Source organism: Rosa rugosa, chromosome 4 (genome assembly GCF_958449725.1).
Source record: "Rosa rugosa chromosome 4, drRosRugo1.1, whole genome shotgun sequence".
NCBI classification, from domain to species: Eukaryota; Viridiplantae; Streptophyta; class Magnoliopsida; order Rosales; family Rosaceae; genus Rosa; species Rosa rugosa.
The window spans coordinates 3,813,778-3,957,956 of NC_084823.1; the positions used below are offsets into that span (position 1 = coordinate 3,813,778).

Genomic DNA, 144,179 nt, shown 5'->3' on the forward strand with positions numbered 1-144,179 from the left:
AGACCAATAGGTCCTTGCTGTCTAAAAGTCGCTGCGAAATGTCTATTATGCCCTCAGTTATTATTATTTTTAATTAATTAATTATTTTATTTTTTTGGAAAATGAATTTTTTTCCCTTTCTTTCTTTCTGTTTTTTTTCCTTTCTTTCTTTCTGTTTGAAAAAAAAAAAGAATAAATAAAATAAAGAATAAAGAATAAATAAAAAAAGAGAAAGGAATAAATTTATTAAAAAAAAAACTGAGGGCGTAATAGACATTTTGCCGCGACTTTTAGACGGCGAGGACCTATTGGTCTGAAATTTTGAAGTACAGGGACTAAACGTGTGAAATTAGAAGGTCAGGGACTGAAGTGTTTTACGGTCAAAAGCTCAAGGACTAAACAGTATTTAGTCCTAGAATCTATATATTCTCAACGGAATTACCCTTGGAGCTATGCTTCTGATATGAAATTTGGTGTCGAAACAATTACTTGGATTATATACCAGTGGCATAAATGTGAAGAATTTTTCCAGACACATTTCAAGAGATGAAGAGAAGTTGTAAGAAACTAAGAACTAGGAAGTTATAGATTCAATGCATGTGATATCTAAAAGCTAAAACTTTATTTGATTTTCCGTTTTCTCTTTGAGGGAAGAGGACTTGAAGAATGCAGAACCTCATTTCACACAGAAATACTATCTAGCCCTAAAGTATTATTGATTATTCTACTCAAACTATGAGTCCATGTAATTGTTTTAATTTGCACACAAGAAGGGCTAAATATATTATGTAATCTTTTGTAGGCTAACCAAGTTTTCAAAATGGGACCAATTCATATAATGAGTAAGAATTCGACATCAATTGAGAATAGATGGAGACACTCTAGCTAGTCTCTACAAATGGTTCTCAACAAATCCCTTACAAATGGTTTTCCTCCTGATTTCATTGTAGCTTGTTTATCAAGCGATGTGTAATCTTGAGTTCTATTCAATAATAGTATCTGATTTTTCTCTCAAAAAAAAAAAAAAAGGTTACTGAGAGGAGCGCGAGTACCTTTCAAGTTTGACAATATATTTAGCTGTAATACCATGTAATTATTATTATTATTATTTTTTATGATCTAAAAGGTACTATTAAAAGGGCTAAGATCAAAGGAAAACTATGTACATAATAATTTACCTCACCTTACCAGTATATGAAATGCATGTAATACATGTAAGAAATACTTACTTAAAAATATGGATAAAATCTAAAATCTATTATTTTATAATAAAACAACCAAAAATAAATTCTTGTGCAGTTTATTAAAGTAGACCATACGAGAACCTCAATTTTATTTTTATTTTCTTTGCAATCAACCTAATAGCAACGAACCATCTAGTTCGTACTTGCTTGTGGACCACATGCTATGATTGTGGGCTATTAGACGAGGTCTTAGAAATTTAAGAAACAAAACAAATTTTGAATACAACTAATTTTGTTATTTGTTGCGTCTCTGTTTCAGAATACAAACAAGAGCTATCATTAGGAGTATTCTCTGTATTTTATTTTTGAGATGACATTAACCCCCACCAAAAAAAAGTCATGTTTCAAACATTTTGTTGTGAGATTATTAAACAGTTAAAGCACTATTTAGATAATAAAATACAAATAATCTAAAATTTTCTTGTTTATTCGGTACCAGTGATATTTACCGCCTGACAGTAATACAACCACAAATAAATCTTGTGCAACCTATTAAAGTGGATCATAAAAGAGCCTCTTTTCTTTGTGTATTTGCTTTGCAATTGACCTAATAGCATTAACAATCTAATTTAACTTGTGGACATGAATTATGGTTGTGGGCTATCAGACTGTTGAGAATATATACATCCCACATGGGAAAAATGGGACCTTGCCTATGGGTTTATAAGAGTTTGGGCCACTCCATCCATTGCCAATTGGTTTTGGATGTGAACCCCACATTACTTTATCAGAGACTTTATAAATATAAGAAACAAAACAAATTTTGAGTACAACTAGTTTTGTTATTTGCTACGTCTCTTTTATTTAACACGGATAAGAGTTTTTAGTTGGAGTATCTCAGTATTTCATTTCTGACACAAAATTAGTAATTTCACCACTAATTAGCTTTAAAATCTAAATTTTCAATATTCCTCTACTATGCTCAATTACCAAATGTACCAAATTAGGCACGAGTTAATGTCAATTTTCGTGGCACTATAGCTTTTGTTAAGCATTATGATTTTGTGTTTGATAGGCTAATGACAAGAAGGTTTGAAAGTATGTTATTATTGGGTGTGTGTTTTGGTGGGGTCACAATAGTGGTCCCTCAATTGTGGCCGAGAAGTACAGCCGGGCCAGACCCGAAGAGTGATTTTTTTCGTCGGCTAGTGAGTGACCCCCTCTGAATCGCAGTTATAAATTGACACAAGCCAATCCTTTCTTCCCTCAGAGCCTTTGTCTGAGTCGAGTTTGAGTTTGACTCGTGGCGAGTTGATAGTAGTGCGCGTGCGTGAGATTTTCCAGCCTTTTCCCAGGTTTTGTACCTATTAAAAGCCCCCCCCCCCCCCCCCCCCCCTCACTGCGTTTCAAAACCCACATTGCCATCTCTCTGTTTTCCTCTGTTTCTCTTTCTCTGTACCCCTTTTCAGTCCTACTCTTAATTTCTCTCTTTCTTTGAAGTCTCGAGGTATGGAACACGATTTGACGAAATGGGTTTTGCTTATTATGCTTTGTAATGAAGCCAGAGTGTGAAGGATTCATGCTTTGTTTATATATGTATGCAGGGCTTGAAAAACTTGTTCAAGGAAAGAAAAATGACCAACCAAAATGTGCTTATTTCCGATGTCAAAGGCGTGGCTGTGGCTGTTGCTGCCATGAAGAATCAGTCTGTGTTCTCTTCATCGGTGGCGAATTCCATGATTGAATCAGGAGGAGGAGGCGGGTGTAATTTCACCATTCCCAGGAGTATTAAACTCTTGAAGGTTGAGACTGCAGAGGTTGGTGGTGGTGGTGGTGGAGCTGCCCGAGTCAATGCGTGGGTGGACTCATTGAGAGCTTCGTCACCGCCGCGTGTTAAATCCACCACCACTGCCCCCTCCACTCTTTCTCAAACTGGGGATGAAGAAAACTCTTGGAATGTAAGCATTGACCTTTGTATCATCTTTGTTTCAAACCTGTTCTTCTGTTTCTTAAATTTGACTATTATTTGATTTGGCTAGTATGTGTTGATGAAATGATTTTGTGAACAGCTTCGTCACCCATCAGCTATGAGCATGTTTGAGCAGATCACAAATGCTTCAAAGGGGAAGCAGATTATCATGTTTCTTGACTACGATGGTACTCTTTCACCCATTGTTGAAGACCCAGACAGAGCATTCATGTCCAATGAGGTTTATTATTGAATTCTTACTCGTATTAATTTGATCCTACCCATATTTCATATATAATACTTATGTACCATCTTCATCATTCATAGTCTCTTTCGTCCTTAGCTTCTGAATTGCTTTGGTCATTTTGGTTCAGATGAGAAAAGCTGTGAGGGCAGTTGCTAGATATTTTCCTACAGCCATAGTTAGTGGGAGGTGCAGAGACAAGGTACAATTTTGCTTTCTGATTTTCTATGAATGGAAATAGTACTAATACATTGTTTCACCATATACCATGAAAGTTTTTTTTTTTTTTTTTTTGTTGAATAAAACCATGAAAGTTTTATTAGTTAATGGAGTTTCTTTATTATTTTTTTCTTTGCAGGTTTATAGCTTTGTGAAATTATCAGAGCTTTATTACGCAGGAAGCCATGGGATGGACATTAGAGGACCATCCAAAAGTAACAAGTACAAGAATGTGAGTGGCTCTAGTGTCCCAATATAATATAAAGTTCTTCATAAATTCTTGCTCTTTTGGTCTAATTTATAATGATTTCAAGTAATTTATATTCCTTGTTAAATTACTCAGGCTAATCAAGCAGTTCTCTTCCAACCAGCCAATGAATTTTTACCCATGATTGATGAGGTTTGTTCACTCATATCCATTTTAAGAACAAGCAAAAGAGAGAATATGATAAAAGAAATTTATTTGAAGGACTAATTAATTTAATTTGTTTGATTCTTTGTAGGTGTGCAAAATTCTAGTGGAGAAAACCAAATCCATCTCAGGAGCTAGGGTGGAAAATAATAAGTTTTGTTTATCTGTACACTTCCGTTGTGTTGAGGAGAAGGTAAACATCAATTCCCACTTTTCTTTTATCTTCCATATTTTTGATGATCATATAATTTGGTGGAGGATACAATAATTTACATTTTTTTTCCTTTTCTAATTGTTTTGATTACCAGAGTTGGGCTGCTCTGGCAGAGCAAGTTAGATTGGTGCTAAATGAGTATCCAAAGCTGAAGCTGACTCAAGGGAGAAAGGTAATTAAGTAAATTATTTAGATAAAGAATTTTTTTTTTTTCGTTTTTTTTTTTCTTGAGAAAGATAAAGAAGTTCTTAATTGAATTTTTGCTTGCCCACAGTAAATTAATATTTTGTATGTTGCTACTGCCTAACTGTGTTAATATTTTGTATGTTGCTACTGCCTAACTGTGTTGGTTGGTCTGAACAGGTCTTAGAGATTAGGCCAACTATCAAATGGGACAAGGGCAAAGCACTTGAATTCTTGCTAGAGTCATTAGGTGAGTCTTGAGTAGTCAATTTCTCCTTCTTAATTTCCCTTTATACAATTTTGAATCGATCATCTTCTAATGAAATTTGTATCAATCAACGATTTTTTTCAAACGCCTAGAGGTGAATGGTTGTCATTGTTGTCTTATTTAGTATCAAACATATTACTCCTATTATCTAATTAGGAATGTTGAGCAATTGTTTCTCTAGGATATGCCAACTCAAGTGAAGTATTACCGGTCTATATCGGAGATGATAGAACAGATGAGGATGCTTTCAAGGTATGGTCAAATTGATAAATGCCCTCATGTATTCTTCTATTTTGAACATATTTTCATCTGTATAAATGATATATTCCTGCAGGTTTTAAGCGATAGAGGACAAGGATTTGGAATTCTTGTTTCTAAAGTTCCAAAAGAAACAAATGCTTCTTATTCCTTGCAAGAACCAGCAGAGGTACGTGCACAAGAATACTATTTTTAATCCCAACTTGGAATATTTGGCATCTGTTCAGATTTAATTTTGTCGTGAATTTAATTAACATGTTCATGTGTATAATTTTTTCTTATATTTCCATAGGTGAAGGACTTTTTGCGACGTTTAGTGAAGTGGAAAAGATTGACGTTGCAACAACGAAAAATAGACTCGTAGATGATGGAAGCATATACAAGAAATTAATCGATTCCACCCTAAAGCTTTGGCCAGGGGGTGGCTTGAAGTGTTATGTAATATTCTTGTTAAGTTAATAATTAATTATTAATTGAACTACTGGATCCCTAATTAATTAATTTTGGAAATTGTATATAAAATTGTGTTTCTCTCGGAATCTCTCATTTTGTTGCTGTATCGAGCTCTTTGTTTACTCAAACAATGTATGCATTGGTTGTGTTGCATGGCCAATAAAATTTGTCTAATTGTGATGAAAGACATGTCTAATTGTGATGAAAGACATGTCTAATTGTGATGAAAGACGTGTGAGTACACTTAGTGACTCCGTATAAACTGAAAAACGACTGTAAGAAATAACAAAACTTTAAAATTCTAAATATATATTAGGAGACAAGAGTGGACAATTTTTTCCATATCGACCCTTATGGATACTAGCTTTTGTGAAAAGATGTATTGAATGACCACTTTTAAGTTAGAATGTGATTATACGCATTGAACAATTTATTATTATTTTTTATTTTGTTTTAAACTCTCATTAACTAGACGTTTAAGTTTAAGTTTAGGGTTTAGGGTTTAGGAGAAAGAAACATAAACCATTAATGTTATCTTTTAAAACCAATAATGTGGCTAAAGAAGAACAGTTAAGAAACAATCATGGATCGATGATCAAAGTGTTCATTTGAGTCATATTTCAAAATGGATAATTTTTTTTTTTTTTGAATAAAGAGCTGGTGCGGCTGCCTTCAAGCCTTGATTGATGAAACTGCTGAATACAGGGGGGGGGAGAACATTGAGCCTACACCCCTTATTACAATAAGTATATAGAATATGTTCCGAAATAATATCAGAAATCTCTACAAAATACATGTATTCTAACAAGTAAAGAGTGCTTTGCTGGCTACTCCTCAAAATGAATAAGTTACTCTTCATATTATTTATCTTTTTCTTTTTTCTAGCAATAGAAATTAAACAAAAGAAAATATAAAGGATATGAAAGCTAAATTTCTTCTTCCTCTAACAAATTCAGAACGACAAAGAGATACATGAAATCATAGCAACAAAAAAATTTCCAAGATAAGCCACAAAGAGTTCGACACACATAAGTAAAAGATTGAGTTTAGTTTAATAGAACGAGCGCTCCATCTTTTGGGTATCAACTTCAATGAAAATTAGTGAAGTTAGCCCTATGCTTCTAAATTTTTATTCTGAGATTCAGGTTAGATTTGTTAAACCTATCACTGTGAAGGCTTTGTCACCGTTCTCTACTTCTCCATATAAGCACATACAAAATTGTATCGCAAGTTTTACTTACAATGACAACACACTATGTTTAGGAGATGAGCTCACTACGGCTTGTTCTTCTTCGAACAATACCATGCCAAGACCGAAGCGCGCGGCATATTAGAATGAGGTAACCCCTCGTAGCTTCATCATTAATCCCCCTCCAACATAAGAACTCATCACTAGGTTCATTAATCACAATCTCAACAAGAAAAACAATATTCTCAGGGGCAGCAGATAGCCTCATCAGCTAAAAGTGCAAGTAAATCTTGAGATGAACCAGAAGAACGATTTCATCACTTGATGGGTATCTCGGGTATATGCATGGAATGAACCATTAGATCTCAAGTCTCATTAGCATTATCTATATATGGAGTTTGGGATTATTTTCTCTATGATCCTTTATTCTCGTCATTCAAATTTCTTGGCTCTAGCTATTTTTCTTTAGAGGCAATGTAGGCTCATCTTGTTTTTGCTTTACTTGTGATTGAAGTAATAATGAAAGACAAGATTTTCATAATAATAAAACCGAAAAGTATGATTACATTTAAGCAAAGGGAAGGCCTTTGCACAGATTTAGAGTCTGATCGGTGGATTGATTTAGTAGGATAATGGCTTTTAATTAGAAGTAGAAGAAAACTTCATTTTTGTCACTCGTGTAATGTATTATTATGGGATAAGCTATGGTACTGTGATGCTCATCATACACTTATTTTACGTTTACTTAAACAAAAATTATAATTTATATGAATTAAAATTAAAACATTGAGAACGAAGTTACCATAGTCATTTATACTATTTAAATATAATTATCAAAATTACAATATTGACAACAAATTTGTTTAAAAACTTGTAACTAGGTCGTAGATTTTGTAATTACCATTAATAGAACTAAAATTACACAAAATATGACTCACGTTACCACTCTGACAACAAATTTATTGTCACATTTGTAAATATTTATATGACATATGAGTATGTATTATAGAATTTTCCGTATTACTATGTAATAAAAGTGTGATAAAGTAGTGAAGATGGTAAGGCCATCCAATTATAGTTAATAATTATCTCATACACCTGAAAGTGATTCATCAGAGGCTATATTTACCAAATGCTAATATATGCATCACCATAGCTACGTTAACGATTAGGGTAAGTATTCCTCTTCACATGTGGAAAAAGGCAAATAATTTCCTTTTCTTATTTCACGACAGTTTGATCGAGCTATATTGAGTCATTTGCCTTTTTCTTTTTCTTCAAATTGTATTAGGCAATCAAGACATGTCTCTTTACAAGGGCACTATTATTTAGACCCTAGCTACTCTACACAATCACCATTTTAGGTATAATCTAATTATTTACCAACATTTACTTACTAATAATTCATTCCAATAATTGAGAGTGAGCGTGAAAGAGTCTATATAAATAGATGAAGGTGGACAGATGAAGTTACATTAATTTTTTTATTACAAAAGAATTTTACTACTTTTCTAACTGGTACTTTTGTTTTAATTATTTTCCATATAAAGCTGTCTAGCATGTACTAGGGAATCCAAGAACTGAGCTTGGAGATCAAGTTTGTTGCAAATTGCCTATTATATATGAATCGGAAGCAGTGCTCTTTGATCCTCTTCCAAATCTATTGGTTTGTTGCTAGTTTCTCATTTATATAATACCCACCTCAAAATTCATTTATAAGCAGCAGTCAAAAAAACACATTGTCAATTCTTGAAGTGAGTGTTTCATATGACCAAAGCTCTCTATATGTTGAAACCTAAACCTCAATAATGGGAAGCATCTCTGAAAGTACAGTTGGCAAAATACAAGCAGAGTGGTGCTCTTGTGAACACTAGAACACAAGCATTTCTTGAGTTAAGGTAGACTTTGTGATTTATTTTTAAGTAAATTAAGAACCCTAGGAATTCTATATTTCTATAGCAATATACATGAGTTGCCGCGACAAATATTAATCAAACTATATATACAAGTTGATACAATATGGATGACGTCTCTGTAAATTAATCGATCTGTATTAGTTTTTGGGATGAGTCACTCACTGCTCCGCTATAGTAATAAATTGACATCTAATCTTTCCTGCATTTAGAAGGTATATATTCAATCATCATCTATATACATAGTGGTTACCACTAACTCATTAAGTTCTTAATTTGACAACAAGGAATCACGCACATTTTTATTCCTTTAAACCAGAACCCAATGGTTTTGTTTATACCATTCTATTGGCTCTTTTCCCATCTTCGTTAATCATTTTGTCTTCACTCATCAAGGCCATGCATGATTGTGTTAGAAAGGAATATGCATATAGACCTAATATTCTTAAGAAAAAAAAAAACCCCTAACTCGTGAAAACTGATTCTTGTATAAGCTTCATTTAGGGGAAACTACACCTACCTCCTTGACCAAACTCCAAAATACAAAAAACTCCACTACATTTATTTTTAGACACTTAAGGACATTTTGTCTTTTCTTCTTCTTTGTTTATTTACCTTTCCTTCAGTAAAACTTAAAATTGACGGAGCGTAGTGGGCCCATACTTTTGAATTAGTTTGGTTAAACATATTGCAGGTATAAATCCATCCTCTATACTCAAAGGTAAACAGTTATTTTACTATTCATAATTTCGATCGTTGACAGACTTGAGTTAAATGTTATATGCAAAAATACTGGCAAAGAATTGAAGAAAGAAAGAGAAAAGTTGAAAAAATTGAAAGATTATAGAGAAGGTCTTAATAGAGAAACTCCCCATTACTGGGATATCATCTATAGACTTCAAACCAGAATTTATAAACTAGAAGAAGATATTGATAATCTGTTATATATTCTGGAAGAGGAACAAAAACCTCTTGATTATTTGAGCATTGGTTAGATCCGCAAATCACTGGTATCAGAGCTTGTAAAATAGCTCAGCAGGGGAATCCCCGATGGGGACAATGTCTGATTTAATAATAGAGAAACTGAATTCTCTATTAAAATCTACTGATGAAAAATATCAGATCCTGCAGAAAGAAATATCTAGATGTCAAGATCATCTAGAACAAATTCCTGTTATAATCCACCAGCTAGAAAAACTGGAAAACAAACTGGATTATATCAAAGGACTTCCAAAAACGGAAGAAGAAAAGCTAACAGATGTTAGAAAAAAAATCAACGAACAGCAAAAAACGCTGGATTCTATGAAAACTATACTGAAGGACAAGAAAGTGCCTACAGTAAAAAAGAAGGCTAATGGATTCAAACCATTAGAAAGGCCAGAGAATCCTGTTCCAAACTTGATCTTTCTGGATCCTTCTACTAGTTCTACTAGTATTCGGTATGAAAAGCCGACAGAAACTCGAGATGTCAATATGATAAGCATCTTCGGGAAAAAGAAAGGAGTACAACTCCTAAATGCTGAAGAATTTGAATACAATGAAATCGAGCATGAGGTAAAAAACGCCTCAATTCCAAAGCTAGATTTCAAGCAAATTTACAAAAGGGGAACGTTTGACCTGATGGATAGCCATCATTTCAAATTACTTGAATTTACAACCCCCTCTACAACAGGAGAAACCGATCTTTTACTGATCACTCCTGCTGAAGTTGCTAGAGCAAAAGAAAAAAAATATCAATTTATGCAAATTGGAGCAGTCCAAGTAGGCATAAAACTTTTAGCTCGAGAAGGCATAAACTGTTCAGTTCTATGTGTCTTACAAGACAATAGACTGGAAGATTTTCAAGCTAGTCTTTTGGGAACCCTTGAAGCATCTCTGTGCAACCAAGTAGCATATTTCAACTGCTTCCCCAACTTCTCAACCAGCTTGAAAGATGCAGCTCACTGTCTAAGACTGAGAGTCAAGACAGATGGCATATCAATGAAAAATGATATGCAAGAATTGGCAATAGTATACAGAATATACTATAAACTGATGAGTACCACAGTAGAGCCAAAGACAAGGATATCAAACATCCCTGGTCTTACTACTGGATTCCTCACCAGTCAGAAGAACCATTCACAACAGATCCACAAGGTTACTTGGAATGAAGTAACATTTCCTATTGAATGGAAATTATCTGGTCCGAAGCTACCAGCAGAAAGTGCAAAGCTAAAATTTATGAAAGCAGAAAGACTGGAGAAATCAGTCTAAACTTTGACAATCACAGAAAAAGTGATGTCTGTCCTGAGAATATCAGGATAAACAAAAATCTTCTCAGGAGAAGCTACAGCACTAGAGAAGCTAGTACTAGTGGCACAAAACCCACTATTGAAGAGCCAATCACTGAAGAAGACCTAGAAGCTGATCTAAACAGACCAGTCAATATGCTTGGAGCACAAAAGCTCTATGAACTTTATGAAGAAGCAGAATTCTGTGAAAATCGAGAAAGATTAGAAAAACTAATCGAAGAGATGAAAAATTTCAATCCAGGAAAGGAAAGAAAACTCCTTCCCTACCAAGATGTTGAAATGGAAGAAGGAGAAAGCTCCAAAACTTCTATCACCAGAGAAAAAGGGAAGGTGAAACTCCCTATACAGAAGGCCCCTACGGGCAGAGAGGGAGAAAGAAATTCTCAAGATTTGTCCCAGAGGACAAGATACCCAGAGTACCAATTACCAATTTTGGTATCTGGTTAGATTTAGACAAAACTCTAGACAAGAGAAAAACTCTTGACCAATGGGTAGACAGCCTGATGATGGCATCTGCTCTCACCTTTGGAAAATTCGAAGCTCCTGATCTTCAGATGTACTTTGAAACTACTCTCACAGGAGTAGCCAAGAAATATTATTTCTCTTTCAAAGAAACAGCCAGAGGAAAAGAATGGCTGGAAGATATCAAAGCTTCAAAATCTCGGTATGATTTTGCAGTACCCCTGTACGATCAGTTCTGTGGAGATTCTGCAAATATGAGTGAAAAGGCCAGAGAAACGGCCAAATCAAATATCTATGCTCTCAAAATTTGTGACATGAGATATTTTGAAGAATACTTGAATGAATTTCAAGAATATTACTGTACAATTGGTGAACTAGAAAGCACAGATCTAGTCAACCTGTTGCACAGGAAACTCCCTGAACCATGGAGAACAGCTGTGCGAGAAAGCATAGCAGAAAAACCAATTGAAAGATTTTCAGTTGGAGGAATTGCCGATAGAATCCGTCAATTACTGAAAGAACAATGCAAAGCCAATCTTAGAGCTAAGATGGCCAAGAAACAACTCAAAGGAGTTGAAAATTTCTGTTACGGAATACTTGATATGCCAACCAACTGGGGATGTCATGAATCCAAGTTCTACAGAAAAAAGAAAGGAAAATATTACTCTAAAAAATTCAAAAAGAGTAATCAAAGAAAAGATTGGAAATTCAAGAAAAGTTCCAATTACAAGAAACAACAGGAAGAAGATCCAAAAAAGAAATTCTTCAAGAAAAAGAAGAATACTCATCAACATAAACAACCAAGCAAGAAAGCTTGCAGATGTTGGTTATGTAAAGCTGAAGGGCACTATGCCAATGAATGCCCGGAAAAGGGTAAAAGATCTACTAAAGCTCTCTTTGAAGAATATGAGCATATAGTAGAAACAGCCAACATGAAAGGCTACGAAATAGCCTATACTGATGATGACGAAGACGAAAGGTCAGTTTACTCTGCCTGGTCTGAAGAAGAAGATTCTTCTGAGTCTGAGACAGATTCTGAAGTAGAGTACTTCGAATCCAGACAAATGAATGTTTTGAAAATCAAAAACTGGGAAGAAAGCAAGACAGAATCCTTAATGTCTTCTTATCAGGTGAACCCTGGTACATTTGTTTGTGACTACTGCTTATGTCACGAAAAGAATGGTCTCCCTATGTTTTGTGAAGAGTCAAAAAAGACTTATCACAAAGAATGCTTCATAGCCGAAGCAAGAAGAAAAACCAAGAATGGTCTCGTCAGCCAACTGGTTGAACAAGAATATGAAGAATATTTCTCTGAACAAAAAGAGAAAGAAGTAGAAACTTTGTTCCAAGAAATTATAAAATCATCCTCCTCAAAAATAAAGGAAGAATTCATCAAAGAAGAAAAAACCGATAAAAATTTAAATTTTGAACTGGTTGAACCACCAGAAATGGTTCCAGAAGAATGTAAACCATTCATTCCAACGGAACAAGCTCAAGAAAATGAGCTTCAACAATCGAAAGTCGTCTCTACGAGTAGATACAGCAACTACATAGAGATTGGACTAAAATTCCCTGATCACAAAAAATATCATCTACATGCCTTTGTAGATAATGGATCGGGATTTACAGTTGCAAAGAGATTTGCAATTCCAGAAAAACTCTGGAAAGAAGAAAAGAAAACAGCTACTGGTGTTACTTTCGATGGAAGCCATCTCACCATGAATAAAGTAGCAAAAAATGTTCACATTACCATTGGTGGAGGAACATTTATCATCCATAACGTCTGGCAATCTGAAGGCCAAGGCGCAGATTTCTTGTTGGGTAATGATTTCATTCTCCAACAGAGATTTATTCAGGATGAAGAAGCAATAGGCTTCAGAAAAGGAGAACGGGTGTTCTGGGCTGATAGGCTTACTCAGGCCAAAAGTATTGTAGGTCCAAACTTTACTACCCAATATCAGAGATCGCAACAGAATAGTGGTGATCTTACCCCCTACAAACCCAAATTTGAACCCATACTCCAAATCAAATAACAAGAAGAATTACTTGTTGAAGAATCTTCAGAAGAAGAAGAAGCAGAAACTAGTGAAGAAGAAGAAGCTAGTTTCATCCACGAGCATAACCTCAAGCACTTTCAGAATAAGCTTGAGTCCCAGAAAATTCCCACTCTTGAGAAATCAAGAAACTACTCGAGCAGAACATCGATGTAGATCCTCAGAAGTTTTGGGAAAAAGACCCAGTGGTCTGTGAATTAAGATTGCATGACATGAATGCTATTTGTCATGTCAAAGCCATTCCTCAATACAAAGAGGAAGATCAAAAAGAATTCAGAAAAGATATTAAAGATCTCCTGAACAAGAGATTAATTCAACCTTCCACTAGCCCTCATCATGCTCCAGCATTCTACGTGATAAATCATGCAGAAACGCTAAGAGGAAAAGCTAGAATGGTGATTGACTATAGAGATGTCAACAAGAAGACTGTCAAAGACGGTTATCAAATCGCTCAAGTAAGAGTACTGATCAACCAGCTCAGAGGAGCTAAAGTCTTTTCGAAATTCGATGCAAAGTCGGGTTTCTGGCAGGTCAAGATGCATCCTGAGAGTGTACCTCTCACTGCATTTGGAACACCACAAGGACATTACGAATGGTTAGTAATGCCTTTTGGTTTAAAGCAAGCTCCCTCAATCTTCCAACGAAAGATGGATAATATCTTCAAACATGTTGCGGAGTTTTGCGTCGTCTACATAGATGACATTCTGGTCTTCTCCAAAAACAGAGAAGAACACATGAAACACCTCCATGAGGTTGTCAAGCTGATAGTTCAGCATGGAATTATCCTAGGTGAAAAGAAAATCTTCTTTATCCTTGATGAAGTTGATTTCCTAGGAATAAATATCAAGAATGGAGTGATAAAACTCCAACCTCATATCCTTAAGAAAATCTGGAAGTTCCCAGATAGAATTCCTGATGCCAAGAGTCTAGAGAGATTCCTTGGTGTCATAAATTATGGGAGAGATTTCATCCCCAAGATCTCAGGGTTAACAGCAATGTTATCCCCAAAAACAAGTTCCAAAAGAAAATGGAACTTCACAGAAGATGATGAAAAAACTGTGAAGCAGATAAAAAATCTCTGCAAAAACCTCCCTCCTCTTCAACAACCAGAAGAGAATGATGAGATTATCCTCCAGACAGATGCGAGTGATAATTACTGGTCCGGTGTAGTTCTGGCGAAAGCGCCTGAAACTAACATTGAGAAGATCTGTAAATTTTGTAGTGGCAAGTTCAGCCCTGCAGAACTAAATTATCCCACAGGGGAAAAAGAAATTTTGGCTGTCAAGAAAACAATTTTAAATTCTCCAGCTTTCCTTGGAAAACCCTTTACTGTCCGCACCGATTGTGCCAGAGTAAAGAATTTCAAAAATTTCAAACTTGATAAAGCTGCTAATAGAGGAAGACTAGCAAACTGACAATTATTCCTTAACCAATATGATTATGTTGTTGAATTAATTGCAGGAAACAAGAACTACCTTCCAGACGCCTTAACAAGAGAATTAGCCATGTTCAGCAAAAGAAATGATGATGACGACGAAGGTCGCAATCCCAGAAGCAGAAGAGCTGGGAAAAAACATGAAACCAATGAGGATCCCAAAGAAAAAATCCTCAAAAGGTTCCTGCTAAGTTCAAAAGGCTTAGCCACAACTGATCAATCCCAGGGTAAAGGATTGACTAGCCCGTCTCAAACGGCAGACGGTAAAGGCTCATCAAGACGGTTGACGGCTGTTGCTTTGCCAAAAAGCAAACCTACTCCAACTGGAGTAATAAATGTTTTCAATTATGAACTTCGAACGTTTGATACTCCTGTGTTCAGAACTGGCAGAAGATTAGCTTACCACCAGAAGACAATTCTGGATAATCTTTTATTTGCCTTTCAGGAAAGAAGCAGTGGTCTCATGTTTCCAGCTCTCTTTGCGTTAGCTGAAGAACTTTATGAGAATGCAAGACCACAGTTCGAAGAATCACAGCAGAGTGCTGTCAAGAAAGAAAAAATCAACTTCCTTGAAAGTCCAGAAAGTGCTAGGGTCCCTATCGTGGCACTCAATGAATCAGATTGGCATGATTTCCACAATTTGATAGGAAGACACAATTCAGAAGACCTAGTTCCTCCAACCCTCTTCATTGTCTCAGGATCATATGTTGGAAGATACTTGGTAAATGTTCAGAGTGAACATCCTCAAGAACACAAGCTTTGGCTTGTTGAAAATGGTTTTGTCCATAATCTATGGAGCAAAACAAATGATGATCTAAAAGGTTTGCCGCCCATCATTGTCAACACAGTCAAAAATATCTGAAAAAATGACTGTACACTTCGATTGAAGTTCAGATCCACTCCTCCAGAATGGATCCAGAAAGCAAACGGTGAGGTTGAGTATATTCCCCCATATCATTATGTGAGGATTATTCAAAGAAAATATCTTCAACCAGCCTGTGTAGCATACAATGGCCAACCAAACTCAAGCATCCCGTGGATGAAGGCCATGGCCTTAGACTACATCAAGAAGATCATCTCTGAAGATGTCAACAATACCCTCCTGGCAGCAGGAGAAAAGACAATCGTCAATGCTTACGACCATCCTGACGTAGTCAGCAGTGACCTATTCCTATCTCTCACCAGAAAAGAGATAGACTCGACAATGGCATGCATGCAGTGGGTGGAAAAACTTGAGAATGACAACCACTACAAGATGTATGTTGATACTGACGTCGAGGACAATGCGACAACTGTTCGTATGGCCCAGGAAGACAACAACTCCTTTGTCTTCGGCCACCAGTCTGAAACAGATGAGAACATGTGAAGCAACAGGTGAAGAATTAGCACCAAACCTGCAACTGTAGATCTTTAGACTTTTCTAAAGCTACTTTTGCCTTGTCCTTTTTCAAAAAAGGAACAAGTAAAAAACACTTCACTTCTCACCTAACTTCCTTTTTGCTTTTCCCGAACGACCTCTACCAACAAGAGCACTCAGAAAAGCAGAAGGTCACGGAGTGTTATCCTGTACATTGTTATGTTTTGAATTCTAGTTTGAGTTCCGCTCTCTATATAAAGAGCTTTAGTTTCATTTGTAAGGCATTCGAAAATTGAGACAGAATCATATTCTCTCAAACAAGAAAGCCATAGTAGCAGCGTGCTCTTCCCTTTCTGTCTAGTGTGAAGTACTTTCATTACAAGTAAGTATCTGTAATCACTCTTATGGATAGCTAAACAGCTTTTTAGCTGTTTACCCAAGAGTGAGGCTCTGGATTCTGTATCTGAAGTTTATGTTTAATTAAATAAATTCAGTTTGTGCCCATTATCCTGTCATAAAAATATTTTGTTATTTCTGCATCTACGTTTTAGATACAGTAGCAGCTATTAAGCAGTAACAATCCTCATGTTTTACTCTAAAGACCAGACCCTTTATTATACTAAGGCAGCAGCGATTCCGCCCTGTTAGTAGTCGTTTAGACAGGAAGTCGTCAGGTGAAATTGTGGCATGTTGAAGGCTAGTCTTTAGGCTGATAGGGTGTCTAGTCTGGAAAAGTTAAAAATGAATTGGTATTGTGAAAGAGCTAATACTGTTTAAAAGAGTAAAAGGTTAAAAGGAGAATAGTGTGTGTCCTTAATTGTATAAGGGAAAAAGTTGTGGACTTTGTTGTCAAAAAACTTGTTGTCTGGTAGTACTTTGTAGTTAATCCCTTTATTTACTTTGCTTTACAAATCATGTACAAAGGGCATGCACCTTTACTATAATATACAGATATCACAATCAGCAATATAAAACAGATTTTGCATAATGATTACCAGAACTAATTGGCGGCATCGATTAACAAGGCACTTCTGATGATCCTCTCTGTTAGATAAAGATTCAACTGTTTTTAACATAGTAAACAGTAAGGTTTAACACATGCTAAATTTTTTTTTTTTAATATATTGTTGAATATATATATATATATATATATATATATATATATATATATATATATATATATATAGAGGCTTGCTCTGCTAAGGAGGTCCATTCCTTAGCTAAGGAACGGATTTCCATATTTTGACAACTTTTCGATCACATATTCACATCTTAACCTAAAAGTGATAACATATTTTGAACGGTTAAAATGTGATCGAAAAGTGATCAAAATATGAAAATCCGTTCTTTAGCTAAGGAACGGACCTCTTTAGCAGAGCAAGATTATATATATATTAGAGAGAGAGAGAGAGAGAGAGAGAGAGAGAGAGAGAGAGAGAGAGAGAGAGAGAGAGAGAGAGAGAGAGAGAGAGAGAGAGAGAGAGAGAGAGAGAGAGAGAGAGAGAGGACGTCTGCACTGCCCTAAAAGTGCAGACTTCGATGCTTCTGCTCCTTTTAGGCGGTGACGGTGCGGCGGGACTTGCCGGACAGAGGCCAGAGTTCGATCTTGACCTTCTTCTTGCTAGTGGACTTGACGTCCGCACTGCCCTAAAAGTGCAGACTTCGATGCTTTTGCTCCTTTTAGGCGGTGACGGTGCGGCGGGACTTGCCGGACAGAGGCCAAAGGTCGATCTTGACCTTCTTCTTGCTAGTGGACTTGCCGGCTACCAGTTTGCTGTCGCTGCCTAGAACCTTCGACCTCGATCGTTACCAGAAGCGGTATGGGATGCCTCTGGCCTCCGTCCGGCAAGATTCGCGCCGCTGTCGGTGCCTGATTGATGCAGAAGCATCGATGTCCGCACTGCCCCAAAGTGCGGACGTCCGCCCTAGAACGCGCCTGTATGTGTTTGTGTGTATATATATATCTTATTAATACTAGCAGGTAAGTGCACGCCTTTGAAAATTGTAGGTTGGATAATTGAGTACTACATATATAATGGAGGATTCATATGATGAGATGACATATCGGGTAAACATTTCATCTCTATATTTCCATCACTGGAAAAAAGCCTTTTCTGGGCACAGTGATCTGGTTACCAATAATTGAAGGGATGGAAAAGGAGCGATAGAAGGAATGTGAACTGACTGGTGATGTGTTTTTGAGCAACAAGGACACATGCAGCTCGGTACAGTAGCTAGGTTAGTATTTAATCTTAGCTAGCCCCATGTTATTTGCTTCCTTTCGTAGATACCAGTTATCTTCACCCTTCTATCAGACAATAGATCATGGAGAGGAGCACGCACGAGAGCAATGGCTAGCTAGGGCTAAGTTTAATTATAAATTTCACAGAAAGAGATATGGCACCATTATAGGGCACAAAATAAGAAATATATGTTCGCGAACATGAACATTACTTTACACAGCTAAAGCAAATAAAGAGCTTATGCTTTTTAAGCGATCGCACATTATAACTAAGTTCCTTACTTTGTTTATGGATTTAATTGATCCCAATTATGAATTGGTATCTATTTAAACAAATATATATAAGATCCAAGGAGCTAGCTTAAGATATCAGAGGGTTAAAATGAGTGAACAGCACGGCGATTGCTTTTTAATAGGAGGGATATAGACCTAAACCATTGGGCACCAAGATTTGGGAGAGCCCACATTAAAAGATTAATGGAATCTCAAAAGTAGTAGTTTAATGGATTCATTTTGTCAATATTGAAATGGGTTATTTTCATAGGGTTAGGTGGTGAGAGGGAAACCCACTAGCTAGCTAAACAGAGGTTCCGTATGGTTGGAAGAGGAGTTGGAATCCACTAAAAGTGCTTGATATGAAGAAGACATGGGGTTTCTTTTATGCTATACTCGCCAATATATTATCAAAATTTATTCATTTGTTCATGTGGCAGTGTTTTATATGTATTAACTAATTTTTTTTCCGGCAAATTATGTATTAACTATTTGGTATATGACTTGGCTAATAATACAAATAATACACTCTTATACACCGAAATATTATTTTTAGCATAATCAATCTAATAAACTATTGCATGAGATGTGGCTAATGTTTGAACTTTAGGATTAAATATTTTTGAATTGAAATTACTATGGTGAGGTTTAACCCTCAAATTTGATGTCTTACCCTCGTATACACAGAATAAAATTGATCAACAGAGTATTCAAACAAGTCTAGTGCACAAACATCATGAAACATTACTTAGCGATGAGCAAATTTAGTAACCCTAAAAGCATTGCTATTGGGACACCTAGCACGGTTCCAGGCCATAGAAAACCTCTGCCTCATTCAGACGTGTAAAGAAAGTTTCCCACTAGAATGAATCCATTATTGGCACCTTACGAAGAAATAATAAAGTCCTAGAGACCCCAATTATTGGTGAAAGAAAAAGGGCCACTTCTTCTCTTCTGCAGGACGACATATTCAAGTATTCAACGAACTCAAACTCTCTGTATCACACTGTGCTTCTTGCAGCTAGCTTAGCCTTTAATATATTCACTCCTGCCATCATCATCATCGAGGTCATGGATGATGATATGATGTGTCTGAAAAAACAAAAGCCTCTGGAGGCAGCAGGTAGTTTCTGCTGCATTTTACTTCTTACTGAACCCACCACCAGCCAGGTCCCAACAAACTATACCTGGGAAAAATAAATTAAAGAAACCAAGACTTGAAAATGCAAAGACCTCTGTAGAAGATTAAAGCGCATTAACCTTTAAGAGAAGTAGTGCATGTCTGTGTTTTTTGTATTGTGGTTTCCATGTGCGTTAGAAAGAAGAAGAGCCGAAAAGGATTTGTCTTCTCTTTTAACGTGTCGATCATCGGCTGCTATATTAAGCCTGTAGGAAAACTGGTCCCTGCATAGAGGGTTGAAGCTAGCTGATCGAGTCTGATCATAATCAGGGTGGTGGAGGGTGGAGATCATATATGTATATAGTAATTTATAAAGATTGATCGTCTTATATAGTAATTGATGTTATCAATTGTACGGATCAGAGTTGGATTAGTAAACATGTGTTTACGACCGGATAATTGGATTACCCATGTGAGCAGCAGCAGTAAATCAGATCATGATCTTGTTATAGGGAGCAGATTAGCAGATACGTCAGGTGCTTGCATAGCACTATAGCAGGTAGCTTGGACCTAATCCCTTGGCGATTTATCCTAAATAGTACAGAATATTGGTTAAGAATTCCAACCGAGTAGAGGAGTCCAATAATGGGCTTCGGCATGTGCGCAAAGAAGATGCTTGGGCCGTTTGCTAATGTCATATGGACTCTACACCCCAGTTGTTGACATATACAACAACTGTTTCCAACATAGAGCACTCATCTTGTTCATATGGTTTATTTAGTTGATCAAGCTCACTTAACTTCTAGGTCTGGGGTTTATACATTCAAAAGTTTTTCGTATTGTTAGTTTCAACTAATCACTTGTATATAATATGTTGTTGAGGCTTTTTCTTTTTAATTTATTTTGAATTTTCACTTTTCACCTCTACAAATTATATGGTCGACTCACATAATTCTGATAAAAAATTTCCATCGAAATACTGATTTATTTTGGACAAACTATCATTGAACTTTTTTGTTTTTTTGGGAAATAGAAGTTGAATTCATTAGATTAACAGCAAAATGGTTGAAGTCTACCAAAACTTACATAAGAAATCCGGCAAGAAAATCCAAAGTAACCTACCCAAACTAAAGCAAACCTTTACAGATCACTTGGACGCTAATATTTAAGCGAGCCTATACAAGAATGAAAAAACCTCGCCTCCTACGAAAAAGAAATCATTCAACTAGCCCCCACTTGCAAATCACGCAATTGTGGTACAAGCAAGTGACTAGAAAAGTTATAGAAGACTCATAGAAGTTAATGCAACCTCACACAGGCTCATACCCTAATACATTAGGGCCCAGATTGCATTGATCTGAGCCCAAGCCCAAGTCAAAACTTGCCTAGCAGGAATAGTCCCCTGCCCCATCAGCCCAAAGTTGAGCCCATGCCCAGAGACCTAGGCCCAAACCCAAGCCAACAAGGGAGGAGCATCCCTGCTCGCTGCTCCTTTGCCGCCACCGCCGTCATGACCTCCGATGACGCATCGTTTGAATAGCTCTGGCGGCCGGCTTCTCCAACCATTCATCACCATCTCGAGAAAAAACCGCTGAAGCCTCTGCCTCCTACCTTGCAGCAGATCCCCGCGCAGCATGTCAGAAAGCTGCCCACATCCGAAGCTCCGAGACCCTGACCTCTCAACCAAACACGATCAGATCACCGCCCCCAATTCAAGCATGATCCGCCGCAACACCCCCGCAATAGCCGTAGCTGAGAGCCGCTACGATTGGAGCTTAATTGCCTCAATCTGTTTACCGTCGAGCACTCCACCCGTATAGCGACACTGCCGAACAAGAAGTCTGCACTCCGTCCCCTCGCCGTCGCCGTCCTTGCTGCCTGGTCTGGGGACCTCTAGGTCGCCGCCGCCACTACACGAAACCCTAGGTGGGTTTCGCCGCTCAAGATCACTCCGAAAAACTTGGAGGTCCTTGCTATTTAATTCTCACCATCATTGAACTTCCTTGAGTCATGCACAAATGATCGTGCATTGTTTTTTGTAATTTCTTGTTTAATCAAGTTCAAACTGTTTCATCTAACTTCTGAGTCACTTCACATAACAAGTCCTTTGAATAATATATTTCTTAAGCCTATCATTTTGCACCACTTGAGTGGAAATTACGTATGAACGCTCCACCTGTAGTATCTTAAGCTAATGATTTCTCTTTGAACACCACTTTGAACATTTTCTTGAGCCACATTAAATGAAAATTTTCATTTTATCTACGTGATCTTTACACCTTAAATTATTTCTGCCCTTACTTTTATTTCATCATGGGTGTCTTTGTACTTACCAATTTCTATCAATCTTGTCTAACCCTTAGCTTTTCAACGTACTATTGTGTGTTATATTTTGAAATTCTCGTCACTTATGATAGAGTTTTGCATTATCAATTTCAATCAATCTTGTCAAACCCTTAGCCTTTTAGCCAATTATTGTGTGATATATTTTAAAATTTTCATCACTTATGATCACATTAGTGAATCATCCTCATATAACCCACTAAAGCCACTTTTTCAATTTACAATATACTTGACAAAAAAGTTAATGATTTGACAAGATTGATTAAAATTGGTGTTGGATATCAGTGGAAGCGTAAAATAAGGAAAAAAAAATTTTGGGTAGAGATATAGGATGCATGAATGACATACGTACATTATGAGAGATGTACAGTCCAAAGACATGTACAGATCTCCTAGAGAAAGATATGGAGGAGACTCTTAAAGTACCAGATAATAAAGTTACTTTGATAAAACTTCTACAAATTACTCTTCTACACGTACACCTTACTCAACTGGACTAGCCTACTTATATAGGCCTGCACTAAACAATGTTATAAGTATGATAATTACAATGGACATAAGTATTCACTATGCCAAAAAGGCCTTCAGACGACACACATCAGACGACATAAGTTTTGTTTTATGTCGTCTGGGTTTTTCAGACGACATAATTTTTTTTTCGGTTGTCTGAATATACACTAAAACCATACTGGTTTAGTTTGGAAAAATGGTGAGCATTCAGACAACACATTTGTGTAGTTGTAGAAGGTGGTGATTTCCTATCTCAAATTTGGAGGGATATCCAAAAGTTGATTTGAGTCTTTTCCCTCTCAAATAGCCACACCCTAATTGACTGGAAAATGTTGTGACATTCAGACAACATTTAAATGTTGTCTGAATGTGGGGGTTGTTTTAAAATTTCCCAAGTTATTTTGACTTGTGCTATTTGACATATCTAGGTCCCTCACAATTAGGTCATTTTCTGTCATTCTTCACTCGATCAATCAGCTCTCTCATCTTGACCTAAAACCCGCGAAAACTCAAACACCTGCCTCGCTCTCTCCTTTTCACTTAGCTCTCTCAGATCTCGGTTCTCTCTCAGTTGATTTCGATTCGGCTATTTTCTATTTGGGGATGGGGTGCCTTTTATCCTCATCAAAATAACGAACACCATTCGGGGTTCTGGTTACTGAAAACCCAGACCTCTCTCTCTCTCTCTCTCTCTCAGCCTCCTTGATATTCAACGACGGCGAAACGGCGGCATTCAGTGACTCTGCTTGGTGTCTCCTTGAATCCGAAGTCAATCACTTAGTGAATCGTCGTCGTCTCTCTCTCAATCTCTCCTGGACGGTCGCCATTGACTCAGACCAAACTAAGGGTTTGTAATCGGAGATGGCGCCCAAGGATCCCAAGCAAGGCGGAGGCTTCTTCGCTTCTATAGCTTCCACTTTCAGCGCCGTCACCAAATCCGTCAACGGGTACCCAATCCCTCCTTTTCTCTGATTTCCGTCTTTCCAGCTGCTTTGTTTCTTCCGCAATTTTTAGCTACCGGATTTTTTTTTTTGTTGAATTTTACTTCAATTCAAGCACTTCTAACTGTTGCTGTGATGGTTGATCTGGATTTCTGTGTTCTATTTCCCTTGGAAATGGATCGCTCGCTAGTTTTGAAGTTTTTATCGGTGTTGATTAGCTTAGATGGTTTGTGATGATCTTGGTTCTAGGTCGAATTGGATGTGTGCTTGACTGTTTGACTTGTGATTCTTCTATAATGTTTGCAGTGATCTAGGGATTGTATGAGAGCATGTTGACTTAATTCATAGGACTGAGGTGAAGTGGACATAGCCTTGCAGCGATGGTCATACATGGTAACCCTTTAGATTCGCAAGTTACCTTCCATCCAAGCTATGCAACGCCTCACCAAATTAGATTCGCTACTGATCTTCAATTGTCCCCTTCTGTCTTGGTTGTCTGGTTCAGTCTATACATCAAAATTCTGATCTACTGCTTTGTTAATCGCAGACTGATCTAGCACACCACAGTCCTTTGACAACTGCATTGAGGAATTTCAGCGATGAGCCTCTTGAGAACGAGAATGGTATAATCCTTTTTCTTTTCTATATTTGTTTCTGCAATAAATATGGAAACATTATCATCTTGCCTTGTTTTACAATATTCTTTAGTCTGAATAAATTTTTATTTCTCTAGACATCAAAGTTCAAATTTATAAAGAAGGAAACCTGCTAAATCCTTCTCAACTAAAGAAGGACTATGAGGATTGGATAGTTCAGATGCATAGTCAATATGATGATGATGATGAAGCTGACTGTGGTGAAGCCCAACCTGTCTTTGTTGTAAGTCCTGCAAACAAAAAGGAACTTCGTATATCATCTGAAGGTAGGTGTAGATGGATAAGAAGCTTGGTTTTTCTAAATAATTTGTATCCTTTGTTACATCAGTTGCTTACTGAGTTCTTCTGACTTTAATTTACTCCCATTCTTGTTAACCATCGATTTATGTCTCTTTAAATTGTAGTTGCAAGGGTCCATAAATCTGTAACAAGGAATGGAAGGACCTGGAAGTGTGGTCAGAGAATTAAACTTCTTAAGGGAGCATGTGCTGGGGTTCAGAAGAACAATGTTTATGCGACAATTGAATACTTTTTGCTTGAAGGTCTCCAAGGTGAATCTGGTGGTAAGTAATCTTCTTCCAAACATAGGAAGGTTTGAAACTTGAGTCTAATTTGTATCCTCTTGTGAAGTTTGTATGGAAATGCGAATAAGAAGGATAGACATTCCATAATTTGTTATGAGATGCATCTTACAGTAATTAGATCAGTTTGGATTTCTTTAAAAATGGGATTATATCAGTTTCAAGTCCTGACAATTTCTTTTTCCATTTTGTTGTCTTTCTAAACAGGTGAGGCTGAAATTTTATGCAGGTGTGATTTCTTGTGCATATTCTGCTCAATTTATCCTTTCAAGTCTGTCCGATGAAAAGGGGTGCATCCTTTCAGTCAATGAGGGAGATACTAATTTGGATATGGGCGAATCCTTGTCTGTACCATTCAGTGTGGTTGACGCCGGATAGGTTTGTTGTTTATTTTATTTTATTATCTTGCATCTTCACATCATCTTTTGTACATTTGGAAAGATTGTAATTTTTGGGAGAAGTAGCTGACTGTTACGCTAAATTCTGAGCCATTGACTGCAGTGCATAGATGTTGAAAGAACTGAGTGGGAAAACCATATAAAGAGACGACGGCAGAAATCTCCTTCTTCAATTGAACTTCTTGATGCAGAACAATGCCAAGAGTTGGAGGTTGATGGAGTTAGTAACTTACTTTTCATTTTCTTTGTTTATAATCGAGTTCATTTGGATCAGGTCAGAAGTAAAATATCTCTAAAGGCCAAAGGAACATAAGTAGTAATTGTGAGACATGATTGGGTTGAATATAAAATTTAAATATACCCTAAGATAGGGCTGAGGGATGAAAGCTGAAACTGATCAGATTTAGTGTTTATAGTTATTATTTTGTATGCCTCATTTTGCTTATATGAACCAGTGACAAGAATACTTTTTGTCTCTTCCTTCTCACTCTCGAGAGCTCGATGGAGAAAGAATATCTTGTTTGAAAACAAGTTTTGTTCCATCTGCTAGAGCTTGAAGAACTCTAGGCATATGAACTTTCTGGCATTAACTTATTGGTATCTAATACTAGTGTATGAATCGTGTGCTTGACAGATTAAGACCTTATATGTGGGCAATGACTTCAATGGAGATGTTCCTTTAACAAAGAAAATTCTTGCTGCATTAACTACAGGTGAGCAGGCTAAGCATGGTTGTGGATGCTAATGGATTTACAGTTTATTTCTACTAGTTTTGGGAAAGAAGAAAGTTGTCCTGTGAACTATATTAGTGGTGGCTTATCATTGATCTGGCTGGAAGTTGTATTCTTGTATTGCATCTTTCAAGCTCATTCTTTAGTAAAAGATGCATAGGCATATGAACCAAACCACAGTCTTATTCCTAGTATTTAGAAACAGTTGTGTTTCTTGTAGTATTTAGAAAATTGGTTACTATAATGCTGCTGCAGATGCAAAGAAAGATAACCTGGAGGGATCCACTTTGAAGTACTAATTACCCTAAAAAGTCTGTGCTAATTTACTACTTTGCAATCATGATTTGTGTCGTTTGTTAAAATGGTGGAATAAGAATTTAAAATATTTAACAGAGTTTCTTATCAATAGAGAATCTGAGCAAACTGGGGTATCGATCTACTAGCTTGCTACATACCATGACGGATAAGTTCAAAAAAAGAATTCACATACGCTAACTAAGTTGCATCTGATGACCATCCTTTTTATATATTTGTTCTTTCATTGATCTTTTATTGGTCATGCTCAAATCCTACCTGTGCATATTCAGGTAAATCCACACACACATCAGCTGAAACTTTGTGATTTTTGGAGTGCAAAAGTCTTGAGTGAGCCAGACAGAATTGTTGGGGAGCTATTGCAGCCTGGGGGATATCTCAAATTGATTGAGTTGGGTCTTGAAGGTAAGCAATCACCTAATCTAGAATTGTGTGCATTTTGAAATTGTTTAATTTAACTTCATACTTCTACTGAAGTTGAATGATTATTACTAAACTAGTACCTAAATTTTGATGAACATTGAACAATATCTATTTCTGACCACATATTGTGCAAATGAGTAGATTGATGCCCAGAAAGTGTTTGGTTATGCTCTTTACAAAGATGGGAAGGATACAACACTGTCTTATCCCTTGGAGGCTTGGAGGCATCTGCTCATATGGACCAGTTTCTCTTCTCTCTGGTCTTAACCCTCGTCCATTACACTTGTTTCTTCATTTCTTTGCAGCTGCCATCTATGGTGTTGGCCGCTTAATGCTTCCGTTCCCTTCACCTAAACGCATGTGGCTTGGGTTTCTATTGATCTTGGTATGTCAAAGAAATTATTTACACTTCTTTCTTGTGTTCACGTTTGTCAGTTATGTATAAATTTCCATGTAAACAGAACTGGCTGCTTATAAATATCTCTCTGGTGTTCTATTTTCAGAGTGCATCACACATCATATTCAGTCTCTTAAGGTAAGTTCTAAGTTTGAATTGGTTAATGACTTAATGGGTAGTTGGGTACTGAATCTATTTCAATATTTTGCAATTGGGTTGAACAATTGGAGTATTGGACAGTTTGAACTTTGAAGAGAAGAATTTGTTCTTCAGTGGTTCACTTCTTCGTATCTATTTGAATGAGTTTGCTGCTTTTAATTTTGGTACTTAGTCTTGATTTGGATGAGTTAGCTACTTCTAATTTTGCTTATTTACGTGAGTTTTTCTATTTGGCTGAGATTGATTTTGTTTTGTGTTTTCCTTTTGTAGATCATAGTGATTTTCATTGCTGGTAGTCTGGTACATATGATATGCTGCTTTCCTTTTCGTATTGTATGATGACGAGTTAAGTACAAGGTTAGTATAGGTTCAAAATAGGAGTAATTGTGATGATGCTTATTATATATGAAGCTTGTCGCCTCCATTGCTTAATGTCTAAAATAAGAGATCCCAGGTCTGTTAGTGTTAGTTAATGCTCTGCTGGTTAATTATTTACACTTCTTTCAATTGGTTAATGCTCTATTGCTCTACTATTTCAAATTTTCAATTCTTTGATTTCTTTGATTTTTGATTCTTTGGTGCTTTGTGTGTTTTGTCTTCTTCGCTCTTGGTGTGTTTTGTCTTCGTCTTTTTTTTTTTTTTTTTCCTTTCTTGTTTTGGGTACACAAAGGAAGCCTAAGGCCTGGGAAGGGAAGGGGAGGGGCTAAGCTGGCCTTGGGTTTTGAGTAAATGTTCTAAATGGGGTGCTCTGGTCCGAAAGTGAGTCAGCAATTTACAGGACACTAGGATCAGTAATAAAGCAGTGAGCTAGCAGCAATGTACTTTTCAGGACACCATGACATTATGATCTAACAGTCTCTACTTGTGTGTACTTTTCAGCAATCAAATGAAGCACCATGTCATGCTAAATAAAGTTTAGGGTCAACCACTGATTTAATCATATGGTATATCACTCCTAGAGGTAACTAAAACGTAAGGAATAATTGAGCTTATGGTAACTGGATTGTTCATTGGAAGATACTGGACTGTTCATGCTAATGGTAACTGCAGCGCGTGCAATTATTTTGGTACATTCAGGATTAACAAGTGCCAATTTGGTTGTCTCCAACCGACTCAACAATGGTATGTATAAACTTGTTTACCACTGGATCAGAAAAAAGCATTAAGTACCTATTTACTAATTTCCTATATTCTATCTATGTTTCAGGTATCATGTTCCTCGGTATTGGCTCAAGCCATCCCAAAATTTGTTGGTGGTATTTGAGGAGCTTGCTGGCGATGTTACAAAGATTGATCTTCTGAAAGTCACCCACGTGTTGAGAAATGGCAGACCAAGAACCGAGGCAAACTGAAGGAGCAAAAGAAGCCTAAACTTCGTCTAGAGTGTACAAACGAGCAATCCATTTCTACTATTAAATTTTCAAGCTTCGGTACTCCACCTAGAAGCTATGGGAACTGTAACCATGGTACCTGTCACGCTCGAAACTCTACCGATGTGCTGAATAAGGTACCCTCACAGTAGTGTCACACTGCTACTGCTTTGCTTCAGTTCAGGGTCAAAAGTTTTTCCATTTACCCAAGTTCAAGATCAATAAAACCTTGGACAAACTTGCAGTATTGCTAGCTATTTTGCTATGTTGTTTACTTGGTTGCCCGAATTGTGTAGTGCTTCTAGTTTATTACCTTGCAGTACTGCATGCATATATTTTGTTGGCTGCCTAGATTATTAGATATGGGCCATTTTGAACTAATGTTCATGATTAGGCTTGTGTACACGAGACGATGATGGATTATTTTCAGAATGATTTTGGATGTGGATTTTATGGTTTCAGGAATAGCCAATTTTAATTTCCAGAATGCATGCATACCAATTGTACAGGGGACTACTAAAATGTGTCATCACAAACTGCAAGCTACAACAAAAGCACACCAAAATGTGTGGTTGCAGCCGCACAGACACAACACAAAAACCAATAATAAGTCTATTGTCTGTTTGACAATGGGACAACAGAAAATTGTAGTCTGAAAGCCAAAACAACAACATAAGTTAGTTCAAAGTACTGGCTAAAGTGTATAACAACAACAAATAAGTGTGATTGGACGTGATTACAGATAATATAAAACACGTACTATTAGTGGTCCTTGTTATATTCAGACCACAAAAATTTGTCGTCTAAATAATCTCAAACGACAGTAAATTGTCGTCGTAATGAGATTGACATAACAGAAATCTATTGTCTAAACCATTTCCCAACATCACATATGTATAATTGCAAAATCTTTCACACAACACTTAAATGTCATACAAATCAACCATAGAACGACACTTAATTGTCCTCTGATACAATTTACGACCACATATAATTGTCGTGTAAAGTAAATTAGCACAACCTTTAAGTGTTGTTGTATGAGAGAAGACACTACATATGAGTCTTCATATTTCTTATTTAAGGGCATTCAGACCACACAAATAAGTCTTGCAATATGCTTCACAGAATAGTATTTCAAAAAATATGTCATTGTTTTGTTTATCAGACAATACAAAACCGTTGTTTGAATGCTTTTAAAGAAACAGATCACAATGTTCCCAAAATGCAAAACTCATCAGACGACACATTTTTTATGTCGTCTGAAAATTCAGACGACAGAACTCTTCTGTCGTTCGATACGCCCAAGACACGACATCGTACTAGACGACACATTTTGGTTCGTTCAGACGACAGAACAGTTCTGTCGTCTGAAGACCTTTTTGACATAGTGATTAGACTGTTACAATAACCTTAAACTTCCTAACTCCCATAACCTATGAAGCCACTAACTCTCACCATTATTCTCATTATAATTCTCAACATAACTCTCAACATAACTCTCAATATAATTGTAAATTAATTCTATTTCTAATATTTGGAGAATAAAGGTACATGTGATGAAACTAGAAGTGTAGGGGCACTATAAATTTAAGGTGTAAAGGTCGGGGATGTAAAATGAAATTAGCCCTAATATCTATGTGTCCGCACCTTAATAGGTTTGTTGAAGGGGGTAAATTATCTTTAAAGAAATTACTATTTTTAATAGCTAATCACTTTCTTTTTCCAAACCGCTGAGTCTCAATTTTGAACCACAAAATTCTAACAAATGAATGTTTAGATCATACAATAGACGCTGATGTTAATATGCGACTATAATGATACACTTTAACATGATCCAAACTATCCTAGATCAGAATAGCAGTCACAAAATTTTTCTAACATAGAGTAGAATCGAACATTGAAGAGATTTTCAAACCCAAAATTGAGACAACTGTAACTTAATGATGTAAAAATATGAGTCTCGATATTAGTAAAGTGACAAAAGAATCCGTAATATGTGACAACTGTAATTTAATGATGTAAAAACATGAGTCTCGATATTATTGAAGTGATAAAGCTATCCATAGCATGTGAATGAATGATTCACTACTAATAGTAGTAACCTAACCTTACATTTTTTTTTTGTTTTGAATAAGAAAATAAATTAATCCGACTACTTGAGTAACTCGTTAGCTCAGTGGTTAGAGCACCCACTACCTATGTACGAAGTCATGAGTTCGAGTCACCATAGGTGCAGGAGTGAAACCCTTTGATCCTTTTTGAAAAAAAAAAAAAAACAACTCCAAAGTTGGTGGTACACTAGAGATGAAAGAAGACAATTCTCAGTCGCACAAATTGGCCCACAACTCGTACAATGTGACAATGTGTCAACCAAAGTTAGCAGAGCTTGTGGAGATCTCGACCACTTGATGTTTGAGTTTTACAACTCATCTCACTATTGTTCTACCAATTAAGCTCTACTAGCGTCAAGAGAGTGAATATTTTTAGTGTCAGTAAGAATCAAACTAATTGGGCAGCCACGATTGCAGTCAAAACAAGGTAACAACCCCCAACCCGATGGGGTTGCTGGGTAGGAACCTTACTTTTAAACAGTTTCAATGATGCAACAGAATCTGTTGTGGGCTCTTGTTTAATTTACGGTATTAATTAGATTAGTTACTGCTAACCTACAACAAAAAGAATTGTTGGAGGAATAAGAGAAATATGTTTCAAATGAGTGTATTGATTGTTTAAGATAGAGGGTGATCTAAATTCTAAAACACCAGACAATCAATGAAAAACAACGAGCACCGAAAGGATACAAGTCGTACAACAAGAAGTCAAGAATTGAAACTCTACAAAGTTAACACCAGAAAATGAATAAAAAAAAAAAGAAAGAACATCAATACATCAATTTGCATGCCTTACGAAATGTTATCGAACTTCTGCTCTAGTTATTTTACACTTACGAAATCCAAAATATACATGCACCAGACTCCATTATTCTTTCATTCATGACTTGCATCCTCCAGATAATAGAACTAGAGAGGGAAGAAATTGAATCAAAATAGGAAAAAAAAAAATAGAAGAAGAAGAAATTAACGAAGGAAAAAATTGTAAAGCAATGTGAAATTAGATCAGCACCAACTTCTAACCTTTACATGATGAATGCTGCCAAACTCGTTCCTACGTAATATCACATTATTTTGTAATTGCTATTTCCTGTTTGTATGACATTCCTGGTTCAGAACCCGAGTTCCTTTCACCAACGTATCCACCGTAAAATCGCAATCGACCCGAAATGTCATGCTTCTCTTCAAGGCCCCCCTACTCATTCGCCCCGGGATGTCCATGCCCAGAGAAAACTTGACGTGGACTTTTGGTTTGGGACTTGTACTACTTTTCTGAATCTCTTTAGGCAACTTAATCTTGGAGCCATGAAAGATTACAGCAAACTCTTTTGATTTTCCACTATCTTGTTCAAAAGACGGGTAACTAGCGGTGGCGATTTCTTGCGTGTTAAGATAAAGGGAGGCCTCACCGCCTTTCTTGTACAAAATGGCCACTTGGGAATTTGGGTTTTGGGCCTTCAACGTTATGGTATAGTCCGGTCGATGCGACTTAGTTTTGTTGTTGTACACGAGGCGTTGGACAGAGAATTTTGGGTCTTTGGAGAAGATCACGGACACGTAAAGCCCGGCGATGAGCAAAATGATGAATAGGAGAAAGAAACTGAGGATCCCAAGACAGACGAAGTTACAGCAGAGGGGTTTCTTCCTTTTGGACGGATCGCGGTGGCGTTCGATGATGGAGGCGTTTTCGGGGGGAGGGATGCGGTAGATTTGGTCCTTGGGGACCTGGACAACGTAGGTACCGGCCCTGAAGGTGGTGTATTGAGATTGGTTGTGGGGGACTAACTCTTGGGATGGTGGTACTAATGCCCTAGATGTGGATGATGAGGCTGCTGGTTGGATCATTTCATTAGGTTGCTGTTCGGAGTACTCATCCTTGCCGATTCCGGGAGCTGGGACCCGCTCCGCCATAGGAAGATGGGGAGCGGAGGACAAGGTGGGTGGTGTATGTGCGCAATAAGAGATTGAACGTGGTGGCAAATCGCATGGGGAAAGGAGGGAGTGTTAGGGAGAGGACAACTGGGAGGTTGTAAGATAGAGAGAGAAGGAAAAAATAATTGATTAAAGGACGATCAGAGGGGTTTTAATCCTTAGACAAGGAGATCAATTTTGAAATTGCACTATAATTAGAAGTTGTTTACTAGGTCAATAGCATTTTGAAATTAATGGATAGTTAAGGGTTTGCTTTTTGTTTCACCCAAAACAAAAGAGCTAATGGACTAGAACTCGGATGTTGTAAGTAGAGGTTAGCGTAAGGTAAATTCTCTTGACTAATAAAACAAAATGCAACCACAAGAGGAACAGAGCCTCAACAGATACAAAGAAACTGCTAGCAAACACCAGAACAGGAAAACAATCTAAAACAACAACCCAAAGGGCAACATTAATATAAAACCAACTTAGCACGTACCTACGAAACCCAGAAAATCAATCTCAGGAACAGTCGATAACTCTTCATAAAGAATATCCATATTCACCGTAGAAGACTTCATATTCAATTTGACTAATTCAAAGAACAATTTTTTTTTTTTTTTTTGAAAGGGGTTCAAAGAACAAAATCTATTCCTTATAGAATTGATGATTTCCCTCAAAGTAGTGTAAGAGCCATGCAATCAAGCTTATTGTCTAAGACATTTTTAACTTTGCTTCAAGTTGTGGTCATATCACCTTCTAGTGAAAACTGAAAATTCGTTGCATGAACCCAAATGCAAAGAGACCCTTGCAAAAGAGCAAAATAGAATAACCTAAAAATTTCTTGCATTTAGACAATTATTTGCAAGGATTTTTTCCTTGCATTTTACAATTTAGAGTCCACATTATAATTAGTGATAATGATATGTAAGGATAATTCCTTACATTAAACTATATGCAAGAAATTTTTATATTTTTCCAAATGCAAGTACTAATATACAAGGAAATTTATGTACTAATGATGGCTCTCTCTCTCTGAAACCTAGCCACCAGGACTATGGCTTTCTCTTCTTGCGACCGCCGCCGATCTGCTCTCTACGTGGAGCATGTTTCTCCACACTCAGTGGTTTGTCTACAATCGTCCAGCGCTGGTTTTTTTCCCGTGAACACCCAACCAGATCAAGCGCATTGCGCTAAGCTGAGCATCATCCAACAAACTTCCCATCGTGAATTTTGGGAAGATGGCTGTGATCGAGGGAAGGCTCCGATACCGGCAGAGACAGTGCAGAGCGCGTCTCAAATTTCTGATCGATCTGGAACCTCTGTGGTCTTCGCGTGGCAATCTGGCCGGAGTGTGGGCTAATAGGACGGCTGCGGCTCAGATCGGCATTTTGGAGAAGAACTGTTGCTCCAGATCAACGTGGGTATCGTTGGCTATGAGAGGCCTGATGTTGTGGAGATGGGTTTGAGGTGGATCGGTACTGGTTTCAATGGCCATGTGTGGCTTGGCAGACCGAGGCCGAAATTAGAGTGGCTTGGATGGGGTTGCCACCGCATGATGCATGCGAGTTTGGGGTAGCCACAACAGCAGAACCATGCCAACGACGGTGATGGGGTGGCACACAGAGGGAGTCAGGGAGCACAGAGGGGGAGCCTAAAGAGCCTTGGGTGCCTAAAGAGATTTGGAAGCCCAACACAATTGGATGGCCTAACTCAATTTGGGAGCTGAAGCCAACTGATCTTTGGGTGTCCAAAATAAATGGGGCTGCTGTTTGGAGGGCTTTCTCTAGACCTGTTTCTGCTACCATGTGGACTAATTTAGGATCCGGACGCTTCTGGTTTCGTATTTGGAATCCAGGCGATTTAGGTCTTTTGTACTTGGTCTATTTGCTATGTCTTAGTTTTATCATAATTTATAGGCTTGCTTCTTTAATATGTGAGTATTGGATATCTAATGAGTGGTCTATCCCTATGTACCACCGTGGTACCCCACAACCTCTTGCATGTCTATTTAATGACAGCAGAGGAGTATGTAATAGCTATTCTGGCTTGAGTAATGACAATCACTTATGGATTTATTAAAGAAAATAGAGTTTTTTACTTCAACAGTGTCTGAACTCTTCGAGGACTTTTAAAATGATACCTGTACTTTCAAAGTGATCAACGTGATACCTGGACTCAAGTTTTCTTGTCAACGTCATACCTACATCAAAATTCCGTCACAGTGCCGTTAGTTTTGATCATGTGTGACGCACGTGAGTCGCAAAAGAGAGCTAAATGACTTATGTGCCCTCAAATTACTTTTTTATCTGAACTATGATTTAATATTAATAAAATAATTAATTTAAATGAATTTTATAATTAATTATAGAAAAATAAATTTTATAATTAAGAGAGAGAAATAAAGGAAGAATTTAAAAAAAATTATTTTTCTCTCTCATTCATCTTCAATTACCCATAATTATTCTTCCATCTCCAGATCTTGATGTTCAGTTATTTTTTTTTATTTTTTATTTTGGTGAACAACAGCTCGTTGAACTTTACCAGTTCGGTTGCCTGTTTGCTAAAAAAAAATTAAATCAAATCTTATATACAAGTGCTCCTTCTCCTACCCAAGCATTCGATCTGTTTTTTTTATTGTTTGTTGTGTAAAATTTTGGCGAGATTGCTTTCGAGGCCCAGGAGCAGCAGCAATCTTTATTTGATGCTTCAAGGCAGGTTAATCTCCTAAACTCCGAAATTGAAATTGGGATCTTGATCAGCCGGATTACGGCACCCCATCCTCCCTCCCTGTCTCGAAGACTGCGCGCTCCCGCCGGATTCAATCAAAGATGCCTTCCTCAAAGCCGCCACCGTCGTGAAGTCACGCGCCACCTTGATCTTTACCGCGGATGAGGACGACGACGAGGAAGACTGCATGAGGTCGTGCAAAAAGAAGCAGAAGATAGCTTCTGATCTCATCTAAAATCCGGAAGACACCACCTGATTCACAGAGGTCGATCTCATAAAGAAGAAGATACAAACAAAACCCATTCAACTTTTTTCTACATATGTTCATCTTCAACCTCCAACACCATCTGTTGATCAAATTTTCTTGTTTTTGTTGTTTAAGTCTGTATCATTGGTCAATTTTTTTGTTGTTGTTGTTTAAGTTCCTATCAATCGATGGGAACTCTAGAGAGAGAAAGATGGCATCATAACAGTTTGCTGGGTTAAAGAAGATGAACATGAATGGGTTCAAGAACATGAACAATTGCTGAGATTTTTTTTTTTTTTTCTTTTTTGCTGGGTTAATTAAGAAGATGAATATGAAGAATTGCTAGGTTCAAATACGTATCTTGCTGTCACTGAGGTGGGAGTGGTGGTGGAGGAGGAAAGGTGGCTAAGTTGGATTTGGAGATGGAGTTTCGGGAGGAGAGAGATTTCCAGTTTTTCTTTTGGGATCTTGGTTAAATACTTAATAGAACAAAGCAAAAAAAATTCATTCAACTTTTATATTCAATATAATAATTTTCTAAGTGTGATTAGTTGGGAGGGAATTCAGTTTTTAATCGGCTTTAGGGCGGAATCGAACGGAAATGTCATTTTTGCCCTCACTTTTTGACTCACGTGCGCCCCACGTGCCTCGGACTAGCGGAGCCGTAACGGAATTTTGACGTAGGTATGGCATTGACAAGAAAACTTGAGTCCAGGTATCATCTTGATCACTTTGAAAGTACAAGTATCATTTTAAAAGTCCTTGAAGAGTTCAGACACGGTTGAAGTAAAAAACCCAAGAAAATATACAAGGAAATTTTCTTAAAAGTATGAGTATCCATGTATTTGTAAAAACCCAATTGGACATATCATCTAATAATAAAGTTTACACAATAATAATATGTGATGTCTTTTCAATTAAATCAAAGGATCATATATGCAGTAAATCAGTGGCTATAATGTTGTGATTGATGTTATAGATTATGAGCCTAATAATATGTCTTAAAGGATATGAAATCAAGTGACTTAACCACTAAGGAGGTGCATATGGTAAGTGTTTGGACCCAAAATGAGCATTTTGGTTTGACAAAGCGTGTCTTGGAGAAATTGAGCCAATATCAGTGGCTCACATATATATTTTCGATAAGTTCAAAAATATATTATTAAGAGGCTAAATAAGGCCTACCAAACATGGAAATGAAAAATCAACTTTAGCACATTTTCCTACTTCGGCTAGGAGAAAGCGAGCTAGACAAGAAATGAGGGATGGCGGACTAACCATCCGAACTCCAAATGAGTTGAAACTTTCCAGATTAATTCTAGACATCCCATTGATCATTTCTTATGAAGAGTGCCAAAGCCCGTTCGGAGTGGAAAACCTTCAAACAAACAGTCCAATTTTCTGCAGAAGCAAAAATTGGAAACTGGACCTGTAAGAGGTCCAGCAGCATTTCCGGCCCAACCACATGGAAATAAATTCTGAAATTTTACCACAGTAATCTACATTCATGGTGGATCATTTCATATGAAGAAATCAAAGGTTGAATCTGAGTTCTTAGTGGAGATAAAAATTGAGGGATAAGGGAGCAGAAAATGACTTAAACCTAACAAATTCCATTAAGTGTTTAAGTATTCAAAACCTAACATTCCATTAATGTTTAAGTGCTAAAACCTAACCCATTATGAGTTGTTTAAGGCCAAATAGTGTTTCTTGGTAGCCTATAAATAGAGGCTACAACATAGAATAATTCACTCATTCATACATCAAAACATCTCTAAGATGATCTAAGTTCTCTCTAGAGCAAACCTCTCTAAGAGCAACTCCTTTCCTTCTCTTTCTCTTATAGGTGATCACACTCTAAGTCCTAGTCTCCTCAGGAGCCGACTATCAGTGCCACCAAACCCTCTGTCAAAGTGCTTCGGTCCTAGTCTCCTCGGGAGCCGACTGTAGTACCGTGACCACAACGGTTACGGAACCAGCCAAGCAAGGGTAACGCCCTAGCAACCCAGCCAAGCTAAAGTCACGCTTTAGCAAGTACTTCTCTCTACTTCCCGGTGATTTCGCTCTGCTTAACCTACAACGTTAAGTATCGACTTGGTGACACAAGACAAAGTCCTCCAGCACGAGGCACAAAGAATCCTGCGACGAGGTTGGTGCTCTCCTCGTCTACAGTCGCTCAAAAGAAGTCAGGTCAAGGGACACCCCAACGATCGCACCCGAACGGTGCTGGCACGCCCGCGCAGAAAAGAGACTGTTGACCAGCTGCAACAAAATTGGAGCCAAACAGTAAGTGATAAATTCTCTTTGATGGGTGGGTTCTATCACATGGCACCTATATAAGTCAAGGTCCCTGTTCTCCCAATTCTACCGGTTCACAAGTAATCTCGCCCCATTGAGAGATAGAACAAATCATTGTTGGAGAGAACAGAATACTTTATCTTACCGAATCCTTGCTTGAAGACGATGGACTCCATAGGTATTCATTCTATCTATGAACATTTATAGTCATTCAAAATGTTTTGTACTTGTATCTCTGTCTCTATGCAGATTATGATATGTTCATATTTATTTTTATGATCTGACAAGTGGTATCAGAGCCACTCTGCATATATAGAGATCGGTTGAAGTTTTGGTTGTTCCTTAAAAACAAAAATGATGTGTCTCTCTCTCTCTATATCTTATTTGGGTTTTTTGTATAAACAAAACAATAGGGAAATTTGGAATAAAGTAAATTACAATAAAATAAAATGGGGCCTGGTTTTTTCTTTATTTCAAACGGTGCGTTTTGTTTTATTGGAATCAATATGAATCATCCTCATTCTTCCGCTGCACATATGGGTTTTCACAAACCCAGTTTTGGGGGTTTTTCTTTTGGGTGTTCATGCTTCTTATTTACTCAAATCAAGCAATGAGTTTACATCCTCTTATCACATGCGAGCCCATATCATGTCCATTTTTCTGTTTCCATGCTTATACCCATCCATACTTCATGCTTCTATCATCAAATTTAAGGATCGAAATTCATTGAGGTTAACATTTATTTTCTTTCCAATTAATGTCTCGATTGTGTGGTTGGATATAATCAGAAATTGTATGTATGTATTATACTTCAATTTGCAGGAACAAAATGCTCAGGTATTGGTATGCAGTTTGGCAATTTTTGCTAAGTTAATTAAGTTTCATTCTTGCATATCAGAGTATATGAATGCGTAGAACATATAATTGCAGAATTATTCATTATGAGTATTTTTCTGGGCTAGATGGCAATTCAGCATCCAACATATGTTTATATATATATTTTTTGCAATATATGTTTTTTGTTTGAGGTCTTATTTAAGTTAAAGTTTTTAATCGAAACCTTCACGCTTAAATATACACTTCATAAGACTCAAACAAAACATTGGTCTAGTTCTGAGATACCCCATAATGATTTTTTCTTGCCATACAGGTGTTAAAATTGTTCAGGTTTTTCTCAGTTCATGGTTATAATATTAGACCAAAATTGTGACCTTAAAATATGATATATGGATATTATCTTGCCATATAGGTGTTAATTAAGTATATCGTAGTTTAAGTCAGCACATCAAAGGAATTTAGAGCACATAAAGAAATCTTATCACCTTGCTCACATGCGTTGATAAAATTTATCAAGTTTCGTGTTCTATAAAGCTTGTGGTGTGATAAAGAACTCAAGGAACTAATAAATTTCTTGCTCACATGTGTTATTTAATAGTGCAACTAAAGATTGGGGTTATTTGAACAATTTTTTTGTGCTCTCTGAATTGTTCTTTTGTTCATTGTATGACATGTTTAGGATAGTTTTCTTAAGGCCTATTACATGTTTTACTTTACAGTTTCTTCTGTGCTTATGACACCCATAGAAATTCTGAGTGCAACCAACTTTAAGGGCTAGAAGCATGACGTAATGATAAACCTAGGAATTATGGATCTCGATTTAGCCTTAAGGGAGGATCAGCCTGTGATTACTCCAACCAGTACTAATGCTCAGAAGGAGAAAGCTGAAAAATGGGAGAGATCCAACAGGGTGGCGTTGTTGTTCATGAAAAAGTACATGAATGAGACTGTTCGAGGTAGCATTGCAGAAACTAATGATGCCAAAGCTTATCTGGCAGCCATAGGACAGAAGTTTCAGGAATCCTCAAAGGCAGAAACTAGAAACCTGATGATGGCACTGTCTAAGGCACAGTTTGAAGGAGAAGGAAGCGTTAGGGCGCATATTATGAAGCTGATTGACCTGAGCAAGAAACTTTCAGCCCTAGCAATTCCTATTCCTGATCCTTTCCTTGTCCATTTTGCTCTTGAATCCCTTCCAGATGTCTATAGCCAACTAAAGGTCAGCTATAATACTCAGAAAGAGAAGTGGAACGTAGATGAGCTTATTGCCCACTCTGTGCAAGATGAAGCTAGGCTGAAAAAGGAAAAGGAGAAATCTGTCCTTTTGGTTACCCAGTCAGGGACGAATAAAGGGAAGGCTGTTGGATCCTACAAACGCCCACCTCATCATGCGAAGAGTGCTTCTCCAAAGCAGAACTCTTCTTCATCCAAAGGATCTCAGAACCTTAAGCCAAAACAAACAATAGTTTTCAAATGCTTCTTTTGCAAAAATTCTGGTCACATGAAGAAAAATTGTGCTAAGTATAAGTCGTGGCTAGAAAAGAAGGGTACGTATCGTGTTTTTACTATCCTAGGTCCTTGTCTAGGTTCAGCTCATGTTTTTACAATAATTGAGTCAAATCTTATTTATGTTCCTTCAAATTCCTGGTGGTATGACACCGGTTCTCCTATTCACATCTCAAATTCCTTGCAGGGCTTCGTAAACCGGAGAACTCCAAGTAGAGATGAAGTCAAAGTTTTTGTAGGGAATGGAGTCAAAGTTGCTGTTGAAGCCATAGGAACTGTTCACCTTAAGTTAGAATCTGGTTTTGTGTTGATTTTAAAGGATGTTTTGTTTATTCCTTCGATGAGAAGGAATTTAATTTCCCCTGTCAAACTTGTTAAGGATGGTTTCAATTTTACTGTTTCTGAAGAAATAAAGTTTTTCCTTAATTCAAATTGTGTTGGTAGTGCTTATCTTCAAGATGACATGTGGCGTCTGAGGTGTTCTTATTCTGTTGATTCTTATCTCATAGAGCAATCTATAGGTTCCAAAAGAGTCTTAATTAATGAAAATTCCTCTTTTCTATGGCATAAACGTCTTGGACACATATCCAAAAGACGTCTTCAACAGCTTGTTAAGTCTGGAATACTTCCAGCCTTAGATTTTTCTGATATGGCAATCTGTGTTGATTGCATAAAAGGCAAAATGACAAACTCTAGGAAGTTAGGTTCCACACGTAGTTCTAATCTTCTAGAACTTGTCCATTTAGATATTTGTGGTCCTTTTAATGTCAATACCATATGTGGAAAAAAGTATTTTATAACCTTCATTGATGACTTTTCACGGTATTGCGATATCTACCTACTTTCTGAAAAATCTCAAAGTCTCGAAGCATTTAAAATTTACAAACTTGAAGTTGAAAAACAGTTGGAGAAGTCCATTAAAGTGGTTCGATCCGACAGAGGAGGAGAATACTATGGCAAATATGATGAGGCAGGACAACATAAGGGTCCGTTTGCGAAATATTTGGAGGAATGTGGAATCATTGCACAATACACAAAACCAGGTACACCAGAACAGAATGGGGTTGCAGAACGTAGAAATCGTACGTTGTTAAACATGGTCCGAAGCATGATCAGCAGAAGCAGTTTACCAATTTTTTTGTGGGGTGAAGCACTCAAGACTGCGAATTATATTTCTAACCGTGTACCTAGCAAAGTCGTTGATAAAACACCATTTGAAATCTGGAATGGTCGAAAACCGAGTCTTATGCATTTTCGTACCTGGGGATGTCCAGCAGAGGCTCGTCCTTACAATCCAGAAGAGAAAAAGCTAGATCCAAGAACCATTACTTGCCATTTTATTGGCTATCCTGATAAATCTAAAGGTTTTAAGTTTTATTGTCCTAGTCACTCCACTAGGATAATTGAAACTAATGAAGCCAAGTTTCTTGAGACTAATATGCCATCTACTATTCAGGATTTTATTTTGGAGGAAGAGGGTGAAGAAGCTGTTCAAAATCCCGTAGCAAATGCTCCAGCCATTCCAACCATAGTATACCCTTTAGTACTAGAAGATCCTCCTGTTCTTGATAATCAGATTGTTGAGAATCCCATTGATTTCGAACACCAAGATCTTCCTCCTAATCAAGCAGCCATAGCACAACTAGAAGCTGTTCCAATAAGGAGGTCTGAAAGAGTTCGTAAGTCTGCAATTTCAGATGATTATGTGCTATTTCTTCAAGAAGTAGAACCTGAAAAGTTTAGTACCTATCTTCAAGAGGTCGATTTTGATATCGGCGAAGAGAATGATCCAATCACTTATAACCAAGCCATCAATAGTTCCCAATCAGCTTTATGGACAGAAGCAATGCATGCAGAGTTAGAGTCCATGAGAGATAATCAAGTGTGGGAGCTAGTTGAATCAGCCCCAAATGTCAAGCCAATTGGGTGCAAGTGGGTCTTCAAAACAAAGAAGAACTCAGATGGAAGAATAGAAAGGTATAAAGCCAGGTTGGTGGCAAAGGGTTTTACTCAAAGAGAAGGAATAGACTACCATGAAACTTTTTCACCGGTTTCAACCAAAGATGCATTTCGGATGATTATGGCATTAGTAGCTCATTATGATATGGAGCTACATCAGATGGATGTTAAGACAGCTTTCCTTAACGGAGAGTTGGAAGAAGAAATCTATATGAAGCAGCCACAAGGTTTTGAGGAACAAGGAAGTGAGCACATGGTTTGTAGGCTCAAAAGGTCAATTTATGGCTTAAAGCAAGCTTCAAGGCAGTGGTACTTGAAGTTTGATTCGGTTGTAACTGAAAATGGTTTTGTGGAGAATCCTCTAGATGAATGCATTTATTTTAAGGTTTGTGGGAGCAAGTTCATTGTCTTGATACTGTATGTTGACGACATTTTATTGGCTAGTACAGATATGAAACTGCTTTTAGAGACTAAAGCATTCTTATCCAAGTCTTTTGAGATGAAGGACTTAGGGGAAGCATATTTTGTGTTGGGAATCAAAATCACAAGAGATAGAAAACGGGGCCTGCTGGGAATTTCTCAAGAGAGTTACATAGACAAAGTGCTGAGGCGTTTTTCTATGGAAAATTGTGCTGGTGGAGATTTACCTATGAGCAAAGGTGACAAATTCAATAAGTCACAGTGTCCGAAGAATGATTTTGAGAAGAATGCCATGAAGAACAAGCTGTATGCTTCACTCGTAGGAAGTTTGATGTATGCCCAAGTTTGTACTCGCCCGGATATAGCTTTTGCTGTTAGTATGCTTGGTAGGTATCAAGTTAATCCAGGAGAGATTCATTGGACAGCGGGCAAGAAAGTTTTGAGATACCTGAAGAAAACTAGAGATTACAAGTTAGTGTACAGGAAAGGTGAATCATTAGATGTGGTTGGGTATTCTGACTCAGATCATGCAGGTGATAAGGATGACTTGAAGTCTACTTCTGGTTTTGTTTTCCTCATGGCTGGTGGAGCAATATCATGGAGTAGTTCAAAGCAAACTGAGGCTACCTTATCTACCATGTAATCTGAATTTATTGCATTGAGTCATGCCACTACTCATGCAGTTTGGTTAAGAGATCTTATTCGCTGCACTCAGGTTGTTCCAACTATAGAAATTAAAGACCGATGCCTATCTATTGCGACAACTCTGCTGCAGTTTTCTTTGCAAACAATAACAAGAGGTCTTCTAGCTCAAAACAAATAGAACTGAAATTTCTTCATGTAAGGAAGAAAAATGAAGAGCTAAAGGTGGTTGTTGAAGACATCAGGACAACAGAAATGATTGCTGATCCCCTCATCAAACCTATGTTAGTTTCAGTATTTAACAAGCATGTTAAAAATATGGGATTAGTTGATAGCTTTAATTCCATAGGATAGTGGGAGCATGATTACATGCATTTTTATGCATGTAATTGTACCTAAAACACTAGAAATAAGCTAATCTTTGAGCTAATTATAATGTAATTAATCCAACTTTATTTATTGTGTAGGAAATAAGCAAAATTGCGGAAATCGTGAGAAATTGGTGCAAAAGCCGAGCAAATTGGAGTTTTCATCCAAATGACGAATTCTCGACGTGGTCAATTATAGTCAACACCAAGAAAGAAAAGAAAAGATGATAATGAATTTGGTGTTGAGATTGCATGGCTTAATTAACCTAGCATTTGGTTCATCAAAGGCCTCTACCTCTACAAGATTCAAGATTTGGGTAATTGTGGGAGTTGTAATTCAAGACTAGTCATGCTAGCTTTTTAGCTATTTGTGATTATTCTTGTTTTCTCCTACACTTCTATACTCTTTTCCCTTTGAATTTTGTATCTTTGATGTTCATAATTATGGGTTGTGAGTAATTTCCTTGTTGGAGGTTAGGGTTGTGTCCCTAACCCAAATTTTGTGTAAAAGATGTTTAATTTAATGTAATGATGCAATTTTCATATGATGGATGCTTATATCTATTTTTGTTGGGTTAAAATGCATGTCTAGGAGCCTAGTTAACTCTAGGGTGTGTATTTTGAGCATGTCTAGGACGGAGTTAGAGGCTTGACCCCCTCTAATTCCTAAGCTAGAAACCTTCAATTTCGTATCCGAGGGGTTATAAGCATGGTGATTTACACCCGTTGCTTGATTGCTAGGGCGGGTCGCTTAGTAGTCTAATTCCTCGATCTCTACGCCTCTTGATGTGAATTAGTGACCCTTGAACCGGCTCTAATTCATGCCAAGTGAGTTCCTACGGCCCTTGAACCGGAGTAGGAATACCATGAAAGGGAATTTCGGTCCTTGAGCCTTGAACCGCCTCGGATACGACTACCGCCAAAGTAGGAATTTGCATCTACATTAGATTATCTTCCGACACATAGAATTTGGGTGAAGGAACCTCCCTAGCACCCGACATTCTCATTTCCATTGTTTACGCTTTTATTAATTTATTTTCATTTTTATTAATTGCTTTATATTTCATTACATTTTGTTAATCTAAAATCAACTCTCAAAATATTGAACTCCAACTCATTGTAAATATTCATCATTAGGCTCTTAGTTTTGATTAGGCTTTGGTGAAAATCAAAGCCGAGCATTGCCAAGGCTTGGTGCCTTAGATTAGCCTTTTTATTCACTTTTTTTTTATTTTGTTTGCTTAGCCACCCAAGGATTGTGGGTTAGCCACTAATCCCCGTGGTACGATAAACTTTGGGCTCAATATTTCCCTATCTTGACAACGATACGTACGTTTGCGTAAATGTGTATCAAGTCAATGGCGCCGTTGCCGGGGATTAGGGTTTAATAGCCTTAATCCCTTGGTAAATCGGTTCTAGGTCACTTTGGCATATTTTTGTTTATTTGTTATTAAAAAAAAAAAATTTGTTGTTATTTTAATTTAGTTATTTATGTTTTGTGTGCTCATTTTTCTATTTTTTTTTTTTTTAAATTTTGGTTACTAATTTTATTTTTGGGAACTCATAGGTGCTTATTTTCTTATCATATTGAGCTATGGATCGATGGAACTATGGATGGGATGATCCGAGGGGATATGAGCAAGAAAGTTTCTATGGTGGAGGTCATCAAGTGTGGAATTTTCATGCGGTCAGTTCTATGTCCTCTTGCAATGAAACTTGTGCTTTGTGTAATTCTCCACGGCATTCACGTTTTGAGTGCTCTTTGAGATTTGAATGCCCAAATTTTATGCAAGAGTGTGAGTACATGTATCAAGAGACATTTGTACCCGATGCATATCCACAAGATGAAGCTTATGAGCCTAGGAAGGAATTCGTTGAAGGACTACTAGCTCAATTGCAAGCCTCCCGAGATCTTTTACAAGCCTCTCAAGTTAGGATTTCACAAGAGACCATGGTGCCGGAAGCATATCCTCATGAGCAAGCGTTTGAGTCTAGGAAGCCTTCTCTTGAAGAATTACTAGCTCAATTGCAAGCGTCTCAAGCTCGATTGCAAGCTTCTCAAGAAATACTTATACATACCAATGAGCAACTTGAGGCTAGTCTCGCACAAGAGCCACCCTTCACCATTTATGAGCATGAACCTTTCTTTGACCAAGTGGAGCCTATTTCAAGAGAAGAAGTGTATATCGAGCATCTTGAGCAAGAATCCTTTATGCAAGTTGAAAATGATGATAGTGATGTTGATGTACAAGAAATTGAGCTTGGTTATGAAAGTTTCAATGCAAGTGAGGTGAGAGACTACACTTCGGAGGAATTGGTGCAATATTGGAAATCTAAGCTTCCAAATGGAGGAGAGATATTTGAAGATGATTTCGAAGAAGAGGATGTCTTGTCTAGTGAGGAGGATGCGGAGCTTGAAGTTATACACCATAATCCCTTGTTCATCGAGGAGGATGCGGAGCTTCAAGTAATATACCATAATCCTTTATTCGTTGAGGTCGATATTCCCATCGAGGAAGAGAGTCCTTCACTACCTTGTAATGAAGAAGTTGAAGAGCCAAGGACTTTCTCTCCTCCTACATCCAAGGAGATCCATCATGAGCTTCCCAAGGTGGATTGTAGAATATTGAGCACTTATGTTATTAATGAGAGGATTGGGATCAAGGTAAATTTACCTCTCAATCCACCATTAAGTGGTCAATGTTTCTACAATGAGGTGATAGATTGGAAAGGAAATGGAGCACTTGCACTCACCCTTTCCCATCACTCTCAAGAGCTTCTACCACCTATTGTTCCTATGTGCATCATTTCTACACCACTTGAGAAGGAGAAGGTAAGGATATTGATTCCTAGAAGTAAAATTGAGAAGAAGAGGAAGATTAAGAAGCTCCACTTTTGGTCACCAATTGCAATATTCATGGATAGCTCTTGGTCTTGCCTCTATGACATGTCAAGGAGTCCCTTAGCCCCAAATAATAGGGTGGTCGCACTTGAGAAGTATCCACCTTGACAAAGATTACAATCTATGGACCGACAATGAAGTCCTTAAACAAAGCGCTCGCTAGGGAGGCAACCCTAGCACATCATCGGTAGTATTTCTTTCTTTAGTAATTTAGTTTTGTGGTGAATAAATATTTTTGGCCATTTTTGGGGGGATGGGAGGTGTCCGGAGTGGGAAATGTGAAGGAGAATGAATTTGGCAGTGAGCAGTTTTTGACCAGAAAGCTTAGTTGAATTTGGGTGACTATAGCTTCTAATATACATGCTATTTTTAGCTGAAATTTTCTGAAGCTATTCTCCTCTATGTCTACTATCTTGTACCAAAATGTCAGCCTTTTTGGGTCTCTATAACTTCAGTTATTTAGTGGTCAATGCGTCAAGGCCAAAACAGAGACAAATACTGTAGAGTGACTTTGAGAAGCTACAACCTCTCCATATCAAGCTATTTAGAGCTAAAATTTTCTAGAGATGTATCTTCACATGTCCTCTATATGGTGGTACAACAGTTTTTTATTTGAACCTTTCTAGCTTCTGGTATAGTGTTCCAAGTGACAGAGGTCAGAAACAGAGCACAGCAGAAACTGCAGAACAGATCAGTGAGTTTGGAGGCCAACGATTTTTGACTCAGAATTGATTTTCCAGTATAATTTTAAGATAATGTAGCTTCATGAGTCTAGTTTTATATCCAGTTGGTCTCACCCTCTTTGCGCCTCTGGAGCTTCAGATATTGCAGTTTTGGTGACTGAGGGTCAGCAGCAGAATTCATTACTAGCTGGTAACTTTGACCAGCTATAGTTTTCATCTCAATTGGAGATAGGTGGCTTCCTTTATATGGATAGAAATCTCTCTGAGTCTACTCTCCATTCCAAGTGGTTCACTTCTTTGTCTCTTTCTGAGTATGAGATATGGGCATTTGAAGACAGAAAGGTCATTGCTGGAAGTTTTCCTGCACTCACTAGTTTTGTTCACTCGGGTTGGTTGGACTTCTTGCACTTCAATTCTTCAATGAAGGCCATTATAGGGCTGTTGTGAGGTGTGTTGGAGGTGGCCAAGCCTATGATTTTAATGGAGGATCTTTGTCCTTATTCTTTGATGGGCTATTTGTGACGCATTGCTCTTTGGACATTATATCCTTCTCAATGGAGTTGATCCTTACATGAGCACCTAGAGCTATTATGGAGCATACGTTAAGGAAGTCAAGGCCTTGTGCCTTGAGGTTGGTGTCTCTTATTGGTTTTCTCCGACGGTCGTGAGCAATGGAGGGTCGACAAAGGGGGTTTTCCGTAACTTTACTCCGCATTGAGATTTTTATTTTCGTAGTTAATTTTTGTGTTTTCGCCCGGACTTCACTCTCATGCCTAAATCCAACATGGATTTAGCTTTCGAGCTCACTTGACAACATTGAGGACAATGTTGGTTTTAAGTGTGGGGGTGAGGGCTAGGGTGCCCTATGAAAAAAAAAAAATATTAGATTAGCTTTTTGTTATTATATTTTAGTGGTTAATGCCTTTTTCCAACCCCAATGATGAGCCATGGACTTAACTTGTTGTGATTGTGAATAGACTAAGCATGATCTAGGACTTTGAATTTGTTTTGTAATTGAGTGTATATGTGAGCTATGCTTGACTATATGTGTGCACATATCCTATGGTTAGGTTGATTCATCATAATTAGAGAAGCATATAGATTATTCGATTAACTTGCATGCCTTATTTGTGAGCTTTTGAGCCTAATATCCATAGTGTATGCATTGTTCATTCACTTTTTCTTCATGTGTACGTGTACAATTTCATGACATTGCGTATCTAGAACTTGCTTGAGACCTCTCGAGGCTACTTTTAGCTTGCGATGGGATAGAAAGGATGGAGGCATTAGGCATAATACCACCATGGTCAAAGAAGCATGTGCCCAAAGATATTTACCACTAGATTGCCACTTTGAGCCTATTTATATATTTAGCCTTTTTGTTCTTTACCACCACAAATTCCTACCTAGCCTAAACACTTTTATCCTACCCTTCCATGGTAGTTGGTGAAGCGATTTGAGAGAATGACTTTATGTTTGAGTGCTTCCAAAGAAAAAAAAAAAGTCAAAAGTGTGAGGTTACAAAAGAATAAGTGTGGGGGATGAGTGATTTGTATAGAAAAGAAAGTTCCAAAAAAAAAAAAAAAGAAGTTTGTGAAAATAAAAAGAAAGTTCAAGGAAAAGAAAAGTAGAAGAAAAAAAAAAAAGTTGTGTGAAGAAAAGAAAAAAAAAAGAGTTCAAAAAAAAGAGAGAGAGAGAGAAAAAAAAGAATAAGAGTATTACGTAGTATAGTGTGGGTTGTATATTGGGTTTTAGGGTGAGTGACTTAGCATTCGAAAGCAAAATTCTTAAATCTCTACAAGAGAGAGTTGGTTCACCGGCTTACATGGACTTTGTATTTCCTTATCCTTCATTTCTCTTAACCACTTGCCTTTAACCCCATTATAACCAAATAAAAGACCTCTTGATCTTGAATGTTGTGAGCTACCTAGTGGAGATGAGATCGAAAAGCAAGCATATGGCGGCGCGTGTTGTGAAATTGTTTTTGAGTGAAACACATATAGCTCCTAAACACTTGAGCGGTAATATTTAGTGAACCTATGTGAGTTTAGTGGGTTATGTCGGGTCTTCTATATGCCTATTTGATTGTGGTGGATTGATTTGACACATGGTCAACACATGCATATACTTGAGCATTTCTCACATGTACATTTTAATTGCCTTAGAAATTCATAAATCCTATGTTGTGCTTTGTCAACCTCATGGTCATGTACATAATTAGTTCTCCGAGGGTTATGGTTGGAAAGGCTAATACCGTATTTTACTTATGTTTGTGAGTTAGTAGATTTTCGGATTATGTTTCATTTAGTTTGCTTGAGGACAAGCAAAGTTCAGAGCATATCTCCAAATGTTTGTCTGTTTGTTTCCTTTTGTTTGCAGATTTGGTTTATATTGATTGCTGCAATTTGATACAATTGATTGTTTCTCATTAATATTGGAATGTATTGTCACTTCTGCAATTGTTAAAAGATTATTTGATTGCTAGTATATGACAATTTATTGCTGCAGCTCAAGTCTTGAATAACTATTTGAAAGATCATTGTCTTCAAGTATTTGATCACAGTGAATTGAAATGTGTTTTTCATTCTGGAAACACATTAGCTTTTTGGAAGCATAAAGGGTTTTTCTACAAAGCCATAAGGTGAGACCATGATATGAGACGTTAAGTAATCACATTCAGTTGCTCTATATCAAATATTTTCATATCTTGTGGTGGCTCATGTGAATACAAGTTCTGATGATATGGACATAAGGTGCTATGCAAATTGTTGCATCAGATTTCTTATGATCTGGTTTGAGTGGTTGTGTTTGACAGAGTCTTGAAGTTAGGTTATACTGTATGTATTGTCCATGTTGACTAAAGATTGGTTTAATTTGGTTTTGGATTGATATCTTTATTGTGTATTATATGATAGTCCAAGTGGGAGAATGTAAGAACCCAATTGGATATATCATCTAATAATAAAGTTTACACAATAATAATATGTGATGTCTTTTCAATTAAATCAAAGGATCATATATGCAGTAAATCAGTGGCTATAATGTTGTGATTGATGTTATAGATTATGAGCCTAATAATATGTCTTAAAGGATATGAAATCAAGTGACTTAACCACTAAGGAGGTGCATATGGTAAGTGATAAATTCTCTTTGATGGGTGGGTTCTATCACATGACACCTATATAAGTCGAGGTCCCTGTTCTCCCAATTCTACCGGTTCACAAGTAATCCCGCCCCATTGAGAGATAGAACAAATCACTGTTGGAGAGAACATAAGACTTTGTCTTATTGAATCCTTGCTTGAAGACGATGGAATCCATAGGTATTCATTCTATCTATGAACATTTATAGTCATTCAAAATGTTTTGTACTTGTATCTCTATCTCTATGCAGATTATGACATGTTCATATTTATTTTTATGATCTGACAGTATTAACTAGAAGGAAATTTGTTTGCAAAGGATGGAGCACCCAGCGATCGCATGAGTAGACTTGCAAACCATTTACTCAGCCAACGCAGGCATGTTTCTAATAATTTATAAGAGCTTTGTTCAGTTGATGTTATTGTAAGTCCATATGGTGAGAAATGGTTTACAATCTATACTCTGAAACTTATTTTGTAATTGTGTAAATTTGAAAGTTGGGTTTGGATGAATTTGTGTAGTTTGAATGGTATGACACATCTTGATCTCAATTTCTCAAGGGGCTGTTCATTAGTCTTCGAAAACACAACTTCATCTTATCAGAAGAATCTACTCTCTAGGAACCAAGCACTACAACAGAAAGTCTTTTTAGCGACCAAGTTTTTTGCGAGGAATTTATTTTCCTCAGTAAATATCACTTTTTACGAGGAATATGTTGATTCCACACTAAATGTCATTAGGTTTTCTGCGAGAAACATAATTTCCTCACTATACACCACTTTCTACTACGAATATTTCAGTTCATCACTAAAGGTGACCATAATTCGGTCTCCTAAATCATCATGTTATTGGCGAGGAAATAGGAGACTTCAGTGAGGAATTTTTTCATCGCTAAAAAGACATTCAACGAGAAAATAACGATTTCGTCATTATTAGTTTGGCGGAAAATTATGTAAAACCCGCCAAGTTCAACGATGACAAAACCATGGTTTCCTCGCTAACAGGCCGTGTTTTGCGAGGAACTATTTCCTCGTCAAAAGAAGCATTTAGTGAGGGAAATACACTTTCCTCGCTATTTGTTTGGAGGAAAATTATGTAAAACCCGCCAAATCTGGTAGCGACAAAACTATAGGTTCCTTGCTAAATGTCAATGTTCAGCGAGGAAACATTTGTTCGCCAAAAGATGCAGTTTGCGAGGAAATAGTTAAGTCGTCGCTGTAGTTTTGGTGGGAAGTTTTCTTGAACCCGCCAAATTGTATGACGACGGAAGTATCATTTCCTCGCTAAAAGATGACTTTTAACGATGAACGATTTCCTTGCTAAAAGCGGACTTTTATCGATGAATGATTTCCTCGCTAAAATAGAAATTTTAGCAATGAATGATTTTCTCGCTATTTATACATTTAGCGAGAAATTGATAATTTCGACGTAATAGTTTTGGCAGAACGTTTTTTGAACCTACCAAATTTAATAGCGATGAAATAAGTGATCTTCCTCGCTAAAGTTATTATTTTATCGAGGAAATAATTAAGTCGTCGCTATAGTTTTGGTAGGAAGTTTTCTCGAACCTGCGAAATTATATGGCAACAAAAGTTTGATTTCCTCGCTAAAAGTTCTTTTTTAGTGATAATTGATCTTCTTGCCTTTGATACATTTAGCGAGATATTAATAATTTCAACTAAATTCAACTCAATGGCTGGAAGTTTTTTGAACCGCCAAATTTAATAGCAGTGAAACCAAGTCTTCTTCACTAATAAAGATATTATATAATTTAAGAAAGACATGTTCTTGCCGTTAGTACATTTTGTCATCGTGTCATATATATACAGCCCTTCTTGGCTGCGGACGTTCATTCCTAAGCTAATGAATGAATTTCCAGTTTTGACCCACTTTCCAATCACATTTTCACATCTTAACCGTTCAGTTTTTAGGTATATATGAGTAGATCACTTCTGCAAATTTTCAGCCAAATTGATGATCGTTAAGGCATCCAAAACTGCAATTTACTAGTATAAATACGAACGGTTCCGGTTAGACAGATTTGGTTCATTCGTGTAAATTGCAGTTTTGGATGCCTTAACGATCATCAATTTGGCTGAAAATTTGTAGAGATGATCTATACATTAGGACCTAAAAACTGAACGGTTAAGATGTGAAAATATGATCGAAAAGTGGATCAGATATGGAAATCCGTACCTTTTGCTTAGGTACAGATATCCGCACCTAAGCAAGGTTCTATATATACATATATATATATATACTAGCATTTCTCTACACATGCTCTGCATGTATATGTATTTTTTTTTCAGAAAAAAAAAAGAAAAAAAAAAGGATGAAAACAGTTATTGCAGAGAGATGCTAGTGGGAGAGAAAAGTGGAATTTGTGGGATTTATTTTGTTTATTTTTTTAATAAAAATATAATTTGCAATTGTCATAATGACCATTGTGATTTAATTAATTCTCAAAGTATTTTAATGTTTTAGGGGCATTTCTGTCAAAAAATTTGATTTTGGCTAACAAAACCTCTTCTCTTAATAATAGTATAGATATACATACATACATACATATATATATATATATATATATAGGGCCCTTTCATTAAGGGATCCATTTTTGATAGCATTTCAACATCTCTACCGTTCAGTTTTTAGGTTCTAATGTATATATACATATATCCACACCTAAGCAAGGTTCTATATATACATATATATATACATATATATATATATATATATATATGTGTGTGTGTGTGTGTGTGTGTGTGTGTGTGTGTGTGTGTACGTGTAACTTATTATCCCTCCCTAATTCCTTCCCATTGATCTTGCGCTCACTTTGCATACATGACGTTTCCACTAAGGGACTATTCTTTATGCATATTACTGTATTATACATGACTTACTATATCATTCCAATTGAACTGCTCTGGTTTTATAACACTCTTTTAAGATGTAGAACTTCGAAGAAAAGTACTAAAGTAGACAATCGATCACACTATGTTCAATATGATCATCCTGATAATTCATGATAATTAATGACTAAATGGTACTCAATTTAACTTAAAATTTACAAAGATGATCTATGAGTGATGTCTTAAGATTGAACTATTCAGATCATCGAAATAAAATTTCCATAGAAAATCTCGCACCTGACACTAAAGTGTTGATAATATAATACCTTCTTCAAATTAAAAATCATTTAGTTAGCCATTATCATGACTCAAGCCATCAACCCCTAAACCACAAACCCTGAATTAAAGCGGGCTTTCAAAAACCTGAATAAAATTAAAAGCGAAACAATTAAAAGTTCTAAGCGGCAATCAAAACAGAAACGCGCCCGTTTGAACCACCATTTTGCATTATCAAACCACCGCCTTATGATCAAAGTGAGAGAGAAGATAAAAGCTTAATTAAACTTATTATTCTTCAAAGCACCTGGACATTGTTTCTTGGTCTTTGTTGTCTAACTCGTATTCAAAGCAAGCTTGCAGCACATTTTGACAATCATAGTTCAAATATATATGTTTTAAATCTCTTTGTCCTTATGTGCAGGTCTTGAACATTCCTCCACCTCCAAGTTTAACGTGGCTAGTTGAAAGGTGATTTTGCTGCCATGTATGTTTTAAGATTGACTTGCCAAAGTTCAATTCTTTTTTTTTCTTTCTTTTATTCATGCGCTGTACAGTACCACAATTTGAACAGAGAATAGAAAAGCCAAAAGACTCTCATCATTGATCTTCTTGCCGGTTACTTCAATTTTGGGGAAAATCAAAACATGCATGAGACCAATTGTAGACTTGCAGATGCTTTAGTTTCTTTGCTTCGATTATAATGTTGCCTTGCAGACACCATACAAGTCGTGATTGGTTAAGCTGTGGCCTTAATGATTAAGGTAATTCTCAGAGTCTCTCCCTGTATGTTTCTTGTGCACCACTGTATGTTTCTTGTAATATTCTATGAAACTACTGATGTGGTTTTAGTAAGTGCACCATACTTGAACTTTGATTAGGAGTAAGTATGGTAATATTCCATAAATCCCCAGTCTCTAAAATTATATTCATGAGTTGTTCGTGGAATTTTGTTTTCCAATATCCTGGTCATTCAACTCTTGTGAAGGTTGAGGGTTCCAGCAGTCCTTATCATTTAAAATACATGTGACTTCGATTATAAGAATCCTCTTGGTGAAATTGTGAACTTTGTGTATTGTCATTGACTCGTATCAATTTGGCTGCAATCGTTATTTTTTATTTCTATGTTTTTAGCATGTGTGTAAATGATTGACTTGTTTGTTATGTTATTTGAAGCACTTCACACTGATTGTAGGAACAAGAATCACATACTAGGATTTGATTTATTGCTTGTAGTCTTGTAGATAAGGGGAGCTTGCACTGGAAGGAGCTCATTATTTGACAACAGCGGAGCTCGTGAGTCTCACTGAGCAGCAGCTTGTGGACTGTGATCATGAGAAAGTGAGAGGCTTGTCTTGTTAAGCTTTCATGAACAAGAGCTAAAGCTGCTAGTATATGCTTTTGCCTTTGAAATATAGGTTTGGATCTTTTCCTTCAAGTCTAAGAATAATGAACTACCAAGAGAGTTTTGTCCTGTAAACCATATGTAAACCACGTTTGCTGCAATATAAGTTTCTTCTGTTCCAAAATCCTTGCTATGTTCTTTTATTTCCTTCATTATTTTGTTGATTGTTTGACTAGTTTTGAATAAGAATCCTCTTTGTAGAATGAAAGAATATGTACCTCCAATAGGTCATATCGTAATAAACAGACAATCGTAACAAAAAGAATATTTCCTCGCTATAGACTAAAATTTAATAACGAAAAAGATAATTTTCTCTCTATAGACTTTAGTTCCTACACCGATGGAAAAAAATTCCTTGTTGTTGATTATTTTTAGGGAGATAACTTTTTCTCGCCAAAAGGATACATATTACGATGAAACAAAATTTCCTCGCCGAAAACGGTTTAGAGCGAGGAAAAACTTCTTTGCCGAAAGCTATTTATAATGACGAAAATATTTTTGTCGCAAAAGCAGTAGTTTAAATTTTTTATTATTTAAAACTTTTTTAATTACTAATTATCATTAGCGAGAAAATACATAATTTAGCGACGAAATCAAGTTTGTCAAAAAATATATTTAACGACTATTTTCTAATCCTTGAAATTTTTTAACGAGGTAAAATTATGAGTTTGGGTGAGGAAAAATATTGTCGCCAAAGATTAACAGCAAGAAAAAATAATTTTCTCACAAAAAAGGTATGGCGAGGAAATAGTTTTTTTGTCGTTGAAACTTTTCTTGACGAGCTTTCTCCGACGAATTGAAGACGAAAAAAATTTCCTCGCGGAAATACTACAGCGAGGAAATGTTGGTTTTCAACGAGGAACAAGTTCCTCGCTAATGAGGTTTTCTGTTGTAGTGAAGGTGTTAGCAGACTTAACTAAAAAAGAACTCTGGCCTGTAGTTTCTGTAACAATTCAATTTTCACAGAGCGGTGTTATACATGTAGCACTTCTTACTTTAACATTACCTACTTTAGTTTAGTTTCTCATGGTTCATGTAATCTTGACTTCAAGTTGTTCATGAATACAAATGGCTATAGTCTCGCAGTGGATATATGGAGCTTGGGATTTACTATTCTCCAAATGGCGAGTTCAAAACCTCCATGGAGCCAGTATGAAGGGGTGAGATATGCTCAACTAAAGGAGCATGCAAATGCTACTTCCAAGCTTCAAGTTCACTTGATAATAGAATTTTCTTTTTTTACAATGTATATTTAAAAGAGTTGTCCTAGAATCTCAAATGGTGTAGCTGTTACACAAGCTCTATTATCATACTTATTTTGATTTATAGTGTAGCAAATCCCACCTTCCATGAGTGACTAACAGCAGTTGACATATCTTTGTAGGAGCAACTCCATGAAAAGGAAAAAGCCATACATGATTTGGAGAGGAAATTATAAGAAAAAGATAGAGAGCTGCATGCTACCAAATAAGATAATGAAGCGGTTAGTTGAATGCCTATGAAATTTCCCTTGGTTGGTTTAGCTGAGTACTTTGTAGTTTTTACTCACTTTCATAATTTACATATTTATGGGTTCAGACTTTGCAGATGAAGTTTTGTTCATGGCAATCTTATCAACTTTGAGTCATCAATTATGATACTATTGAACATCTGTAGATCAGAGTTCCTGCAGCAACATATTTGAATTCTACTAAACTACTATACCTTTTCCTCAAATTTTCCTCCACAACTACACTCCTGCAACTTCTAAGAAAATCAACATCTTGCATACACACCAGTATGGGTCATCATTCGGCCCTTTGGCCCTAAGCCCGCCCTAAGTCCGCCCAACCCGACCCTTGCATTAGGGGGGGCCGGCCCGACCCTTTCTCAAATAGGGTAGGATATAGGCCATGTAAATGAAGCCCGACCCTTTAAGCCCGCCCATTTAATTCTTAATAATTTTCTATTTTTTAAATATGTTTCTCTTTTTCCTATAACATACAACTTATCTCTTTCTTTGTAATTGATTTCCTAAGCTTTATTTTCTTTAATTTTTGTTTTCTTTGTTAAACAACAATTAATTTTGGGAGATTTAGAGAGATAGTTAATCGAATATAACCACCTTTTTTTTTTTTTTTTTGAACCAAATCAATTCTCATTCAACTCAAGCCAGAATGGCACGGATACATACCTTCCATTGCCAACTCTATGGGCAAGTCTAGGACGTGGCATGCTAGCACCACTCATTAGACAATCAGTGCTCACTTATTTAAAAGTGAGCCTATACACTATGAAAAAACATAGTAAATAGGCTAAGTCTAAAAAATAAAACTTAAAATTGGGCAAAAACATAAGTGCACAAGAGTGCTTAGAAGCCCAAGACCCTGACTGCAAACCCTAGGCCCAACAACGAAAGCTCATATTCATCCGATCTTCACAACTTGCACACCGCTCATATGCCGACAGCTGCCCACCCCCGCCGTAGACCACCACCTCGAGCTGTCATCCTGCCTCAAGAAAGACCACTGTCAGCTCCGCCATCAAGGCTTCCCTTGCGCCATAGGTAGATCTATGGACGAATCCCCATACATCCAAGCCGCACGAAGCCATATCAACGGTGCCCGCACAGCCGCTGCCGGCATCTGGGACCAAACCCATTTCGCCGCTGCCCTCGTCCTTCCTGAATCAGTGAGCATGAAGCTAGTCCGCCGCCGCTTCGATCCGAACAAATCCAAAAAACCCTCACTGCCAAACCGAAGGCAAAGCAAAATCAGAGGTTAGTGGACCATATTCCATCCATCACCCGTCCGGCAGCATTACCAAGTCGGCGACGCCACCGGACAAGAAGGAAATCGCTGAAATTTTCAATAACTACCGAATATAACCACCTTAACTAATATTTATAAATGTTATAAGTTAATTCCAATATGTGTGTGTGTGTGTCTTTATATATATATATACAGATCCTATCCAGAGCGATGCCTCGCTCTGAATTTCGGAGCGAGGTTAGGGTTTAGGGTCACTTTTCGGTCTCATATCCACATCTCGACCGTTCAGGTTTTAGGTACTAATGTATAGATCATGTCTGTAAAATTTCAGTCAAATTGATGGTCGTTAAGGCATTGATAACTGCCATAAAGCTAGTACGGTTCAGGTTGGACAGATTTAGTTCGTCAATTGATTTAAACGAGTTAGATACCTTATAGATCATCAATTTGGCTGAAATTTTGCAGAGATGACCCATACATTAGTACCTAAAACCTGAACGGTCGAGATGTGGATATGAGACCGAAAAGTGACCCTAAACCCTAACCTCGCTCCGAAATTTCAGAGCGAGGCATCGCTCTGGATAGGATCTGTATATATATATATATATATATATTAAATATGATCAACAAAAAACAATGAGTTTTGTATTACCTGTATAATCATTGAGCCACATTTTGAGACAAAAAAATAAAACATAATGTATTTCTTTTTGTTAAACAAAATAAGACCCATTTCGGCCCTATTCGGAAGGCCGACCCAACCTGGTCCTTTCGGTCTTAGCGGCTCAGGCCTTTCGAGCGGGTAAGGGTTAGCATATTTAAGCCCCAGCCGAACCCTAAATTTTGTTGAGTTTGACTAGGCCAGGCCCGGCCCGACCCTAAGCCTTAAAATTTAGGGTAGGGCCAGCCCTAGCCCGGCCCATGATGACCCCTACACACCAGTCAGTAATCATTTCTTATTCAATACCAAACATTAGGTTTTGTTTTCAGTGTGATGTCTTTCTTTGTTAGAAAATTTGATCTATAATTGTTGTAGACTATGTTCATCTCTAAGAGCAAGTTCACCAGTTGGGTCACCAGGTCACGGTCACCAGGGCACCAGGGCAGGACACTATTCATTGCCACTGGATCTTTGCTTCTACCCGTTGGGTCAGGGTCACCAGTCAGTTACTGTTCATCGAATATTTTATTAATTTGTTTTTGTAAAATGAGAAATGTATGATGTAAATAAATAGTATTGATAAACAATTTGAAAATGCAATCAAAGAAAAATTTTTTGGTAGACAAATTATATGTCAACCGACACTTTTTTTCTGTTTTTTTTTTAACTCCACCGACACTTTTATCACATATACACTACCGACAAAGTTTTTGAAAAGTGTGAAAATATTTAAAACTCCACCGACACTTTTATCATGTACACCACCGACAAAGTTTTTGAAAAGTGTGAATTTTTTTTGCTTTTCCACCGACAAAGTTTTTGAAAAGTGTGAAATTTTTTTTAACTCCACCGACAATTTTGTCCACTGACACCACCGACAAGTTTTTTGAAAAGTGTGAAAATATTTTAAAATCCACCGACACTTTTATCACATGCACACCACCGACAAAAATTTTGAAATGAGTGAGAGATAACCCACCGACACTTTTATGTGTGAAAAAATTCAATAAATAGACATGATACGCTCAGTACATACACATACCATTCGAGCTTAACAAACCTTCACCCTTTCTACTTCTCTACCATTACATATTTCCTAAATTTCCCTCGTTGCAATGAACAATTTGTGGGATCAAATTCGACGGTCTCAGGATGAAGATGATGAAGAGATGATGGCCACCAACGCCATTGTCATCGCTGCAGTTGCAGAACAATCTGGAAACCAACACCGAGGGCGCGGTTCTCATCCGAGTCGTGCACCAAATGAGGAACGACTTAGAGAAGAAAGGGGCAAAGGTATATTGGCCGACTACTTTGTCGACCGGCCAGTGTTCAAAGATCCGGTGTTCCGAACACGTTACAGGATGAGTCTCAATCTCTTCAAGCGTATATCTAGTGACCTTTGCCAGTATGATCGTTACTTTGTGCAAAGGTCAGATGCTACCGGCAAAGTCGGACTGCTTCCGGAGCAGAAGATGACAGCTGCCTTGCGAATGCTTGCTTACGGTGCAGGGGCAGATCAATGTGCTGAGTATTGTCGGATGGCGAAATCCACCTCCGTCGCAGCCCTTCAGCACTTTACACGAGGAATTGTTGATCTTTACTCAGCAGAATACCTCCGCGCTCCTACTGCAGCGGACCTCAGACGACTTCTTGCCAAAGCTGAGAGGAGAGGTTTTCCAGGAATGATTGGGACCATCGACTGTATGCATTGGCAATGGAAGAATTGTCCGACAGGTTGGGCTGGAGAATATAGTGGTAGGAAACAGATCCCCACTATCATCTTGGAAGCAGTCGCATCTTACGACACCTGGATTTGGCACGCATTCTTTGGAATGCCCGGGGCATGCAACGACCTGAACGTCTTAGCAAAGTCTCCGTTGTTTAATGAGCTTACCGCCGGTAGAGCACCTCTGATCCAATTCCAAGTTAACAACAGAGCTCACAGTCTAGGGTACTATCTCGCCGATGGTATTTATCCTCGATGGGCGACTTTCTTGAAAACTGTTCGAAATCCTACACGCCCCAAGGAAATCGAGTTTGCAAAGGCTCAAGAGGGGTATAGGAAAGATGTAGAGATGTTTTGGTATATTACAGTCAAGGTTTGGTATTGTTAGAGGAGCTGCTCGTGGGTGGCATAAAGAGGACCTTCGATACATTATGTTAACGTGTATTATATTACACAACATGATTGTCGAAAATGAACGACCTGAAGACAGCGATGATGAGTTGGAGTCCGATGATGAGGAAGCTAACAATATGAGGCCCAGGATTGCTGAGGTATGGGAGGGACCAACCGGTAGAGACTTTGATCCTGTTGGTAGAGATGCTCATCATATGAACAGATTCATGGACCGCTACCAACAAATTAGATCTGACCAAAGTCACTCCAACCTTCAGGAAGACCTCATTCAACACTTTTGGGAATTTCAAGGCAATAGGAGTATCTAGATCTGCCTATTTGTGTGTGTTTTCTATTAGTTTTTAAGTTTTTAATTATGTTTGTGTGGTTTCTACTTTAGTTTTTATGTTTTCAATTATGTTTGTGTGATTTCATTTAGCTTTTCATTTCCTGTTGGTATTATTAAAATAAATTTTCATTTCATCAATCTAATATTACATAAGTGCAAAACCAAGCATTGGAATCATAACAATACAATTATTTAAAATATATAACTCCCTAATTTTCCTAATCCTCATCTTCATTAGGAATCCAATTTGTGTTTGTGGGGTCATCCATATGGTTGGGGTTGGTGGATTCACCCGAAGAGAAAGGTGGAGAAGGGACACCACCGGTGAATGGTGGTTGTGGGAAGCCACCGGGGAAAGGAGATTGTGGATAATACCCACCGGGGAATGGTGTTTGTGGATAGCCACCGGGGAAAGGAGGTTGTGGATAGCCACCGACAAACGGAGGTTGTGGATAATATCCACCGGTGAATGGTGGTTGTGGGAAGCCAGATCCACGGGTTGCATCTTCAGCTTCTTTCGCAGCAATTTTTTTTTGTTTTCTTTGCCAGTAATTCTTTTTGGTTGGCGTCATCTTACTTGTGTCCATCTCCATAATACGCTCTTCCCTCTCTTGATTTTTGAATTCCCTCTCTTGAATATCCAATTGCAAGCGTATATAATCTCGTTGTTGTTGGTCACGGAGATGTCGAGCATATTCCTCATCACGTTTCTCCTTGGCAGACAACATTGATGTTTGGTTGGTTGCTATAGTCTCCACAGCGGCTGTCAGAGGACTGGAATCATTAGATGCTTTCTTTCCTTTCCGAAGAGCTTCTTTGGCAGCCTTCTTTCCTTGAGGCCTCACCGAAGGATTGGGAGTTGCATCGGCGTTTACCTCATCTGCATCTATGTCCAACTGGACATGAGAATCAGGAACGGATTGTTGTGTGTGCATCCGTTCAGTTCCTCCCCTGGAGGTTCCTCCAGCCGAAGAGGAATGGTTTGGAATGTCATCAAATTGTTGAAACCCCTTAACAATCTCGTAACATTCTAAACTAATGAAATCACCTTTTTTTGCTTTTCCTTTCGATTTGGTCATCGCAGCTCTCCACAAATCTTGTGCTTGACGTAGTTATTTAATTTAAACAAAAAAGTATAAATCTATTAGTACAAATATAAACGAGGTACAATGTATCAACTATTTAAATATAAGGTGAGTATAATGTATAATTTAAATTAATAAAATGAAGTCTAAAGTATGATTATGAAGTACTAATTTGAAGTATAATTATCAACTAAATTTTAATATATCAACTAATAATTTAAAGTATAATTATCAACAAAATATTTCAACTAATAATTTAAAGTAAGATGTATCAACTAATTAAATTTTAATATACACTAAAAGAATCATAAAAATTAATATTCGTGTTACACTACAAATTCATACCTCATCAATCATATTCGCACCACTCTTGTACCAAAGCTTCGCTTGCCTTAACGCACAATGCCAAGCATAAAGTTCGACTTTCAATGTTTTCCACCTCCCTTGAAAAGCTTGCAATGATCGGACATATCCATCCCAATGTTCGGCATAGTGTTGGCGTACATCTATCCATAGATCATCTTTTCTTCGTTCCGTACCCTTTGACAGATCTTGGCTAACAGCCCTCCAAGACTTGCACAATTGAATGTCTTCATTAGTCTGACAACGTGTCCCGTCAATACTTGGATCTGATACTGGTTGGACAATCGTATTGCCTCGTACACTCATATTGGAATAAAAAAAATTGTAGAGTATGAAAGCTTTGAGGAGAAGGAACAAAAAAAATTTTGAGGAAGAAAGATGATTTTTTTGGTGTGAGAAGTAAAATAGGAGGTTAGGTATTTATAGAAAATTTTGGTTATATTTTTTTTTGTTACCGTTGAAATCTAACGGTATTTTTTTTTTTTTTAACCTATGCAAATCGATTTTGATCTCCAGCCGTCAGATCCATTTCACTTTCATAAGCAACGGTCCAGATCTGTGGACCGTTGCATTCAAATCTGCACAGGGACTCCAACGGCTACAAGCCACGTAGCCGCACATATCCACAAAACGACAAAATAAGGAAAGCAACGCGCCTGCTGCTTTTGTCGCCTCTAGAAGACAAGAAACTGAAGCTCACTCCCCCCCAAGGCGCGTCTCCTCGAGCTGCTTCCTTTTGGGCTAGGCTGGCATCCTGGGTCACGGGCTCAGTCACCCTCCTCCCCGAGTTCGTGACCTGGGCCTCCCACTGTGGTTTTGCCCCAAGCCCGGTGGAAGTGTGAATAGTGGAGCTGGGTCACCATTTCTGCTGCTTTTGACGTGGTGCCCGAGCAATAGGATGCCCGGTGAACTTGCCCTAACATGCCTAAATCAAAGTCTGAAAAAAAAAAAAAGGGCTAAATACTATATATTTGTATACCCAACCGGATATGGAAAAATAATATATATTTTATACATATTATTTTTGTCGCAATGTATCATTATCATGCAACTGATGCAAGTGGTCTGGTGGTTGGGGCTTTCAATTGCATATGTGTTGGGGTGGGTTCGAGTCTTACCAACCGCAAGATCTAGAGTTTATTTTCATATTTTTTCATATCCGGTTGGGTATAATATATATATTATTTTTGGTGAAGTATGTCAATACCATCCAAGTGGTCTGGTGGTTGGGGCTTTTAATTGTATACCAATAGTCATAGGTTTGAGTCTTCCCACCCGCAAAATCTTGACTGTATTTTGGATTTTTCCATATCCAATTGGTTATACAAATATATATTATTTTTGTGGAAACATATCAGTACCATGCAAGTGGTTGGGTGGTTTTGGCTTTCAATGGCATGTGTCTAGACGTGGGTTCGAGTCTCTCAAATTGCAAAATCTTGAGTTTATTTTAGATTTTTCCATTTCAGTTGGTCAGGGTCATTTTGGGAATTTGACTTCCATGTGGGCCCCATTTTTGCTGAGTTGGAATGCCACGTCAGCAGTTAACGGCAGAAATTGACGGAATCCTGACGGAATGACCTATTAGATGAGAAAATGATATTGTAGGGGTGTTTTTGATGAAATTAAAAGTCGAGGGACTGAATCGATGTTGGACCCATACCACAGGGTACTAAATAGTATTTAGCCCAAAAAAAAATGTGCCTTGCTTAGATTAAGACCATTAGCTATCATGGAATCTTCATACTCTTTCTTTATCCTCAATAATATGTAGCTATAAATTACATTGCCCCTTTGTTCTCAACTGAAGGAAAAAAAAAAACTATTGCAAATTTGCCTCTATGTTCTGGAACCATTCCTTTACTCTTTTTTCTGTCTCTGTTAGTTTATATTTTGTGATGACTTACTGTTAATCCTATGTTGTTATGACTTACAGTGAACGAGTCACAGCCAACCCAGAGCTAACCATGGATAGCTCCGAAGAACTAATGTAAAACTGTTGGTTAAGATTAGAAATGTGATATATTTTTCTTAAAGAAAAATGCACCAACAGTCCCTCAACTCTTGTGTACCGGCCAGTTTGATACCCAGACTCACAAATGTATCAATGTGATACCTAAAGTCTTATGTTGTGAAATTTTAATTAAAACTCGCAAGCGCACTAATCGTCGTTAGTATAGTGTGCAAGTACGAGGTCGTTCCAACTGAGGATTGATAATCAATTTAAATCCTAACTCAATTAATCCAAACACAAAATCACAAAAACACAATGAACAATTAAGATAACGAAAGTATTGTTTTTAGATTTTTCGAATAAAGAAATAATGTGAAACAAACAAACAAACAAAATAAAGTTTATAAGTTGAAAAGCAAAGATGATAAAACCTAGGGTTTCAGAATCAACCACTAACAATCCTATTTATGTTTCGATGCAATTAACAGATTCTTTTGTTCATTTTGATGATAATTCTCGTATCTAAGTCCAGGTACGGCACTTAGACCATAGTTTTCCTTAAGTGTATGATTCTCTCCAGGTACGGCAGAGGTCGTATATCCTAACATGCTATTTATCCAGGTACCGCATAAATTTAACACATAGGACTCATTATGTTTTAGAAAACAAGAGAATCATGCAAACCATTACTTCAGGTACGACAATAATGTAATTCACAACTCTTAATCACAAGAAGCTAATTTGAATTATATTGCAGGTACGTCTCAAATTCATCTTCTAATTACTAGATGCAAAGCCCTAAGGTGATCAATCAAAGAACTTAAACATAAAGCATCAATTCAAATAGTGACTAAGAATTCATCATAAAGAAACTATAAATCCATCAATAAATCATCAAAGTACATAAACAATCATGCTAAGGCATCATCTTAACCCTAGAAAAAGGTTTAGCAAAAGATAACTAAATAAAACATAGGAAAGACATAAAAAGAATGGAAGGGGAAAAGAAAGGGAAGATGGATGAGTCGTCTCTACTCCTTGGGCGTCTACATTGTGCTCCTGAGACTCCTCCTCTCATGTAAATTCGTGCTCCCTTATATAGGGAAGATTTCTGCTCATCTTTGGCTTCATGTTTCCTTGTAAAACTTAGGTTTAGATTCCTTTCTTCATTTGGAATGGGAAAATCTTGAAATATCTTCAATAAAAGTAGGAATAAGTTCATCATTTAATCTTCATCTGAATTAACTTCCTTTAAACATTAGGATTTGACAATCTTGTGTCACGGAACTTGAGTTCTCCACGAATGGTTGTAAATTCCCGAGCAGATTTCCTGTCTGACCTATCTTCACTCAAATAATCATAACTTTCTCCAGAAGTATCAAAAACGAGATCCGTAAAATTATACAGAAAGTAGACATCTGTGGCTTTCCATGCATATAAGACTCATTGTCTGATTCGATCTGGGTAACTCCCAGTAATTCGGCGAAGTTGGATGTTCTGCACAGACAGATTCTGGGACCTGGGCGTCTTTTAATTCTAGTTAGCTCATTTTAGCTTCTTTTCTTCTCTTTATGAGACAAACCTACAAAAACACTATAACAACATAAATGACTCGAAATAAGGAGGACTAAGCATAAATACTAAGATTAAGAGGCAAAGAAATATAGGAAAATATGAGCACATCATCTTATATTGCTATCAACGACATACTTCTGTTAAATTTCCGTAACGTTTCAGTTAAAGAGCTGACGTGGCAAGCACGTGGAGAAAACAGAGATGCCAAATGACCAAAATAACCCTCAATTTTTACCAACATTTTAATTATTTAATTAAATAATTTTTTTTTTATAATTTCCTCTCACCTCTTTTTTTTTTTTTTTTTTTCTTGGTTGGCAACTTGTAACAAAGAAACGAAAAAACACAAACCAGAAACAGAACCCAGGTGCCATTTTCAATTATGAGGTCCTCAACAGCTCAAATCGCTGTCTGGGTTTTGCACATTTCAGTTTTATTGCCATGGGCCATTGTGTTTCTAAAGCACTAAATGAAAATATCTTCAAAGCTCTGATCTTTTAGTCCATTGTTCATGCATTTCGATCTTTAACCACTCAAAATCACATCTGAGCAGCTCTAATCTCATCTGGGTTTTGCTTCTTTTCAAGTTTTACAAAAAGCATTGCCACCGCGGTGGTAGTTGGAGACCTGCGAATCGAGGAGAGAGAATCCATATCCATTTTGCCTCTCCTCTGTGGCTTTGCATTTGCAGATCGTTTTTCTAATTTCTCCTCTCTGTTGGAGAACCAGATGGACGATGTAGAAGGGTAGAGTCCAAAAATTGTACATATGTTTCCAGGAAAGAACTACCGATGGGTGGTATGTCATCTGCGTCATCAACTTGGAGCAATTGTTATTGAGCTCCTGTGATTTTACAGAATCTTGAAGAACAGATTAAGTGATTAACAATGCAAGTCAAGGATATGATCAAGAACATGGCAACTTTGCTCAAGGATTTCTGAATCCACTGCTTCATCAAGAAGCGGGCAACATTGTTCGAGGATATCGTCAGCAAATTCAACAAGAACAAACTAACATTGATGCTCAGAGTCAAGGATATCTTCATCCACCCACTCATCAACAACTTCTTCCAGAATCCAATCAAAAGCTCAAGGTTTCTACGTAAGATGGAAAGAAAATTCCAAAAAGACAAGACAATTGATGTTAATGTGAATCTGTATATTTTTGGATTCTGGGCTTATGATTGTGCTGAGGAATTGGCCATGAGAATAGAGAAGGTTGAGAGTATTAAAACCTTCACCTTCTAATTCTGAAGGATGATTGAATATTTCTAGCAGTTCCAATAATCTAGAAGCACAATGTACGTGAGGGATTGGCTTCTTGTGATTGTATCTAACAAGAACCACAACCTGTATGAAGTCATGAATTGAGATACTTCAACATTGCAGAGAAAGAGGCGAGGAAGAACACCGAGAAATCAGTTTCCTATTTTGAGGCACTATCCATTAAGCTTATTTCCAGAACTTATTGTTGATTTCCCCGGCTTGATGGATTTTTATTTGGCCTTGGCTGTGAAATTAAGTTCAGAGTGAGAGGATTGAACTCATTGAATTAATCTGCACTACTAGAATTATGCTCATAGACATCATGACAATTAAATCGGTGAGAAATACACGCGATGTAAAACAATGTCATTAACATCGATTCCTCAAAAACCGATTTGTATGCATATATCTGACATCGCTTTTTACTGTTGACCGATGTCTATATTTTCATTCAAAAATTTTCAAAAACGCGCTGAAAGACTAAGTTAAAAATTTTCAAGAACGCGGGCAACAAAATTTTCATTCCCCACACTTCTAATTTTTCCAACTCACTTTATTTCTAACTTCACAATTGAAAACTGGCGACCCATTTTCTCTCTTTCTATTCCCCGAACCCTAGCCCTCTCCTCCTTCCTCTCCCACTCTCTTTCCACGACCAGCACCACTTCTCCCTCCTCCGCTCACTCCCGCTACTATCTCTTTCTCTCATTGACCGCCTCCGCCCCTTTGCCGGCGCCATCACCTCCATGAGCAAGCTCTCTCTCTCTCTCTCTCTCGGATCTCGGAAGACTAAAAGAAGGAAAAGAACCCTTCTCTCAATCTCTCTCTCGAATTGAGGAAATCGATTGCTTCTATGAACCAATCCTTCTCTCAATCTGTCAGTCAAATATGGGAAATCGATGGCTGCTGTGAGGTTGAACGCAAAGATTTTCACCGACGGCTACTTCTCCTTGTACCCCTGCAAGCTCGAAGAGGTCAACATCAAGTGCGGCGAGATCTCAAAATTTACAGATCTCAAACCCGGCAGCTGTTCCAGTTCACGCTCCACCTTCTTCATTTTATTACATCGAGGTGAGGAATCTTGTTTCATCACTTTGTCTCCTTAAAATTTGTATGGGTTTTCTTAAATTTGACTTCTTTATACTTTAGCTATCCATGTAATTGGCTCTTCATAGCTGCTTCAATATATTCTCAATTAATCAGTCATCCCTTTGTTGCAAAACGCATCTACTTGGGTTCTAATAAGAACCATATAGAGCTCTCATTGTACTATTTGCTATATTCTATCCATGGTAGCGGTCTCTCTCTTTCCTCTGCGACTAGTCTTCCCACCCTTTGGAGCTCGCTGTCACCGCCATTGCCTCAAACCGAAGAAGCTCTCGGTACCCTGTAAGTGAAACCTACTTTGCTTTTTTGTTACTGGCCAATTTCTCCACAAATTGTAATCTGATATGTTTGTCCTGGTTTTGTGCATGTAAACGTGTTGCATATATCATATCCACGAAGACCCGTTTTCTGAATAAGTGTTCAGTTTCAACAAGTTTTTCTGTACAAGCTTCCTTGCCGGAGAATAGCGATAGATTTAAAGTGGAATACACTCCATGGATGATTGTTGGATTGGGTAACCCTGGAAATAAGTACCATGGAACTAGGCACAATGTAAATTTTGCTCATGTGTTTATTTGTTTAGTTATTTTTCGATTATGTGCTATGCAAAGACTAAGCTTTTTCATGTGGTTTTTGCATCTCAGGTTGGTTTTGAAATGATAGATAGTATTTCCAAAATGCAGGGCATTGTGATGAATACAATTCAGTCAAAGGCACTGGTTGGAATAGGTCGGTCTTCAGTCCTTGTAACTTTTATTTTCATACTCTTATACGTGTTGGTGTTCATTCAGATTTCTTGGTGTGATCAGTACAGGTTCCATTGGAGAGGTACCAATTTTGGTGGTGAAGCCTCAAGCTTACATGAATTATAGTGGGGAAGCGGTGTGTTCTCATCATCTTTGTTTGCTATCTTGAGTTAATATAGGTTCATTTTGGTGTTACATACTTTTGATCGTGTCTTATTACTTTATAACTGAAACTCTGGGACATCCCAAAGGAAATGACTAGGTTTGCTTTTTGTGTAATGTTTTAATCTTGTTCTTTTGAATACTTTCTCCTTTGTAGAGTTTCTTTTGAGTTTCAGCATAATGTTTGTGGTAGATCAATATATGCAGAGGGTACAGTTGATGCTGTAATTTTCCTTGCTAAGAAGATAAGGTCTCTCAAACCGTGGAATTAAAAGTCTGTATTGTTTGGTTCCATAACAAGTTCAGAAGATGTCCCTGCATATGAGAAAAAGTAAATTAAAATGATCGATTCATATATAGAACTCATGTGAACTTATGTGAACTTATGATAGAAAAGTTAAATTTCAAAGCTAGTTTAACTTTTAAACCTTGAACCGTGACAATCTAAATAGTATGTGAACTTATAATAGTGTTTAAGTTTTCAAAGATGATCTTATGGTTTACTCTTCATCTGCAACCTGCATATTATGTACATGGCCTTTCTTCATTTGTTCATTTTGTTTGTTTTGTTTTGGGTTCTCTCTCCGTCTCTATTTTACTCTTGTAGACCAGAATAATGTTATGAATTCTTTTGCTTGTCTCGTATTGCAAGTGTGAGATACTGGATTTATCTCACGTGATTAATATTTACATAATTGGTGCAGACGCAGTTCATGATGGAAACCATGACAGCTCTCATTGAGAAGGTATGGCCATCTCTCTGCTAGTTTTGTAACATATTATCAATCTTTATATGGGTAATTTCTTCCTTGCTGCCTCTGTATGTTTGTTTTCAAGTAAGATAGAAAGTGAGTTTGACGAGTCTTCTCATAAGTTAGATGCAGGCTCAATTTTGTTATACTGAAGATGACTAGTAAAAGTTCAGGTGAAAATTGAAGGGGGTTGGTTCTATATATAGTCCTACGAGAAAGTGTGCAACGTTATGTTTTTGTTTGCAACAGTATCTTTAACCTTGTTGGAGATCTTATTTATTAATCGATGGACACAATATCCTTTAGCTGTAGCTGTCAAAACCAGCAAGGAGGAGTTTTTTATATAAACAAAAATTGTTAGGACCTCATATCGGAAAAGAAATGTACTACTGTTTATAAAGCCCAACACCAGATTGCCCATGCTGGTGTGGCTGTAATGCAAGAACAGGGAAAGAAGCTGGGAGAAGAGAAGGATCTCATGGAAAAGGAGGTAAATTCCAATTGGTAATTACTACTACTGGAACACAAATGTTATTGCATATATATGAGATAGGCTAGCAAAAATTTAGCAGGGGGAATGAGGTTTGATTATATGATGGGAAAGGTAAAATGTTAGGAGGGGACCGTAAGAGAATAGCCAAAGTTAGTTCAGCTTTGATTACCATGGCCAAGTTGCAAATGACTTGCTGTTCTGGAGGTGCAAGGAGAAACTGAGTGTCGGGCTCTATATATTTGTTTTTCCAAATTCTCCAAGTTTCATTACTTAAGTGTTAATTGTGTTTTGTCTTTGCTATTTCTGCTGTTAGTAACATGGTTCTTTTGTTTCTCTTTTTTGGTTTGATACCTTTTTGAGCTTAACTATATATGCATAGCTTTGCTACCACACATGATTGTTTTCTAGGGGACTAAATCCCCTTGGGGAGATTTCCCTTCATTTGGATCTGCTTTGAGATTTCAGTCATTTCACCTCACTTTGATCCTCGTTTGAGGGATTTCACCTTATTTGGATCTGCTTTGAGGAGATTTCACCTCACTGTAATTAATACACCTTGTGGGAATTTCACCTCACTTGGATCCGTCTTGAGGAGATTTCACCTCCTTGACGAGATTAATTTCACTCACTAAGGTCCGTCTTGAGGGAATTTAACCTCACTTGGATCTGTTTTGAAGAGATTTTACCTCACTTGGATCTTCCTTAAGGAGATTTCATCTCACTTGGATCTTCCTTAAGGAGATTTCATCTTGACTACTCTTTTAGCTCTTCTTCCTTATCAGGTAAGACCTTGCTCTTTTAATTCATTCCTTTGAGTGTATTCTTTCGTTGGAGTGTTGGAACTAAGTTAGATACTAGCTTTGAACATATATATAGCACTTTATAGGTCTGAGTTGATTTTCCTTGTGAAATTCTAGGTAGTTCATAATATATGCAGTTTATATTATGCATGTGAGTGGAGTTGTGGTATCCTGGTTCCAATTTAACATTAATTTTTTGGTCTATCTACTGAGGCGGTTATTTTTGTTTTAAGTTGTTAGCTATTTTGTATTTGGTTTTACTAGTTTTTTTTTTTAAATTTTTTTTTTAATCATTTGGTTTTGTTTTCAAGGGATAAGGATAGGTGGCTGACGGTCTGTTAGAGGAGGGAGGAGAAAGAAAGAAAAGGAACAGAGAGAGGGATGGAAAGAAAGAAAGGTGCAAGAAAATGTGGATGATTGCGAAATTGTTCCTCCACCTACTGATAAGGTAACTATATTATTCCAATTCCAATTCCAGTACTTATACTTGTTAATGTGTGTAATCCCATTGCTATTTGGTAATATGTGCATCTGATTTTTCTTGTTAGGGTGGCGTCTGCAAGTTTGCTGTAGATGCTGACTAGCAAAGTGATTTTGAGTAAGGCTAGCTAGATTTTTTGTGAACCATTTTGGAGTAGTTGTACTATTGCAGCAACTGTGAACAAAACTACATGTACACTTATTGCAATGGTATGTTTTAGGCTAGCCTTGAAGTACGTAGGTTGGGGTCTTTTTGCCTATTTTTTGAACTATTATCATCTCTGATGTTGGATACAAATTAATGCAATGCCCCATATTTAAATTATTTGGAATTTCATGTTGTCAAATGTGGATTAGATCAATTTTGTAGCAGCAATTACAAAGTTAGTGGATATCATGCTCATGTGAAGGACATGATGTATATACGTCTATTTCAAATTAGTATTAAAATACAAAAACGATGTCATTAAAGAGATGATACAGCAGATTGGAAACAAAAATCGATCGTCTCTTTATTCAGTGCATATCGAGTTATTAAGTAAGAAACGATGTAAAACAACGCAATGGACATCGACTTTTTAAGTAAGAAACGATGTAAAACAAATCAATGAACATCGATTTATTAAATGAAAAACGATGTCTGGTATAAGAATAAACATCGGTGTCAACCTCATAAACTGATGTTTAATAGAAAAATGGACATCACTTCGTAAAAAGAAACGATGTTTAACATAATAATGAACATCGGTCGATTAATACAAAAGAATGTAGATTCAATCTTTTAAATAGTTTGATATATGACAAGTACTCGTAAAGCTCATAAACAGCAGGCAAATTTTAAAAATACCGATGTGTAAGAATATATTACACATCGTTTCTAGAATGAGTAACGATGTTAAAATGAATACTAGTGCTATTGGATCTATATTTCGTTAAGCATTAAATGCATAAATATGAAGGTTTAACAATATCTACAAACACCAATTTGTGATCATAATAGCAGTTTAACATCGAGTCTAGAATCTAATTCGATGTTTATGGTAGTATGGGACATCGGTTTTTAACCAATGTCTATTTTTTGGCGATCTTTTACATCACCCACTAACACATGTGCACAAATTTTTTTTTACATCGGTTTTTGGCCGATGTATATGAGAAAAATTCTAGTAGTGCTGGGTTCCTAGCTTAGGATTTTTCGTTTGGATATTTTTCTTTTTTTTGTCAGGTCCAAGTTGAAAAAGCCAATAATTCTTTTTTTTTTTTTTTTTTAAATCTTTAAGGTACGATTTTGCCCTCAAAATTTTAGTCACCTGTATGACACGTGACCATTTTTAACGGAACATTAACGAAAGACTGACGGAAGTATCATGCTGATATGAAATTTTTAGTTCGGGTATCACATTGATAATGTTGTGAGTCTGGGTATCAAACTGGCCGGTGCACAAGAGTTGAAGGACTGATGGTGCATTTTTCTCTTTTTCTTAAGACCAACTATTTTTGTAACCAAGATATAAAACACAATGTTGGTTAGACTAGAAATTTTGGACCTTCTAATTTCACATGTTGGAATGACCTTCTAATTTCACATGTTTAATCCTTGTATTTATCAATTTTGGACCAATAGGTCCATTCTGTTACACTCCGTCCAAAAATCCGTTAACTTGCTGACGTGGCACTCCTTCCGCGCTAAAATGTCTATTCTAGCCTTACTTTTTTTTTTGAATTTATTTTTTATTTTATTTTTTTCATTATGTTTATCTCTTCTTCTTCAATCTCAAATCCGACATCTCTTGCTGCTACCCCTCCCTCCTCTGGATTCCAATTCCATTGCCATCTTCAACAAAATCTCACCCAGATCGGTCTGTTTCTCCAAGATTTCCACATTGGTTTGTTCTAGGCACTACTCATCATCCAATCACTTATGCAAAGTCACCCTTAGCCACTCTGATTCCTACATCGATTCATATCAAAACTATCAAATAAACACTGGAAACAACTTCAATTTTGTAAAGTACAAAAAGGGTATCGAGGAAATTGAAAGTTGTATACCTCCAAAACCTTGGAAGGGACAAGTAATGTTCTCGGATGGTCAAGTCTTGAACTTGGGCATCTGGGTCTTCTTCTTCATCCATTTCTTTCTCATGGGTTTCTAGGATTGAAGCAGATTGAGATCTTAGACCTCTAAGATCTGGTTTTTACTGTAATCTAATCACAGCCATCCAATTTCAGGATCATAAGACCATGAACCAAACCTTCATCCGTCTTCTCCCTGTTGTTTATCGACCCACCAAACCAAAAATTTTCCCCAAATTCAAATCCCCTACTTTGTCATAAAAAATGGCAGCAACTGTAACTCAAAGATTTCAACTTTGATACACTCAAGTTCATACTTCTCTCAGCCAAAGCTTCTGAGCCAATCCTCAAATTTCAACGAGCTCTCTAATAAATTCTCAGTATTCCTCTAAGAATCAACAACCTATCCAACATGTAATCAAATTTTAAATCGGAACAAAAAATGAGTTCTGACCATCACACGAGCAATGGTGCAACGATGGCAAAACATACCCGAGCTCACCTCCTGATCGGAAAGCATGGGAGCCCAGATAGTTGCTCCACCATAGAGCACTCCTTCGCCGAGGTCGTTTGGGGTTTGGCAGTGTTGTGATGAGGCTTCTAGCCCGACGAGGCCGGTTGGGGTTCACTTGAAATTGGTCGTTGATTAGGGTTTAGGGTGAGCAAGATGGTTAGGGCCGGTTTTGAAGGAGAAGGGGAAGGTTGCAGCTCCATCTCGTGTTGAGGTTTCTGGAGAAGAGAGATCTGGAAGAAGGAAGAAGAGATGAATAGATTGACCAAAAAAAAAAAGTGAGGGTATAATAGACTTTTTGATGTGGAAGGATTGTCACGTCAGCAAGTTAACAGATTTTTTGGACGGAGTGTAACGGAATGGACCTATTGGTCTAAAATTGATAATTAAATACAAAAATTAAACATGTGAAATTAGAAGAGCATGGACTGAAGTGTTTTTTGGGTAAAAGTTCTAAGACTAAACAATATTTAATTATTTAATAATCTATCAAACATTTTAATCCAATTGTTGTGTTATTCTTTGTTTATGTTTGGATCAAAATCAACCCAGAGGTGTATATATGAAGATTGAAACCTAAAGATGGACTCTATTCCATCCAATTTACATTCAACAATGTGAACAACTGGTGGCATCAAAGGTGGGTGGTGTGGTAGAGGTGATGCGAGGACGAGGTGGAGGATGGTCGATTTAATGAATTGATGTCGTCAGTTTAATTGTTTTAAAAGATGAAGTTTAAAAGGAAATTGGAAAATTGGATAAAAACACAAGTAAATAGATGTGTAAATAAAAGTTTCCTAATAAGAAAGAAGGGCAGAAGAGGAAGTTTAAGGAAGATGATGAAAAAAAAAAAGGGTCTTTCTAAATGTACCCAGCAAATATCTAAATAGACCCAGCAAAATTTTTACACCCAGTAAAATTACAAAATTTCTATCTACACCCGGCAGGCTTTCCAATTATGCCCTTTTCTTAATTAAACCAAGCAAAATGCTCACAGCAGTTCCAAACTTCAATTGCATTGCTCACAGAAGTAGTCACTCCTATAAGCCCTTTCTCTGCAGTTTTTCTTCCTTAATACCAATAAAATTATAAAGTTAAAGCAACATTAGTAATAATCATGTACGGCTTTTCACTTACCTCACATTCCACCTTATCACCCTTTTCAATCAAATTGAGATTTCTAGTTTCACCAAAGGCTGTTCAGATCCACTCATCTTCATTCATGGAATCACCATCGATCACAACCCGTATTAGGTTCGCTATCAATAGCCATCTATGGATTACTGCACCATTCTTCATTTTGTCTGTCAACTTAGACTTAGCTACTTGGCTCTTAGGCCTCAATACCGACTGGGTGTACCTCATCAACGGCTTTTCAATCACAGTACTTCTTCTTCCACCTTATGACCATTTTCATTCAAATCGGGCTTTCTTCTTCAAGCGTTTGTGGGGAAGGGATGAAGATTGCTGGGTACAAATATAGGGGTAAAAGTGAAAATTATATGACTATTATTGTCATTACATACGAGGATATAAATATATTTTCATGCAAAATTGATTTGCTGGGTCTACATAGAAATTTGCTGGGTACATTTAGAAACACTCAAAAAAAATTATGGATGTGTATCTAGTAAATATGGATGTGTATATAAAACTTCTCATTGTGAGAAAAAAAAAAAAAAAAACTTATCTCTCTGGTAGGCCTTACCGCTCTGGGTGAATTACCTAATCATATAATAGACAAACTAAGATGTATAAATAATTATTGAGAACCACCATGTCCCAACATTGCTCCACCACTGGGACTTGGTGTCCCCATAAACCTAAGAAATGTGCTGGAAGAAGTAGGTGGCCTGAGTACGTGGAAGGAGGAGTAGCCAGAATATTATGTATGTTGTATATTCCAATTTGGTTTTGTCGTTGGGATAGTGTACGTACGAAAACTGAAACCACAGAAAAAAAAAAAATTCTTCTCTTCTCCGGGGCTACAAATCTGAATGGGTCGTCAATTGCGGTTTGAATATGTTTGGAGTTGAATAATTTAAGCTCCTCTTGATGACATATAATAGCAAACAGTCTTGATGAAATTAATTGTAAAGGACTTGATTTGTTTATTGACCACGAACACTAAATAAAGAAAAAAAGAAAAACGAAAAGAAAAATAAGAAGTCATCCAATTCATGAATGGTCAAAGACCAGAATGATGCATCAAAGAACTAAACCCACATTACATACTCTTAGCCCTAAAATGCTTGTTTGACAAGTATAACCGTAGTTTGTCTGAGCATGCAGTTGTGGTTTAAACTAGGTCCCAATAGTTTACAAACAATACTTGAGCTCAACCTCAAGCGTATCAAAAAGTGAAAATTGTCTTTAAAATGATGACATATTGCACACCCTTCTCACCCATCCATTATCAATCTCCACAAAAGAACCAAGTGGAAATCTAGTTCAGTTCATCAGGCCTTCAACCAAATAAGCCTGCAAGATCCCGAAAACTTGGACTTTTAAGGGATATAAATTAAGTGATTTTTGAAAGAGTGTTTCTATTGGTACCTCCAGATCTGCAAACTTTTTTTTTTTTTTTGAACCAAATCAATCATTTCATTCAACTCAAGCCAGAATGACACGGATACATATTTTCCCTTGCCATCTCTAGACAAGTTTAGGACGTGGTATGATAGCATCACCCATTAGACAACCAATGCTCACTTATTCAAAAGCGAGCCTAACAACTATGAAAACTAAACATAGTAATTAGGCAAAGTTTAGAAAGAAAAACAAAATTAGATTCCTCCTTTCTGCTGCATGCTGCGGGCAAATACACTGCTATGGATCAAACCACCAGGATCCCAAATACGAAACCCTAGAGAATTAGGATCCCTCATTTCGGTCCACAAATGGGTCATAATCGAAGAAACAGTTCCAAATATTTGGGACACCCAATACTCCCAATCTGATTTGGGCCATCCACCTGACCTGGGCCACATAAGTGATTTGGGCCTCCAATTGGTGGGTTTCCCAATTGATCTGGGCACCCCCTCTTCTGCACCAAATCTCGTCATGGCTACTGCCTCCGCCGCCGCTTGTACACTGTCATCAATTATGCAGGCCACGGCCTGCACCCAAGCACATACAACCAGCTGGACCGTCACATTCCTGCAATGAGCATGGGAAGTGCATCCCGGCCGAGAGCAAAGCTGTCCCGCGGCTATACTGTCTGCCTTCCAGATCTGCTAGCTTGACCTCACTCTATTATGAATTATTAAATGACATATATAACCTACTATAAAATGACTATTAAGGATAATAATTATACCAAAAAAATATTATACTTATTTTCTCTAGACTTTTCAATTCGATAATATTAGATTATTGCATTCTTTATTATTATTTTTATCTATTTTCCTTTTTCAATTTGACTACATACTCATTAAAACATATATATATATATATATATATATATATATATATATATATATATATTTAATAAGAACTAAAACTATGATTAAGATCCCTTTCAAAAAAAAAAACTATGATTAAGATCATGTGACATAAAGTTGAACTCATATTGGTGAGAGAGAACAAAAGAAATGCTATTATGACCTAAATCTAAGTCTATCCATTACATTTGTCAAAAAAAAAGAAAAAAAAGAAAGAAAGAGCTAGCAATTAACAAAAAACTAAAAAATTATTGAAATCATTAATTATGAGGTACAAAAAAATAGAGAAAAAAAAAGTTTACTCTTTTTTTTTTTTTTTGCATAGCTAAAAGAGAAAAAATGTCACATTGGTACCTGATGTTCACTCCCCGATCCAACATTAGTACCTAGAACCCATTCGGCCGTTACGACGTTTGCTAGGTGGCAAACTTTGAGGGTTATTCTCGTCCTTACAATTGATATTACCCAAAAAAATTTATTTTAAAATAGAAAATTGCGAAATCTGGACCATCTATTTTAAATGACGGCTTCATCATGACTGTTGATTAAGAGTTGGCCGAGGCCATTAGCTGGGAAGCTGCAGCCAGTCTTTGCTGTTGAGCAAACTTGGATCTGAGAAGTGCTTCATGGCATGACTGGTCCTTCATCTCAAGCTTGCTGGGTGACCCAACAAGTGGAGCACCATCTGAACCCAAGTCCCCAATTCCACCATGCAAGAATCTACAACTAGTTCCATTCTTGCAGTACCCTCTAGCATAATACAAACAGGGCTTCCACCCGAACCCAGAGTTCGGGTCTTCCAAGCACATATCACTGACGGAGCAGCTCTGGCGATGAAGATGAAAGAAATCCTAACAGAAATGGGATTCAGGAACCCAGAATCTGCAATTTCAATCCTAACCCAAGTTGAAGATCAACCGGGCTGGCATGCAATCATCTACTATGTAAGTATGTATGTATTCTCAAAATTCACCAAATTATTTTCAATTTTGGCAAAAAGGGTCTTCTGTTTCAATGGTTTTAGGATATGGGTTTGTGGAAAAAGTTTCCATAGATGAACATGGAGATTGTGAATTTGGTAGAACCATGATCCAAATTACGACTTGCACTTTAGAGACCATAGGGCTCAACATCACCCAATGAGGTCAAACTCTCGGGCCAGGCTAGCATGAAGCACTAAGTAATGGATGAGGGTGTCAAAACACCCTCCATCCTGGCCCAATTTTGAATAGAATCAGACCTACTCAAATGGGCCCTGAGACTGAACCCACAACGCCCAAACCCAGGCAACGAGGCTGATAGGAGCACCCTCATGCCTCCGCTGCCAACCTATCGCCACCATCTCCGGCGGCCACCCTTTCCACGACATGATCCAACAAACATAACAGATATGCCTGAACTGCAATGGTCCAACCACTAGCTCTTCCGATCACCACCACCTGATGATCAACTCCGATCTAAAACCGACGACCGGATCTGCACACCAACCTAACCAAAGATGGAAACGCTGACGCCGACTTGACCCCAACGCCGATCTTCTACGCCTAGGTCTCGATCTAACCTTGACCTCACTCTGTTACACTCGCGGGACTTTAACCCTAGTAATCTGGCAAGCCAACACCGCAACCCTTGAAGAAACAGTGAGGAGAAGATACCCGACATCAAGCGCCACTAGTCAGGTCGGGATCCGACCAGAGGACGAGCAGCTGCTGGGAACTCGAAACCCTATGTTGTATATGAGTTGTTGATTTGATAAAAAAAAAAAAAATTATCTTAATTAATATGTATTTTTAATTTTTATATACTATTTCTTTCATGTATTTCATCAATTATTAATATTTTTGTACAATATTTCTTTCATTTATTTCATCAATTATTAATATTTTTTTACAATATTTCTTTCATTTATTTCATCAATTATTAATATTTTTTTACAATATTTCTTTCATTTATTTCATCAATTATTACTTCATATATTCACTGGATCCTTAAGGATCTCTAAAAAAATTATTATCTTATGCATTTAACGAGGTTCTTAGTAATATACACTAGTCCCGAGTTGAGATCGGAGAAAGCGACGCTTTCCGGCCATAGGTTTGAGTGACTAACATTAATACTCAAAATTCTAACTACTTTTTAACGGGAAATTAGTTGAGTTGTAAAGTTTGGTATTAAATGAAATATATAAGAAATAATCAACGGGGGCCATAGTGGAAATAAAGAAGGGGGGCTTTATTTTTTCTAGCTTTAATATCTGCAAGATATTCAATTTCAGAATTCCAAAATCTGTGGGCCTTTACCGCACTTATGAAGAAATTTCCATTCCTACATCGCATACCAATTTTTCTCCCCACATTTAATTGCCACCAAAGAAGGAAATCTCATGAAAGAAAACTAGTAAAACAACGGGAGGAAATCAGCTGTTCCTAAAATTCCTGTCCCATTAATAGTAATTTGACATGTGTCCTCTATCTCAAAAGGAGTTAACACTGTTAGGGGTGAGGAGCTTTTATTCATACATCCACAATTGGTATTTAGACATCCCCACTTAATAGACCTCCAACTTACTTTTACAAATAACAATATGCTATCTACACCTCCCTAATTTTCCCATAATACCCATCATCCAATAATATCAATAAAAACTTTTTTTTAGAGTGTTCTATTCATTTTTTTTTAGGTAGGGCCAAAACGGCTGCCCTTAAGCCATAACCATTAATGAAACCATAGAATACAAGGGGGGGGGGGGACATAAAGCCTAAACCCCAAATTATAAGAAGCCTTAAGAGAACATTCCAAAATAATATCAGAAGTCCCTACTAATATTGTGTATTCTATCATGCACCAATTAGCAAAGAGTGCACATTTGGCTACTCCATTTGCTTTACAAATTTGGCGACATACCGGAAAGATAATGCTCACACGGAGCCATAATAGACTAATAATACCAACTTTCCCACTATGTTGCCACCGAAAAATAAATCCGGTGACACTTGGCTTCATTCTGCCACTAGGAGGCTGCAACCATTTGACAACCTATTCATATATATACCTTCAAAATCGGTAGTTAGACCTCCATCAGAGAGCAATCAGAGACCTCCAAAAAAAAAAAAAAAAAACTTTGAAAACCTATCGAGAGCAATTAACCCAACCTTTTTTTCCCTTGTTTTTCTTCTTTTTCTAGAAACCCAGCCTTCTCTTTGTTGTTCTTCTTATCAGATCAAAAACTCATCATCTTCTCTTCTTTTGTAAAACCAAGCGTATCATTCTCCAAACCCAGATTCTTGATTGAAATCCAAATGAAACCTTAAATTAAGCTTTGAACATGTATTAATTTCATACCCAAATCAAATTTCAATCTGAAATCTTTGAACGCGTATCAATTTCATACCCAAATCAATTCTTAATCTGAAACTTTTGAACATGTATCAACTAAATTAAGCTTTACCCAAACTAAAAGCTATATTACCCACACTTGCAAGTGAACAACCCACTTCTCACACTAATTCCAATCTCAAACTGGTTCAATCTTTTACCGAATTGCGACCAAGGGTTGAAGCTTCAAGTTTTACCCTTCAAATTGATTTCACCATTTTGCAAACCGTTTAGACGTTGGGGGATCCTTGAGATGGTTTCTACTTGCGGGCACCTTTTTGATTCGAAGCTTTTGAATTGATATATACAATTTCATTCCCTTGACCATTAGTTTGGTTTTCGTGGGATTGAAAGAAAAGAAAGAACAATATGTACGAAGCTACATCAAAGTGCTCTTGCCTATTCTTTCATCTCATTGATCTTGCGAAAGTAGGAATGAATTAGATTTGAAATTTTTTCCTTTTGGGTTCAGTTGGACCTCGACGGAGAAGGAGAAGGAGAAATATTCAGTATTTTTATTTTTATTTTAAATGAGTTGACGGAGTTAGTAGGTTGTTAGTAGTTGCTACGTGTCAAATTATAATTAGTGGGACAGGATTGGGATAGGGAGTTTGGGGACAGCTGATTTCCTCCCTAAAACAACCGCAAGTCCAACATATTAGACGCCTCTACACAAGTAACAAGTTCACAGTATTGAAACTCGGGGTCCAAAAATCTACATTATCGAAACTTTAAAAAACCGAAAGTCGTTAAATTATCTCATTATATAACGCACAAATAACAATAACCAACGACTCGACACACTCATACTACAGAAATGGGGTATCGAGAATCGTTAGAATTATATCATTATTATACAGCACACACCGCAACACAACAATAACTAACAACTCTCGACATATACTCAATACTCCGAAACACCGTAGAAATTTCGCGTACAAAACTACTGCAGCCGGCACTAAGCAATCTGCGGGACCCAGTAGCATTCCGCTCCTATCAGGTCAAAATGGGGTCCCCACACCCCACGCTTTCATTCCCACTGAGAAAAGCAACTCCCTGTGCCTCGTTTCCTCTGCTCTGCTCTCCACATTCCCATTTCTCGCTATAAACCTCTGCGCCGAAATCTCTCTCTCTCTCTCTCTCTCACTTTTTCTGTGGATGGAAATGGACGGCTTCGATCGACTGCCGGACCCGGTGATCCTCCAGATCTTCGACCTGGTCTCGGACACCAAGACCCTCATTCGCTGCCTCGCCGTTTCGAAACGCTTCAACTCCCTCGTCCCTCACACCGACTCCCTAGTCCTCACCGTCGACCGCGTCATCTCCTCCGACTCCGACTCCGACTCAGACGACGACGTTTCCAACCTCCTCGCCTCCGCCTTCCGCTACATCCTCAAGTCTCTCCACAGCCTCGTCTCCCCCAAGCCCAACAACAAAAACAACAACCCGAACCGGACCCGGATCCCCAACTGCCCCGCCCAGATCCTCCGCTGCTTCCACCGCGTCAAGCGCCTCACGATCGACCTCCCCTCCGGCGACCTCCGCCTCGAGAAGGGGACCGTTCTCAAGTGGAGAGCCGAGTTCGGGAAAACCCTCCGGACCTGCGTCATCCTGGGGTTCCGATCCGTCGGGGAGACTCCGTCGCCGGTGACGGCCGGAGCTGAGCCCGACTTCGCCGGCGGGCTGAAGGTGCGGGTGGTGTGGACGATCAGTGCTCTGATCGCGGCGTCGGCGAGGCACTATTTGCTGAAGGAGGTGGTGAGGGAGCAGAGCGGGCTCGAATGTCTGGTTCTGAGGGACAGAGAGGCGGAGGGGACGGTGGTGATGGAGAAGGAGGGGTTGAGGGAGTGTAGAGAAGAAGGTGAGGAGTTTGCTGATGAGGAGGAGGAGGGGTTGGATAGGTGCAGGACTAGAGTGCCTAGTGTGAGGATGAGGATGAGGCATGTGCCGAGATTGGAGCTCAAAGGCGGGCTTTGGGTCGAGGGTGCGACGCTCGTGGTGGTCCGGCCCAGTTTGGGAGGCGGCGGTGGCGACATGGCGGTGGAGGATGGGGAATTGGCGTTGAGGGCATTTGGGAATGGTTTGTATGGGGAGGTTGCGCAGAAGCTGCTCAAGGCCAGAAGCTATTTGCTGGAAATGAACTCATTCTGAGCTGCATTGCTTTGCAGGAATCAGAAACTGTTTTGCTCAGTGTACTGTAAAGTTGTTCGATTTCGGCTGTTTATGTTGGGGGTTTTGGTTTAATGGCAGTGGTAGCTGAGGTTTTAGATGTTTTGTACATGCTTGTTGTATTTTGATCATGTTTATGAAAATAGACTCCTACGGTTACTTGTTACTATCATGGTTGTTCAAGTCTAGAATGATCAATGTATTGGGGCATGAATGCATTAAGTTGTAAATAAAGGACTCCAAATTGATTCAATTTAGACCAAAACTCGAATAAAGTCATCCCAATTTAAACTCGAATAAAGTCAGCTTCATCTTCCTAGACAAGTGCCTAAATAACCCACAAGCAAAGCTTACCGCACTGATACAACCATAACAGCACAAAGTTACCAAAAGGGAGCGGCTTCAGTGATACCAAGCCTGTTAAAGTACAGTTTCTTCTGGATAGTCTCCTGTACTGACAATTCACCAGCTTGAAGGTACAAACCAGGAGCAACACAAAGTTACCCGAGCATCTGGGGCCATGGGAGTTGCAAGGGCCTTGGTTAGATGCAGTTTCACTGACCATGTAACACTGCCATGGAAGCTGGTGATTGGCAACAATTTGGGGAATGAACACAGGAACTCATCTTCAGATGAGCAGCTTCTTTTAGATGCATGCAAATTTTCACATTTATTTCCCAATACTTGAGGCATTCTAATTCATATAGCAGTTTTTGCAATATAGACCCAGCCAGCTAATGGATCTACAGCAACAATGTTTACAACCCCAGAAACAAATGAGGCATGTAACAGACTGAAATTGACAGGTCACTCGAATAGATTTCAATAGAAAACATAGAACTGCAAATTTTATAAACACCAGTAAGCCCTAGAGCAGGGCAAAAATACCAACATGAACTATGAGAATGACAAATCTCTAACCCTTTCCCTCCCTCTATCCAGACCCAACTATCCATTTTTAGAAAATGAGCAACTCTTATCTCAGCTCCCCACCACTTAGTAATAAACAACACCACAGAACAAAATCCATCAGATTATAGTAGCAAAATATAAGACTCCTCCCACCTTCAACTGTTGCAGGTGTTCCCACATTTTTAAAATTAGTTTCATCATCTTACTTAAAAAACCTATAAGGTGCATTTAATCTTCATGCAACTACATTTATAGTCTAATATTTGTAGTCTAATGTCTTTTTGTCAGGCAAAACAGCCACACAGGCAACAATAGAAAAGTGATACAGTTTTGTTAATTGCTACACACAAGGACACAGGGTATTACAATAAAGGCCTAACCTTCAAAGCCTTCTGGTAAATCTTATTAGATATGACATATGATAATAAGCAACTCTACCGTGAATTTGGGTGTTCAGATTCAAATAGGTCAACTCAATAAAACTAATTGTATTATGAATAGAGTTGATAATGCCTAAATAATTTGCAGGCTACAATGAAAGTTGAAATCCAACTATCTGAGAAACAAAAATTACATAAATCACCCAAAGAAATATGCAAAAAGGAAACAACGAAGCCAAAAATATATGTTAGCTGTAAAAGTTAACTACCGAGCAAACGGACTAATCTTATCTCAAGATATTGGATAGTGAAAGCCTAAAAGAACCATTTAGTAAGTTTGAGTAGCAAATATGGTTGAGTTGAAACCGATGGCTCTTTTCAATGGATTCAAAGTTCACAAGACTTTCATACAATGAGCAAATTATAACTTGATTCACAGCAACATTACTGTAACAGTTATGGCCTTCTTATGGAGAGCAATAGAGAAATACAAGTACAGCAAAGAAATACCTCCAATAACATTCACGGCCTTCAATTTCAATTCTTGGCTCTTCCACCTCAATGCCATTCATCAAAGTCCAAGAGACCAAAGTTAACTTTACAGGAAACCCCGCTGAGGATCTTCATAGTACATATCTCATGATCAAGTACTTGCAAATTGTGTTCAATTCAGCATTCATAACTCATATGTTTCCCAAGTTCATTTGCATAAGGAAGAATATATCTTTCAGCAAACTTCTGCTCGGAGTACTTGCAGAATGTGGTCAACTTAGGTTTTTCATCAAGTAAATTGTTCTTTTCCAAAATCTCCAAAACTTTTAGCCTTGGTTTCAGCCTGCGCTCAACACTATACATAAGCAACTCCGGATTATTAATCACAAACGGGATGTCAAACTTCCCAGCACTGACCAGCAGGTCTACTACCTCCTTAAGTTTCCTCTCAGATATACCAAACACATGGGGCGACCTCCTAAACATAGCAAAGACATCCTTTTCCGAAATCCCCAAACTCCGGAAAAGCTTCACCTTCATTTCCCAGGTCTCCACCCTCATAGAACTAAGGATCCCAATAGCTGATATGAACATCCCGGAATTCCTATCAAACCCCATTTTATCAACCCTTTCAACAAATTCCAAAATGGTCTCCTGCTTATGCAAATACAATCTAGGAAATCGAAACGAATACTTAACAAGCTGCGTGGAACCTATACCCAAACTCTTTAACAACTCCATATTAGCCCTCAAACTCTTCTCCAAACCATGTTGGAGGTAACGCCCACATAACTTTAACAGCTTACACACATCAGCATTGCAACCCAGAATGCTCTTCAACACCAGAAGAGCAGGACCGAGCCGATTATCGGCAGTCCGCCACAGAATCCAGGGTTCAGAGGATATAATCTCGGCAATGTCGGAATCCGAAAAGCCCAAATCTTGAAAGATCTTGATTTTGGGTCTGATGGAAGTGTCGAGATTGGCACATAGAATTCTGGGGATCCTTTGAATCACTCCCTCGAGATGGGTTTTGGAGAAACCACTCTCCTTGAGAAATGAAAGCACCAAATCCGACTCTGCTGAGTTTCTGAGATAAGCGATAGTTGACGAGGCCTTAAAAGCGGGCTTCAGGGGAAAACTGGTGGTGGTTAATTAAGTATTCAGCTGTTGGATTTGATTCTGAGGTTTTGGACGAGTAAAACAACAGGGAGAGTGAGCTGTGAAAACAGGGCCTGGGAAGAAGCGACTAGGTTCTGAGAGAGTGTGCCATGACCATGAGTGTTTTGTTGATCTGGGGTTTTCAGGAGGTTTTGCACGAGGCTTTTGTTATTAGCAGGGTTTTGCATATCAAATGAGAAATACGAAAGAGATTGGTGTTGAAGTATAACTTGCAGTTTTGAATACCTTAAGGATCATCAATTTGGCTGAAAATTTGTAGAGATGATCTATACATTAGTACCTAAAAACTGAATGGTTAAGATGTGAAAATATGATCGAAAAGTGGGTAAAATATGGAAATCCGTATCTTTTTGCTTAAGTGCGGATATCCGCACCTGAGCAAGGTTGTATATATATATATATATATATATATACAGATCCTATCCAGAGCGGAGCTCCACTTTGAAATTAACGTGTGAAGTTCGAATTTCGGGTCACTTTTCGGTCGCATATCCACATCTCGACCATTCAGTTTTTAGGTACTAGTGTATAGATCATCTCTGCAAATTTTCAGTCAAATTGATGATCGTTAAGGTATCTAACTCGCTTAAACCAATGGACGGACTGAATCTGTCAACCTTAACCGTACTAGCTTCAAGGCAATTATCAATGTCTTAACCATCATCAATTTGGCTGAAAATTTGTAGAGATGATCTATACAGTAGTACCTAAAAACTGAACGGTCGAGATGTGAATATGCGACCGAAAAGTGACCCAAAAATCGAACTTCACACGTTAATTTTCAAAGCGGAGCTCCGCTCTGGATAGGATCTATATATATATATATGACAAACTATTCGACACTTAACTCACTGTATTTTCAATAATATCACTTAATTCAATCACTTTTACATCCATGGGTGTGTGTGTTTGGTGGGGTGGTAAGGCTTTGGTCTCATATATAAGAGGTCAGGAGTTCGAGCCCCATCAAGGGTGGGAATGGGTGGGGTTTTTTTTTTTTTAAAAAAAAATCACTTTTACATCCATCTTTCACTTAACTCATTGCCGTTAATCCTACCGTTAGAAGCCGATAAAATTGAGAGTATATTTGTCAAAACGCTTAAAAATACATTTTTAACTTTAAAAAATTCTAAATTTATTAGATTTTTTTTTAATTTCTGAACTTTCTAATAAAAAAGGATTTTATTTTAATTTAAGTATAATTTGAAAAAAACATTGTCTTTTTTTTTTTCAGAATTTTTTTAAAAAAGTTAGAAATGCATTTTTTTAGTGTTCTGGACGAATATACCCTCAATTTTAATGGCTTTTTAACTATAGAATTAACGACAGTGAGTTAAGTGAAAGACGGATGTAAACGTGAGTGAGTTAAGTGATATTGTTGAAAATACAGTGAGTTAAGTGTCAAATGAGTCATAACACAGTGACCATTTGTGATATTTTTTTTCTCTCTCTCTCTCTATATATACAGGAAGGAACTGAAGCGGACGTCCGGCCGGAGGCATCCCAGACCGCTTCTGGGCAGCGATCGAGGTCGGAGGAGATCGAGGTTGCAGGTTTCTGGGCAGCGTCCTCACTTGCAACTGCAGGTTCTAGGCAGCGCTGCAACTACGTCGCCGGCGACTCCACCCGACTGCAAACCGGTCCATCCGACCTCTGGCCTCTATCCAGTAAGCGGCGCCGCGCCATCGAGGCCTGAGCGGGGCTGCAGCGTCGACGTCCGCACTTTAACGAAAGTGCGGACGTCCTCTTTGGAACGGCTCCGTATACACACACACACACACACACACACACACACATATATATATATATATAGGATTTTTCTTAGGTAAGGATGTCCTTAGTTTTTCTTATGGAACGGATTTACTGTTTTCACCCACTTTCCGATCACATTTTCACATCTTAACCGTTCAGTTTTTAGGTTCTAATGTATGGATCACCTCTACAAAATTTCAGCCAATTTGGTGATCGTTAAGGCGTCCAAAACTGCAATTTACACGAACGAACCGAATCTGTCCAACCGGAACCGTTCGTTTACATTGTTGTAATTTGAAGTTTTGGATACCTTAATGATCACCAATTTGGCTGAAATGTTGCAGAGGTGATCTATACATTAGGACCTAAAAACTGAACGGTTAAGATGTGAAAATTTGATCGAAAAGTGGGTGAAAACCGGAAATTCGTACCTAAGAAAAACTAAGGACATCCTTAGTGTAGCCGGACTGTATATATATATATATATATATATATATATTTTTTTTTTTTTTTTTTTTTTGGTACAATTTTTTTTTATAAATGAATAAGTATTAATTTAAAAAAAAAAGTTTATATTTTTTTCTAGATAAATTACATAACTTGGTCCTTTTTTTTTTTTTGATGACAGAAAAACATTACATGGAGAAAGAAAAATCTCTAACAACTCCCCCTTCTCAGCTGATCCAAATGGAACACTAAAAACACAGTAAGGAGAATGTAGTAAAACCAGATCTTAGGATTGATGGTTATAACTTGGTCCATTGATGCACCGTAATAAATGTAGTTTATACATTGTAGAAAACTAAACTAAAGGACAATTCATTTTAAAATTTAAATACTTGGACTATAGAAGAATATTTTGACAAATAGGTAAATTGAGAAAATAGAATTTTTTTTTGGATAGAAATAGAATTTTTTTCTTTTTTGATAAAAAAAGCTAAATAGTACATGTTAAAACTAAACTAAAGGAAAAAATTTCAACTCGGTTATGATATGTCAATAGGCAAAAATTAAACCATGGTTGAGAGTTGCACTTCAATAGTAGGCTTGTCATACAGGTCTTCATCTTTTGGTGTAGTTCCGTAGTATCTTGCATAGACACTATCAATTGAACTGCTCCAGCAATGAATTGCATCGAGACCGTTGCTAACCAAAATAAAGTAATCCACTTTTCCAATTGTTCGCTCAAAAATCGTCTCGGCCTCGTGTCACTGGGTCGAAGGCTTCTTTGGCTTACACGTGTCCTTCTGGAATGGTTACGTGTGCGCGGGCGTGCCAACTCACTGCCGGGAGGCCAAGCGAGGTTTTGTTATGTTTGTAGATGTTGTGCCGATTTGACTTCTGATCACTTGATTGTGGGCAGAGGAAGGATCAATCTTGGCCCCAGGGTTCTCTCTGTCTTAAATGCAAGGACTTTAGCACGGATCGACCTTACTTAGCTGGAATGTTCGTGCTGTGTAACTCAGTGATTGAGGCCAAAGTGAGGTGACGATGATTCTTTTTTTAATATTTGAATAAAGTAAATAACGCGAAGTAAACCACATGAATGTAAAAGTGCACCAAATTAAGATAAAGAACAAAAATGTAAACCACGGAAAATAAAGTGCAGCAAAGTAACAATCAAAAAGATAAATTGTAGGAATGTAAAGAATGGTAATGTAAAGTGCCGGAAAGATAAATACCGGTAAAGAACAAGGTTCTAAAAAACGCTAGGCGCTAGTCAGGCGGTGACCCGGGGACTATGCGGTTTTTTTATTTATTTTAAATTTTAAATTATTTTTATGACCTATAATAATAAAATTAAATAAAAATATTTAAAGTCTAAAAATTAATTATAAATATAAAAATAGTCAAAATATAGAATAAATTAGGGTTTATAGCCGCCTAGTCCCCGCCTAGCCCGCCTAGGCGGACGCCTAGTAGCCCAGCGCCTGAGGGCAACGCCTAGGCCAAAATCCGATCGGTTCCTTACCAGTTACCACCTAGCGCCTAGGCGGCCGCTTAGGCCGTTTTTTAGAATATTAGTAAAGAAAGCGATAAAATATACACGTAAATATTGATAACTGTTGTTGAAATGTATTGAGATAAAATTTGTGTAATCGCGTAGAGCATTTGGTCGAGGACCTCTAACAATGAATCCTATAGTCCTTTTTATAGTGAAGCTAAACTACTGAATGAATGAAAAGAAGCAATCTCAGCCTTTACAGCTAAGACCGCATTGATTCAAATAAAACAGTATTCACGTTTCTGATATTTTTGACGTTATCAATGATCGATGCTTTCATGAGCTCTTGTAACTGATGATTGGCAGTCAAACCCCTTAATGCTCATCAAGTTAATTAATCCAAGATTTGGTAACGTTTCTCTTGACAATCAAGCTCTTTGATGTGCCGTGACTAATTAGCCGTGGTCATTCATTACGCCTTGTGGGTCCGCGGTCATTCATTACTCCTTGTGAGTCATTTGATCTTAGTAATGGTTCTCCGAACACGTTATCTTGTACCATAAATTTGAGAATCAACTTTTTAAATGTTTAATGTAATTAGCCGCGGTCATTCATTACGTTTTGTGAGTCGGGCCCACCTATCTACCACGCGGTCCTTGCCAAATATAGGTGCCCCCCCCCCCCCCCCCCAAAGTCCCTTGAGCTTCAGCATAGATGCCGAGTGGTTAAGGGACTAAAATTTTATTTCTAGAAAATTCTCTTGGCAAGGCACATGCAATATAAGCATTGCTGACATTCATCATGCCGCGGCCACTCATCGCGGTCCTCTGTTATGGCACCGCTATTCAACTGTTCAATCGTGGTCCCATGCCAAATTTGTTGTGGGCCCTATTCACCCGTCTTCCATGTGGGACTTCCCAAATTTTGGTTCAAACACCAATCAGAGCATAGGAAGTCCAACAACAAGTATTCAGGAAGTTGGCAACTGAGAGTGTGAATGACATAAATTTCACACATTTTTGTTTTAATGACTTTACTCACGAGTCACGATGAACAGAGGAGAGCTATACATGAGGACATTGAAAAAATCACAGTTAAAACCAACTATGATAGCCCTCAAATGTTGATTCATCTTCATCTTAAGGTTGGGTATTGCCAACATAGTTCTAGCAACAACAGCCCCAAAGAAAACAGGTTCGCATACAAAGTATATATGGAGCAACCCTCTTTTGTCCTTTTGTTGAAGCATAATAAAAGGATATGCCAAGATATATGAACTCTAGCTATAATTAACTCAATTCCATTAATTAAAGGGGACAACTAAAATGCTGTTTGGATTAACAAATGGCAATTCATAGTAACACTATAACAAACAGTTCAACACTGTTGTAAGGTTTTAGATCGAAAGCTTCCACATATTTTTTCTCCATTTTTATATGAACGAGGAATTGGGGAGAGGAAAAGCCCACCAGAAATGACATTCCCAACCACACCGACCACAAACGTAACATTTGTGTGCACCATATTTGAGAGGAGAATGAATATAAAATATGTGTTTGAAATAAAAGAAAGATATCGAGTATTGAATGAATGAGATTTTGAAACTGATATTTATAATAGAATTATTAGTCATTGAATGAAGCTCTATATTTGTTCTAGTAGTAATGGGATACTCATTCTAGTGGCGGTAATGAGATTCTCGTCCTAGAAGTAATAGGATTCTTATTCTAGTAGTAATGGAATTCTCATATATTATATGTGCTATAATTTTATGGTTATACTGGGTCAAGTACGTACCCGATCTTCAGATTATAGTAGCAAAAAATAACTCTCTCCCACTTTCAAACCCCAGAACATTGTTCCCCCATTTCTCAACCTAGCATCATTCAGACATTCAACCGAGACTACCTTGTGTGTATATAAGGCCCATAAAGGAGTACGTTGTGGATATATGAGGCCCATAAAGGAGTGAAGATAGCGGAGTAGTTGATTTTATTTCGTCCGTCAGTGTAGCCCATCGGTACATGGCCCCATATGCCCTTGCCTTTTATTATTATTTTTATTTTTTTATTAATTTTTTATTTTTTTATTTTAATTTTTTATTTATTATTATTTTTTAAATCCAACCTTGTTGTTTGAAACGTTTTTCTAAAAATTCTTTCACGCGAAATGTTATTGTAACCGAGACACGTTATAAGTTGTAAGGAAAAATGCACGGACAGGGTCTGAAGACTCTGAGGACTATTAAAATGATACCTGAACATTCAAACGTATCAATGTGATACCTGGACTCATATTTTCGTATCAACGTAGTACCTACGACCAAATTCCGTCACGGCTCCGTTAAATTTTGCATGTGCGACGCACGTGAGGCCGAAAATGAGGGCAAAAAGACCGATTTACCCTCAAAAGTTTTTTTTTTTCTTTCTTCTTTTTTATTTATTTCTTTCTTTCTTTCTTCTTCTTCTTCTTCTTCTTCGGAGTTCTTCCCCGACGACGCGAGTACGCCTTATTGTTGGACTGGTGTTGTGCTTGGGTTCTATTTGCTAGGTTCAGTGTTCAATTCATGGTGTTGAGGGCTCCAATGGCGGCCTGGAGAGGTTGTTTCGTTGTGGGAGATGAAGGTAAGTGGGTCGAAGGGCTGAGAGGAGTATGGGATCAGATCGGATCGCCATGGCTGCCGGAGTGGGATCTGGTTGCCGGTTCGATCGGGTTTGGAGACGGTAACGCACCGGGGGTGATGTTTGGTGGGGGTGGCTCTAGATTGGGTTCGGTGGGCGTTCAATTACGACGGCGGCGGCTTGCAATGACGGCGGCAGCATTACCAATGGTCTGGCTACTGTTTCGATCTGGTATGCGGATTGTTGGAGAGAGACGCTCCAGATCGGGTTCGGTGGGCGGTGTTGGTGGTGGTGCACTGGCGGTGGCTGTTCAAGGGCGGTGGCTAGCTGTGGAGGCGGCAACAACGTTAACAAAGAAAGGAGGTGTTGAAGAGGTCATCGATCTCGCGGCGGAAGCTGATAAGGCAGCGGGTCTCCTCCTGGATCCAATGCTCGGCCGCTTCTTCGGGGCGCGGACCTCGTGGTCCTTGCCGCAGCTGCTGGTATTGCCACCAATTGAGGCAGACTGCCACCAATCAAGAACATGAACAATTGAGAATATGAACATGAAGAAATGTTAGGTTCATACTTATTGGATTGGGATTTTGATCATGAAAATTTTTTGCTTTTTTGCTGGGTTTGAGAAGATGAACATGAAAAAATGTAATCATCTTTTATTTTAAATATAATAAATTATTCTATTTTTATTTTTAATTTTGAATTATTCATTTAGGATTTTGATGGAGTGGAAAAGTCTTTTTGGCCCTCACATGCGTCGCACGTGACTCGAACTGACAGAGCCGTGACGAAATTTGGTCGTAGGTACTACGTTGATACGAAAATATGAGTCCAGGTATCACATTGATACGTTTGAAAGTTCAGGTATCATTTTGACAGTCCTTAGAGTCTTCAGACCCTGTCGGTGCATTTTTCCCTAAGTTGTATTAGCTAACTTTTAACTTTTGCAACTACTAGATGCGCCATTCACGTAATTTCTTTAAGAAAAGTTATTTAAAAAATTCTCTCACATTAAATTTTATAATAACAAAGACATAACATATGTGTTGTGACAGTTCTTTAATTTCTGCAACGACTACATGAGCCATTCACGTGAAATTAGTGAATAGTTCGCGTCGGTTTTCTAACCCTTGCAGCTGTTGTTAGAAACGTCTTTCTCAAAAATTCTTTCATGCGAAATGTTATTGTAACTGAGACACATTATAAGTTCTGTTCGCTAACTTTTAACTTTTGCAAACACCAGGAGCATCATTCACGTCAAATTGATAACTTTTTTTAAGAAAAGTTATTTCAAAAAATTCTCTCACATTAAATTTTATTGGATTAAATACTTGTTACTCCTCAAACTTTTGCTTGAAAAACAGTTTAGTCCCTCGCCTTTCAAATTAAACTGGATAGTCCTTATTCTCTCTAATTCTCATATAACAAGTCCAAAATGATCTGAAATGACTATTATGCCCCTCATTTTTTTTTATTTTTTTTTAAAATTTTTTTCTCTATTTTTTTTATTTTTCTCCCCTTTTTTTATACTCTCTCTCTCTCTCTCCCTCCCTCTCTCCCTCTCTCCTCGCTTCTTTTTCCTTCTCTGCATTTCAACTTTATCTCAAATTCCAGTAGTTAGGGCCAAAACCCTAACAATAATTCTCTCCTCTCTCCTGTCCACTTCTCTCGATCGGAGACCACCATTTCCGGCCACCAATTCAAAACACGCCACAGCCAATCGATTCTGGACCCGATTCCGATCAAAACCCAAGAAGTTCACTGCCATCCACCGCCGCCAGCCTCATCACGCGACCATCAAAGTCGCGACGGCGCTGCTCCCTAGCTCTCATCAAGTTTCGGCCATTTCCTCAACACACCCCTGCCATCAGCATGCTCAGAGGAAGCCGAACATCAAAATCCAGAAGCCTCGCCGCCGGCTGTGCCTCGAAGGACCGCGCACGTTCCATCGCCGGAATCCTAGACCCTGGGTTTCTCCGGTCTTCCTTCTCCAAATCGAATCGAGCTCCAATACCTCCAAGAATGGAGTCAGTCCCTCTCCTTTTATCAAAACCAAGGGCCCGACTTCTGATTTCAACCAGAGCCGCCGTGGACGCCGTCGGATTATCCTCTTCGTTCTAGGGAAAGAGTCCACGGAAAACAAGGGAAAGGGTTTTCTAGATGGGTCGAATATCGCCAGGCTTTGGCCACAGGTGAAAGCGGCTGCGGAGGAAATATCTCCGAGGCATTTGAAGGCCCTCAAAGGCAGCCATTTCGAAATTAGGGTTCAGCCCACTGACACCGTGAGCACCTTTCTTCTTCATCTCCTTTTTTTCGATTCAAATTTTGAATTTCTTTTGCCTTCTTTAGCATTTCGCCTTCTTTCTCTCTAATTGTGAGTCAAGTAATTGAACAATGCCCAATTGGAATGATGGAAATGTTGTGATGTAGAAGACTTGATGTAGTTATAGAGAATCAGTTTGACTTGAAATTTGATGTGAAAAATGCAGGTTATGATTGGATGTTTGGCTCTAGTTGTTATGTTGCAGATGAGAAGCATAGATTTGGCTTATGGTTTTTGAATTGTTGTAGTCTATGGAGTTTTACTTCTGGACTATTGGCTCAATTGCTATCAATTGGATAGATTATGGATGATGGGTTGAAGAAAAAGAAGGTTTCGAAGAAGAAGAAGAATAAGGTTTCGACCCGAGGCCAAGAACAGCTCTGGCGAGAGAGAGAGAGGCAGAAAAAAAAAAAAAAAAAAAAGAGAGAGAGAAAAATAATATAAAAACATAAAAAATGAGAGAAAAATGATAAAAAGATGAATTGAAGGGTATAATAGTCATTTTGGACTCATTTTGGACTTGTTGTGTGAGAATTAAAGAGAATAAGGACTAAACTATTTAATTTAAAAGGTCAGGGACTTAACTGTTTTTAGGAGAAAAGTATAGGGAGTAACAAGTATTTAATCCTAATAAAAAATGACATATGTTATAAGTTGTGTCAGTTACTTCATTTTTGTAACGTCTACATGAACCTATTTACGTGAAATTAGTGAATAGTTCACATCGCGATGTTTCCAAATTGTGTATAACTACCATTACAAACCTTCAATCAAAGCATATATAGTAATATATATTTTTTATACTTAATTTTTCTTTGGTAATGGTTACCAATATAGAGTTTGAGAGACAATTAGAATTGGAGATCTGCATTGGTATACATGTTTCTTACTTTCTGTTGGAACTTGGAAGTAGCAATTTCTCTTCTAATACAGAGCATCTAAGTAGCTTTAAAATTCCAGGTACATTCAATTACTTGTTAATTAAACGTTTTCTATTTTTCTTTATTGGCCATGGGCAATTCAGTTGCAATTGTGCATGTTTCAGTTTCTACCTTTGAAATTGAATGACAGAAAAATAAGAATATATAGATTGCGCGCATACCAAAACTGTTTATACTGATTTTTATGTTTTATAATTTATACAACAGTATGGCCTGTTCCCATTCCATACTTTTTCTAGTAGGAGTAGGCCAATCCTATACACCCTTGAAGTACCTGATGTGCTGGAAGAAGGTACTGAATCAGAATTTGTTGTTTGTATACTTCTCGGGTTCCGCGAGATCTCTCCGATTTATGAACTCCCTTCATGATACGAAGATGAAGTCCTTTTTTCCATGTTGTGGAGAGTGAAGTTCTGGAGGTATAAATTACTAGCAGAACAGGTAAGTGAAGCATCAATCCTGGGTTTCCTGGTGTTTCTTGATTTCCCAGTGTAATTTGTATCACTTTCTGGAGTCCCCATCATATTGCCGACCAAAGCTGCCACTCATGGGGCTTAGTAATCTCCCAGTGGGCATTGTTTGATGTCCCGGTGAACTTTCTCCGGTTTCGGATCCCTTTGCTTGTAGTTCATGGTACTGATCAAGGCTACGGAACATTAATTATATCCTCACTAAGATCTGCTTTGATAGTAGAAGGAAGTATGAATTCTTAGCATTAATTACTGCACGAAGGTGTAAATGTGTGACTCGATCATGCTATTGTTAGGTTATTGATTCATTAGTATTGGCAGTAGCAGTATGGCTGCAGCATGGCTAGCATGGCTTAGTTTAATAGTTTGTCTTAGTTTACTGGTTTCCTGGTTGTACATTAACTTCCACTGTTCATACCTTACCTTAGTTGTTAGGATAGAGTTGTTAAGCATAGTTATGGGTTGAGTTGAGGTTAAAAGCATGGTTGCTTGTTTTTCCTCCTTATATATATTTTGTGTATTCTTGTAATCAGTTTTTATTCAAGAAGTAATACAAGAAAACTTTCCACAAGTTTCTAGCTTGTTTTCTTCATGGTATCAGAGCAGGCATTCAAGGCCTGAGTCTGTTTTTTCTTCTTGTGTAGTTTCTGAGTTCACCAGCTTAAGATGGCTGGGAAATCTGGTTCTAAAGATGATGAACCTCTTACAAATTCTTCCGATGTAGAGTCAAATCGAAACCAACGTCTTAGCTCTGTTTTGTTGAATGAATTCAACTATCTTTCTTGGGCTAGAGCTGTTACACTTGCTTTTGGAGGAAGGTCCAAGCTTGGCTATGTCAATGGAGTTATACAGAAACCTAAAGCTGACTCTCCTACATTTGATTCTTGGCTGTGCAAGGATCAACTCGTCATGTCTTAGCTAATCAACTCCATGGAGAGCATAATAGCAGAAATTTTCAGTTTTTCTGAGTCATCTATGCATCTTTGGAATAATGTCAAAGAGATGTATGGAAATAAGAATTATGCTGCTCGAGTTTTTCAACTCAAACGAGATATTGCTGATCTTCAACAAGAAGGTAAGCCCTTTGTTCAGCACCTTGGTAGTCTTACAAGTATGTGGAATGAGCTAGATGTTTATAGACCTCATACTACCGAGGCTAGTGCTTTGTTAAAAAGAGCTGAGGAGGACAAGATCTTCCAGCTCCTTGCAAGCTTAAGCTCAGAATATGAGGATTTGAGAAGTCATATTCTTATGAACACTGAGTTACCATCTTTCAACAATGTGTGTGCCACCATTCAAAGAGAGGAAGTTGGAAAAAAGGTGATGAATATGGAGACCAGGACAAGTGCATCTGAAACCAGAGCTTATGTTTCTAATCACAGGCAAGCTGAAGCTAAAGTGTACAAAGGCAAGAGACCTGACTTGAAATGCAGCTACTGTGAGGGTGTTGGACATGTTAGGGATATATGTTGGGTTCTCTATCCTGAGCAGAAGCCAAAGTTCCTAAAGGAAGGCAAAAGCTCTCAAAAGAGTTGGAATCCACCAAAAGCAAACCTGGCAGCAACTCCTTCTTCTCCTTCTGAGGGTAGGCTAAACTTCACCTCCAATCCCACTACTCTAATCAATGAATTTGCTGCTTATCTCAGCAAGAAGCAGATGCATAGTGGAGGTGAAGAAACAGTCATGCCTGGGATTGAAGGTCACACTGCACTCCTTGGAAAATTTGCTGGCTTTCTTGCAGAGACTGATTGTGTTCCACATGAAGAAGCTCCAAGTACTCTAAAATCCTTCTCTACTGCTCTCAATGTTTGTGCTATGGATGATTATTGGATTATAGACTCAGGGGCTACGGATCACATGACAAATAAAATTACAAATTTGTATGAGTTTGAAAAAATGTCTATTCCTTCTAAAGTGTCTGTAGCAAATGGCAAGGGTGCCTCAGTTTTAGGAAAAGGAAAAATCAAATTACTCTCCAACCTTGTTGAGCCATTTGCTCTCTATGTTCCCTCCTTTCCTTTTCAACTCCTATTTGTTGGAAGAATTACAAACACATTGAAATGTCTTGTCATCTTCTCTCCTTATAATGTCATATTTCAGGATCTCATCACCACGAAGACGATTGGTGAAGGTTTCTTTTTGAATGGTCTTTATTATCTATCCAAGAATTTTTTTGATTCCAAGGCTTTCCAAGTCAGTTCAAGATCAGCACAAGATCATCATCTGTGGCATCAACGCTTGGCTCATCCTTCAGAGAAAGTGTTGTCTTTTTTGTTTCCAAATATGTGCAAAACAGAAAATCAATGTGATGTCTGTCATCTGTCAAAATCTTCTAGGTTGCCTTTTACTTCTTCTTTTTCTAGAGCTAGTAATCCTTTTGAAATCGTTCATTTAGACATTTGGGGTCCAGTTCTTGAATCCTATGATGGATTTAAGTATTTTGTAACATTTGTAGATGATTTTACGAGGATTACTTGGTTGTATCTATTGAAATTCAAAAGTGAAGTTGTGGATGTTTTTAAGGTTTTTCATAAACTTGTCATCACTCAATTTTCTTCATCCATTCATGTGTTAAGATCCGATAATGGCTCTGAGTATATGTCCAATAATATGTCACATTACTTGAGCACACAAGGCATTATGCATCAAACTAGCTGTGTTGGTACTCCTCAACAGAATGGGATTGCCGAGAGAAAAAATCGAGACCTTCTTGAAAAAACAGCACTTATGTTTCAAATGAATGTTCCAAAAAAAATTTGGTCTCAAGGTGTTCTCACTGCCACATATCTCATCAACAGACTCCTTAGTAGAGTGCTTGGTTTCAAATCCCCTCTTGAAGTGTTGAAAGGTAGAAAGATTGAACTGTCTCACTTGAGAGTCTTTGGCTGCACATGTTTTGTACATATTCAAACTCATCAACGTGACAAACTTGATCCTAGAGCTGATAAGTGTGTCTTCCTAGGATATTCATCTACTAAAAAAGGTTATAAATGCTATAACTATGCCACCAAGAAACTAACTGTCTCCAGGGATGTGAGATTTGATGAAGCTACTCCCTATTTCACTAGAAAATCATGTGATTCTGGTTAGGGTGAGTTTCTCTCTGATTTGTTTCCAAGTCCTAACCTTCCTGTTGATGAGAATTGCAGTTCGTATTTTAATTCTGACACTTCAGTTCAAGAAGTTCCAGCAGTAGTCACTGATGCAGAAACTGGTATGCAAGAAGTTCAAGAAGTTTCAGCAGTAACCTCTGATATAGAAACTGATATCCAACCTGTTTTTGAGCCTCTATCTCCACCTACAGTTGTTCTACGTAGAAATCCTTTGGTATCACCTCCTGCAATTGTTCTTCGGAGGAATCCTCCACGAGAACGAGGTCCTCCATCCAAGCTAAATGACTACAAAACTTACCATGCAAGGTATCCAATGACACACTTCATATCCTATAAGAAATTCTCCTCTGCTCATTCTGCTTTTCTAAATGTTCTTGATAGTACTCATGAACCTCAAAGTTTTGAGGAAGCTAATCATATTGATGTATGGAAGAAAGCTATGGCAGATGAACTTCAAGCTCTCCATGACAATAATACATGGAGTGTTGTTCGAATTCCTAAAGGAAAGAAGGTTGTAGGCAGTCGTTGGGTGTACAAAACGAAGCTGCATTCTGATGGTTCTGTGGAGAGACATAAGGCTTGTTTAGTAGCTCGTGGATTTACTCAAACATATGGAGTAGACTACAAGGAGACTTTTGCTCCTGTTGCTAAAATGAATACAGTAAGAGTTTTGTTATCAATTGCAGTAAATCATTCTTGGCCACTGTACCAGATGGCCGCTTTAAACCATAAATGGACTTGTGCAGTTTGCATACTATCTCAGGATCATGAGATTGAGGATGGCCAGGAGGTAACTTCATATAGACCTCCTCTTCAAGATCACCATGTAAGAAGGCGTTCTTCACATCAGCCTATCTGATTTGGGGTTCCCTAGTTGTCAACCAATGTCCCTTTACTATGACAATCAAGCTGCAATGCATATTGCTTCTAATCCGGTTTTTCATGAAAGAACCAAACATATAGAAGTTGATTGTCACTACATTTGAGCTCAAGTTCAATCCAAGATCATTGATACTCACTTCACCCGTAGCCATGATCAATTGGCTGACATTTTCACCAAATCTCTTCCCACTGCTCAGTTTCTCAGGATTTTGGGCAAGCTTGGATCAATGAATCCGCTTGATCCAGCTTGAGGGGGAGTATTGGCAGTAGCAGTATAGCTGCAGCATGGCTAGCATAGCTTAGTTTAATAGTTTGTCTTAGTTTACTGGTTTACTGGTTGTACATTAACTTCCACCGTTCATACCTTACCTTAGTTGTTAGGATAGAGTTGTTAAGCATAGTTATGGGTTGAGTTGAGGTTAAAAGCATGGTTGCTTGTTTTTCCTCCTTATATATATTTTGTGTATTCTTGTAATCAGTTTTTATTCAAGAAGTAATACAATAAAACTTTCCACAAGTTTCTAGCTTGTTTTCTTCAATTAGTGACTATCCTGTTTTGTTGTAATGGCAAACCAGTGCTGAGAAATTATGTACTAGCTGCCAATTTATTGCAAGTTATATATATGGTCGAATCAAGTTGTATGAAGATTAGATGCACCTTAAAAGGTTTTTTACGTAAGAGGATGAATAAAGTTTAGAAATCGAGGAAGCATAAAACTCTACATGAGAATCCCATAATCATTAGAGTAAGAATCTCATTACTACTAAAGCGAGAATTCTAATACTACTAGAACAAATATAAAGTTTTCATTTAAAAAGCTAATAATTGTTTAAGGACACCTAGTTTGTGTGTCTAATCCAAATTCTGATTACTTGTCTGCGTTGTAATAGGGTTAGTCTTACTGATATCTACGGAGATATTTCAATCATTGTATGATTCAGTTACCTTGTGAGACGGAGATTCTTTACTTGTAATCCTCTATATAAAGAGGCCCCTATTATCAATGAAAGTACAACTCAATTCTCTCCCAATTTCAGTTTTCCTAAAACACGTTATCAGCACGAAGCCCTAACCCTGAAATCCTAAATTCGTAAACTCGAAACCCTAGATACCTCCGCCGCACACCTTGAAGCCCTTGATCCCAAGAGCCCAGAACCGGCGGCGAAACCACTGGAATTGGCCGAAAAACACCCAAACCGGCCACCGGAAATACCGAATCGGCTGAGTTAGCCTCGCTTCAGATTGGTTAGCCTCGCCAGTGCCCCCGCGCACGCTAGCCTCGCATAGCCTCGGCGCCCCTGCACAGTACTCTCTCACAACCCTCGCCTCGCTCTACCTTTGGTTAGCCTCGCTGCCAGCCTCACGTTAGCCTCGCCACAGTAGCGCGACAGATTAGCCTCGCTAACCTCTTCCCCCCAGCCCCCAGCTCGCAGCCCCGCGCACACCTGCCGACCTCGTTAGCCTCGTCAGTAGGTGAGCCCACGCATAAGGCCAGCACACAAGCATGCGGTAGCCTCCACGTACGCACGCCAGCGACCCCTGTCACATATTATATGGTGACAGGCTCACTCCCTGAATCATCTTATTCAGTCAATTGGACTTGACAATGCTAGAGAGTTTACATCGAAGACTTTCGATAATTATTACATTGGAACTGATGTTGAACATCATATTCCCATGTTCATACCCAAATGGTTTCGCGAAAACGACTACGATGGTAGCCCGGACATTGGTAATGCTCACCAATCTCCCTATATCCGCTTAGGGTGAAGCAATTTCGCATGCAGCTATGCTAATTCGTCTACGACCCACCGCCGCTCAATCTATCTCTGCGTTATAGTTAATGACTGGTTACAAGTATATCGTACTTATGCATATTTGAGTGCGCCATTTATGTGCCAATTGTGCAGCCAGAACGCACTAAGATGGGTCCCCATAGATGAATGGGCATATATGTTGGATATGAGACTCCAATAATCGTCCGCCACTTAATACCCTTGCTAGGCGATCTCTTTACAACATGTCTTGCGGATTGTCACTTTGATGAGATAGTCTTCCCGTCATTAGGGGAGATAAGAACATGAATGTTCAACAGGAACGACTGGAATTATCGTGGTCTGTCCCCACTATGTCTCATCTCGATCCCCGCTAAAGTGACGAGATCACACATATCTGCTGCAAACATGCCTGCAAGGATGAACGTTCCTACGGGAGGACGTAGTGCCACCCTACACGGTGGTAGCCATGGCACCAACGCCATAGAGAGTGGTACTCTGGCATCACAGGCTATGACCCTAGCTAGGATGTGTGGAAGGTCTGTAGGTTCGAAGGATACTTTGGCACAAATCAATCATTTGATCATCGACACTCAAAATCCGTTTCATGAGAATGTTCCGGATTATGGTTATTGTTGGGGGACGCCTTAACTACAGAACCTATTACTGAGAATATAGATCTTTATGAAAATTAGACTAGTGTACATGAGACATGGGACAAAAACTCCATCAGGATTGATGATATATTTCCGTATGAGTTCGTTGAGTCTGATGATATCGAACCACGCTCCGTTGATGAATGATGCCAACGTAGAGAAATTTGGCCTAAATGGAAAGATGCGATCCAGGTGAAGTTGAATTCTCTAACGAAGAGGAAGGTTTTTAGAGCTAGTGATGCCAACACCTCCTAACATAAAACCTATTGACTAATGGGTCTTCGTTAGAAAGCGTGGTGAGAAAAAGATATGGTAATTTCACCTTATGGCGCAAGGCTTCTCACAAAACGCCCTGGAATCGACTACGGGGAGACATATTCTCCCTTAATGGATGTCATTGCACTCCACTACCTTGTCAGTTTGGTAGTTTCTGAATAACTGAACATGCAGCTTACGAATGTGGTCACTACATATCCTTATAGGGATCTAGATACAGAATATATATGAAGGTTCCTGGTGAACTTCATTTACCCAACTCAAGTGGCTCTATACCATGGAGCGCGTTTGCAATGAGGTTGAAACGCTCACTAAGTGACTACTTGATTGGGAAGGGATATGTAAATGCCGGCGCGTTTCTAAGACAAGTTCTGTATTCTATCGTGGTTCATGTTGGTGCATGACATGATCTTCTTTAGAAGCCCTTAAAGAGTTAAGGGAAACCGCTGAACACTTGAAATCCGAGTTTGAGATGAAAGATCTTGCGAGAACACGATTGTGTCTCGGTTTGAAACTTGAGCATCGTGTTGATGGATGCTTAGGTGTTTTGCCAAGGTCAAGCCTTCAAGCACACCCATGATCGTCTGTAGTCTTGATCCTAAAAATGATCACCTTTATCCGAAGGAGGATAACGAAGATGTGCTAGAGGCAAAGGTGCCATACTTGAGTACAATAGGCGCATTATTGTACTTAACTCAATGCACAAAATCAGACATCTCATTTGCAGTGAACTTGTTAGCTAGTTATAGCTTTACGCCAATGCGACGCCATTGGACTAGTGATATGGGCTTGTTCTATCCCTACAGAGAGATGATGAATTTGGACCTATCACACACCAGGAACGCCGACAACACTAGCATGCTTCCTCTATCCCCATCCCAAAACGACATTAGTGTTTTGGAAGGTTTTGCTAATGCTGGGTACCTCACTGACTCACACAATGGTCATTTTCAAACTGGTTATGTGTTCACTATAGGTAAGACCGCAATAACTTGGAGGTCTACAGAACAGACCCTAGTCACTATATCTTTGAACCATGCAGAGAATATTGCTCTTCACGAAGTAGTTCATGAATGCATATGGATTGGATCCATAATTACACATGTTTGAAGCAATTGTGGTTTGAAGTCTACCACAGATGAGCCTACGAGCATTTATGAGGGTAATGCTGCTTGCATTGAACAAATGAAGTAAGGCTACATCAAAGGCGACAACACCAAGCATAATCAACAACAACAGACTCTCTTCAAGATCAAAATGAACCAAGGTTCGATCTGAGGACAATATGGCAGACTTGTTTACAAAGTCATTGCCTAAATCCACTTTCGAGAAACATGTTGGTAGTATCCAGTGGCGGAGCCACATTGAGGCACAGTGGGTCACGGGACCCACTAGACTTTTCTACATATAAATAACATTTAGTCATCTTAAATCACGAGCTGCCATCATAGTATAGTGGTAAGGCTTTATTATGCCTTGCAGGATGTTCAGGTTTCGAGTCTCACAAATGTCAAATCTTATTGCAAGTTGATCATTGATTGTTTGATTTCATTTAGAGATTTTTTATGTTTTGATTTTAATAATGTGTGCCCCAGTAAGCTTAAACTTCTGGCTCCGCCCATGGTAGTATCGTCTGCGGAAGTTATCCGAACTCCCATGACGGTTGTCATCAGGGGGAGATGCAGACATCAGGGGGAGATGTCTACATGTATGGTCTCAAAATGTGAAGGGTGTGTTGTACTCTTTTTCTCAGTCGACCGAGGTTATTTTTGTCCTATTGGATTTTTGTTACTCGGCAAGGTTTTTGACGAGGCAACGAGAGGAGCACCACGTTGGGGCGACACAAGGGGGAGTGTTTAAGGACACCTCTTTAATTGTGTGTCTGACCCAAACTCTGATTACTTGTTTGAGTTGTAATAGGGTTAGTCTTACCGATATCTATGGAGATATTTCAATCATTGTATGATTCAATTACCTTGTAAGATGCATATTATTTGCTTGTAATCCTCTATATAAAGAGGCCCCTATTATCAATGAACTCAATTCTCTCCCAATTTCAATTTTTCTAAAACAATAATTCTATTATAGCTTTCATTCTTCTGTGATAGTAGTAGAAGAAAGTACTTTTATTATTTAAGGAATGTGACCGGAAATCTGTGACTCCTATTGAGTATTTTGATTCATCAATGACCATCATGTTATGTTGTTATGTTACCATTCTAATCAATGTTGTAACGAGAACTCCCCAAGCAAATCAGCAATTCCATCCGCCTTACAAATAAGATGGATCCAGAACGTAAATAGCCAAACAAGCCACCACCTGTTAAAGCATCTACGAGATCAATTGGTTCTACGGACAAGAGGAGAAATCGATGAAAACACAAAAGGAAGACAAGAAAGAAAGAACAAACCTCTAAAATGACCTGGAAAGGACAACAACCACATCACCAAACGATAGACATCCCAAAAGAGAGAATAGAATAAATAGCTCGATCTCAGGACCACGAAGATCCAAGGGAGGAACTATAGTTGCTGGTGAAACCCTAAGAAGAATAGCCATGGGTGCTTCTCACAAAACCTAGAGAGAAAACCCTAATAGAGCATTTGAAATTCTTTTATATGTATTATCGTCTAACACCATATTGAAAATGCTTTTGAAAAAATATTTCCTATAAAATAATACATAAAACTAAGAATTAAGAATATTATTCGTAAAGATCGAGATGGAAACATCTTTTTATCTCGGACCCTCTTCATAAGATGATCAGCACCCAGATGAGCATCAACCAATCCATTTTTCATATGCTACAGAATAATTCAATTTATGTGAGCAATGTCGTTCTCAGAGGGTGTTATGAGAATGACAGCTAGAGATGTATAAGGGCCTTGTATATAGGGCTGATGCTACCATTCATTGTGGGAAGAATCCTTGTGTCCAAGGGCGTAGCTAGCCTAGGGCGAGAAGGGTCAATTGACCCTTCTCAATTTTTAGAAAATCTTTAATTAGTCTTAATCATCTATGAATCTTAATGGAATGAAATAAAATTGACCCTCTCAATTTTTGAAAAATTCTTAATTAATCTTAATTTTTAAAATTTGATATAAATTTATCTTAATTATTCTTAAATATCGTTGAACTTTAATGGAATGAAATAATATTTTACAATACTTATACACTACATATATCCAATTAATACGAATCTTTTCAAGGTTTTCTTACCTTATTGATCGATATATGCCCATATGTGAATATTTACGATTCTTTGTTAATATGCTAAATCGAAGTAACACATAATTTTTTTCTATATTTATCGTTCATCTCAAATCCCAAAATTTATTCAACATGATTTAAGGATCTTTCAATTTCCGCATTAATATGGGAAATATTACACTTAAATTTTCTTCTACTAAATATATTATTTATTTTTAATAAATCTTTTGTCATTTCTAGAGGATGACTGAAAATGAGTTTAATTTGTTAGTTAATAAAGTTTGACCCTCATAAGTGAGATTTTTGGCTACGCCACTGCTTGTGTCTGTGACCCTATATCCATATGACATCAACATCCATCCACCTCCCACAATTAGAACACTTCTTTTCTTTTCTCTCAAAAACCCTATCCATCCATGTTCACCACACCCTACAAAGGCTACTAGTCACTTCAAAGATGTATGCATAAGATATCCAGAGAAGAGGAATGTTTCAAAAAAAAAATGTTTTAAAAATTATTTAATTATGAAGGACCACTGTGACAAATAAAAATTAATTTTTTTATTAAATAAATAAAAATGTTGAGAACCCACTTTTATCTCCCAGTCTTTTATTTCTACAAAAACTGTTTTTACACACATGAATAACAACAACTGTGAGATTGCTAGTATAAGATATACTAGTCAGCTAGTCTACTAACACATGCTCTACACGTATTTTTCTTTTTCTGTATTAGGAAAAGAGTAGTGCTAGAGACACCAAATATTTATACCAAATTCATATACTGAATGATGTGGCAGGTGCCAACTCATCAAAGAAATTGCTAACATGAATTTTCTCTACTAATTTTTTCTTTATCAAAAATTAAAAATCAAGAAAACCCAAAACTATTGCAAAGTCCCATATATGGACGCCATCCTCATGGAGAGGAGATCATCTACCATCAGACTTGTAGATCTGGTTGTTTTGGTGAAGCTTTTTTCTCCATTTTCAATGTTTCACTCGTTTCACTCACCTTATTCAACTGTCTTGCATGGTATTTTTGGAGGACCTTTTTCTTCCAATAAGACTATTGGGGCCTATTAATCAACACTCCTTGGGTACCCCCAGATGACAAAGTAGCAAGGATCTCCCATCAACAAATCCGGTCAGGCCTATAGCCAACAAGTCGCAATTAACTGTAGACATAACATGATCTCCATTGGCACTGCATGTAGGCCAATCTCCAATTGATTCTTTAATTCAAGCCTTTAAAGTTCAAATGTCTTGAGGAAATCATGAAAAGGGAGGGAGTAAGAGAAGGAGAAATGAACTTTGGTAACTTTGGATGGCTTTTAATTCATTCATTAATTCATCTGAGAACAAAGGCAAGAGTTCTAGCACTTTTTCATGGCTCCGGTCATGAACGGCGAAGCATGAGTGGATACTCAAACGCATAAGGAAGAAGATAATTAATGGTCTAGGTTTAATCTTATCTTATCTTTTTTTTTTCTTAAAGGAGAAGCATAAAATTGTATTATTTCCATATCGATCATCACCATCTTAGAACCAAAATTGATGACATATATAGCAGGTGCCACATCATTTGGTAATGAGTTTTGGTATAATTTTTTGGGATCTCAAGTATTTTCCTTAGGGAAAAAATAGTAAAATTAAAAAAAAAAAAAAAAAGGTTATATAGTAGTGCCATAGTGGGTAGTTCTCTGCAAATAACGACTCACTCTATGCAGATAACAAGTAGTATAATGGTAGTTATCTACATAATAAGTAGATTATATTTTTATCTCTTTTAATTTTGATTTTTGAATTTGTGATTTACCATGTTATTCCTTCAATATTAAACTTAAATTACAATTAACATAAATATAAGGACTATTAGGTCTTTTCACACCCAATTTGGCTGACAAAGTAAGAACTGCAAAATATATATAGTGTAGATACAACACCACATAAGTTAGACTTTATTCTTTCCCTAATAATTTTTAATAAAGTTTAGACTTTGTGCTTGGTCCACAAGCTTTTTAAACTTCTTGAACTTAAATATCAAAGGAATAGAAATTAAAATTCAAAAACAAGGTAGAGACGAAAGAGGAGAGAAAACCCTAGGCTCTGCTAGGGTTGGATTTCTTTAGTAAACGGCAACGATGATCTCGTTTTCTAGAACTCCGTATGGCGAGGAACTGACGACCAAAATGTTTTCCTCGCGAAAACACTATGGCGAGGAAATTTCGATTTTCAGCCACAAATTTGTTCCTCGCAAATTAGTTTTTCTATTGTAGTGAGTTACGATGATGCTGATTACTGTCGTGGTTAGTTTGCAGTAGATCAGAGTGATCTAGGCCAGATATGGGTGCTTAGAGGCGACGTGACTGATTCTTGATAGTTGGCTCAAGTCTTTTTTTTTTTTTTTTTGCAGAGGTAGCAACTTCAAGGCAAGAATTTGGTCTTGGTGTTGCGGTAACTTATTTGAGGCGCTGTGGGGTGGCGCGTACGGCCACCGGAGCGTGAGCGACTAGAGAGAATGGGCTGGAAGTATTAGACACCGGAGACAATGGCGGTGACGATTTGGAAGGTGGTGCAAGGTCAACCTCCTGCTAACCTTGTTTTTGCCAGGCCTGGGCCTGGGATTGAGCTTTTGGGCTTGGTCTCAGGTTTGGGCTATTTGGGCTTGTCAAAGGCTCTGACCTTTCTAAAGGGAAGGATCCCATAGTTGTTTAGTTGCTTTAGTTAGAATAATGTCTATGCCAGTTGAAGCTTCTCCATAAGCCTTTGTAAAAGTATTTGACTTTAGCGTACCACAATTGCGTGCTCAGTGTCTAGGGTCAAATAGAATAGATTGTCTGCGGGGTGAGTTGTTTTTGTTAGCATAAACTGCTATGAGTTACCAATATCTTAACAGAGTAGTCTACTTTGTACTATTATTTGCCCATGATTCATGGCTATATTAATGTACGTATGAGCATTTTAACATAAAAAAAATCATCAAAAGAACAGAAATTGCAAATCAAGAATAATGGAGCATCCGATCATATATAGAAGAGTAATTGTCATATTTGCTCGATTTCAAAAATATAGATGGTGTTCAAGTAAATCCAGAATATGTGTCTGGCCCAAACTCTAGGTTACTTGACCTAGTTGTAATAGGGTTTAGAATTAGAGATATTCTCGGAGATATTCATAGATATCCGATTAATTGTACGATTATCTTTCTTTGTAGAGCTCTGATTCTATGTCTTGTAATCCTCTATATAAAGAGGCCCCTATTATATATCAATGAAAGCACGACTTGATTCTCTCCCAATTTTGGTTTTCCTTAAACACGTTATCAGCACGAAGCCCTAACCCTGAAACAAGAAGCCAAACCCTGATTCAAGAAGCTAAAACCCTAAATTCGAATACAAAACCTTGAATCCTTTTCTGCCTCCACCTCACCCCTTGAAACCCTCCACACCAGGAGTCCAGAACCGGCCGCAGAACAACCAGAACAGGCAGGAAACCTACCGAACCGGCCACCGGAAGCTCTAAACCACCCGCAACAAATACTCCACCGGTTCACCACCTTCCGGACCTCCTATTGCTACCAAAATTTTGTAGTAGTAGCTTCTCTATCCCATAATTCAGGAACCGGAAACAGAACACCAAGAACCGGTCCTGAAGAAACTGAACCAGCCGCCACAACTTCCAGTAGAAAAACTGGCAAAAGAGAAAAAGAAAATAAAAGGAAAGAACAGATAGGCGCGGCCCAAAGTGACATGGCCCAAAAAAAAAAAAACAAAAAAAAGAAAGGACCCAGAGTGCAGCCCAGAAGGTACCAACCTCTCTTTTGATGGAATTCCTGCAAGTATACAGGGTGGATGTAGTATAGTAATGGAAGAGAAGGGGTTGTCATTCCCACGAGGATATTAAGTCAATTCACAATATGAAAACCTAAATTAATTAAAACCAAAAACACACAAAACAAGAAACAAAAATCGATTAAGACACACAAAATGACTCAAAACTAAGACTAATGATTTTCACGGTTTTGAAAGAGTTTTTGATAATGAGAAAATTTCTTAAAAACAGAAACTGAAAAAGTGAATCTAATTAAATTGAAATTGAAAAGAGTCTATAATGATTAAAATTAAGAATATGATGATGATGAGCCTAGGGTGTCGTAATCAACCACAAGCAATCTTATCTACGTTTGAACCAACCAATGAATTCTTTCGTTTCTTTTAGATAACAATTCCCGTATCTAAGTTCAGGTACGACACTTAGACCATAGTTTTCCTTAAGTGTATGATTCTCTCCAGGTACGGCAGAGGTCGTATATCCTATCATGCAGTCTATCCAGGTACGGCATAAATTTAACATATAGGACTCATTAAGTTCTAGAAAACAAGGGAATCATGCAAACCATTACTTCAAGTACGACAATAATGTAATTCACAATTCTTAATTTCATGAAGCTAATTTGAATTATATTGCAGGTACGCCTCAAATTTATCTTCTGATAACTAGATGCAAAGCCCTAAAGGTCGCGAATCAATAGAACTTTAACATAAGCAACAATTCAAGCAGAGATTAAGAATTTATCAAAAAGAAACTATTAATCCATCAATTGAATATCAAAACATGTAAACAATCATGCTAAGGCCTCATCCTAGCCCTAGAAAAGAGGTTTAGAAAAATAAAACTAAATAAAACATAGGAAAAACATGAAAAAAATGGAAAGGGAAAAGAAGGGGAAGATGGGTGAGTCGTCTCCGCTCCTTAGGCATCTACATTGTGCTCCCGAGACTCCTTTTTCATGTAAAATTCGTGCTCCCTTATATAGGGAAGATTTCTGCTCATCTTTGGCTTCATGTTTCCTTGTAAAACTTGGGTTTAGATTCCTTATGCATGGAAAGCTACGGATGTCTACTTCTCTTGTAGAAGTAGGAATAAGTTCATCATTTAATCCTCATCTGAATTAACTTCCTTGAAACATTAGGATTGACCATTAATCATAACTTTCTCCAAAAGTATCAAAATCGAGATCCGTAAAATTCTACAGAAAGTAGACATCTGTAGCTTTCCATGCATATAAGGTTCATTGTCTAATTCAATCTGAGAATTTCCCAGTAATTCGGAGAATTTGGATGTTCTGCACTGGCAGATTCCCAGTCTCAGATTGCACATTGTCTTTCAATCCTAGTTAGCTCATTTTAGCTTCTTTTCTTCTTTCTATGAAACAAACCTACAAAAACATTAAAAGATGTAAATGAGTCATAAATAAACAGAACTAAACATAAAAATCAAGATTATGAGGCATAGAAATATAGGATAATATGAGCACATCAAAGCCCACGCAAGCCCATAGTGCAACACCTGACCCACTGACGTCAGATCACTGCCCACTGACGTCAGCTCTCCTCCGGCGCCACGTCAGCACGCCAGCTCACCCACAGCCACGTCAGCTCTGTAGCACCATGTTACCTCCGGCACTGCCACGTCAGCTCCGGTACTGCCACATCATCGCCGGCCACTTTTCAGGCGACCTATTTCGAGGTAATTTTTACTAAAAGTTCCCCTTTTTTTGAGTTTTTATTCAATTTCTCTTCTTTTTCTCGGAGACTTGCAAACTCCCTTCTTCTACCCCCCTTTCTTCATCATAGGGGAGACCTAATTAAGCCGAACTATGGGGGTTCGTGCTCACTCCAAGTTGGAGCTTGAAGAGTCCTCCAGACTTAGAGTTTGTTGAGAAGAAACGATCGACCACAAACATCATTGTTTCAATCTAATCCAACCCCTCTTGGAAATTCTTAATTTCTTGGAAGCGACTATGCTCAGAAATTTTATATGTTTTCGTGGTAGCTTTTTCCTCTCCGAAACTAACCCCTTTTCTTGTTCTCTTTCAAGATGAGTAACCTGAACAAATTGGACTTTGCTCCATTGGGAACAACTGGCTCTGGATATCACAGGTGGGTTCGTGATGTCCGCTAGCATCTTAAGGCTGATGGAATCTTGGATACGATTCTCGAGCCAAGCAGGACGTGTTAACTGTTGAGCAAGCTCAAGCTTTGAAAGCAAATAGAGTAGCCTTAGAGGCAAATAAGGCGAAAGACATCATCCTAATGACTCGTCATATGGATGATTCGCTCAAGTACGAGTGTATGAATGACGAAGACCCCAGAAGGCTGTAGGTCTCACTCGAAGAAAGATTTGGCAACGTCCGTGACTCCCTGCTTCCTGACCTAGAAGTGAGATGGCATAGCCTCCGCTTCTGTGATTTCAAGTCAGTTCTTGACTACAACTCGAAAGCACTTCGCATTAAATCCTTAATGGAATTATGTGATAAAGAGATCACAGATGCGATGTTGATTGAGAAGACTCTCTCTACCTTCCCCGTCTCTGCATTGATGGTTGCTAAGAACTATCGAATCGATGTTACTGCAGGACGGATCACAAAGTTTCATGAGCTTGTTGGAGCTATGAATGTTGGTGAAAAGCATGACAACATCCGTGTGAAGAACTATAATTCGAGATCTGTGGAAACAGAGCATATTCCGGAATCCAATTATAGTCACGCCCCTAAGAGAGGGCGCCAAGAGTGAAACCCTAATCTTAGAGATACTTCTGGATGTTTTGGTCCATATAATCGCTCTACTTGGGAAGGTAACCACCAAAATAGGTGAATACGGAACCGAAGAGGTAAACGTGGAAAGAGAGCGGGAGGCAACGCCTTTGGCCATGTTGGTGGCTCCACCAACACTAAGAGCCATCTAAATGACGCTTTCAAAGCGCCTCAATCAATGGAGTCTGAACAAAGAGATGTATGTTCTCGATGTGGAGTATCCAGTCATTGGGCACACATTTGTAGAGCTGGTGAAGAAATTGTCACCGCCTACAAAGCATATTGTGAAGCAAGAGAAGCTCACTATGTGGAACAAGAAGATCAAGAAGATCAAGAAGATGATCTAGAGTAAAGGGTTGAAGACTAAAATCTGGCTGGGATCAATAGATCGCCAATTCTGTTTAAGTCTTTATTTTTCCAAGAGATGTAATAGGCAATTGCCATATAGTTTGTAGTAAATGCCATTGGTTTAGTTTTTCTTCACATAGGCTCATCCAAAATGAGTATGATGTCTAGGAAGATTTTGAGATAAGTGGTACTTAAGCGAGTTTTGCTCCACCGACATCTCTCTACTCACCTGGTCATATTTATTTTGGAGTTATCGAAAGAAGTCAAACGACTACCTTTGTTTTGCATCAGCTAGCATTTGAATTAGATTCTCCTGATGGTTAAGAGACAATGATGTACTCCGTTGGCTTATGAATAAAATTTTGAGTTCTTTTCATTATGACTCCATAGATTATGAGAATATTACTTTGTGACTATGATGGCTGGGTCATCAGTATTAATTAAAGGACATGGAATAGCCCAAGTTCCCCCTGCCAAATGGAAACTTGATTACTGTCACAAAAACTCTCTACGCTCATAGGGCAAATCGCACCGATGAATAGCCAACGGATTCCATACGAAAATGCATGTAGAGAACGGAAATGAGTTCCTTTGCAATACCTCTAACGATTGCGAACAATGGCACATTTTAGAGAATTTATGTGTCTCTCTAGTGGACTCTATGTCACTATTCGAGCTATTAAATCCAATAAAGTCATGAGAGAAGATCTCTTGGATTTAGAAACATATTGGCTTTGTCATGACAGGATAGGTCATCCTGGTCCTGATGTGATGATCCGTTTACTAAAGACTTCACACAGACATCCAATTCTTTCGAGCGAAACAAAGCAAGAATCAAAGGTTGATTCCTGGACTATGTATGACCGCCGCCGCTGCCTAGGGCACCGCCGCCATCCATCACCAGCCTAGAGTTGGCACATTCCCTATCTATAATGCCATGGATGGCGTCCTTCATGGTGATGGCGCCCCAGGTGATGTTGCAATCACCAACTTTGCTTCAAATAGAGTTTTAGACGCTTAGGCCCAACCAAAATCCTCATTGGTTGATTCTAAGGCCTCTTGCTCATTTTACAAAGCCCGTTCCTTAGAGAAATTAGGACTGAGACCGTCCTATGCAAAGGATATGAAAATACTCATTCTGTTCTTACATAGAATTCATGGGGATTCTATGCACTGATTCAACCAACTTGCGGACGTTTAAATATCTCATGATGTTGGTTGACACGCAAACACGCTGGTCACGTGTTGTGCCATTGTCCATTTGTAATGCTGCTTATGCTACACTCCTAGCACATATCATATGACAACGAGCTCACTCCCCGAATCATCATATTCAGTCAATTGAATTTGACTATGCTAGAGAGTTTACATCGAAGACTTTCAATGGTTATTGCATTGGGACTGATGTTGGACATCATATTCCCATACGTTACAGCTAGTGACTGGGAACAAGTATCGTACTTACGCATATTTGAGTATGCCATTTATGTGCCAATTGTGCCTCCACAGCGCTCTATGATGGGTCCTTACAGAAGAATGGGCAACTACGTTGGATTTGAGACTCCAACAATCATCCGCCACTTAATGCCCTTGCTAGGCAATCTGCTTACTGCTAGATTTGCGGATGTCACTTTGATGAGACAGTCTTCCCTTCGTTAGGGGAAGATAAGAACACGAATGTTCAGCAGGAACGACAGGAATTATCGTGGTCTGTCCTCACTATGTCTCATCTCGATCCCCGTTAAAGTGACGAGATCACACAAATATGCTGCAAACATGCCTGCAAGGATGGACGTCCCTACGAGAGGACGTAGCGCCACCTTACACGGAGGTGGGCACGGCGCCAACGCCAAAGAGAGTGGCACTCTGGCATTATAGGCCATGGCCCCAGCTAGGATGCGTGGGAGGCCCGTGGGTTCGAAGGATACTTTGACACAACTCAATCCCTTAATCATCAAGACTCAAAATCCATCTCATGAGAATCTTCTAGATTATGGTTATCGTTGGGGGACGCCTCAACGTCAGAACCTATTCCTGAGAATATAAAGCTCTATGAAAATTACACTAGTGTACATGAGACGTGGGATAGAAACTCCATCATAATTGATGATGTAATCGCGCATTTCTTTGAGCATGAGTTTGTTGAGTTTGATGATATCGAACCACGCTCTGTTGATGAATGAATGCCAATGTAGAGAAATTTGGCCTAAATGAAAAGATGCGATCCAGGTTAAGTTAGATTCTCTAACGAAGAGGAAGGTTTTCGAGCCAGTGATGCCAACACCTCCTAACATAAAACCTATTGACTAATGGGTCTTTGTTAGAAAGCGTGATGAGAAAAAGAGATGACAATCTCGCCTTCTGGTGCAAGGCTTCTCACAAAACGCCCTGAAATCGACTATGATGAGACATATTCTCTGGTAATGGATGTCATTGCACTTCACTACCCTGTCAGTTCGGTAGTTTCTGAATAACTGAACATGTAGCTTACAAATGTGGTCACTACGTATCTCTATGGGGATCTAGATATGGAATGTACATGGTGAACTTCATTTACCCAAGTCAAGTGGCTCTACACCACGAAGCGCGTTTACAATAAGGTTGAAACACTCACTAAACTGACTACTTGATTGGGAAGGGATATGCCCGCACGTTTCCATAACAAGTTTCGGATTTTATCGCGGTTCATGTTGGACATGATCTTCATTAGAAGCCCTTAAAGAATTAAGGGAAACCGCTGAACAGTTGAAATTCGAGTTTGAGATGAAGGATTTTGGGAGAACACGATTATGCCTCGGTTTGGAACTTGAGCATCGTGTTGATAGATGATTAGGCATTTTGACAAGGTCAAGCCTTCAAGCACCCCTATGATCGTCCGTAGTCTTGATCCTGAAAAGAACCCTCTTCGTCCGAAGGATGATGACGAAAATGTGCTAAAGGCAGAAGTGCCTTACTTAAGTACAATAGGCGCATTATTGTACTTACCCCAATGCACAAGACCGGACATCTCATATGTTGTGAACTTGTTAGCTAGGTATAGCTGTGTGCCAACACGACGCCATTGGGTTGGTGAAAAAAATATATCTTTCAGTACTTGAGATGTATGATTGATATGGGCTTGTTCTATCCTTACAGAGAGATGATGGATTCGTTCCCATCACACACCAGGAATGCCGCCAAGAGTGGCCTGCGTCCACTATTCCCATCCCAAAACGACATGTGTTTTGGAAGGTTTTGCTGATATTGGGTATCTCTCTGATTCATACAAATGTCATTCCCAAACTGGTTAAGTGTTCACCATGGGTAAAGACTGTGATATCTTGGAGGTCTACAGAATAGACTATAGTCACTATATCTTCGAACAATGTATAGATTATTGCTCTTCACGAAGTGGTTCGTGAATGTATATGGATTGGATCCATAGTTACGCTTGTTCGAACAATTGTGGTTTGAAGTCTACCACAGATGAGCCTACGAGGGTATAGGATAATGCTGCTTGTTTTGAACAAATGAAGCAAGGCTACATCAAAAGTGACAACACCAATCATAATCAGCAACAACAAACTCTCCTCAAGATCAAAGTGAACTAGGTTCAATCTGAGGACAGTGTGGCAGGCTTGCTCACTAAGTCATTACCTAAATTCCACTTTCGAGAAACATGTTGGTAGCATCGTTTGCGGAAGTTATCCAAACTCCCATGACCATAGTCATTAGTGGGAGATGCAGACATCAGGGGAAGATGTCTACATGCATGGTCTCGAAACGTGAATGGTGTGTTGTGCTCTTTTTCCCCTTCGACCGAGGTTATTTTTGTCCCACAGGGTTTTTGTTGCTCGGCAAAGTTTTTAATGAGGCAATGAGAGGAGCACTACGTTTGGGCGACACAAGGAGGAGTGTTCAAGTAAATCCAGAATATGTGTCTGACCCAAACTCTAGGTTACTTGACCTACTTGTAATTAGATTTAGAATTAGAGATATTCTCGGAGATATTCATAGATATCCGATTAATTGTACGATTATCTTTCATTTACAACTCTGATTCTATGTGTTGTAATCTTCTATATAAAGAGGCCCCTATTATCAATGAAAGCACGACTCAATTCTCTAGGTTATGTGTTCAAGTAACCTAGAGAATTCTAAATCTAATTACAAGTGACCTCATGGTGAGCTATGAGAGAATGTTGAATATCTATACTATTATTAAGAGAAGAGGTTTTGTTAGCCAAAACAGAAAAAATGTACTAAAATGACCCTGAAATATTAAAAAACTTTACAACTCATAAATTAAATAGGGGTAATATAGTCAAATTAAAAAATAAACAGAAAATAGGAAAAAGAAAAAAAAATGGTGAAAGTGAAACAGATAAGAACTTGAAAAAAAACTACCAACTTCTATGAAAAACTACCCACTCATGTAACAAAAAAAATCTCAATTCCTATTAAAAAAAAAATCAATATTCACACACATAGTGTGTGAAGCCCATCTAGTATTTATTATAACAAGGAGAAGTGTTCAAGTAAATCCAGAATATGTGTCTGACCCAAACTCTAGGTTACTTGACCTACTTGTAATTAGATTTAGAATTAGAGATATTCTCGGAGATATTCATAGATATCCGATTAATTGTACGATTATCTTTCCTTTACAACTCTGATTCTATGTGTTGTAATCTTCTATATAAAGAGGTCCCTATTATCAATGAAAGCACGACTCAATTCTCTCCCAATTTTAATTTTCCTTAAACAGATGGAACATTGATTAGACATTTTTTTTTTCTTTTCCCTTTCTACCATAACACGGGTTAATAGTATATAAAGTCAGATTAAGATTACGAACAAATGTAATTCATGTACGTAACTTATTATCAATTATTATAATACCAATACTATCACAAATTGCGATATAAGTACATCTTAAAAAAAAAAAAAAGTAAATTATCATTTTCCATTGAGTTGGAGACTTTTTGGAGTAGACATGCATCAAAATAAAGGTAAAGTCTAATATTAAGTTATTAACTAATAATGCAATTAGTGGTTAGCGGGGTCATCTTTTATACATCCCCTCAAGTGCATTACTCACTTCATCATGACAACCTCACTATACTTGATCCTCTCTATTCCTCTTTTGATGATCATCATGATGAGTTTTCTGCATCCCATCCTTTCTTTCAACACTTTCGGTCTGCCTTTCATCTCCTTCTCTAGTTGTTTAAGGAAACTATGGTAGGAAATGTATTGCATGCTCATATATTATATGAATATGTCATATAATAAATATATTCAACATTCTCTCATAGCTCACCATGAGGTCACAAAATATATTAGTTTTTCTTCCTGGTTTGTATTTGGTTATGATCATAGATATAACAAATAAAAAAAATGAAAATCCAAATAGGGTATTTTAGTCTCTATAAGCTAAGTTTAATTATGTCATCATCTCACAGATTTTGTATTAAGTTTAAGAAGAAAATCTATGGGATTTGTTTCCACTCTCACTTTACAACCAAAGATTGGAATGTAATGGAATTTAGTGTCTGTTCATATTCTTTTATGCCTTATTTGGTGTTTGGTTAGGGAACAAAATCTAATTTTTGGTATTTTTGTCTATGTAAGCTAAGTTTTTGTCATTATGATTACATAAATTACAAGAATTTTAAAAGAAAATCTAGGGATTTCTTTCTATGCTTTCTTTTAATACGAGTATTGGAAAGTAATGAAATTCAATGTTGATAATACTCTTGCCATTTCCATCACCTACCTATTACATTTCTTGGAATTCAATTCATTTACCAATCAATTAGGGGTCGATAATTTAACCAATTATGGAAAGAAGTTTTATCTAACTTTAGAATAATGTTAGGTGCTTTGTATGAAATGACATGCTAGACTAATCACTAAAGCAATTATAGGGATATCAAATGGAAGCAATTGAAAGAAAATCACCAAGCAATGACCTAAACTAATCTACCACCCTCACAAACTCTAGTGGGTTCCATTCAAGTGAAGGTTTGGTAGTAGTTCACTTATGTTTGTGGGCACTAGCACTAGCAAATAAGGCAAGCTTCATAACTGGCATGGGCTCACAAGTTGAGGTGGTATGATTGGATCATGAAACAAGGCTCGTGGGCGTCAACTTTCCCATGCAACTTTCTTCAATTCTTTTCGGTTTTCAATTTGTTTAGGGAGAATTGGGAAAAAAGCAAAGGCTAAAAAAGAAGCTCTATCTGTATGAGCCTGTGACCCCATTTCAAAGAGAAGCAAAAAGGAGTGTCAGGAAAATGATCGAACAGATGTTAAAGAGTGTAGAAGGGAGAAAAGAAAAGAGAGAAGATGTTGATTAAAGAGAAGAAACACATTCAGTAAAGTCAAAAGCAAAGAAAAGCTGTCAATCTCTCCCGCCTTTCTTTTATAAACCATCCCAAACCTAAACACAAATCTGAGAGACCAAAACACAACACAGAAACACAGTAGAAAGCCATTAGATCTCTCTCGCCTTAGATTCTAGAATCAACAAAAATGAAGGCAAGAGATGCCAAAGGAGGTCTTTCTGCAGATTTACTGGTATGTTTTCCTTCAAGAACCAATTTAACCCTTATGCCAAAATCCATTTGCAGCCCAGCAAGGTCCTTAGAAGCCAAAAAGCACCACAACAATCACAACCAGCAGCTCATCAAGAGAGGTAGAACCAAAAGCTTTGGCCAGGCCAGTCCTATGTTATGGGCCAAAACCAAGGCAATGGGCTCGGAGATCTCTGAGCCCACGTCGCCAAAAGTCACATGTGCCGGACAGATCAAGGTTCGGCACAAGACTGGCTCGATCAAAAGCTGGCAAACAGTGATGGAGGAGATTGAGAGGATTCACAAGAATAAAAAGCAAAAGAAGCCGAAACCGAACTGGGCGGAGGCACTCGGGTTCAAGAAAGATGTAATGCACTTCCTAACTTGCTTGCGAAGAATCCGATTCGACTTTCGGTGTTTTGGGTCCTTCCCTCAACCAGATATCACTTCTGACGATGAAGACGATGAAGAAGAAGAGGAAGACAGAGAAGAAAACCATTTGGGTACTGTTGAAGGAAGCGAAGGTACTGACGAAAATTCCAGAACGGTTTTTTCGAAATGGTATATGGTTTTACAGGAAAATCAGAGTGATGGTTTTTCCAAACAAGATGGAATTGAGATAGATGATAGGCCTAGTTTCGGTGATGGCGGATCGACTTCTGCAGTACCCTCAGTTCCACCACCAAATGCTCTGCTGCTAATGAGGTGCAGGTCTGCTCCTGCAAAGAGCTGGTTAGAAGAGAAAGAAGAAGAAAAAAATGATCATGAAGAAGAAGAAGAAGAAGAAGAAGAGGAACAAGAAAAAGAAGACTGCCAGGAAGAAAATGTATCAGAAAAACAAGAGAGAAGAGGCAAAATTACTTTGAAGAGTTTAATGGATGAAGAGAAGATGAAGAAGAAGAACGAGAACCTGGTGGTGATGACATACGGTTCTGATTTGTACAACATTTCAACTGAAATTGCCAAGGAGACATGGGTTGTGGGTGGAATCACTGGAATGAAAGATCCAATTTCGAGGAGTCGAAGTTGGAAGAGATGATCATCATCACTTTCATTTCTTTTTTCTTATTAGTTTTCTGTGAATTTTTATTTATTTTTGATCTTTTTTGGGAACTGGAAAATTCAAAAGCTCCTTTACCTTTACTCTGGTTTTCATTCTTGTTGTCATAGATTTGTACATGTACAGCACTAAAGCTTTTCTTTTGTTTCCTTGAAAAAGATTTACAGCCACCTCCATTTTCTTGGTGGTCTTATATATGATGTATATATATCGACCATATAATAAGATTCCTAAACAAGTGTGACAGATGTTATTTGTTGTGGGTGTTCCAACAAACGAGAATATTCCATGTGGAAAAGAGCTGCCATTCGGTCAGACTTGTATCACATAAACTCAGCAGCACTGAGCACAACTGCAAAGAGGGGCTTCTAAATTCTCTAAAGAAGCTCTTTCCTTTTGTATTTAACTATTTATGCCGAGAAAGCTGCTCCTCTCGCGAAACAGAGTGTAGAGCAAAAAGACTTAATACACCACGACATAGCTCTCGTTCGTTTCACAAGCTCGCTATCACAAACCTTGTCTTTAGGTGCGGAGAGAAGAAGGCGCTGTTGAAACTAAAATATCGCAACTGTATTAACTGGAAGGATGAGTAGTGTATGACAATATTTCTCAAATAAATTGTAAAAGTTCTTTTTTTACTAATCGAGATCACATGCTATCATAAAAAACTTTCTAAACTTTCTTAAATCTAATAAATAAATAAAAAAAGTAGATAAGCTCTTACTGTTTCAATGAAGTATTAAACATATAAAAAAATGCATTTGTAAGGTCCTAGGATCACAACCAAATTTTTCGTTCAATATTTACTTTCTCATCTATGTTCAATCCTGAGAACTGATATTTATGATAATGAAAGTAAAATCAAACAAACCAACTAAAGCAATAAAGAACACATGTTTTGTTGATGCAGTAAAACTCTATTGAGAGAAAACATCTGCGTGACAGGTGAAAGACGAAAACCAGATCACTAATGAAAAACAGATCACAAGTTTACAACACATGGATTGCATCGACCTCGACAATCCGTTGGCAAATTTGAGCAATGTTCATATACATGGGGGTAGAAATGTAATTTTGGAAATTGAAATGTCACAGAGAGAATTTAGGGGCAAATTGCGGTTGGAAAAGGAAAAAACAACCTGGCTGCCATCTCTAACTAACCATAGAAAAAATAGACTTATCTAAAAATTCTCCTGGCCAGACCTCCTGTGTCGATGCCCAAAGTATAAAATGAGACTCAAATTCCAAATAGAAGAGCAGAGAGATTAGAAGAGGAAAATTTGGTTGGTGTCTTCCTCTTTTCATCTCTTTCCGCATTGTTGTTGTCCTGCTTCGTTGTGTGTGTGGCTGACCGGACTTGTTAAAACTTAAAGCAGCGAAGGTCGAGCCACACTCTACTCTCAACAATGGCTAAAATTGCCGAAAAATTAAAAAATCATAAGAAGCTTGTCATTGGACTTGCTGTGGCCATCCTCATTCTTATAATTATTATTGTAGTCGTTGTTGTGAAGAAAAACAAAGCTGCCAAAGCTGCCAAAGCTGCCAAAGCCAAAGCTGCTGGAGGCAAGAAAGGTCCGCCTGCAGCACCCGGGAAAGATGCAGGAAAGAAAGACCCCCCAAAACCGACGACTAAGAAGTTACAACTACAAGAGTCAGGGGGTGGATCTACTTGGTCGGATAGCCGGGCTTCACCTCATCCCAAAATTCTATAAAAATCTTTTTGACTCTATGTTTTTGTAATATATTGGCAACACGATTGGTTAAGAAATTTTCGGGTGCTGCTAGCAAATTTAAGTGTACTTTCAAAATATTAACATTATAATAATTTTCTGCATCCCTACTACTAACTCATTGATTTATATATCCAGGAAAATGTAAACCTAATTAGGTTTCTCGACTTCTTTTCCCGTTCAACCTTTTTTTCTTTGACAAAAAGAGAACATGGAAATAAAACTTTTTGTCTTGCAACCGAAGGATTCCACTTCTAACGCATGACGAGACAATTACATTTGCCATCTGTGTCTTTTACTTTCCATTCAATATAGTTATATAGTTGATTTATATCAGCATCTCTCTCGTTCTTTTCGGAAACAAAACCCAACAATCCTTAAGATTGATCAAATCCAAATGTCATGGGCACCACACGTACCACATGCAAGAATAATGATCGATCTAATATGTCTACATAAGATCAAGCTGCCATGGCTGGGTGGTGGTTTAAGTCTGTCTATGATGAGAACTTTTATGCTTCACGTATAGTTTTTTTTTTTTTTTTTTTTAAAGATAAATAATTAAAAAAATTGTGTTAATGTCTAAAAGTCCGGCGGTAGCTGAACCTTTGTTAATGCTGATCCGATAAGCGGATCGGTGCTTATGATGTTATCAAAGCCTCCGCTACCTGTCAATTAAAATACAAAGGGCGTCAGAGGGAGACCGCGTTGGGCGGTCTTCAACTCTCCGATGCCTAAGTTAGTCAATGTATTTATGTTGACAAAGTAACAGTAGGTAAGTATTGAATGCGTAATTAATGAGGAGAGAGGAGAGAACATTTTATAGGTGAGGAGGAGGCTGACCTCCTCCTTGTTTTCGATGTGGGACTGATGTGCTTCAGTTCCCAGTTTCAGAAGCTTCTGATGCTATCTTGGCGTGGCGCGTGGCGGCGCGTCGGAGGCGATCTGGAGGTGCTCTGCCGCTGGGGTTGTAGCCCGCCTGGTGATAGCTAAATTAAAAGCTATTGATTTTCCTTATTCTCCTGCAAATATGTCGATTGTAATATAGGGAAATAAGGGTCTCCCGCAGAGGATTAAGTTAAACTAAAAGCTTCAACAAAAGTCACAAAACGTGACTGCAGTTCCTACTGAACAGCAGTCGGAAAACAAACTAAAATCCTAACCAAAACAACCCAGAAAAATATGAAAATTTACAGAGACGTACTAGACACACAAGGCGTCCAGCACACAAAATTTGGGAATTTTTGGAGTTCGTTTACTATGAGAATAAAATACGTTAAAACAGAGAACAGAACGTAAAATAAAGAAAAGCTGATTTGAGATTGGTTGATATCAAGATGATGAAACTAGCTAGGAAGGAAGTATCCACCTCCAACAATCACACACAACACACTTTGTCCAATTTACTTCCACTTAACTTAGTTGAAGACGCTCAGATTGGCTCGGTACGCTTGAACACAACCTATTACTCTTTCTTACTTTGTACGCTAGGCAGGAAGTGCTCTACACCTAGACTATTCCCAAGCAATGCAACCTAAAGGTACGTTTATTAGATTAAACATGCAGAGATCATTAAGTTTGAAAAGAGTTTGAGCAATCACTAGGCATCGCAAATAACTTAGAGCCTTGCTAAACCTAGGGTTTTGTCTACTTGATAGTGAAAACCACCAATTACTTCTCTAGACAATTTGAGGAATCCAACTATTGATCCAGGCATCAAATAATCAAAGTATTAGAACCCTAGCATGCATACTAAGTAGGCCTCCAAAGCATACAAACATAGAACTCATCAATGAGAAATCGGTAAACTAAACCTCAACTTTATTAATTGGAAAACAAATTGAATGTCAAAGCATGTTGTGGATCATGTCTAGGGCTTCAACTGCCCCCTAGCTACTGGAAATTTAGTTACACATAATGGAAATCAAAAACACAGTTGAGTTCATGGAGAAAGAAGACAACAAAAACCAAGAAATAGGAAAAAGCTGATCGGCGATCGATCGTCGGCAGGCAGCGATCGATCGTTTTCGGTGATGGTTGCAATCCTTCTTCTTCTTCAGCTCTTGTGCGTCTCTCCTCTTCCGTATGTGTGATGGTAGGTTTCTTGAACGTCCAAGGAGAGATTTTATTCAGTTTGTAACTCTTTTCTTCTTTCCTTTTGGGACTCTAATTCCTTGGCTTCCACGGAAGGCTCCTTTATTAATGTTCTGATTGATTTTGGATTCATTGACATCCTTCTATCCAATAAGAGCAGCCAAGAGAATTAATTGCTGAATATCTTTTTCTTCATGTTGCCGTATGCTTCCTTGACTCATCAAGATTCCACACTTCTCCATTATTTGCACATATCTCCTTCCTTTTGCTCATATTTCTTTCCTTGCTTTGGCAAATCTAATAAACATAAAAATAACTAAATTAACCAGAAAATAAGATAAACTAACAAAGTAAATATGGGAATTACCAACATTATTATCGCATAATTATGCTCCGATCAAATACCCCCACACTTAAGCTTTGCTAGTCCCTAGCAAACAAAGAACTAACTAGAACAAAAGACACGGACCTAATGTCTTCCAAACATCTCAGAGAACTTATAATGCCCACAAGTATGGTCAACAAAATTCACGCAATCACATGTCAGAATTCACAACCTCACTTAAAAGCTAATTTATTTTGATAACCATAGTGCTAAAGTTATAATACATGAACAATCAAACTAGTGCAACAAAGGAGAACCAACTTATTCATGGGTCAAACAAGCGTCAACTCAATTTCTCACAAAGATGCTCTCAATTTCTTTTCACTCATGATTTTCTGACTTGATGTATAAGCATATATTTCACTCAAGTTATATGTGAGAGGAATGATATAGTAAGACAAACAAATAGCTCACATATGATAACAAGAAAGAAAGGCTTTTTCTGAAATTTTTTTACTTATGATCCCATGATTGGAATGCCAAAACTCGGACGAAAGGCCAGTGACACCATATGCTCACCCCTCCACACAAGTCTCCACAAATCGAATGCACAACTTCAAAGATCAAAAAGGTCTTTATTCAAGGTTATAATGGGGCCAAGGGTTAAGGTTAAACGAAAGAAAGGATAGGAAAATTCAAAGATCCTAAGAACCTAGTGGAGCACTAGAAGAACATAAGAGATAAAAGAATCTTGAAACTCTTCAAGGTAATCAATTTTCGAACACATGAAGCACGCAATTTTTTTTCAAGGCCAGATGTCATCTTTTTGGGCCTTTGCTTCATTATAACCTCAACAGCTACAACATGAATGTATCAAATCCAAGGAAGTATTTTGCTTTTCGATTCTTTTGATTTTTCTTTTCAAGCATTCTTTCTCTTTCTTTTTCTTTTTCGGCTATCACATATTTTTTTCTCTGTTTTTTTTTTTTTTTTTTTTTTTTTTTTTCTTCCTTGGATCGATGTACAATGAACTCCCCCACACTTGCTTACAAAAGTACCTTGAACATACATATATCTCTAAAAATATTTGCTCCACTAATTCCTTAGAATAGGGTAAGGATAAATCTATACTAAGCTTAGGGTTAAGGAATTTGTGGGTGATGAAACAAAAAGGCTTAATGTAGGCTCAACGGGGTTAACTAGGGGATTGCACATCTTGTGTGCATAAAAGGGACACAGGTTAATTTGGCTATGGTGGTGATCCTAGTGCCTTTATCCCTTCCCATCCATCATGCAATTCAACCATACGCTTCAAGAGGCTTTGGGGCAAGTTCTAGCATTTGTCCTTATAAAATATGCAAGTCGAATCCGAGTCTCAACCAAGATGAATAAAAGATGAGATCATGCAAAATCCTCGTCAAGAAAATAAGATGATTCTATACTAAGCACTCAGAAAAGAAATAGCACATATACAGGCTCAAAAGCTCACAAGGGTTTAAATCAAGTTTAACCTGTCATAGCATGCATCCATCAATTCTCACATATCACATTCATCCAACCATCAATGTATATAACTCAAGCACAATAATCATCAAAATCTATTAACAATTATTTGAAATCAAGAATCTAACACATGTTTGCAATCCTTTTGTGACCAAAATATAAATCCGAAAGTTCATGCTCATCATAGAGTTGGAAGACTCCTAAGACTCAAAGAAAAATAAAACCTAAAACTAGACTCTTTTTTTTTTTTTTTTTTTATTATTAGTTTTTTTTTTTTTTTTTTTTTTTAACAAAGAATGACTCAAAAACAAATTGACAAATTTGTATTTCCCTCCCCCACACTTAAACTAGACATTGTCCTCAATGTATGGCAATATAACGCACAATGCACAAGGAAAGCATAGAGAAAGAAAAGACAGAAGAGGGCAAGTAGGAAGATAAGAAAGGTTATAGAAAAGCTCCCCCTTGTAGACCTCCAGCTGCTCACGACCTTTGGAGAGGACTGAAATTAGACACCATCTGCAAGGCACAAGGCCTTGACTTCCACAATGGAAGCTCCGTGCTATATGGACTCCAAAATGTCGCAAATTTGCGCAGGTCCCTGTTTTGCTGGACTGACCTTTCGGTACTAAAAGTGGAACTGGGAACGCAGCAGAACTCCGAATCCAGTGCTGTAAAATCGTACAGAAACTAGACTCAGAGAGCTTTCTATGCATATATGGCACGTCTCCTGGTTCCATCGGAGCTAAAAACGGCAGCCAGCCAAAGTCGACTGACTGCGCAGCCAGCACTCTGTTTTCGAGCAGGAAAGGAAAACTTCCTAGCCTTTCTTAATGGATACACCTGCACACGCACAAAACACATTAAAACGAACTAACAAGAATCAAATTAAAGACGAAAAAGTTTGGGTTGCCTCCCAACAAGCGCTTGTTTTAACGTCCTTCCAGCCTGACGTGTACCAAGAGATTTACTCAAGGGGAGGGGGTTCATGGAGGGGTACATCCTCCACCTCTTGCTCCACAAATGACTCATAGTAAGGTTTGAGTCGATGGCCATTGACCTTGAATTTCATTCCGGTCTTTTCACTTTGAATTTCTACTGCACCATGATGAAACACATTAGTAACAACGAATGGACCAATCCAACGTGAACGAAGCTTACCAGGGAATAATTTAAGGCGGGAATGGAAAAGAAGGACTTTTTGTCCAACAACAAAAGTCTTCCTCATTATCATCTTGTCATGAAATGCCTTAGTCTTCTCCTTGTATATCTTAGCACTCTCATAAGCTTCATTGTGGATTTCCTCAAGCTCATTCAGCTGAAGTTTTCTATGCAAGCCCGCAACGTCCAAGTCCATGTTAAATTTCTTGACCGCCCACCATGCTCGATGTTCCAACTCCACGGGTAAGTGGCATGGCTTACCATAAACAATTCGGAAGGGTGACATGCCAATGGGTGTCTTGAAGGCAGTCCTATAAGCCCATAAAGCGTCATCTAATCTCAAGCTCCAATCCTTCCTATTTGGTGCCACAGTCTTCTCTAAGATTTGCTTGATTTCACGGTTGGACACTTCCGCTTGCCCACTTGTTTGGGGATGATATGGTGTAGACACTTTGTGGGTGATATTGTACTTCCGAAGGAGAGCTTCAAAGGTCCTATTGCAAAAATGCGATCCACCATCACTGATTATGGCTCTTGGGGTCCCAAATCTAGAAAAGATGTGAGCTTTAAGGAAATCGGAAACCACTTTAGCATCGTTAGTCCGGGTGGCTTTTGCCTCCACCCATTTAGACACATAATCAACTGCAAGTAGAATGTAAAGAAAGCCATATGAAGAAGGGAATGGACCCATGAAATCAATGCCCCAAATATCGAATATTTCAACACTTATGATTGGAATTTGAGGCATTTGATCCCTTGGACCCAAGTTACCTGTACGTTGACATCTATCACATGTCTTGCAAAAGAGATAAGCATCCTTGAATAATGTAGGCCAATAGAATCCACATTCAAGGACCTTCAAGGCAGTCCTTTTTGCTCCAAAGTGTCCTCCACAAGCATAAGTATGGCAAAAGGTTAGTATAGAATGAAATTCAGATTCATGGACGCACCTTCTTACCAATTGATCTGCGCAAAACTTCCATAAGTATGGCTCATCCCAAACATATTGCCTTGAGGTTGTGATCAACTTATCCTTTTGAGCTCGAGTGAAATTTTCCGGAACTAGCTTGGTTGCCTTATAATTGACAATGTCTGCGAACCATGGCTCAAAAGAAGAAGAAGAAAATTTCGGGTTCCTGGCGAGATCGATCGTTTGGACGGTGAGATCGATCGTTTTGCTTTCTGAACTCTCTGTATGAGCCAACGATCGATCGCTAGAAAGGCTGAGATCGATCGTTTTTCCTTCTGATCCCAATTTTTGTATTTCAAACAATTGCTCGTCTGGGAAAGTTTCCTTCAATGGTAGTGCATCTTCTTCCTCCTTTGAGCTATGCACCAACCTACTCAAATGATCAGCTACCACATTCTCACATCCCTTCTTGTCCTTGATCTCCAAATCGAATTCTTGAAGGAGGAGAATCCATCTAATTAACCGAGGCTTTGCTTCCTTCTTTGTAAGTAGGTACCTAAGGGCTGCATGATCAGAGAAAACAATAACTTTAGTACCCAAAAGATATGAACGAAACTTTTCCAAAGCAAACACAACGGCTAATAATTCTTTTTCTGTGGTGGAATAATTGAGTTGGGCATCATTGAGCGTCCTTGACGCATAGTAAATAACATGAGGGATCTTTTCAACTCTTTGGCCCAACACAGCTCCCACGGCATAATCAGATGCATCACACATAAGCTCAAAGGGAAGGCTCCAATCCGGTGGCATGATAACAGGGGCCTCAGTCAACATCTTCTTTAGCTTCTCAAATGCCTCCATGCACTCCTTGTCGAAGACAAAAGGGATATCTTTTTGAAGTAGTCGACATAATGGTCTTGTGATCTTCGAGTGATCCTTGATGAAGCGTCGATAGAAACCTGCATGACCAAGAAAAGAACGCACCTCCTTCACGGATGTGGGAGGTGGTAAGGAGCGTACAAGATCTATCTTTGCTTTGTCTACTTCTATCCCTTTAGCAGATATAATATGACCCAGAACTATACCTTGTTGCACCATAAAATGACACTTTTCCCAGTTTAAAACAAGATTAGTTTCTTGACATCTCTTAAGAACTAAAGATAGATTAAATAGACAAGAATCAAAAGAGTCACCGTAGAGAGAAAAATCGTCCATGAAGACCTCGATGATCTTTTCAACCATATCAGAAAATATGCTCATCATGCACCTTTGGAATGTCGCAGGGGCGTTGCATAGACCAAAAGGCATCCTCCGGTATGCGAATGTCCCAAAAGGACATGTGAAAGTTGTCTTTTCTTGGTCCTCCGGGTGAATAGCAATTTGATTGTAACCGGAGTATCCGTCCAAGAAACAATAATATGCATGACCTGCAAGTCTTTCCAACATCTGATCAATAAAAGGCAAAGGAAAATGGTCCTTACGTGTAGTCGTGTTGAGTTTGCGGTAGTCAATGCAAACCCTCCAACCGGTTTGAACTCGGGTTGGAACCAATTCATTGTCTTCATTCTTCACAACTGTGATGCCAGAACGCTTAGGTACAACTTGGACCGGACTCACCCATTCGCTATCAGAGATGGGGTAAATGATGCCCACATCAAGGAGTTTGAGAACCTCCTTCTTGACTACCTCCATCATAGGCGGATTGAGACGTCTTTGGGCCTCTCTTGATGGTTTGGTGCCTTCTTCTAAGAGAATTCGATGCATACACATGGAAGGGCTTATTCCCTTTATATCTGCTATGCTCCATGCAATTGCTGATTTGTGTTCCCTTAGAACTCTCACCAATTTCTCTTCCTCATTCATAGAAAGATTGGCTGCAATGATGACTGGTAATGTCTCATTCTCTCCCAAAAAGGCATACTTCAAGTGTTCGGGCAATGGTTTCAGTTCTAATTTGGGTGCCTGGATCACAGAAGGAGCAAGTTTTTCATCAGTTAATGGAAGAGGAATGAATTTAGAGTTAAACTTAGCTGGGATATAAGGTGGAGCATCAAGGACAGCAGCTATTTCAAGCAATTCATCATCAAAAACCATAGAAGAAGAAGCAGCGATTTTTATGGCAGACGACAAACGATCGATCGCTGCATTCCCTGCGATCGATCGCTTCTGGGAGCTTAAACCAAGTTCCAATGTTTTCTTGAGCGGGTCTTCCCCCACACTTGCTTCAAAGGTGTCCTGCACTAAAAATTCAAGAGCATCAATAGAAAAACAGGAATGAATGTCACTAGGGTACCTCATAGCTTCAAAGATATTGAAGCTTATAATATCTCCATCGAATTCCATGGTCAAGGTTCCTTCAAAGACATCTATCTTTGTGCGAGCAGTCCTCAAGAATGGACGACCAAGAATGAGTGGTAAGTCATATGGCACAGGCTCGGGTTCCATGTCAAGCACAAAGAAATCCGCGGGGAATATCAAATGATTAACTTGAACCAAGACATCCTCCACAAGACCCTTAGGAAGAGCTATTGAGCGATCCGCTAATTGGATAGTTACCGGTGTTGGTTTGAGCTCACCTAGATTCAAAGACTCATAGACAGAGAAAGGCATTAGATTAATTGAAGCACCTAAGTCTAATAAAGCCTTACCGAACCTTTTATCCCCAATGGTGCAAGGGATTGTAAACCTTCCGGGATCCTTCAACTTAGGAGGTAGCTTTCTCAAGAGCACAGCGGATACTTCTTCACTTAGAGCAACGGTTTCCTTCTCCTTGTACTTCCGTTTGTTAATGCACAACTCCTTGAGAAATTTAGCATATCGCGGTATTTGCTTTATAGCATCTAAGAGAGGGATGTTAACTTGGACTTTACGAAAAGTTTCCAAGACATCCTTCTCTTCTTGCTCTTTCTTGGAGCTCATGAACCTGCGAGGGAAAGGAATACATGAAGTAACCAACTTAGGAGGATTAGGATCTTTTACCTTTGGAGGGGAAGAAACATGAACATTCTGATCAACCCCCGTGAGATCGATCGTTGGGATTGGAGAGATCGATCGTTTGGCTTCTGAGGTCATAAACGATCGATCGTTTAGATGGCCGAGATCGATCGTTTTCTCTCCAGGGACGATTCTCTCTTCCTCCCTTGAACTTCTCTGCGCCTCCTTCTCTTCTTGATCTTTCTTGGATGTTCTTTGGTGCCCAGAGATTTCTTCCAATTGTCTACCACTCCTTAGAGTGATTGCATTAAGCTCAGCCCGACGTCCATCCCTTGGATTTTGAACGGTTGTGCTAGGGAGGGTGCCAGGAAGTCTAGTTTGCATCTCTGTTGCAAGTTGCCCAACTTGCCTTTCCAAATTCTTGATGGATTGACCATGCTCTTTGAGTTGAGATCTTGCCTCTTGTATGAAGGATGCGGCATCCTTTTGGAAGGATGCAGTGTCCTTTTGGAATGATGCAGTGTTCAAAGCCATCTCCTTCACTAGTTCTTCCAATGACTTGCTTGAGGATTGTTGAGGAGGATTTTGTTGATAGACTTGCTGCTTGGCCCCTTGTTGGAATCCAGGTGGTCCATTGTAGACGCCTTGAGTATGTCGAAGCACGTTGTCATTACCGCCCCAACGGAAGTTTGGGTGATCCTTCCATCCCGGATTGTACGTGTTCGAGTAAGGGTCATATTTGGGCCTTTGTTGCCCCATGTAATTCACCTGTTCCTCAGACATAGCAGACATAGGACATCTATCAGTAGTATGATCAGAATAGGAACAAATAGAGCATACCTGAGGTGTTGCCTTAATGCCATTGCCTAAGGCATTCATTAACATGTCGAGCTTTCTTTCCACAACCACCATTTGGTTCCTTGAATCAACTTCATACACTCCACGTCCTCTTGTACGTTTATCCCTTGTGTAGAATTGTCTATTGTTGTCGGCCAAATCATCAATCAGATTATATGCTTCTTGACCGGTTTTATTCATGAAAGTACCTCCACACGCAGAATCAACGCTGCCCCTATTGGCTATGTCCAACCCATCATAGAAAAATTGGACAAGGTCATTCAGACTGAAGTTGTGATGGGGACACTTCCTCTGCAACTCCTGAAATTCCTCCCATGCCTCGTATAGTGTATCTCCATCCTTTTGAGTGAAGTTTTGAATCTCCCTCCTTAGTCGTTTTGTCAGTTGAGCGGGAAAATATTGTTTCAAAAACTTCTTAACCATTTCATCCCAAGTTGTGATGATACCTGCAGGTAACGAGTACAACCAACGTTTTGCATCATCTTTTAAAGAAAAGGGAAATAGAAGTAACCTGAGTCCTTCTGGTTGGATGTTCTGAATGGTTTGCAGCTTGCAAATATCTAAGAATTCCCTAATGTGAACATTAGGATCCTCAGATGGTGTGCCAGAGTACTTAGGCAACGAGTTAAGGAGCTGCACAGGAATGGAGAAGGCTTGATTGCCCGGTGGTGTGTAAGCTATGCATGAGGGGGATTCCGAAGCTGTAGGAACAAAAGCATCCTTCAGTGCCATGTTGCGTCTTGGGGGTTCCTCTTTGTCCTCGTGAATTGAATGTGCAGGTGAGTTTGGTGGTGTGTTCTCCTCCTCCTCCCCTTGTGAGGAAGTAGAACCCGCCGTTGTGTCGTGAATTGGCAAACTAGTTCCCCTCGTTTGCTTCCTATTCGACTTGCAAGTGCGTTCTATCTCTGAATCCAAGGGGTTAAGATTGCCTTGAGCAGTTCTACGAGTAAGCATACACCTGAAAACACAAACAAAGAAAAACTAAGTAAGAAACCAAAAACAAAAATCAAATTAAACAAACTAGTAGAAGCAATTAGAATAAAAGTAATCCCCGGCGACACGGCGCCAAAAATTGATAGCTAAATTAAAAGCTATTGATTTTCCTTATTCTCCTGCAAATATGTCGATTGTAATATAGGGAAATAAGGGTCTCCCGCAGAGGATTAAGTTAAACTAAAAGCTTCAACAAAAGTCACAAAACGTGACTGCAGTTCCTACTGAACAGCAGTCGGAAAACAAACTAAAATCCTAACCAAAACAACCCAGAAAAATATGAAAATTTACAGAGACGTACTAGACACACAAGGCGTCCAGCACACAAAATTTGGGAATTTTTGGAGTTCGTTTACTATGAGAATAAAATACGTTAAAACAGAGAACAGAACGTAAAATAAAGAAAAGCTGATTTGAGATTGGTTGATATCAAGATGATGAAACTAGCTAGGAAGGAAGTATCCACCTCCAACAATCACACACAACACACTTTGTCCAATTTACTTCCACTTAACTTAGTTGAAGACGCTCAGATTGGCTCGGTACGCTTGAACACAACCTATTACTCTTTCTTACTTTGTACGCTAGGCAGGAAGTGCTCTACACCTAGACTATTCCCAAGCAATGCAACCTAAAGGTACGTTTATTAGATTAAACATGCAGAGATCATTAAGTTTGAAAAGAGTTTGAGCAATCACTAGGCATCGCAAATAACTTAGAGCCTTGCTAAACCTAGGGTTTTGTCTACTTGATAGTGAAAACCACCAATTACTTCTCTAGACAATTTGAGGAATCCAACTATTGATCCAGGCATCAAATAATCAAAGTATTAGAACCCTAGCATGCATACTAAGTAGGCCTCCAAAGCATACAAACATAGAACTCATCAATGAGAAATCGGTAAACTAAACCTCAACTTTATTAATTGGAAAACAAATTGAATGTCAAAGCATGTTGTGGATCATGTCTAGGGCTTCAACTGCCCCCTAGCTACTGGAAATTTAGTTACACATAATGGAAATCAAAAACACAGTTGAGTTCATGGAGAAAGAAGACAACAAAAACCAAGAAATAGGAAAAAGCTGATCGGCGATCGATCGTCGGCAGGCAGCGATCGATCGTTTTCGGTGATGGTTGCAATCCTTCTTCTTCTTCAGCTCTTGTGCGTCTCTCCTCTTCCGTATGTGTGATGGTAGGTTTCTTGAACGTCCAAGGAGAGATTTTATTCAGTTTGTAACTCTTTTCTTCTTTCCTTTTGGGACTCTAATTCCTTGGCTTCCACGGAAGGCTCCTTTATTAATGTTCTGATTGATTTTGGATTCATTGACATCCTTCTATCCAATAAGAGCAGCCAAGAGAATTAATTGCTGAATATCTTTTTCTTCATGTTGCCGTATGCTTCCTTGACTCATCAAGATTCCACACTTCTCCATTATTTGCACATATCTCCTTCCTTTTGCTCATATTTCTTTCCTTGCTTTGGCAAATCTAATAAACATAAAAATAACTAAATTAACCAGAAAATAAGATAAACTAACAAAGTAAATATGGGAATTACCAACATTATTATCGCATAATTATGCTCCGATCACCTGGCGGTGTGTCTGCATGTCATTCCTTTGGTTGGAATTAGTACCTTTGGCGGTACAATGAGTGTGGCCCATTATAGCTAATTATGCTTGCAAATGTACATGTATGTACAAATTGACTCTGATAATTCTAAGAAATCCTAACGTGAGTGAAACCCTGCTAGAGTAATACAGAGTTTTCATGAACGTTGTTGAAGGTGCTCTAGCTATATTATAAACAATTTAAAAGATATTACTTTATATCAATAATTTATGTTTTTTTTTTTGTAAGTATTTGGACTACTCCTTTCAACACATGACTCTCCCAAGGCTTCAAGGACAACAGATATGCAAAGTATTAGGAGGATGTCTCTCCTAATTGTTCGGTGATGTAAGGCAAGTAAAAGAGGATCGCAGAATCAAATCATGAAGAGAGATTCAAGGAAGTTAATCCACTGATCTTGAGATTGAAGTGTCTTTAATACATATCAGATATTGCATGATTCTAAATAGATATGAATTGATTTTAATTGATCTCAAAATCTCTTTGAATGCATATCCGATTACTTGTTCAAAACAGTTTAAATAAACATTTCCATATTTATCTTATTCGGTGATTAAGATAAAGATTTGTTTGAGGGGGAGTCTTGCTTCTCTATAAAAAGGTTTTGAAACTATTTACAAATGTGAGGTTTTTCGGTGCAAAAATTATTCTTCTTGAACCACTTAGGTTCTTGCTCAAATTGGTTTTCGAAAACTCTCATTGTTTGTTTCATGAATTCCTTTGCATAATCAATCACGTTCATTCTCAAGATCAGTGAGACGATTGAGTACTAGGAAGTGGTAGATTGGTTGACTAGAATTCTATGTGGATCTAGTTAGAAGTTAGAACAGTAGTAAAACAAGTTAGCATTTGTTGCTAAGTGAAAGTGTGTGTTATGAACAACACTACTTGTATACTGTAAACTTGATTGTTTCATATTGGATTGATTATTTGTGTTGGCTACGTCAAAAGCCACGCAGTGAAGTTTCCTCAGTGGTGAGGTTTACACTGCGTCAGCAATTTCTGTGTGCTTATTGTTCTTATTGTATGTTTGATTAATTGTTAAGACACAAACTAGATAGATTGTGTTCCATTTGATATTTTCAATTGGCATCAGAGCGGGTTCTAGAACTTTCTAGTGATCCCAGGAAAGATGGAACATTCACGTGATAGGGCTGCTGGCGGATCTATAAATAGTCCTCCATGGTTCGAGGGTGGATGTGAAAAATATACTCAGTGGAAAATCTACATGAAATCATATCTCTATCACTACGCCAAAAAATGAATCAGACAACACATATTAGACGACAGCAAACATTTTAACTGTCGTCTGAATTAATCAGACTAATTCAGACGACAGCAAGAAATATTCTGTCGTCCAAGTTTTTGAATCCAACAACAGTTTTTTCTTGGCTCTTGTGCAATAGCATTTCAGACAATGGTTGATTTTTTTGATATTGTTTGAATGAAGTAATTCAGACAACAGTTATTCTGTGATGTTGTCTAAGGTTGATTAACACAATGGTGGATAAAAGATGTTGTCTGATTGTTTTTAATCACACAACAGTTATTACTTCTCTGTTGTGCAATTACTATTAATACAATAGCTGAAAAATATGTCGTCTGATTGTTTTGATTCACACAACTGTTTTTTAGTTGTCTATTGTGCCACTATCTTTCAAACAATATACTTAAATTGATGTTGTATGAGTTTTAGGGTTCAAAATGTTGGCGCGCCCAAGTTAAATTTAACACTTAGCCAAATTTTCAATTTTCACTCTTTCCCACCGTTCGACCAAATTTTACTTTGATGTTGACTAGTATTTAAAGGAACTAACCCTAGAAACCCAACACTCTCTTTCTCTCTCTCTTCCTCAGCCGCACGGCTAATTCTCTCTTCTCTCTCCTTCCATTTCTCTTTGCCATCGTTGGAGGCCACTATTTTCAGTCACCAATGCATGACACCGACACCACCAATCGAACCAGCTAGGAGCTCAATCCGATCAAAACCCAAGCCCAGCACCGCCGTGCACCCACTCCTGCCTCCGTACGCGATCCTCCAAGCTGCTACTCCCTAGCCTTCGTCAGATTTCGGTTGCCATCTTGCAACATCTCTGCCATCGCTTTGATTTAGTAAGCTTTGTACTCTTCTTTTTGTCAAGAAGCTTCAGTTCTAAAGATTATGGATTTTTTTATTTACGTTTTCTAAATTTGGAGATCTTGAATGGATTAGTTTGAGTACTGAAGGCTGAAGCAGAGGAGAGCGGTTATGAATTCGTGCTTTTCTTTCTGAGCATCTTGTGCTTGAAATTATTTAAGTACTTGAAGATTACTACTCTTCTAGCTTGCTAGGCCTGGTAAGCACGGCGGAGCTCACCTATTTAATCCGTTTTCTTCATCATTTTCAGTTTATTAATGTGTTTTAAGGCAGTGACAGAGGCGTTTGGTTTCATCGTTGCCTGGAGAATCGGCCATTGATCAAGGGAGGCTTTGCTCGGAAACCGAGGCATTGTATCGAAGTATCGGACACAAGTTGAGCTCCTTGACTGGTTCTTACTTTTTAGCTTTATAATTTGTTCTGTGGCGAAAGAATCGTTCTTGATTTTTAATGGATGTTTGAAACTAGGTTTGAGCTATTCTGGTTCCGTAGCTAGTTTCGCAACTTCATTTTGATTTACTTCTAGTTAAGGGTAGGAACAAATAAAAAGGAGTGGGAAGGGTCCCTAGATGTTGTTGGAGTTTTCTCTACTTTACAGAAACAAAATTTCAACTGCTGGTCCTCTTTAGTCTGTTGGCTTCGTAGAACATTTGAAGTTCGACCGTTATTTAAGATAAGATGATTTCTGAAAAAATACCTCTGTTTTTGGCTATCTTTGTTCAAATCTTCAACTACAGAGGTATATACAATTAGCTCAGTTTAAATTTATTCTTCTTTATAGTTTATGTATTTTTTTCGTTTTTTTTTTCTTTCAAAATTAAACATAACTTAGTGAGTTAGTTCTAAGCTTCTGCCTTTGCTATTAGGTTTTGTAAAATATAATACAAATTTTGAAACATATGGGACGAGTCTGAAGGTATGTTTATGCAGTTACTATTTCTTCATGGTTGGGGCCTTAATTTTACTGTCCATATTTAGTAGAAGAAGTCGTAATTCACTTCTGATACATGGTTTAGGGTGTTTAAAACTTTTCAAATGAATTAAATAGATTGCCTTGAAGAATTTCAAACTTGCCATCTCTCGGAAATAGCTTTTTATGGATAGTTCAGTGTTTAAACATTAAACAAAGTGGGTACTGAGGTCGATTTGACTGACTGACTAAGGAACTTAATTTGCAACTATTCAATAACTTAATACTTTTAAATTGTTTTAGCTCTTCAATATATTGTCCTACTAGGACGCTCATGCTAAATTTTGAGTTTGAAAGGCGTATTGTATCAAGAAATATATATGAGGTGTTAGGAAAAACTTTTGTCAAATACTGCAACTTCTACCCTTTTAGAACTGCACTATACTCTTTATATTTCATTCCAGGATAATATTCTGTTCTTCATGGTTTGAGTAAGCATTGCAGTTACTTCACCACTCATTCTACAAAAAGCCTTTGATTTCTAGTAGAATACATTAATTTTGAGAATGCAATTGCCTCTTTTTCTTTGATCTGATCTCTCTCTTTCTAATAGTGATAAATTGCATTTCAAGTAGTAGCTGTTTCATTGGTTAGTGCTCTCTCGCACCTGAAACTTTGAACTTTTCTAAAGGGTTTATATATTATGTAACACAGATTTTCTAATTAATGGTTTACTAATGCTTATGTTCCTAGAGAGTAGAGATAATGCCTAATTTTTTTTTTTTCACACTTTCATGTGGTATTCCAAGACGTGCATTGCAACTGAGAAGCTTTGTTATGTTAGGAAGCTTATTTTGATAAAATTGGTCAGCATTTTCCATGTATGCCTACGCATATGTATTGTAGCTACATTTTTTTTGTTATTATTTACTAAACTATGCTTTTCCTTGCTATTTATGGCCACCTACTGTCATACATTTGATTTTGTTAAGTCTGTAACTTTGTTCATCCTCTCAACTTTGGATTGCTTATAGGATCAACAAATCTGTTCATCATCTCAACTTGACAGAAAGCTAAAGATGCAGAGAATGAGAAAGTACCATTGATGAGGTAGATTCTTTTAACTTTTTAAGTGTATGATCTCTTCTAAATTCTTTAGCTACTGGCCACTTCTTATGCATATTTACTTCTGCAAGTATGTCTTGTTGATTCTGCCTGCATTGTGCTATTCTGTATGTGTTCAAGTTTGAGATTTACTTTATGTAGATTAATCTTATTAATTATATTGCTTGCTGATTTCTTTATTATGGTTTCACTTCTATATGCTATTTCCATATGTATCAACTAGCATTTTGCACTATGTTGCCTTACATCTGAGTGCCCAATTCTCTACAGGTCTGCTACTGGAAGCTGTGCAGATGTAGAGCCAGTTCCTGCTACAAATCCATCTTGAATCCTCCCTGCATTGCCTCAAGCTTCAGTTAGTTGTGGTTAAACTGTGCCATCAATTCATAATGGAATTTTCTGGATGAATATTGTGTTGATGTTATTGGAATGAATACTGCTAATGGAATATTGTACTTGTTGGAATTAATGAAAATCTTTTGGCATCAATATTGGATGTGTTTGTGGATGCATTGATTGATAAGTTTTTGTTAGATGCAATATCTAGAATGTATGTCTTATTATCAAATCTTAGACAATGCAATTTTACCAGAAAACCATTGTCTTACAATTGAGCACAAAAAAAATCAAATGAAAAAACTGTTGTCTGTACAACATAACAACAATATCTTTTAAACTGGTTCTATTGCCCAACATTGTAAAACACAATGACAAAGGTACATATTCTGTTGTGTGAAACAAATGAAAACAACAAAGAGTACAAAGAAACTATTGTCTCACTTCATTAACCACTACATCAAAGTAGGAAAACCATGGTTAGAAATAAACTTCAATAACTGCAAAACCTAGAAAGCTGTTGTTTGAGCAAACAACACACAAGAGTTTACTTTGAGAAAAATAGAGTGTAAAACTTTAACAGACAATGCTACACTATAAGTTATGTTGTCTTAATGACCTCAGAAGTTACTTTTCTTTAGATTATGCTGACTTAATTCACTTTGGACAACAGCTACTTTAAGTTGTCTATTGTCTTTTCTGGTGTTCAGACAACAGGTTTGTTAGTTCTTGCTCTTGTCCAAATTTTCTTCAGACGACAGAATCTTGCTGTTGTCTGATACCGACATTAGACGGCACCCACTCAGTCAACAGCAAAGAGGGGTATCAGACGACAGCGAAAAACTGTCGTCTGATCGTATTATTGGCGTAGTGTTATATGCTCAAGATGAACATGTGTGGAATATTGTAGAAAATGGTTGGACTATACCTATGGTAAAAGCAAAAGGAGAAAGCTCCTCCACTGCCACCCTCAAACCAAGGAAGGACTGGACTGAGGAAGAAGTTCGTGATCTGCAAGCAGAGTTCAAAGCTAAGAACAGCATCTTCACAGCACTATCTGAACGGGAAAAATTGAGGATCAGTCATTGTGATACTGCTAAGCAGGCATGGGATCTTCTACAGACTACATACGAGGGAAATAAAAAGGTACGTGCACAGAAATTACAAGCATTGATCTTTGAGTTCGAAACTATGACCATGGGAGATGATGAAACCGTGGATGATTTTCATGGTAGAATTCTTAAAATTTTTGGTCAATGTCGTAGTCTGGGGGCACCCTTTGATGAAGACAAAATAGTCAAAAAGATACTCAGAGCTCTGCCAGAAAAGTTTCATTCAAAAGTCACTAGTATAGAGGACTCATTTGATATTGATGAGTATCCTCTCGATGAACTCATCGGAAATCTTAAAACTTATGAGATGAGATTGAAGCCTGAGAAGAAAAATAAGGGTGTAGCTTTCAAGGCAGTCAAAGGAGCAGATGAGGAAGAGGAGACACTGGATCTTGCTTTACTGACAAAAGAAATCAAGAAATTTCTCAAAAACAAGAACTCATCCAGAAATTCCAATACCCCTAGGAACAATTCCTACAATGGCAGTAGCAGTAGTGACTACAACAGCAAGAGTGGGAAAGCAAGCTTCAAGGGAACTCACTCATGCAAAACTAAGTGTTATGAGTGCGGTGGCTATGGTCATATCTCTACTGATTGTGGAAATAGGAAGCATGGAAATGGCAATAATAAATCTCTTCTCTCAACCTGGAGTGATGACGAGTCTCAGGAAGTTGAAAATGTTGCTTTTGTATCTTCACTTCTACCTGACTCTGATAGTGACGAAGTCTTCTCTGATGATGAAACAAATATCCGCTGCAGACAACTCTACAAAGCTTCAAAGGCAACTCTGATTAGAAACTTGAGTTTGGAAAAAGAAGTTGAATTCCTGAGAACTGAAAAAGGAAAATTAGAGCAGACTTTGGAAAAATCACAATCCACATGGGAACTGGAGAAAAGTAAATATGCGAATGAGTCAGCAGATCTGCAAGGTGACCAAAAGTCTTCAACATGGAAGACTGAAAAGACTGAGTATCTCAATAGGATCAAAATGCTAGAACTGGACGTTAAAGGACAACAAGTATTGAACTTGGAACTGTTGACTAAAAATGAGTCCTTGCAAGAAGAGAGTTACAATCAACTCAAGAAAGATTCGCCAAGTTCGATGTCAGTTTCAGTTCCATGTCTAAACTGCTTGGATCAGGAAGAGCTCCCCATGACACTTGTGGATTAGGGTACACTGGAGAAAGCTCCAAGAGTACTAAGTTCGTAAGAGCATCAAGATCATCTGTCGAAAAGAAAGAAGCTCCCATGGATGATCATGTCACAGTTATGAAGAAACAAAGGGAAGATCAACCAACATCAAGTTATAAGGTAATGCGTGACCAAGAGTCCCCCACTGGTCCAAACAGGTACACTAACTCTAAAACTTTTATTCCTAGCTACTTGTCATCACTGTGGTAAGATAGGCCATATCAGACCCAGATGTAATGAAAGATTGTCAAACTCACAGGTTTCTCAAGAAAATTGTACTGTTGAATCCCTAAGGTGTGAACTTAGAGAACAAAAGAAACTCATAGATAAACTAGCTGAAATGTTCTCTAAGAAAGATTTTCAAACTGAAAGAAGAAAAGATGTCTGGACCAAGAAAATTGAAAGTAAATGTCTTCTGACTAATACAAATGAATTCAGTGCTACATGTCTTTTCGCTCGTGCAAATCCTTCTCATATTGAAGCAACTTGTTTGGTAGCTCTAACTGCTCTAGCTGAAAAGCGACGAGATTTTTGGTATGTTGACAGTGGCTGCTCTAGACACATGACTGGAGACAAATCCTGGTTTGCTTCCTTTGAAGATGAACACACAACTGGGTCTGTCACCTTTGGAGATGGAAGAAAAGAAAATATACTAGCTCGAGGTACTGTTAACACTCCAGGTATACCAAATCTCAAAAATGTATTATTTGTGGAAGGCTTAACTGCAAATCTTATTAGTGTCAGCCATTTGGCTGATGACTATGAAGATGTTTGGTTTAACAAACAGAGATGTTTGGTTTTAAATCAGAAAGGAGAAGGTATCATGGGAGGTAAGAGATCTTTTGATAACTGCTACCATATTCAAGCTAATGAATCTTTTAGCATGCAGTCCTTTCTGTCTGTAAGATCCACAGAGGAAACTTTTGAACTTTGGCACAGAAGAATGGGACATGTAAACTATCAGGACTTGCTAAAGCTATCTTCAAGGCAATGTGTCAGAGGTCTACCCAACTTAAAAGGCAAAACTGACAAGATATGTGGTGATTGCAAGATAGGAAAGCAAACCAAGGCATCTCACAAGGTGGTGAATTCTGCAACAACCACAAAGGTATTGGAATTGTTACACATAGATCTCATGGGACCAGCTCAATCTGATAGTGTTAGAGGTAAAAAATATATGCTTGTTATTGTAGATGATTTCTCAAGATATACTTGGGTCAATTTCTTAAAAGATAAGACGGAAACATTTGAATCTTTTAAAAACTTGAGTCAAAAGTTAATCATTGAAAAGCAGTCATCCAAAACTAGCATAGTTAGAGTAAGGTCCGATAATGGTACTGAATTCAAAAATGTTGCCTTTTCTAACTATTTTCATGAGCTTGGTGTGTCACAGGAGTTCTCAGCTCCAATTACTCCACAACAGAATGGCATTGTGGAAAGGAAAAATAAAGTATTGCTGGACATGGCTAGAGTTATGCTACATGCTGCAGGTTTAAGTACAAACTTTTGGGCTGAGGCTATTAGTACTGCATGTTATACAATCAATAGAGTATTCTTTAGACCAGGTACCGATCAAACAGCTTATGAGCTGTGGAAAGGTAAGAAGCCTAATGTCGCATACTTCCATGTCTTCGGAAGTCCTTGCTATATTTTGCGAGATAGAGAGCATCTTGGTAAGTTTGATGCTCGAAGTGATGATGGTATTTTCTTGGGTTATTCTATAAACAGTAGAGCTTATAGGGTGTGTACATACTACATATATTACATACCGCCAAGCATAATCAACGACCTCATAGGTGGGCCCCACGACATGGCTAGCCCCGCCTATGGCATGCATCCGGTAGGCCGACACCCGAGCTACTTTGTCATGGTGGAGGTCGGCCGGTATCTAGTTGGGAGGCCACCCTCCCATGCTCCCCAAGAGGCTTCAAGAGAAGCAATATGTACATTGTATCCCACATCGGAAATATAGAATAGATGGGGACTTCCCTTAGCTATAAAGGGAAGTCCTCCCCTTCTTAGAAGGGATGGATCCATGATCCCTATACTTGTATCACTACAAAGGTCACTTGACCTCACTCATAGTAGAATCTCTAAGTGGACGTAGCCTTGCCTCAAGAGCAAGGTGAACCACTATACATGCGGTGTTATCTCTCTCTCTCTCCCCATCATGATCCGCACATAGTTCCCGTTCCGTATTCTTCAGTAGAAACATTGGCGCTAGAAGGAGGCCCCTAGGAGTTAGGGTACGAGCCTCCGACCTTGAGTAAGGGTCATGTACGGGTACATAAGCTTCCGGGTACATGGGTACATGCATGACACCCACCCTCAACCTCACCCAAGCCTTTGAGCCAACAGGCCGGTGCTATAAGCTTCCGGGTACTTGAGTCAGCGGGACTTTCAGCCGGGACTTTCATGAGTCATTGGGTACTATGAGTCATCCGGGACTTTCATGAGCCCGCCCGGTACTTCAAAAGTCGAGCCCGCCTGGTACTTCAAAAAGTTGACTCCGCCCGGTACTTCAAAAATTGATCTAGGGACCAAGCCTCCCCCATGGTATCCTCACCTCCCGATAATCATCCACCGGTATTCTTCTCAGGCTGGCATCTTGGTGACTCACCGAGCACCGACACTGGGCCCCAACACTTGAGAAGTTCTTAGCTCCGCATAC

General features: G+C 38.1%; 8 protein-coding genes and 7 long non-coding RNA genes across 20 annotated transcripts; 11 read left to right on the forward strand and 4 right to left on the reverse strand.

Annotated features, from left to right (window-relative positions):
• The first annotated feature begins 2,443 nt into the window (after positions 1-2,443).
• On the forward strand, positions 2,444-5,461 carry LOC133743973 (probable trehalose-phosphate phosphatase D). Its single transcript, XM_062172063.1, has 12 exons — positions 2,444-2,670; positions 2,768-3,121; positions 3,233-3,373; positions 3,507-3,578; positions 3,735-3,827; positions 3,939-3,995; positions 4,099-4,200; positions 4,316-4,393; positions 4,585-4,654; positions 4,854-4,924; positions 5,007-5,099; positions 5,223-5,461. Exons 2-12 carry the CDS (start codon positions 2,798-2,800, stop codon positions 5,292-5,294), a joined length of 1,173 nt encoding a protein of 390 aa, XP_062028047.1. The 5' UTR covers positions 2,444-2,670; positions 2,768-2,797; the 3' UTR covers positions 5,295-5,461.
• Positions 5,462-23,817: 18,356 nt separating this feature from the next.
• LOC133742916 (structural maintenance of chromosomes flexible hinge domain-containing protein GMI1-like) lies at positions 23,818-25,122 on the forward strand. The gene is made up of 5 exons (XM_062170621.1): positions 23,818-23,906; positions 24,061-24,136; positions 24,247-24,435; positions 24,574-24,732; positions 24,958-25,122. Exons 1-5 carry the CDS (start codon positions 23,904-23,906, stop codon positions 25,032-25,034), a joined length of 504 nt encoding a protein of 167 aa, XP_062026605.1. The 5' UTR covers positions 23,818-23,903; the 3' UTR covers positions 25,035-25,122.
• Positions 25,123-25,249: 127 nt separating this feature from the next.
• Positions 25,250-27,781, forward strand: LOC133742699 (uncharacterized). Its single transcript, XR_009862681.1, has 5 exons — positions 25,250-25,368; positions 25,783-25,861; positions 26,467-26,599; positions 26,759-27,002; positions 27,121-27,781. It is a non-coding gene; the product is annotated as an uncharacterized LOC133742699 (long non-coding RNA).
• Positions 27,782-28,076: 295 nt separating this feature from the next.
• On the forward strand, positions 28,077-28,985 carry LOC133742156 (beta-galactosidase 5-like). The gene is made up of 2 exons (XM_062169838.1): positions 28,077-28,295; positions 28,381-28,985. The coding sequence occupies exons 1-2, from the start codon at positions 28,165-28,167 to the stop codon at positions 28,523-28,525; spliced, it is 276 nt and encodes a 91-aa protein (XP_062025822.1). The 5' UTR covers positions 28,077-28,164; the 3' UTR covers positions 28,526-28,985.
• A 2,300-nt stretch (positions 28,986-31,285) lies between these two features.
• On the reverse strand, positions 31,286-32,694 carry LOC133745951 (NDR1/HIN1-like protein 13). The gene is made up of 2 exons (XM_062174109.1): positions 31,678-32,694; positions 31,286-31,563 (listed from the first exon to the last, which is right to left on the reverse strand). The coding sequence occupies exon 1, from the start codon at positions 32,563-32,565 to the stop codon at positions 31,738-31,740; it is 828 nt and encodes a 275-aa protein (XP_062030093.1). The 5' UTR covers positions 32,566-32,694; the 3' UTR covers positions 31,286-31,563; positions 31,678-31,737.
• Positions 32,695-53,644: 20,950 nt separating this feature from the next.
• LOC133706424 (uncharacterized) lies at positions 53,645-55,151 on the forward strand. Its single transcript, XR_009844519.1, has 3 exons — positions 53,645-53,896; positions 54,000-54,189; positions 54,662-55,151. It is a non-coding gene; the product is annotated as an uncharacterized LOC133706424 (long non-coding RNA).
• A 4,205-nt stretch (positions 55,152-59,356) lies between these two features.
• LOC133744188 (uncharacterized) lies at positions 59,357-60,358 on the forward strand. The gene has a single exon (XM_062172329.1). The coding sequence runs from the start codon at positions 59,357-59,359 to the stop codon at positions 60,356-60,358; it is 1,002 nt and encodes a 333-aa protein (XP_062028313.1).
• Positions 60,359-68,463: 8,105 nt separating this feature from the next.
• LOC133741928 (uncharacterized) lies at positions 68,464-69,215 on the forward strand. Of its 2 annotated transcripts, none has more exons than XR_009862247.1 (4): positions 68,464-68,613; positions 68,706-68,790; positions 68,871-68,943; positions 69,127-69,215. It is a non-coding gene; the product is annotated as an uncharacterized LOC133741928 (long non-coding RNA). The 2 variants fall into 2 exon arrangements; XR_009862246.1 differs by having other exon boundaries at positions 68,876-68,943.
• Positions 69,216-69,348: 133 nt separating this feature from the next.
• Positions 69,349-71,754, forward strand: LOC133741907 (uncharacterized). The gene is made up of 3 exons (XR_009862226.1): positions 69,349-70,996; positions 71,326-71,462; positions 71,563-71,754. It is a non-coding gene; the product is annotated as an uncharacterized LOC133741907 (long non-coding RNA).
• A 10,167-nt stretch (positions 71,755-81,921) lies between these two features.
• LOC133743289 (F-box protein AUF2) lies at positions 81,922-83,234 on the forward strand. The gene has a single exon (XM_062171156.1). The coding sequence runs from the start codon at positions 82,055-82,057 to the stop codon at positions 83,045-83,047; it is 993 nt and encodes a 330-aa protein (XP_062027140.1). The 5' UTR covers positions 81,922-82,054; the 3' UTR covers positions 83,048-83,234.
• Positions 83,235-85,026: 1,792 nt separating this feature from the next.
• LOC133744189 (uncharacterized) lies at positions 85,027-85,590 on the reverse strand. The gene has a single exon (XM_062172330.1). The coding sequence runs from the start codon at positions 85,588-85,590 to the stop codon at positions 85,027-85,029; it is 564 nt and encodes a 187-aa protein (XP_062028314.1).
• A 33,552-nt stretch (positions 85,591-119,142) lies between these two features.
• On the forward strand, positions 119,143-120,803 carry LOC133744039 (uncharacterized). Its single transcript, XM_062172166.1, has one exon. The coding sequence runs from the start codon at positions 119,457-119,459 to the stop codon at positions 120,534-120,536; it is 1,080 nt and encodes a 359-aa protein (XP_062028150.1). The 5' UTR covers positions 119,143-119,456; the 3' UTR covers positions 120,537-120,803.
• Positions 120,804-124,082: 3,279 nt separating this feature from the next.
• On the reverse strand, positions 124,083-125,191 carry LOC133746222 (uncharacterized). 2 transcript variants are annotated; one of them, XR_009864031.1, is made up of 2 exons: positions 124,753-125,191; positions 124,083-124,678 (listed from the first exon to the last, which is right to left on the reverse strand). It is a non-coding gene; the product is annotated as an uncharacterized LOC133746222 (long non-coding RNA). The 2 variants fall into 2 exon arrangements; XR_009864032.1 differs by having other exon boundaries at positions 124,749-125,191.
• An 8,766-nt stretch (positions 125,192-133,957) lies between these two features.
• On the reverse strand, positions 133,958-134,659 carry LOC133746321 (uncharacterized). 2 transcript variants are annotated; one of them, XR_009864064.1, is made up of 2 exons: positions 134,628-134,659; positions 133,958-134,553 (listed from the first exon to the last, which is right to left on the reverse strand). It is a non-coding gene; the product is annotated as an uncharacterized LOC133746321 (long non-coding RNA). The 2 variants fall into 2 exon arrangements; XR_009864063.1 differs by having other exon boundaries at positions 134,624-134,659.
• A 1,946-nt stretch (positions 134,660-136,605) lies between these two features.
• LOC133706403 (uncharacterized) lies at positions 136,606-139,325 on the forward strand. Of its 3 annotated transcripts, none has more exons than XR_009844514.1 (5): positions 136,606-136,809; positions 136,910-137,033; positions 137,104-137,208; positions 138,779-138,854; positions 139,140-139,325. It is a non-coding gene; the product is annotated as an uncharacterized LOC133706403 (long non-coding RNA). The 3 variants fall into 3 exon arrangements; XR_009844512.1 differs by having other exon boundaries at positions 137,108-137,208; XR_009844513.1 differs by having other exon boundaries at positions 137,114-137,208.
• Positions 139,326-144,179: the final 4,854 nt, after the last annotated feature.

Coding starts and splice junctions, on each gene's coding strand:
- LOC133743973 (XM_062172063.1), top strand. CDS start 2,798: ATGACCAACCAAAATGTGCTTATTTCCGATGTCAAAGGCGTGGCTGTG. Junction 4,394..4,584: donor AGCTGACTCAAGGGAGAAAG/GTAATTAAGTAA, acceptor TGGTCTGAACAG/GTCTTAGAGATTAGGCCAAC. Junction 4,655..4,853: donor ATTCTTGCTAGAGTCATTAG/GTGAGTCTTGAG, acceptor TTGTTTCTCTAG/GATATGCCAACTCAAGTGAA.
- LOC133742916 (XM_062170621.1), top strand. Junction 24,137..24,246: donor GCCTCTTGAGAACGAGAATG/GTATAATCCTTT, acceptor TTATTTCTCTAG/ACATCAAAGTTCAAATTTAT. Junction 24,436..24,573: donor ACTTCGTATATCATCTGAAG/GTAGGTGTAGAT, acceptor TTTAAATTGTAG/TTGCAAGGGTCCATAAATCT.
- LOC133742156 (XM_062169838.1), top strand. CDS start 28,165: ATGGTAACTGGATTGTTCATTGGAAGATACTGGACTGTTCATGCTAAT. Junction 28,296..28,380: donor CTCCAACCGACTCAACAATG/GTATGTATAAAC, acceptor TCTATGTTTCAG/GTATCATGTTCCTCGGTATT.
- LOC133745951 (XM_062174109.1), bottom strand. CDS start 32,565: ATGGCGGAGCGGGTCCCAGCTCCCGGAATCGGCAAGGATGAGTACTCC.
- LOC133744188 (XM_062172329.1), top strand. CDS start 59,357: ATGAACAATTTGTGGGATCAAATTCGACGGTCTCAGGATGAAGATGAT.
- LOC133743289 (XM_062171156.1), top strand. CDS start 82,055: ATGGAAATGGACGGCTTCGATCGACTGCCGGACCCGGTGATCCTCCAG.
- LOC133744189 (XM_062172330.1), bottom strand. CDS start 85,590: ATGGAGTTGTTAAAGAGTTTGGGTATAGGTTCCACGCAGCTTGTTAAG.
- LOC133744039 (XM_062172166.1), top strand. CDS start 119,457: ATGAAGGCAAGAGATGCCAAAGGAGGTCTTTCTGCAGATTTACTGGTA.